The 127,061-nt window shown below is 39.1% G+C and overlaps 4 protein-coding genes across 13 annotated transcripts; all 4 read left to right on the top strand.

The window, feature by feature from the left end:
• Positions 1-5,963: 5,963 nt before the first annotated feature.
• On the top strand, positions 5,964-51,904 carry cnot3b (CCR4-NOT transcription complex, subunit 3b). 6 transcript variants are annotated; one of them, XM_053638990.1, is made up of 20 exons: positions 5,964-6,531; positions 14,630-14,690; positions 15,461-15,528; positions 15,689-15,763; positions 17,516-17,605; positions 19,199-19,327; positions 19,473-19,568; positions 23,891-24,149; positions 24,289-24,416; positions 24,539-24,592; positions 24,766-25,636; positions 25,779-25,884; positions 26,223-26,364; positions 29,231-29,327; positions 29,567-29,611; positions 33,116-33,314; positions 33,524-33,656; positions 33,751-33,876; positions 34,559-34,629; positions 36,054-36,168. In XM_053638990.1, exons 2-20 carry the CDS (start codon positions 14,666-14,668, stop codon positions 36,070-36,072), a joined length of 2,733 nt encoding a protein of 910 aa, XP_053494965.1. In that variant the 5' UTR covers positions 5,964-6,531; positions 14,630-14,665; the 3' UTR covers positions 36,073-36,168. The 6 variants fall into 6 exon arrangements, 5 of the variants coding, with proteins under 5 accessions (XP_053494965.1, XP_053494964.1, XP_053494967.1 ...); XM_053638989.1 differs by having other exon boundaries at positions 5,965-6,509; positions 34,559-36,168; XM_053638988.1 differs by having other exon boundaries at positions 5,969-6,531; positions 34,559-36,168.
• A 796-nt stretch (positions 51,905-52,700) lies between these two features.
• Positions 52,701-66,267, top strand: shisa7b (shisa family member 7). The gene is made up of 5 exons (XM_053638993.1): positions 52,701-54,096; positions 54,334-54,482; positions 63,488-63,544; positions 64,221-64,406; positions 64,549-66,267. Exons 1-5 carry the CDS (start codon positions 53,408-53,410, stop codon positions 65,358-65,360), a joined length of 1,893 nt encoding a protein of 630 aa, XP_053494968.1. The 5' UTR covers positions 52,701-53,407; the 3' UTR covers positions 65,361-66,267.
• A 13,335-nt stretch (positions 66,268-79,602) lies between these two features.
• znf865 (zinc finger protein 865) lies at positions 79,603-90,038 on the top strand. 5 transcript variants are annotated; one of them, XM_053637933.1, is made up of 5 exons: positions 79,603-80,198; positions 80,702-80,790; positions 81,755-81,826; positions 82,815-83,035; positions 83,315-90,038. In XM_053637933.1, the coding sequence occupies exon 5, from the start codon at positions 83,366-83,368 to the stop codon at positions 87,887-87,889; it is 4,524 nt and encodes a 1,507-aa protein (XP_053493908.1). In that variant the 5' UTR covers positions 79,603-80,198; positions 80,702-80,790; positions 81,755-81,826; positions 82,815-83,035; positions 83,315-83,365; the 3' UTR covers positions 87,890-90,038. The 5 variants fall into 5 exon arrangements, with proteins under 5 accessions (XP_053493908.1, XP_053493903.1, XP_053493904.1 ...); XM_053637928.1 differs by having other exon boundaries at positions 82,815-83,057; XM_053637929.1 differs by lacking the exon at positions 80,702-80,790 and having other exon boundaries at positions 82,815-83,057.
• A 1,529-nt stretch (positions 90,039-91,567) lies between these two features.
• Positions 91,568-100,855, top strand: dbpa (D site albumin promoter binding protein a). The gene is made up of 4 exons (XM_053637934.1): positions 91,568-91,775; positions 92,695-93,111; positions 99,173-99,420; positions 100,062-100,855. Exons 1-4 carry the CDS (start codon positions 91,595-91,597, stop codon positions 100,275-100,277), a joined length of 1,062 nt encoding a protein of 353 aa, XP_053493909.1. The 5' UTR covers positions 91,568-91,594; the 3' UTR covers positions 100,278-100,855.
• Positions 100,856-127,061: the final 26,206 nt, after the last annotated feature.

Raw genomic sequence — 127,061 nt, 5'->3', positions numbered from 1 at the left:
CATAGGTTAAAACTGCAAAAGGACTTACACCTTTGATAGTCGTACGTCAGTGCTGATTTTCTGGATGCCAGAGTCTCGAGTTGGATTTGTATAGTTTGCAATGGCAAAGCCGGTCAGCAGCAAATAAAGGAAAGGAACGATTCGGTGCTTGGCCGTATACCTCAGTGACTCATTCGAAATGAAAATTGTCTATTTGTGACTGACACATATGGATGAAATACATCCTTGTAAATTTGCTTATCCCCAGGCACAAGCTTGCTGTGATACCACATGCTACACTATCAAATTGCATAGGCAATATTTAGGCAGAGAGTATGCATTTGCCAATGTCCAGAGCTTGCATACCCACCTCATCATAGCTTGTGATTTTGTGCCCACCATGGTGGTCCTAGAGTCCTAGAACTCACTTAAGGGTATCTGAAAATGTTAGCCAAAAATCGTGTGTTACAAGAACACTAATAAGTTAATGTACAGACTCTTTTTCCCACTTTTCCTTTATTTTGAGGTTTTTCCTAAATGCCCCAGCCCAAACTATTTCCTTCTTTGCAGAAAGGAGACGTGTTGGACCAAAGTCTCATGGTGCATGCATGCCATCTGGTATGGCTCATAGGCAGTGGGCATTCAGCCAACAATCTGCAGTGCAGCATTCACAGTTTTTACTACTGGGCAATATGCCATCACTTGTAATTTCATGGCTGCATCTTTCCATCAAAAAGGCTCAAGGCACACATGTTGTGCCTCATGCCACTGAATAATCTGCAAAAAGGACTCAAGTAAGTAACTGGATATGTAACTTCACTGAGGTAAAAGAAGGGAAATCTTGTATTCCTTCTCTCAGGTCATTGGCCAACGCTCACATTACATCTGTTAAGCATGGTGGACAGAGCAGCAGTTGTTTTAAGAACACATTTAGGCTTCTTGGATCCAGAGTAGGTTGGATTCTGCCTTTTTTTAATCAGAAAATATCTTGGAAAAAAAACCCAGGCAGGTACTCTGGCTTGCTCTAGAAAATCTGCATTTCAGTATAGCCAGTTGACTTGGGTCTCCCACACTTTTGATTGGTGGTGGTTGATAATGAAACTGTAAGTGAAATATTTTTTTTTTTCAGCAAAAATACCTAATCTGGCAGAGTCTGCTCTGTATCCTGAGTAAACCAACCCAACTGCTCTGTATCATATTTGAAACCCAAATTTGTGAGAATTTTTAATCACAACGACTCAGTCCTTTTGAGCAGGTCACTAAGCTGAACGGATCAATATTGTTCACTTCCATCGCAGTCATTACTCAAATGTAGAGAATAAGATGCAGCCACATCAGTACTGTACATCCAGGTCTGTCTCCATCTGTGAGGCAGCTATACTAGCTCCTCTGAGGTCTGCTTTTCATAACCGCTTCATAAATTTCAACCAACCTCCCCCCTTTCTGACACTGTAAAGGTGCTCACTTTGCACGTTCCTGTTTTTGCTGTGACCATGCAGCAAAGATGATGATCTTTTCTTCTTAGAGGGCTCCAAGGATGTGTCCTGTGGTCTGATGAGACCAAGATGAACTTATTTGGTTCAGATGGTGTCAAGCGTGTGTGGCGGCAACCAGGTGAGGAGAACAAAGATAAGTGTGTCTTGCCTGCAGTCAAGCATGGTGGTGGGAGTGTCATGGTCTGGGGCTGCATGAGTGCTGCCGGCACTGGGGAGCTACAGTTCATTGAGGGAACCATGAATTCCAACATGTACTGTGACATACTGAAGCAGAGCATGATCCCCTCCCTTCAGAGACTGGGCTGCAGAGCAGTATTCCAGAATGATAAAGAACCCAAACACACTAAAGAAGCTGAGGGTGAAGGTGATGGACTGGCCAAGCATGTCTCCAGACCTAAACCCTGTTGAGCATCTGTGGGGCATCCTCAAACTGAAGGTGGAGAAGCACAAGGTCTCTAACATCCACCAGCTCTGTGATGTCATCATGGAGGAGTGGAAGAGGACTCCAGTGAACTCCATGCCCAAGAGGGTTAAGGCAGTGCTGGAAAATAATGGTGGCCACACAAAATATTGACACTTTGGGCCCAATTTGGACATTTTCACTTAGGTGTGCACTCACTTTTGTTGCCAGCGGTTTAAACATTAATGGCTGTGTGTTGAGTTATTTTGAGGGGACAGCAACTTATATTTGTGTCACTGGACTACTGATTGTAAGGTTGAGAGTTCAAATCCCAGCATTACCAAGCTGCCTTAATCCTCAAATGCTCAGTTGTATAAGAAAAACAACTTCTGTAAGTAGGTCTGGATAAGGGTGTCTGCTAAATACCATAAATGTAAAATGTAGTTGTACCTCAACATTCTAACAGACAGCATCCTGCTGCACCAGGAGGTCGACCCCCTCTACTTCCTGGGCAAACAGTTCTGACCACTGGATCTGGTGCGCCGTTTATGGAGAGATCAGTCAGTGGGCTGGTCTGGTGAGATCAAGTACTGATTTCTTCTTCTTATTTTTATTTTTATTATTATTATTATTATTATTACCTATGATGCACCTACCATGAGCTTAAATACTGTACCGCCACCCGTCTGATTTCACATTTCACCCAATTCGGTCTGACGCCAGCCCATCTCAAGGAAGGTCAAATATAAATTATGTAGCTGCTGTAGTAGATTTATAAATTGTGCCAGTAAGATGATGCTGGATTGGTCAGATTAAAATGATTAGGAATGTAGGTCACAGAGAGCATGCAGAATTAGTCCGGTCATCTAAATTACGTTTAACTAAAATATTCCTCAGGGCATTTTTGGAATCAATGTATTTCATATTTTATTGTAAGCAATGTGGTGACAGCATAAGTATCACTCAAGCTTACAAAATAACATTTACAGTATGTTGTTTTATATTTTGAAGTGTGTGATTGTCCTTCCACACGCACGCACGCACACACGCACGCAAACACACTGGGACCACCTGGACTACACGAGGGTGCACCTGGTCTTCTCTACAACACCACTGAATAAGCGTGTGAAGGGAGATTTGCCACATATAGTCTAGACTCTCCATGTCTTCTACATATGGTGGAAGTGTTTCATCCATAGGAGTAGGCTTGGACTTCAGGATATTTTGGTCCAGTGTGTTTTTTACTGCCATAACCACACTGGAATTGTTTGCTGACATGAACAACATAGACATATCCTGAAAGAGGTTAAGTGCTTCTTGTAGGGTGGTGCTGTTAAGAATAAGGCCAAAACAGTAGGTGGCAGATTCCTTTACAGCATACTCACCAGTTGTCTTTGAAAATCCTTGAGTTACAGCCTTTATTATGTGGGATGAACAGAGATGGAGCACTGTGAAGTTAACTGCATCTGCACTTTTCACTTTTTGGCTGACAATTAGATGTGCTCTGTTTATATAGGATGAGACATTTTCTTTATTGAAGGCCAGGAGGACACTACCAATGAGTGCCCAGCTAAATCGGTCTCTACCTGGTGGACCTTCCGTGTCGTTATCTGTCACAGTTGTCTCAGTGTTTCCATCTGCCAAAACGTGAGAGTTGGTATGGAGTGCTCGTTTGATATCAACTCAGACACAGGAAGGGGTGGCTTATCCTTCCCCTTTCCAGGGAGAACAAGGGCATAATAAAGGATTATTTTGGTTTGGTTGGGGATGCGTGATATGACACTGCCTGGAGCATCTAGATGTAATGTGAGTGGGGGTGAGTTTTTCAAATGTTCTGCCACTATTCGTAGACCACAATCTGTGTACAAGTGGACACCAAATGGGTCCACTTGTAAGTGTTGAATATAGCCTGCAATTTGTGATGCAGTTCCACTGCACTCCTTCATGATCTTCTGGCAGAGCATCATCTCCATGATAACATCATCATGGAGTCTGGTGCTTTTACTGACTTCACTAGATATTACTCTTAAGACATCCATAGTAAGGCATCTGGAGATGTTGCCAGCCAAAATCTCATCTGGTGGTGTGTTTCTCAATGATTCATAATAGTGCTGGCTTACTCCTTTTGCTATTGCTGCTGCAATGTTTCCTCTTTAGGTGAATTTGGCATTTCTGGATTTCAATTCTTTATCCTTGTGAGTCACATCACCCATTCACACAACATGGATGTCAATATGCTTCTAGAATGATTTAGGCTTTGTTCTAATTGTAAATTTGTATTTTGCTGAACAATCATCAAAGATACAAACGGCAAGTGCCCTGAAATAAGGTGCTCTTTTTTTATGACTTTTCCTGCATTTTACATGTTGATACTTGAATGAAAGGACACAGCAAGGATTTACTTTGGTGAACGCTTCATATTCGTCATCTGTCCAGGGCTGTTGTAACGGGGTTGAGCCTGCATGTGGCTTTATTTTTTCCAGGGTTTTTGTTGTTATGGCCACTACAAAAATCTTTGGACCTGGTCTTGTTTTCCTCCAGTTTTCTGTATTTGTCTCATCATCATTCTCATCTTCATCTGCAGTGTTGTTTCTGTCTCCAGCCTCAACTTCCCTGTCACAAGAATAATCCTTGTCCCTCCTTTCCTCTGTACCATTCTGCTTATTGTGCCCTGAACTTTTATCCTCATTCTCATTTTCATCTGCAGTGTTTCTGTCTCCAGCCTCAACTTCCCTGTCACAAGAATAATCCTCGTCCCTCCTTTCCTCTGTACCATTCTGCTTATTGTGCCCTGAACTTTTATCCTCATTCTCATTTTCATCTGCAGTGTTTCTGTCTCCAGCCTCAACTTCCCTGTCACAAGAATAATCCTCGTCCATCCTTTCCTCTGTACCATTCTGCTTATTGTGCCCTGAACTTTTATCCTCATTCTCATTTTCATCTGCAGTGTTTCTGTCTCCAGCCTCAACTTCCCTGTCACAAGAATAATCCTCGTCCATCCTTTCCTCTGTACCATTCTGCTTATTGTGCCCTGAACTTTTATCCTCATTCTCATTTTCATCTGCAGTGTTTCTGTCTCCAGCCTCAACTTCCCTGTCACAAGAACAATCCTCGTCCATCCTTTCTCCTGTACCATTCTGCTTATGGTGCCCTGAACATGCGTCATCATTATTAGCATTATCATCTTCATATTTATCACCAGTGCTGTTCCTGTCATCTTCCCTGTCACAAGGATAGTCCTCATCTCTTCTTTCCTTTGTTTCATTGAGTTTATTTTGCCCTTCACTCACCTCATCAATTTCCTCATCTTTCTCAACATTCTCCCTATCTTTGAATTAAAAAAAAAAGTTTGGGTCAATATCTAACTGCATTTTCTAAACCGGGCCTCAAAACTTATATTTCCACAGGAAAAATGCTTGGTGTTTTGGTAGTGGCAGTAAGTGTGTGTGTGTGTGTGTGTATATATATATGTATATATATATATATATATATATATATATATATATATATATATATATATATACTATAAATAAAAAATCAATTTTATATATGTGTACATAAAGATAACAGTATTAAAAATTATTTTAACCTCTTGAACTCCTGACAATTGTTGAAATGAAGATGATAATGCTAATAATGATGACGCATGTTCAAGGCACAATAAGCAGAATTGTACAGAAGAAAGGAGGGATGAGGATTAAAAATAAAAATGTTTGAAATATTAAAACATTCGTGAATCATCAGTTCTTTTAATTATTTCATTAATAGGACATCTATATATATATATATATATATATATATATATTTTTTTTTTAAGAAAACCATTCTATCCAATACGGGTCATTTTGACACCCTTTATGCATCCGTGAAGGTTTTTTTGGTTCATGCATTGCAGGGTTAAATATCAAAAATGTAAAAGGTGTGTCTCATACCTGACACCTAGATAAACACTGTACAGATGGGTGTGTGACTGTACATCATTCCCTTCAAATGCTATTGAAGTTAGAAACGTGTATAACAATGTCGTATGTAACTTTAGAGACGGTCCCTTAATTTCCGCATATCCGCGAATATCGAACATCAAACATCAAACCAACTTTATCCCAGTGCGGAACGGAACTAATTGCTGTATACACATAGTTATAGAATTGTTTTAAGATGTTAAGTAGACATCAAAGGACTCTGGTAACATTATTAATAGAATTATAATACATTATATTATTATCTTATTATTATTGTAGTAGTAGTAGTAGTCGAATATACATAAAATGTTAAGATGTTACAATTAGTTAGTGGATAACTAACCATTTGGTACACCTTTAACCCCGCAAACTCCCCCAACCATCGCGCGAATCGCACGGCCTTTGCAGCTAGATAGAGTGCTCTCCTGTCCAATCACTGGCGACCAACGCGCAGCGACATCCAATAGGAAAGGAAGGAGGCGGGGACAGAGCCCAGCAATGCTTCAACGGAGGAGGAGGTGTTCCTGGTGGCCATCTTGGATGCGCGGAGTGATTGTTTGGCGAATAGAAGTAATAGGAAATTAAAAATAAAGACCGGAAAAAAAAGTTGGGAAATTGTTAACAGAACACAAGCTGAAAGAAAAGAGGAAAGGTGAAACTAAGGAAAATCAGGTAAAACCGGCTCTTGTTTGGGGTAAGTATTACTCAATTTACATGCCTTTTTCTCTCTCCCCTTTTCCTTTCCAATTTTGTACCCCGGCCAAAGAGCTTAGCCGACCGTGTATTACACAGGACCTGATAAAAGCTTTCAGTAATCAGGCAGAATGTAGCAAGAGCGCACACTCTTTTAAATCTGGAGGTTTGGGTTGTGGGAAACAATATTTCCACTCGCCTAAGTTGTAATTCGGTTGTCTTCCGCCTGTAAAGAAATCTGGAGAAGCACATGCACCTACAACTACAACTAGTCCCACTGATTGTTGTTGTTGGTTTTTTTTTGTTTTTTTTAATTATATGGTCATCCTGGTGTTTTCTAGTTGCTTGGCAGATTGTGTTATTTTAGAAGGGTTTAGCTGAAGGCAGTGCCCATGTTCACACATTAAAGTGCACTTTAAATCCAGCAGGCTCCAAACTTCCTCATGTCCTGCTGCTTTTGTGTTAGATTGTTGCAGTCAGGTAGGCACACACACACACACACACACACACACACACGTGTTATAGAGAGACTGTGTTTGGACGGGATGTATTGGGAATGGATGTGTTACAATGCAGCAGCCTCACAGTGATACACACACACTGCAGTGTGGTGTAGCCATGTGTCCCAGCTGCACGCAACTGAACACAGAAAAATCAGGAGTCTTTCATTCAACATGTCTTTGTGTCCCTTTATGATGTTCTGTGATCTTTGGGACACACTGAAAGTAGTTCAAGGTGTGATCAACATCTTGGGGATACACAATTTTGTGCTGGAGTATTTGTTATGCGAGTAGTGGTTTTCCTCTGAGAAGTTAGTACAGGGGTGTCCAAACTTTTGATTATTCAGATGTATGTCAATTTTGATGACCAGTTCCTCCAGGATTTTGCGATCGCAGAAATGAACTCAAAATCAAGGAAATGACACTATTCTGAGGAGCTTGCAATTTTTCAAAGTAACATCAGATTTTCATGGATTCAAGAAAACCACAAATTGAAATCCTTTTTTTTTTTTTTCTGTCTCTGAAATCGTCTCACACACACACACAACTTTCCATACCCATAGAACCTATTTTACTCAACTTGTCATTACGTTGTGCTTTACATTTATTTATAGGCATAATAACTATAAGAATAGTTGGTTTGTAGTTCTCACCACTGTAGCAAAATTAGAAAATCACAGACCCGTGCATGTTCTCAGTTACCTCACCGTGCTTTTACTGTCTTAATGGCAGGAGCAATTTTGAAAACGGTTTTCCATACTGCTCCTTTCTAGCTTCATTTGTTTTATACAAAATGGCATCTGTTCTTTTCTTTTGCTGGAAGTTCTGGTGCGTGAGTATCGGTACTCAGATCTTAGTCCTCGAAGAAGGGTACGAGCAGAGACTAAAGAGATATGGGCAAACTTATGTGGACAGCTTTAGCATTAACGTCTCATTCCAGAACCTTGGGCATTGATATATCGTTGTTCCCACTGTGCGGCTGTAACAGGCTCCACTAGATTTTGGACTGTTGCTGTGGTTCTTCCATTTTTGTGCATCACACAGTGGGAACTAATTGCAAGTAAGAACTAAAGTTGTGACTGGGGAACACTCACCATAAGGACTGGTCTCATTGTAGGAATAATTTGAGCCAATCGATTCCTTGCACAGATCGGTGGACTAATAAGTACAAAGTCCTGCTAATTTGGTATTAATTACTATATTTGTTTAGGAAGCATCTGATGAGGACATTTTACAGTAATTGTACTGATAACGGGCGGCTGTGGCTCAGGTGGTAGAGCGGGTTGTCCACTAATCGTAGGGTTGGTGGTTTGATTCCCGGCCCACGTGACTCCACATGCCGAAGTGTCCTTCGGCAAGACACTGAACACCAGGTTGCCCCCAATGGCAAGTTAGCACCTTGCATGGCAGCTCTGCTACCATTGGTGTGCAAGTGTGAATGGGACACGGTGTAAAGCACTATGGATAAAAGCGCTATATAAGTGCAGACCATTTACTCTTTGATAATGTTATAGTAAATGATATCTATCATGAGTTCACAGACGTACTGATTGACAGGTGCGAGACTAATACCATCCTTCCCACACTGTAAGAAGGACAAATTAACTCAGGCTCTTTTGTAGCTTTTCTGTTGACCAAATTCTGCACGGGTACCTTAGTATGGCAAGACTGGCCTCGTCTGGAGGTGGAAAATGGCGGCCGTGTGGATCATTGAGTAACTTGTAGAGCTGAGCCACACTGTCTGGTGAAAAAGCGCCCTGACAAGGATGAGTATTTAAACTCTCCTGTTAAAACCTCCTTCAGGCCCTTCAGGTTCAGTACCACAATGTTTTTTTTTCTTTATTTGTTTTAACAAATCTGTGGTATTTCTGTAGTTTTTTTTTTTTATCAGATTAGTTTATATTTCTGGAACAAAAAGAGATTGGATATCGAAATGTGATTAGATATCAGAAAACTACACAAGCACTGTCCATGTGATGTGCGAAGATTGATTATGCAGTGATGTATGGTATTTCTCGATTAGTCTCAGCCTCAGAGCCTCCACCTACAGCTCTCAGAGCGTCTGATATCTTTTGTTCACTTAGCAGGCCACAAGTTATGGACTCTAGAATGCTGCAGAACGATTGGCTGTCCACACTTCTGTGTAGGCACACGTAGGTGGACTGGTTTGCACTGTCAACAAACTTTTGAACGCTGTGATGCTGTGAGCCTTTCAGAGCAACATAATCCCAGGATTAAATGAGTTATAATCCTGATTTAAGGGCCGTGGTCATAGTCGTAATGGCAGGTGCAATTTGAAAAAACGTTTCCTACACTGCACTGCTGTGCTAGTTAACACTGATGGATAGCATCGTCTATTTTGCAGGAGGTTCTGCTGCATTGATATTGGTACACAGAACTTGGTCCTCAAAAAGGTTAAGAGCAGAGACTAGCGGAAAAAAAAAACGTAGTCTGCTGTAAACATGTTCATCAGCCCTCATTTATTAATCTTTTACTGAAGTTGTATGTACATGTTTGCATAAGACAAACCAATGTAAAAGCGAACCCTTAAAGTGCAAAGTGTGTTCCTGAAACAGCTCATTTCTATGTAGTGACGCCCACAAAACTCCATAAAAGGTCAAGTGCACAGACAGCTGGGAGCATGAAATGAACAATCGGAGTAAAGGCTAAAAGACAGACGTGGAAGATGTTTTCACTCGCTTCTATGCAAATTAATTATTCAGTAATATATAATATTAAATCTTCTGTCAGCAGAGGCATTTGTTTTAGGGTTTACAGCTCCGTGCAGACAGAGTGGCCCGTTCTATTTTATATGTGTCGCCATAATTAAATTATTTGTTTTTATGTAAAGGTAATAAAAACAAGCTATTTCAACTCAACAGTATATTCCAGATATAAAAATGCAGTAATAGCCACCTTTTTTTTTTTTTTTTTGTACAAACTGTTATAGATTATAGATACAGTGAGTACATAAAGCATTTTAGTTTTCTAACACAAAATTAAATGTTACAGAAAAATGTTTGTCATTAAAGAAAGCAGCATATTACGTAAGAGACACTTTTCAGACGAAAAACACAACAAAGGCTGCCGGGTTTTGTTGCAGAAATAAGAAGCAAGTGAGACAGAACTGTGACTGATTCTGCAAGATGCTCAATAACACTTACCGGAGACTGGTATTTCTATTTTAATTTTAAAAAAAAATTTGTCACACCAAATATTGACTTTTGTTTCATTTACTACTGTTTACTGCTCTTTAACATTTAATTTAATTATTTGAAGGCTTCTATGCTCTACAGCATTTCTTTGCATGTGCCTAAAACTTTTTCACAGTACTGTGTGTGTATATATATGTGTGTGTATGTATGTGTGTGTATACTTTGCATATACACTCAGGAGCACGAGTAGGATTCGAAGGTTCTTCTGAATTTATATTTTCACGATTATCAAATTTCTTGTGTACATGCTTGTACAAACGATTTACGAATAAATCTGTTCGTATTGAACTTGTTAAATGAGAGCCAATGATTGAACAAGTTAAGTACAGTGCATTTGAATATTCAGTTCACCCTGTACTATATTGAAAACACATCAACATATCCATGGCAGGATATCCACTACACACTCGTGACGGTTTTTAACACAGTGAGGTCTGAGGGATCAGAGATCACACGCATTCAGAAGTGGTTTTCGGCCTTGCCCTTTACGCACCGTAGATTTAGATTTTACCGGATTCCTTGAATCTCTTAATTATATTGTGCACTGTAGAAGGTGAAATGCTCAAAATCCTACCGATTTGTCTTTGGGGAATGTTAATCAACACTCAAAGTGTTGAATTATTCACTGACGCATCAGTTGTCAGATTGCTGATCCTCGACCCATCCTTGATCTTGAAGGACTAGGCTTTTTTTTGGAGGCTCCTTATATACTATGATTAGACGATTGCCTCACCTGTTTCACATCACTTTATTTCAACTCGTCACATCGCTATTAGTCCTAAATTGCCCCTGTCCCAACTTTTTTGGAACGTGTTGCATGTATCAATTTCAAAATAAACATTTACCTTAAAAAAAAAACTAAGCAGTTGATCAAGTAAAACATCAAATACCTTGTCTTTATACATTTTTTGTTTAAATACAAGTCAAAGTACATTTACAAATCCTTTCTCTTTGTTTTTATAAGCATTTTCCATTCTGTCCCAACTTTTTCAGAATTGGGGTTGTAAAACAAATGTAAAATATCAATGGGAATATACAGTTGTATATATTCCACCCCCATTGCAAATCAGGTTTATTGCCAAATGTACAGACTTTCAGCTGTTTGCAATGAACAAATCAAACAAAAGGAATAGTTAAACACAATGTATGTTTCAAGTGGTTTCCCCAAATTCAACTGAAAATGCAACTTATAATGACTTCTCCAGTCTCAAAATTATACAATTTTCCTTTTATTTTGCACTGCAGCTGTCTTTTGGTTTATTTTGTTCGTTGCTGCTCAGTTTAGCAGCTCACATGTACACAGTATGCTGCCTGCCACCCGTCATGTACAGATGGGTCAATCTGAGGGTCAAACTGCTTTATCACCGAACTTGAACCGTGCTAGAATTCACTTGGATCAGGCCAGATGTTGTCTCACCTTCCTAAATGAATGGCACGGAGGGAAAAAACACTCCAGGGTTTGAGTTAAATGGAGTAAATGCTGCATATGTGAATGCACTTCTCTTAAGTTCCTTATTTAGATTGAATAGAGTGATGTCCCACAGATGAGCCTTTAGGAGTCACAGCTACACGCCTCAGCCAAGGTGGGATCTGGTGATCAGTAGACAAGTTTTTACTTGGTGGATTAATTGGTGTGCACGGGTGTCAGTCATTTCAGAATTAGGAACTGATCTGGGGAAAAAAAAATGAAGCCAGGCAACATAAAGTGCGGTGTGAACCTGTCCTGTAACTCTCTTGTTTACTGTATTCAGTCCCCTTAAGCTTAAACGTATCCAAAATAATTCTCTAGGCAGAAAATAACTGTCGGGAAAACTTGTTTCTCTTACCACTCTTTTAAAACGCCACACACATTTTATTGTTCTGCGTTTAAAACTTGGCCAGTCCTAGGTTTCGGCGGGACATGATTGAAAAGCGCCAGCACTTCCTGGAGTGTCTTTACGTTATAGAAAAAGTGCGGAAAAGTGCTCCAGAAAAATGGCCAGAAGTGAACTTCTGAAAGGCCCAAACATTCGTTCATGTTAGTTATAGCCTAATTATACCACAGCACAGTTGAATTCTTGAGTCTGATTGATCAGATTCAGCAGGTGTGCATTATTTGTGTATAACAGCACGGCTCGGACAGTAGTTCCGTCTGTAGCATGAACGACAGGTTAATATTAATGCGTTTGTTCTTGTTTCCACAGTTAACCACTCATACACAGGGATTTGTATAGCAAATGTGCCACATAATTTAAGACTAATGATAAACATAATTGTAAAAAGTGTTGTTTAACAAAGAAACGTATAATGTTTAATCTAGGTTTTATGTTTTTATGTGGTAAGGTATGTGTGTATGGTTTTTTTTGTTTTTTTTTTTGGTTTATTTATTGTTTTTTTTTTAATAATTATTTTTTAGGAGACATTTATTTAACTTTTATGGGCGGAGTCTCAGGTGTCAGCGCTTTGTAAGAGTCATAACGTTTTGCAGAGTTTCCCTGCACAGGAATGTCTTCAGGACAGAGGAGTTCTCGCTTTCCGGTTTCTCTGTAAAAATGGCGAGCTGCATTTTTTTTTTGAGAAAGGGAAAGAGCGAGAGAAGATATAAGCGGAACAACTGATTATCGCAGCTGTGTCGTTCATTAAATGGTCATGCAAACCCCCCTCTTTCAGCTCAAGTCTACCTCACAATCTTTTTGAAAAGTGGAGCTTAAATGGGTGTGGATGGCTGGTTATTTCCTTTCACACTAGCATCTAATGTATATCTGAGTGGACGAATCGTGCGCTCTGACATATTTCGATCAGTTTTGAGGTTGGACAAAATCTGATGTTCTGTACAGTTTAATAAGAGAATCCTCCACAATTATTTATCAGATTCATAAAAAAAGAAGGGTGAAATATGTATTTCATTGCAGGTAACTCAGTCCCTTGTGTTCATCTCTGAACTCTGACATCAGTGCATGCTCACTGCAATCGCAATGATGCAGTCACAGTCAGTCAAGACCTACCTTTTGTTGTTCTAAACTACAACTTGTACAAATCAAACCGAGCACCTGGCCATTTAATAGCATTTTCTTATGCATTGGTGTCTACTGGTTGATGTTACACTTCAGCATAAAATCCAGCAGATGGCCTCACTGTTTTTTCATATTATAATTACGTTCCTGTGGAGAAGATTCCATGTCAGCGTCAAACACAATCACACCGGTGAAAAAATGTGAAATGCAATACAATATTGCTTTTAATTTTTAGTGACAAAAAAACGCACCACACTTCAGTTTCATCAGTGTACTACAGACCCGCTCCACTGAAAAGCGGTCACTATCCAACCACAGCCCAAAGCGATACTCGGGGACGTATGAATGTAAAGGACATAGTTATAGTTTCTTATAGGTGCAATGGTGGACAAAGCTTGACACGAACAATTTATTCGTAAATCATTTGCACAAGGGTTTACACAAGAAATTTGGTATTCATGGAAATCCTATAAATTCAGAAAAGCGTTCATATCCTACTCGCCAGCACAAGAAGAAAATGGACTGACAAAACCATAAATTGTGACACACAAAACTAATCATTCAGTGATGACAAAAGAAATGGCGGTGTATAAACGGAGGACGGGCCGGTAACAAACGCCTCAGCTGACAGAAGATTTAGCTCTCGCTTACTATTATTATTATATAGAAGTGAGTTAAATAACTTCCGTTTCTGTTTTTTAGCTTTACTCATTTTGTTCGTTCATTTTGTGCTCCCAGCTCTCTGTGCGCTTTACCTTTTATGGAGTTTTGTGCGTGTCACTACATGCAAGTGAGCTGTGTCAGGAACACAATTTACACACGCAAGTATGAAGAAAATCAGCATTTACGAAACTTGCGGAAAAATTTTTTTCCCGTTCGGTTTGCCTTACGCAAACGTTTACACACAACTTTGCTAAAAGATTGCTGCCTCGATTGTTGAATGCGTAATCAAGTTTTTGATTCTGACGGAATAAAACCGTGTATATATACAGTAAATTATACTTCAATAATACTACAAATATGAGTATTTTGCTTAGTTTCAGCACTAGTTAATGAAACACTTGTGTATTGGTGTAGAGAAAGTACACAAATTAAAACAGTTAGTGAAACACTTCATGACAACACTTCATGATAAAATAAAATGGTGCTCATTGTGCTTATATATTCGGGTTCACATTCTGTCTGGAGCTTTACTTACGAAGACTAATGTTCTTTTAGATTAAAAAAAGTAGGAACGAATTGTAATTAGATAAATTGTCTGTTAAACATGCTCAGGTTACAAAGTTTGGACCTTTTTTTTTTTTTTTTTTTTTTTTGACACATTCCCTACATTTTCTTTTAAGCTGTTTTTCTAAACTGACTAACGATGTATTTTGTTAATTCTGTAACAGCGAAAGAAGGCATGAAGAAAACATCTTAGTCAAGTCATGGCTGATAAAAGAAAACTACAAGGTGAGGGGGGAATCATTTCCATCACTGTACATGCTGCGAATTGTTCAACTAAGCTGATGTGTCCAAGACCTTCTAAAACCAGGACAGAATCACACTTGTATTTATTCGTAAAGCGTAGTTGGAACAGAAAGCTCTAAACTCGGAGAAGACTGCAACTAAACACAAGGATTGCAGCAAGTGCTAGTACGCGGGACTGCTACAGTCACTAAATACGCGTTTCCAACGCAGTAAAAATACCAATGCAATATAGTAACGTTATTTTCAGAGCGCTGGTTGGCACGTTTCCTCATACTGTTCACTTTTATTCATAATTCTAATTAATTACTCATAAAATGTCATACAAATACATTTCATGCCTTTATTGAATACATTTATTAATCATTTTTAGCCAGGAAAAAGGATACAACACCTTATATTATAACTGGTAGAAACCATATTAGCATTGAATGATGTGTTCCAAGCTCTAAGGTCTTTTTTGAGCCTTGTGTTCCTTCTCACTTTTTTTTTTTTTTTTTTTTTTTTTAAATCATTGGACATGCTCCTGTGATTTCACATTAGTCATTTCTTTAAGCAGATGGCATTCGTTTCTAATTATGACTTTAATGATCAGACCACATTTAATGTGTAATTATTGCACAGTTGGTCATGTCATTCTAAACGGTTTACAAACCTTTTCTTGTATAAAAAAAATCAGGTTTTTTATTAGTTACATGATCACTTTACTAATGTCTACGTATACTCTACTGACCTTTCTTCTCTTTTGATTTCAGGTGAAATTGATCGATGTCTAAAAAAAGTCACTGAAGGAGTTGAACAGTTTGAAGACATTTGGCAAAAGGTGAGAGTCATGTTTACTTTTAAACATAGAGAAATAATATGAACAAATCTGTTTTTATTTTGATAACCCTTCAAAGCCGTATATTCTGCACTTTGTTCTGCCTTTGAATAAATAATTGTTACTGCTCAGCAAGTGTGTGTGTGCGCTTTCCTCTCTCCAGCTTCACAATGCAGCCAATGCCAACCAAAAAGAGAAGTATGAGGCTGACCTCAAGAAAGAGATAAAAAAATTACAGGTGACACGTTACACACGTTTGGTCATACATATTTTTGTTTCATTTTCAGTGACTACGTTTACACGGACAACAGTAATCTAATTATTGGCCTTACACTGATTAAGAAAATAATGTGATTTAAGGTGTTTACATGAGTCAATTTTAGAATACTCCTGTCATGTACCCATTTTACATGTTATAGAACATAATTAGATTAACAGCACACGTCATTACGTCACCACACCACGCCTCCGACGTCCCTCCAGAATTTCATGCATCAACATACAGTTAGTCTTCGTTAAGGTACCGTATACAGTTTTGGGTGTTTTTATTTATTTATTTATTTATTTATTTATTTTTTACGAACGCTTTAAGTGCAGTTAATTATTTGTCATGCTATACGTGCTAATAGACAACTGCTTGAAGCCGTGGGCTGCGTCTCAAACCGCATACTTACCGTCTATCTAGCAGCCGAGATGCATGTATTTTTCCCCGCTACAGGCCTATAGTAGGCAAGTATGCGGTTTGGGACGTAGCCGGACTCTCTTGTTTGCCATAAAATGTTGAGCACTGCCGTGTGTGATCGTGTACTGTCGCAAAATGCGGTGAAAACTCACATGACGTTCATAATGTGATTAAGGTGTTTACATGTCTGTAATACACGTCCATAATGCGACTAAAACAGGAGTACTCCACCTGTCTTAATTCGATTAGAGCTTAATTCGAGTATGACCTTAATTAGATTAAGGTAAGTAAAAATTGCTGTTTACATGGTAGTTTCTTAATCAAAGTATGGTCTTAATCGGGTTAAGAGTGGATTATTGTTGTCCATGTAAACGCAGCTAGTGATAAAACAGTTAGAAAATATTCTTTTTATTTTTGCTTTCTTCCATTTTCCCCCCTTTTTTACTTGGTGTTTCCAGATGATTGTGTTGCATCGGTAAATAAAAGAAATACCATGAACCGTTTCAGTTCTCATACCCAGTGATGTCCATAAGTATTTGGGCATTGACAGTTATAAAGCAGTATATTAGTGTTGCTATGATCTCAACTTGCAGACTTTAAGCTTTAATTTAAGGGCATGTACACCCAAATTGGGTGAAAGGTGTAGTACTTTTTTTTCCCCCTCCATATTCTTCCTGTCATTTTGGTACAAGTTGATCTTTGTCATCTTTTCATAGGATGTTATTCCAGAACACCCCCCCCCCCCCCCCCATTAGTGTCTGGTGACGCCTAATGTGTTGCATTGATTATTTTGTTCAGTGTAGAGTAAGTAAGCATAGAATTGATTTGTGTAACCATACCTTCATTTATCTGTTGTGCTCTCATTAATTGTTTAATTGCATTTCAGTTCTGATTCCTGTCCTAAAATTAAACACCTTTGATGCATTCTGAAATGTGATTTTTCTGTCAAAGTGATACCATATTTCACTGAATAATGTGTTTATATATTTTGGTTACTATGAGGATTCTTGCTACCAAAGCTAAGGACATATGAATATATATGAATGAGTATATTATATTTTTATATTTATATATTTATATATATATATATATATATATATATATATATATATATATACATATACACACACACACACACTGTACCTGTGTGTGAGGTCAGCTGTGCTTGGCCTCACAGGACAAGTCACTGCATGCTGGACTCAAGTGTACAAGCATATTCTCAAGTTCTCCTTAGTCATCATTGTGTTTCGTTGTCACTTCATTTTTCCTTCTTTCTCTCTCTTTGGGCTGTCCATCTGTTCTTTCCAGCGCCTCCGAGACCAGATTAAGACGTGGGTGGCTTCAAACGAGATCAAAGACAAAAGGCAGCTAGTGGACAACCGCAAACTCATAGAGACAGTGAGTGAACCTGTGTTTGTGTGTGTATCATTGTAATTACCTTAATTCCACTTTTATACATTAAGCCTAATAGTAGTTAGTTAATGGATACATCCATTTATCCACACTGAACACATGATAAAATGAAAATCCTGTTCTCCTTTTAAACTGTAATATACCCGAAGAGAAGACATGATACATTAATTTACACGAAACTATATTTGAATGAAATACACAAATGGACAATGATTTACTATATCAAAAGCTATGTAAATATATAATGCACAACCCTAATGGAGTAAATCTTGTCACCAAACTTAAGTACATTTAAGACCATTCCTTAATGCTGAATTTGACTAGGGAGTAGTCATTATATATATATATATATATATATATATATATATATATATATATATATATATATATATATATATATATATAATATAATGGAATGTATCTGTATAGTTAATAGCACCTTAATGAACTTGTGTTCTTGTAACTATTTTTCTCCTCTTCGTCTATGCGCTTCCATCAATTATGTTTTGAAATCAATGTACTGTAGAATATCGGACTCGTGATCAGTACTGAGGAAATTCATTAATATAATTATCGGTAGCAAGCTCACTAAGACTGAGGTCTTATTTAAGGCCCAGTGGGGGGGAATGACGACATGGAAATATAATTGAACAAAATGCAATTTAAATTACAAAGCAAATTAAACTAAGCTATGCCAAAATAACATTACCAAAGATAGACAGTTTGTAAGTAGCATTTTAATAGATCTGAAATGAAATATGTTGTAACTGTACAGACAGTTGAAAGTCTGTACAGACTTTTGAGAGAATTGCTGGAAAATGCATGCTTAACAGAATCTGCTGAAGAATGTGGTGCATTTAGAATTAGTCTTTTCGAAGGCATTAGAGCGTTGATTGATCGGTTTTGCATTGTATCAGTATGAAGTAATTCTTCAAAATCCTCACTGACTCCTGATTTTTTTTTTTTTTTTGTATAATGATCATTTGTGGAAAACTACAAAAATGAATTTCAAATCTGCCATTGAGCCAAATGCGTTGAAATGTTGCATCTGTGGGATACATTTCTCTACCATGTCAATTTTGAAATGGTCTGCAATCGGTAGGAGGAATCTGCCATTTCTGCTTGCAGCTATATTTTTATTTGTTATTTGGAGTGTTACTTTTTGGTTCAGTTTGGATGTATATCTTTTATTTACTTTAATATTTATTAATAGTATTAATATTTCTATATTTTATTTCATTTTAAAAAGTACAGTACATGATCATGGTACAGTCTGTACTGTTTATTTCTGTAACAAAGTTTAGAAATATTTTACTTTGAGTGTTGTGTTTTCATCGGTTATTGGCTGGTACTGCCCAACTTAATTATCTGTAAAATCGGTCGACCTCTAGTTGAGAGTTCTAAATAAAAGGAGACCTGTGATGGAGTTTGGTAAGTTCTGCAATAAAGCATTTTGTGTAAGGCTCAATCAGTATGCAAATATTTGTCGCAATTTCTTAGATTCAGTATAATTTTTTTCCGTCCGGAATGAATAGTTTTTGAAATGCTTCAATTTATTTATATTTTTTGTGTCCTCAGCAAATGGAGCGCTTTAAAATTGTGGAGCGAGAGACAAAAACGAAAGCGTACTCCAAAGAGGGACTCGGCCTTGCTCAGAAAGTAGACCCTGCACAAAAAGAGAAAGAGGAGGTTGGACAGTGGCTAACGGTAAGTGCAAATGTTCAGTATGAACGAACACCACCTGGTAATGATTTCCATTTGGTCATTAACCAGAGCCTTAGTATAGAAAACACTGTGCATACTATTAATCTACAAATGTCTATCTTATCTCTGCTCTGTTACTGCCCCATAGACAACGATAGACACGTTAAACATGCAGGTGGACCAGTTTGAAAGTGAGGTGGAATCACTCTCAGTCCAGACACGGAAAAAGAAAGGAGACAAAGAGGTCAGTTCTTCATACATTTTGAAAATATTAGAGAGCTTCAGCAAATTTCATGAAACATGTTAGAAAAATATTATCTTGAACCTCTTATTTTCATCATTTCTGACTAAACAAACATAATATTCCATTACTATCATATGTAACAAAATTGTGGGTTGGTCTTACTGAGATACATTTTCTAGGGGTAGGGCTTATTTTATTTCCAGGAAGCGAGCCTGTCCGATGCATCTTTGCCTTCATCTGACACAAACATGCTCATGAATCCTATACTAGTGACAGAACAGAACATCAGGCCTCAAAAATGTATAGTTTTACCAGGTAGTGATGGAGGTTTACTAGTAGGCTATAAATGAGAAACCGGAGAAAGCAGTGGGGATTGTTCTACTTGTTTTTCTGTAAAGACGACTGATTGCACTCATTTGATTCCGAACGGTGTTACAGAGCCAAAAAGGTTAGTACCATTAGGTTTTGTGCAAGACAAGGCTGCAAAGACAGCAGGCTTCATAAAGTCATGGTCACCCATTGGGAATGAATAGACTTATTCATTATGTCTGAGTATTTCAGTTGTTAAAAAAAAAAACCAACAGCATCCAAATGGCCCAAATGCAAGTCTCCATCTTGTGTTAGCAGTTAAATAATATGGAACACTTTTCTGTGGTTTGCCTCACAAGCCACTGGGGAACCCTGACGTATAATCACTGATGGCTGTACCATAGAAAGACACTGTATTGTACCATAAATTAAGACTATTGCTCCATTTCTGGAAGGATTTTTTTTCTTCTCGGTTACTGGACCTCAGTTGCTAAAATAGGCTTGAAGGAGTTTTACATGACATTCAGTGTCAAACTTTAAAAAAGGAATTTAAAAAAAATTAGCAGTAGTTTTCATACAAACACATGCGTATAGTTTTAACTGTTGCAGTGGAAACTAGAGTTCAGACATATCCAGTGGTTTCTTCTTAATTTCCGAGCACTACAAGTGCTCTGAACGAATATATTTATGAAGCGTGATTTTTGGTGATCTGTACAATAGATGAAATAAGCAAAAAAGGTGTGTTTTGACAGCATTTGACTCAAGTAAGCCCTTGTCCAAAATGTTACGGTCTTTGACTTGCATATAAAATCCCGTCTGAAAGTATTAGAACGGCAAGGCCAGTACTTTAGTTTTTGCTATAGACTGAAGTCATTTGAAATTGGGATCAAAACATGAATGAGACAATCATAATGTCAGATTTCATTTCATGATCTTTACATCTAAATGGGTAAAGAATTTAGAACATTGCACCTTTGATGGTAGACCGCCCAATTTTTAGGTGAGCAAATGTATAGGAACAGATAAGGCTATGTAGAAATGCGTAGGTCTTATTTAGTACTGTATTGTCTCACGTACTTAGTGTGGTGTTTTATGTAGCACCATGGTCCTGGAGGAACGTTTTCATTTCATGGTGTACTGTACCAGCTGTACAGTGAGGGAAAGAAGTATTTGATCCCCTGCTCATTTTGTACGTTTGCCCACTGACAAAGAAATGATCAGTCTATAATTTTAATGGTAGGTTTATTTGAACAGTGAGAGACAGAATAACAACAAGAAAATCCAGAAAAACACATGTCAAAAATGTTATAAATTGATTTGCATTTTAATGAGGGAAATAAGTATTTGACCCCCTCTCAATCAGAAAGATTTCTGGCTCCCAGGTGTCTTTTATACAGGTAACGAGCTGAGATTAGGAGCACACTCTTAAAGGCAGTATAAAAGATAAGACCTGTATAAAAGATACCTGTCCACAGAAGCAATCAATCAATCAGATTCCAAACTCTCCACCATGGCCAAGACCAAAGAGCTCTCCAAGGACGTCAGGGACAAGATTGTAGACCTACACAAGTCTGGAATGGGCTACAAGACCATTGCCAAGCAGCTTGGTGAGAAGGTGACAACAGTTGGTGCGATTATTCGCAAATGGAAGAAACACAAAAGACCTGTCAATCTCCCTCGGCCTGGGGCTCCATGCAAGATCTCACCTCGTGGAGTTGCAATGATCATGAGAACAGTGAGGAATCAGCCCAGAACTACACGGGAGGATCTTGTCAATGATCTCAAGGCAGCTGGGACCATAGTCACCAAGAAAACAATTGGTAACACACTACGCCGTGAAGGACTTTAATCCTGCAGCGCCCGCAAGGTCCCCCTGCTCAAGAAAGCACATATACATGCCCGTCTGAAGTTTGCCAGTGAACATCTGAATGATTCAGAGGACAACTGGGTGAAAGTGTTGTGGTCAGATGAGACCAAAATGGAGCTCTTTGGCATCAACTCAACTCGCCATGTTTGGAGGAGGAGGAATGCTGCCTATGACCCCAAGAACACCATCCCCACCGTCAAACATGGAGGTGGAAACATTATGCTTTGGGGGTGTTTTTCTGCTAAGGGGACAGGACAACTTCACCGCATCAAAGGGACGATGGACGGGGCCATGTACTGTCAAATCTTGGGGGAGAACCTCCTTCCCTCAGTCAGGGCATTGAAAATGGGTCATGGATGGGTATTCCAGCATGACAATGACCCAAAAAACACGGCCAAGGCAACAAAGGAGTGGCTCAAGAAGAAGCACATTAAGGTCCTGGAGTGGCCTAGCCAGTCTCCAGACCTTAATCCCATAGGAAATCTGTGGAGGGAGCTGAAGGTTCGAGTTGCCAAACGTCAGCCTCGAAACCTTAATGACTTGGAGAAGATCTGCAAAGAGGAGTGGGACAAAATCCCTCCTGAGATGTGTACAAACCTGGTGGCCAACTACAAGAAACGTCTGACCTCTGTGATTGCCAACAAGGGTTTTGCCACCAAGTACTAAGTCATGTTTTGCAGAGGGGTCAAATACATATTTCCCTCATTAAAATGCAAATCAATTTATAATATTTTTGACATGCGTTTTTCTGGATTTTTTTGTTGTTATTCTTTCTCTCACTGTTCAAATAAATCTACCATTAAAATTATAGACTGATCATTTCTTTGTCAGTGGACAAACGTACAAAATCAGCAGGGGATCAAATACTTTTTTCCCTCACTGTATATGGTTGAAATGACAATAAAGCCACTTGACTTGAAGTCTTGATGAAAATGAAAGTAAATAACACTTAATATTTGGTTGTATATCCCTTGCTTGCAATAACTTCATCAAGCCTGCGACTCACTGACATCACCAAACTGTTGGTTTCTTCTTTTGTGATGCTTTTCCAGCCTTGTAGTGTAGCTTCTTTCAGTTGTTTTCAGGAGGTGAAATGCTGCTCAGTTGGGTTAAGGTCTGGTGATTGACTTGGCCAGTCTAAAACCTTCCACTGTTTCCCCCTGATGAAGTCCTTTTTTGAGTTGGTAGTATGTTTTGGATCATTGTCTTGCTGCATGACGATCTTCCTCCTGATTAGATAGGTTGCATTTCTCTGTAAATTGGCAGACAGAATGTTTCTGTAGACTTCTGAATTAATTCTGCTGCTACCATCATGAGTTCTATCATCAATAAAGATTAGTGAGCCTGTTCCAGACGTAGCCATGCAAGCCCAAGCCATAACACTACCTCCGCCATGTTTCACAGATGAGCTTGTACGTTTTGGATCATGAGCAGATCCTTTCTTTCTCCACACTTTGGCATTTCCATCATTTTGCTAGAGGTTCATCTTGGTTCCAGAACTTTTGTGGCTCATTTCTGTATTTCTTTACAAATTCCAATCTGGCTTTCTGATTCTTACTGCTGAAGAGTGGTTTGCATCTTGTGGTATGGCATCTATTTTTCTGCACTTCGAAGTCTGTTTCGAAGGGTGGATTGTAATACCTTCAGCCCTGCCCTGTGTAGGTTGTTGGTGTCACTGACTGTTGTTTTTGGGTTTTTCTTCAGTGCTTACAATGTTTGTCATCAGCTGCTGCTGTTTTCCTTTTCTGACCTGTTCCATGTCAGCTTGTTAGTACACCAGTGGTTTCTTTCTTTTTAAGGTCATTCCAAATTGTTGTGTTGGCTATGCCCAATGTTTGTGCAATGCCTCTGATCAGTCCCATATTTATCTTTCGATCTCAAACACATTTCTTTAGTATATAACAAAAGAATTTGCCTTGGTGTTCCAATACTTTCAAGGAGACTGTAAGTCCAACCCACCATTTGTTTTTGTTTTTTGGGGGGTTTTTGTAAAATACGCTAGTTACCAAACATTGCTTTTTTTTCCAAATCAGATTGTCTAAGACCTGTTATTTTTTTTCAGAAATTTTACTGGAACTCTTTAACATGAGATTATTCAGTTTCCCTTCTTATTAAAAATGACTTTTTATGTCTTTCCCTTTTTAAGCTGTGGGTCAGTGGCAGCTCTCTCTGTTTTTTCCATCAGAAGCAGGATCGGATAGACGAGCTGAAAAGGTTGATTGAGAGGCACCGCTACCACATTCGTATGCTGGAGACCATTTTGCGAATGCTAGATAACGACTCGGTACAGGTGGATTCCATCCGCAAAATCAAGGACGACGTGGAGTACTACATCGATTCTTCTCAGGATCCTGACTTTGAGGAGAATGAATTCCTCTACGATGACCTGGACCTGGAGGATATATGTAAGCTCTAGGAGATTCTCTTTGCTTGCCTTACTCTTAAAGCCTAAAATTGGAGTGGTTATGGTTGACATAAAAGTTGTGTGATTTTTTTTTTTTTAAATATGCTGGTGTTTTTGTATTTCTGCATTAAAAAATTTAGCCCAGCCATTGGTCGCCACATCTCCTCCAACTCACACGGAGGATGAAATCTTCCAGCACTCCAGTTCCACACCGACATCCACCACTTCGTCTTCCCCAATTCCTCCATCCCCAGCTACTTGCACTACAGTAAGTTTGCACAATTCAAGGCATTTCCTACAGCTTCACATATGAGCAAAGTCATAATTAGTTATTATTAATGCTTTAAAAGAAGTAAGGTGTCCCCCCCCCCCCCCCTTTTTCTCCTGAAGAATTCTGAAGATGATAAGAAGCGAGGTCGTTCCACAGATAGTGAATTCAGTCAGGTAATTTTAAAAACATCCTCTCATTTATTTAGACTCTGTTACAGTATGTAGCAACAAAACCTAGCAGTCATGAAACAGTGGTCATTGATAGATGGAGCATCATATTATCCATCAAATACATTAAAAACTATTTGATGGTTGATATTTGATTACTGGTTTTTTTTCACTCTTAGTCTCCAGTAAAGAATGGCAATCCATCATCTCTTTCCTCATCCTCGTCATCCTCGTCATGTTCGGGATCCTCTTCTACCTTAGTGGTGTCTTTGGCGACCATGGCAAGCAGCAGTATCTCGGCAGTCGGGGGCAGCAGCCTCCTGAGCAATATAGGAGGCCATGTACAAAACTCATGCAGCTACAGTTCCGCCATCCAGCAGCAAATGCAGTCCAAAAATGCCATCAACTCCCAATCCAGCATTTCTGCCTCAGCAACTCCCTCAAATATCCTCTTACCCAACCCTACATCAACCTCTTCTCCTTCTAATATCAGTTCACCAAGCAACCAGGTCCAGCCTCCGCTCACTCCAAGTCCAGCTTCCAGCCTGAGCCATGCTCTCAGCCTGGGCCTAGCCAAGAGTGGTGTGCCGACCACCAGTGGCATTGGCCAGATTCCCGGCCTTGGTCTTTCAGGGATGCCAGCATCCAGGACCAGTATGCCAGGGCCCCTGCAAAGTTCCACACCAGCACCATACGCCCAGGCCGCTGCATCCGGCACTGCCAATGCCACAGTTAATGCCAATGTCACAAACTCCAGTGGAGTACAACCAGCTGGCACAAATGGAAACAGTGCTTCAACAGGTCTCTTGGGGTCAGCACCAGGCACTACAGGGATCAGCAGTGCAGTCTTAGGTCTGGGGACCACACAGACTGCAGTGCAGCCCTCGTCCTTGGTGACGCCCAGCCCCGTTGGAGGAGGACTGGTGCAGGCGAGCAGCGTGGGCGTTATTGGGAGTAACGGTGGAAACTCTACATCAGGAAATGCAACAGCTGTGGGCAGCTCTGGGCTTCCAAGGCCACCTAGTGGGCAGAAGCAGAATGGAGGCACAAGTAAGTGATAGTTATAATCATTATTCCATAAATATAAGCATTAGAATCAGGCTGTGGCTTTAAAAGATGTAGTTAAATGGAATCCTTCTTTCAAATATTGCTGTTTAGCCGAGCCTTTAATCCCACCCCGCATTCTTTTCAGCCTACAGTGCCATAGTAGCAGATAGCACATCTGATTCTGCCCTCAACAGTGCCAGCCAGTTACAAAATAACCAACCCTCATCCTTAAATTCCACAACCAATCTGCCGTGAGTATAACCTTTTTTTCTAAGTAAAAGGGCTGCTGAGTTTGCACGCGGTTAGAGCCTAGCACTGCCTTTTCCATGCAGTGTGGGGTGTAGGTTGTGTGCTATAGCACTTGCAAAATTTCCATTTTCAGTCTCCACTTTAACTCCACACGTTAGAGGAATATGTTTGGATTATGCAACATATTGATGTTGTTGTTTTTGTTTTGTTTTTTTTGTTTTTTTTAAAATTTCTTTATCAAATGTATGATTGTAATTAGCCCTAATTTAATCATCCCTATCCAGTTTAATTAGTTAAACCTTAAATACCATGCATGCTTCTCTACATCCTGTCATAACAGTAAGGACAGTGGGTCCAGCCTTCTGGGGTCTATGACTCTTCCTACCAGTTCACCATCGCCCTCATATAGTGAGAGTAATCCGAGTGGGGGCAGCCTGTTGAATGGACCTCACTCCTACACACAAGCGGCTGATGCCATCAAGGTCAGACACACGCATGCGCACACCACATACATACATACGTGTTATATATCTAGCTGCAGATTAGTGAAATTAATGATGTGGGTGTGTTTCATTGCATATTTAAGAACAAGAACAGTCTTAAACGCTTTCGTATTTTCAAACACCTTGAGTTTTTTCTTCTTTAGCCATTCATATGTCTGTTTGCTGGTGTGCTTGGGATCATTGTCCTGTTGCATGATCCAGGTTCCGCCCAACTTAAGCTGCAGTGGGTTTGAGGTGGCTTTTTTGTGATGTTTTGGTTTGGTTTTCGACAAACGTGTGCATGATGACCACACATCTCCGAGAGCCGATTAATCAACCGATAGTTTTTCAAACTGCTACTGAATGAAAACATAACACTCAAAGTAAAATATTGCTGAACTTCATTACAAAAATAAACAGTACTGACTGCACCATGAAAATGTACTGTACTTTTAAATGAAATACCTATATAAACATCTATATATTAACTATTAATAAATATTAGAGTAAATAAAAGATGTACATCCAAATAGTAATGCTCCAAATAAATAAAAACAGAGACATCCAAAGTGAATCAAAGAACACTTCAAATAACACAACAATATTTGTCAGTGATGGTTTTTATTTCGCCTCTAGAGGCCGCTCTTGTACTGTATAATGACAGCGGACCCTTCTCATGGGCAACATCGACATCAGCAAAAATGATCAAGGTCATATCCATATACCGTACAATAAGTCGATAACGTAATTATCGTAACAGGCCTATTTATGAGTAGCTATTTTACACTGATATTTTTAGCTTTTGATAAAGAATAGAGTGAGCTACGCACAGCTTCTAATCATTTCGAGTGCATAAAATTTATAAACATTCTGAGGCAAATGAAGGCGCATTCAAAATGTCACCACTTGTCACCGGCAGCAAGAAACGAATATTGATTTAGTTGATGTTTATTTACCGGTTCCACCCCATCACTTGAAAATGCGTTGCGTGACATTAAAGCAGTTTGTTATGAGTAGCTGAATGGGGAGCAGGGTACGCTGTGTGCTCAATAAATGAGAAATAGTAAGCTATTTTTCCTCTCACTATTGTTTAACACGACATTAAGTCAGTGTTACTATTTTATAAGCAACATTAATGATTAGGGAGTCATGGTCATATGATTCGGGACAGCATGCAGAAAATGAGAGCGCACAGATATTCGGAGCTCCTCTGAGAATCTCTAGCTGTACTACGAACTTGCACAAGCTGACAGCTAATGCAGGAGTGTGTTGCCTTGGTTACAATAGGAAGTTACTAATTAGCAACCAAAGTAATACCGTAATTAACTTCCAAGCATTAATAAGAGAGGAGAATATTTTACCAGCTCTATCTGGTTGTACTCGCTCGTTAGTTTATTAGCTACTGGGTAACTGTTGAAGTTCTCTCGAATGGAGCCTCACTGACAGATAAGTCTCATTAGACCTTTTTTTTTTTTTTTTGGTTTTATTAAACTCTCCAATGAGTATTTGTCTTGGTAATGAGTAGTTTATACACTACAACCCTGCTATAATATCCCTTTCTGTGTAGTAGTTGTTGTTGCTGACAGCTGATCACTTGTATAGAATGGCTGCTCTTCTGCTTTTCCTTACATATCGCACTGGGTAGGAACATGTGCCTGAACATGTGTTTCCAACCCTATTTACTGACGTCTTTCCCATCTAAATGTAGATGCTACTTTAGTCATTATACCTATTGAAACACAGCTAGTCGAGTAGTTTCCATGACCCGATAATGATCCAAAATCAAGGTCAGCTGGTCCTGTTCATGTTAAATTCTTCATTTTTATCATGTCTGGAAGAATTTACACACTCTATGCTTTTTCACTTATTGTGCTGTTTATATACAGTGCCTCCAGAAAGTATTCACACCCTAGTGGTTATTTCTCTTTTTGCTGTGTCACATCAAATTTAAATGTGTTAGAGCATGATTATTTTCCCCTGCTCCTTTTGAAGCAACGCTCTACAGAAATAAAATTAAATAATTTTTTTTGATCCCAGCAAAGTGTGCATCAAAAAGAGAAATAATCACTTGGATCAGTGGTCACCAACACTGTTCCTGGAGATTTACCTTCCTGAAGACTTTAGATCCAACCATAATGGTGCCCACCTGACCATCTAATCACTGCCTTAAGAAGTTCTTGATCAGGTGTGTTAGATTGTGGTTGGAGATGAAACCTGCAGGAAGGTAGATCTCAAGGAAGAGGGTTGGAGACCACAGCTGTAGTACCTGCCTTAGTATGATTAGGAATCTTATCCAGAAAGGTGTGGTGTGTGTGTGCAGGTTTTCGTTCCAACCAATTAGGAGCCACACCTGATTCCATCTGTTTAATCAGGTAAACTTGCAGTTCAGTGGATTATCCTGCGTGGCTCCTGCTTGTTTGGGATGAAAACCTGCGCACAAGGTTGGACACCCCTGGCATAACTAATTCCCATTCTACCAAATTTTAGCAAGTTGCACTCGCTCACTTACAACTTCTTGACTACTAAGTAGACTACAATTTCATTGTAATTTCAAATAATTTTGTAGTAATGATTCAGAGCAGCAGTCCTTTCTGCCATGCCCATTAAACTCTCATCCTTGGAGAACAGTGCTAAAAGACAAAACTATGTTGATGCCTCAATCAAACTTAAGTGCCAGCTGTTATGCTGTGGTAACCTTTATTTCATAGCATTGAAACAGCAGTAGTGTCTATAATGCATATGACCTTAAATTGCATTCATCACAGCTTTTGTAGATTATTGCAGATTATTAGTATCTCTGTCGCTGCACTGTGTGCACACCTGCATGTACACGGATTTTGAGTCTCTACTATTTCTTCTTTTTCAGCCTCAGGAACCGCTCAGTTCTCTAAAATCGATGGCAGAGAGAGCGGCTCAGGGCTCAGGTTTAGAGGGAGAACTCTCTGCGCTACATCTCACTGGAGGTGAATATACAATACACCCACATGCACTCATCTTTGTAAGGCCCCTATGGATTCTGTTTTCCTGAAATGACCAAGAATGTATGAGTGTTTGCAAATAGAAGTGGAATTTCCACATAAACATGGAACAGAAAATGAAAATTAAGTTTTGAATGCACTGTTAAAGGTTAGACAATTACTGTTTAAGTAATACATGACAAATGTTTTTGATCAAAGCTAAAGGTTAACAAATTAATTTCCAGTAAACAAAGTTGGAGATTGGAATACAGGAGTGTGCAATGGTTCAGGTAAGCCAGTGTTTCCACCCAGTCTTCAAATGCAGCTCAATGTATGTTAATTGTTGTGCAAATAATTATTAATGTTCTAATCATCAGAGTAATCATTGTAAAAAAAAAAAAATATATAATAATAATAACAATCACTATTTGATTGATCTAATTTAAGCTAAGATTAGTCTGTTTACAATGCATCCATGTTTCATACTTGGTGTTATAGCTGTTTATCAGGGTCTGTGTAAAGAGGGTTGTTGTGTTAACTTTAGTAACCCGTAACATTACTAATGCATTACTCCTGTTTGAATGTCTGCTGTCTAAATCCATTCCACTCTCTCATCTTTTCTACTCCCTTTAAGATTACTTAAACTATGTGTACGTATTTACCCTAAAGGTGGCTGTGGATGCTCATCCTTGCATAGCCTAAAGGCGCTTTCCAAAAACAGTTACACTCATTAAGTCTCGATCATTGAAGAGTCGATCGCTTCACTTTGTTTGATATGACTGATTTAAAGTTAAAACTCAAATGAAATCAGAAAAGACTCATGCTCATAGTTGAGCACTGCTTGACTCTATAGTACACAGTTATAGAAGAGAAATGATGTCTAATTGCACTATCCAATGTCACCCAGATGAGGATCGATTCCCTTTTGAGTCCTCTTCATGTCTTCTCAGGGAGTTTTTCTTTGCCACCGTTGCCTCTGGCGTGCTCAATGGGGACAAATTTATATCCGGATTTTTGTCAAGCTGCTTTGTGACAATGTCCATTGTTAAAAGCGCTATATAGAAGAAATTGAATTGAATATTTATATAATTGGTAAAAAGCCTTTGGAATGACCAGTAGCCAGGAAGAAATAGTACGTCTGACTGGCTTGTTCCTTTCCTGGCCAGTTGGATGGTGTGATGGATCAGATGTTTAGCTTTGTGGTATTAGTGTGTAACACACATTTTTTGCATCAACCTAATGGATATGTTTATCAGTTCATACTCCATTTAATGCAACATGAAAGCAACTGTGGAAAATACAGTGAGCACAAAAAAAGCATGATCAGGCGATTATATAATATTCGTGACAGGCCTAGTTGTGATTCACTGCATGAGTGGAAAACTCTTGAATGAGGCAGTTTCAGTAGAATGTTTGACAAAAAGCCTTTAAAGTGCCCCTGAAATCAAAGATGGTGGTTCAGAGCTTTTTGGACCATTAGTCTTATGAACACAGGCAAAAAAATTAAATACAAAACATAGCTTATATTTCATTACTTCCTGGGAAGAAACCAACATTTTGTATAATTTTAATATTCATGCAAATCCTTGATCGTCCAATTTAAATGCAAAAACTGCAAACATGGTTATTCTGTGTGATTTTGGCTATGCGTCATTCTGTACACTATTCCCTTTTCCAAAAATTTTTGATTGTGAAAAGAAAAAAAAGGTCTGAGTTTCTGTTTTGAAGAGGGTGGAATTTGCACAAGGTCTCGGTTATGTGGCAGGCGCTTTTCAGAGGTGTTTCACCACTTCAATATTCACCACTTCAATACTGGAATATGTCGCTTCCTGAGAATAATCAAGACTATGATTTTGCCAGAGCTTCTCCAGCATTAAGAGTAAGTAAACAGCACTCGTTAATCTCTTTGCTGTTTTCCATATTTAGCTAGCTTGCTAAGCTACTATCAGGTTTGTTTTAAGCGGTCAGTCGAGCACTTCACCATTACGTCAGAAGGAAATATGTCAACATAATCACATCACAGCTAAAAAGCCATTTCATGGAGACTTTAAGGAGGCCGATCTAGTTCATTTCAACGGGCAGTGCGAAGATTTGAATGGAAGTGAATTGCTTTCACAATTTTCATCTGCTCAAGGCATCCAACACGGTGTTTTGATTGCTCTTGGTGGTTAAATCTATAATTCAAAAATCCCACCGTAACTACAATTTAAATTGTTGCATAACTATTTCCGTTTCTATTACGTCTATTTGTTCCTGCAAACGGAACTTCTTTAACCTCTTTAGCCTAATATGTATTAGACCAGTGGATGAGAAGTTTGCTTAAAGCCAAGGTAAGCTGAGTACCTTCAAGCTGTAAGTTTACTCTCAATTAGAAAAGGATAAACTAATGCGGTAGTCAAACGAAAAATTTGAGACATTACAGCTTTCACAGGATCTTTGCTACAGTTCAGAATTTTTTGTGGCCCTGAGAGGCCACATGGCTTAGGCTGCTGTTTTGGGACAGAGTCTGAGTTAGAATATCCTTCTCAGAATATCCTTGAATAACACCCATAACTATAGTGACAACATCATCAAGAAGTTCTGTGTATAGAGGGATGCATAAAACAAGCGGTCCATAGATAGGATCATCTAAAGATTGATTTTATGTTGAATGTTTTTCTTGGATCTTATGTACAGTCCCCTCTGTTTTTGATATACATTTGGGTTTTAGATCAAAAGATGACAGACGATAGATCATAATGTCAACTTTCATTTCCTCATATTTACATCTAGACATGTTAAACAACTTGGAACAGGGCACATTTGGTGGCAGACCACCCAATCTTTAGGTGTGCAAAAGTATTAGAACAGACAGTCTTAATGTAAATAACACTTAATATTTGGTTGCATATCCCTTGCTTGCAATAACTGCAACAAGCCTGCAACTCACTGACATCGCCAAGCTGTTGCATTTCTTCTTTTGTAATATGGCAGCTTCTATCAGTTGTTGTTTGTTTCTTCAGGAGGTGAAATGCTGCTCAGTTGGGTTAAGGTCTGGTGATTGACTTGGCCAGTCTAAAACCTTCCACTTTTTCCCCTGATAAAGTTCCTCCCAATTAGATTGGATACATTTCTCTGTAAATTGGCAGACAGATTGTTTCTGTAGACTTCTGAATTCACTCTGCTGCTACCATCATCAGTGATGAGCCTATGAGTAATGAGCCTATGCCGGAAGCAGCCATGCAAGCCCAAGCCAATGCACTACCTCCACCATGCTTGAACGATCAGCTTGTATGTTTTGGATCATGAGCAGATCCTTTATTTCTGCTTGTGCAATGGCTCTGATGGATTTTCCATCTTTTCTCAGCTTCAAAATGGCTTGCTTTTCTCCCATAGACAGCTCTCTGGTCTTCATGTTGGTCACCTTTTTAAAAAAAAAACAAACAAACAAGTGCAGTACTCACTGGCGAAACCTAGGGCTCAAACCAAGAGTAGACATTCAGCACTGTTAATTATTTAAATATAATTAAAATCATTATTTTAATTAAAATAAATAATTAATAAATTTCTCAAGTGGTCGTTTTGACCACTTGAGAAATGGGTGGGTTCAAACATAAGGTGCCAAGCTGATTAACACATCTATATGTAAATATCAGGAAAGCTATAATTGTGATCCATCATCTCATATTCATTTTTTGATCTCAAACCCAAATGTCTTCAGTGTATAGCAAAAACAAAGGAATTGGCCTTGCTGTTCCATTACTTTTGAAGGGTATATTCCTGTAGTTGAGAATAACCTTTCTCTCCTCCTCTAGATATCTTCCCTAGTTCCACAGCCCCGTCAGGTCCCCCTACAGCCCCCCAGTCTTCTCTTTCAGAGGTTAACATTCCTCCATCACTGGGTGTCTGTCCTCTGGGTTCTGTCCCCATCTCCAAAGAGCAGCACTACCAGCACATTATGCAAGAGGCAGCCTGGACACACATGCCCCACCCGTCAGACTCCGAGAGGATCAGGTATACATTCATCTGGTCTTCACAGATACACATAGCAAACTGCTCCAGGCTTGTGCCTCCAACGATAATGCTGTTAGTCATATTTTTGGTATGATATTTAACTATATCTTGTAGTGCTTTTTCTAGTTCTTTGTGATGAACTCCCATAACCTTTTGATGTTGCTGCTGATGTGCTGTCTGCACCCTTGTTGTCTTCCTTCCACACACAGGCAGTACCTGATGAGGAATCCCTGTCCTACATTGCCTTTCCATCACCAGGTGCCACCACCACACACAGACTGTGTGGACTTCTACCAGAGGCTGTCTACAGAGACACTCTTCTTCATTTTCTACTACCTTGAGGTAGGCATTCATTATTCTGCTTCTTGTGCAGACACTGTATGAATTGTAGATATACTATACTGTATAACTAATACATATCCATTCTTATTGGTAGGGCACAAAGGCTCAGTATTTGGCAGCCAAAGCTTTGAAAAAGCAGTCGTGGAGGTTCCACACAAAGTACATGATGTGGTTCCAGAGGCATGAGGAGCCTAAGACCATCACTGATGAGTTTGAGCAGGTGAGACCCATTGGCTAGCCTGTGTATGTAAAATTGCACAAGGTTCATTGTTTGCACAAAATGTAGAGTGGATCTGAAAAGTAGACAAACCTCTTTTGGTCATCAACCCTGTTCCTGGAGATCTACCTCCCTGAAGACTTAAAGCTTCAACCACAGTGGTGCCCACCTGACCATCTAATTATTGCCTTAAGAAGTTCTTGATCAGCTAAAACAGGTGTTAGATTTTGGTTGGAGACAAAACCTGCAGGACGGTGGATTTCCAGGAAGAAGGTTTGTGACCTCTGATTTTTAAGAGAATAAGGGAAAATGAACCAAAAAAAAGAGAGGGAAAGAGAAACATCTTAACCTAAACAATAAAATCTGTTAACATTTATACATGTGTAATATTAATTACACCTTATTAAAATATTATAATAATGATATTAAATAATATTAAAATCCTTTCTAGGGTTTTAGTGAATGACTATACTCTACAAAGGTTACATGCTGGTCTTGCCAAACTAGGTCTGGTTGTCAAGTCTACTCTAGTTTGGACCTGCAAATGTTTTATGAACATTTTCATTCATCCTTTTTGTTTTCAAGTGACTGGAAATGGAATGACCCTATAGAAGAGAATCATTTTGACGCTAACATTTCTAGGCAGATACAATAATTTTTTCCCCTTCCTTCTTTTGTGCCTCAGGGGACATACATCTACTTTGACTACGAGAAGTGGGGCCAGAGGAAGAAAGAAGGATTCACGTTTGAGTACAGGTATCTTGAGGACCGGGACCTCCAGTGACGGACAATAAGAACTGCAGACTACTGTTGACATTCCTGGACTGAATCCGCACTCTCACGCACATGTGGTGTGGCGACTCAGATGCTGTAGCGAGCTGTTTTATGTCTCGTTGGTGCATATTGCCTTTGGAGTTTCTCACAGTACCTACAAAATCCACTTGCCCAGTACTTTTTCCACTTACCACCTTGTTTTAGTAAAATCTGGACAGAGCATTCTTGAGCCAAAGAGACACAAGCTTAAAATAATTTCATCCAGCACAGTAAGATGACGACAAACACAAGTCAGGTTGTGTGGTACGATTCATAGTGCACAAGCAAATGTTAAATATCTGTTCTAGCACAAGGAATACTGAGCTGTGGGAGACCAAATTCAATTGCATATTCTTGAAGTTGTCATCATTTTAAAGCTGGATGAAATGAACTGGCTTGCATTTGATGTCTGACCGAAACCATAATCAATAATTCCATTCGCTTCCTCCTTGTACCTTAAGCATTTTTTTTAAATACAGTGGGACATTTTAAAATTAGAGTTGTCCAAATTATTATACAACAATCCAATATTCAAGAGTAATTACAATCTGTATCCCACCCCACTCCATCCAGCCCCTAATTCTAACTAAAGATAACGACACTGCCCAGAGTGAGAGAGAATTGGAATGAAAAGCACCAGCACTAAACAAAAAATAGAGAGAGGGAGAAAAAAAAAAAAAAGTCTGCTCATTCAGAATTGGACCTGCACCCATTACTGAGGCTCAGGGAAAAAAAAAAAAAGGTAATAAAAGACTTGGTTTGCATGACCACAGTATTGTGTATGGATCGTACAAAACCTTAATTTCGACTGACTAAAAGAAAAAATATTTTGTGGATCATTAAAAGCCCTTGGTCAGTATGAGATGAACTTGTTTTTGGACTTTCACAAAAAAAAAAAAGGGCATGCTTTTCTGAAGCATCACTACGGTCACATAAGGGACTAAATAGCCCCCATTACTTTCACCTTATTCGCCAGCAATCTGCTTCATTTCACAAAGTTTCTTAATTATAATATTCTCCAATGTTTGGAGTGTCACCCCAGTCATTTATCCCTTCCCCCTCCCCACCATCCCCATGAGAACTTGCCTTGCCATCTTGGATATAACTAATCTGAAGAAAGTAAAAAGTAATCAGTGACTTATGTTTTGTTTAATTCCATTAAACACGGTGCATGATACCTATGTGACGAGTGGCCATGTGCCCCATCTAGTTTTTGTTACGTTTACCTTTTCTGAGCGTACTGTATGGAAGAGAATTAAAATGTGAATTATATATATATTTTTTCCTAACTGGAAAAAAAGTGATGTACAGAGCATTCTTTCATCTCGTGTCTTTTTTTTTTTTCTCTTTCCCCTCCATTTTCAAAGGAGCAGCATAAAAAAATGACAATTGCAAAGTGGAGAGGAGTTCAAGAACATTACACAAGACAATAAAATGAAGTAAAGGATTGTAAAGTATTAATAAAGATTACTTTTCAAATAATTTGTTTGTGCATTTTTTTTTAAAATAAAGTTTTGAACACTTTTTACTGGATGACAAGCACAAAACTAAAGATACATGCCTTAAGGAAAAACAAGCACATTGTAAGCACAATTTTTTTATAGCATTATTGAGGAAAATGAGCCAATATTACCTATCTGTGAGTGAATTCAGTATCTGGTGTGACGAACTTGTGCAGCAATAACTGCAACTAAACGTTTCCGGTGTCTGTTGATCAGTCCTGCACCTCGGCTTGGAGGAATTTTGGCCCATTCCTCAGTACAGAACAGCTTCAACTCTGGGATGTTGGTGGGTTTCTCACATGAACTGCTTGCTCCAGGTGTTTCCACAACATTTCTATTGGATTAAGGTCAGGACATTGACTTGACCATTCCAAAACATTAACTTTATTCTTCTTTAACTATTATTTGGTAGAACGACTTGTGTGCTTAGGGCCATTGTCCTGTAGCATGACCCACTTTCTCTTGAGATTCAGCTCATGGACAGATGGCCTGATATTTTCCTTCACAATTCTCTGGTATAATTCAGAATTCATTGTTCCATCAATGATGGCAAGTCGTCCTGGCCCAGAAGCAGCGAAACAGGCCCAAACCGTGATACTTCCACCAGCATGTTTCACAGATGGGATAAGGATCTTATGCTGGAATGCAGTGTTTTCCTTTCTCCAAACATAATGCTTCTCATTTAAACCAAAAATTCTATTTTGGTCTCATCTGTCCACAAAACATTTTCCCAATAACCTTCTGGCTTGTCCACGTGATCTTTAGCAAACTGAGGACAGATCATTCCCTGTTCTTTAAATAAAACAGGGGGCTTAGTCACACCTGAAAGCACCTGACTCTAATAATAAGTTAATAATTATCAGTTGGTTACAAGGTTTCACTGGTCACCCAATCATGGTATGGTGAAGCTGTGCATCCAATAAACAACGAGAGATTCTTTTCTATGCAAAACTATGCAGTGCTTCTACTGTCTTCTATTAGCATTTTCACGCAGGCTGTTCTGTCCACCGAAAACAATTCATGTTAAATGGATGAACAGCCCAATATTGCAGTGGGACATTTGATATTTTAATTAGCTAAAATACTGAATTTCACCAAGAGTGATGAATATGAAATTTTAAGGAAGGCCGGGCTTTCCATTTATCTTCAACAATCACCTGTGGATGTGTCTGCCATGCCACAGAGGGGTACTGCTTTAAAATAGCAGCTAATTAGCATCCAATATGGGTCGTGGTCAGCTTCCTGTGCCTTAATTCTCCTTCCAAACCACCATGTGTGTGTTGAAATGATGGCTGAAGTGTGTGTGTGTGTGTGTTTCCCCTTGCTCATTCCTGCTTCAAAATCTTGATCTTGGCTCAAAGCTGGTTTGTACCTACAGTTTTATTTCACTACCTTGTGTTAACCCTTAAGCCCTCACTGCTGCATGATGCTTAGTGCGGAGGAGCGCGGAAAAAAACTGTTGCGGTAACAACCCACGGCCTTGTACCAAATCGAGGCGAGGTGGGTGGAAACCTCTGCTCTACTCTGCTCTCTGCTCTATCTGGAACACTATAGACTGTTGTGGAAATCAGTCAATGCTTTCAAAATGCTCCCTTCCTAACTCACTGTTTCAAAAGTTAACACATCAACAGACACAGACTCAAATTATGGTTCTCAAGTCATTTCATAGACACTTAAAAATTCATTTTTATCTATGTAGCCGCTGTGCTGTGCACAGAGCAGTATTGTTTTGACGTTCTGAAATGAAGATTCTCCATCATTATTAAAAGAAAAATTTCCCAGGAAATCATAGAGGCTTTATAATGAAAATGACCTAATTTTGACTAGCAGCAGCATGGCATCCCAGCTTCTTAATAGATTCTGATAACATTTCTGATGACAAAGTTTCAGATATTTCTTGAATATAACAAGTAAATCGAGTACAATATTATTAGGTGGCTATTGTTGTTAGCAACATTTTCTTGATCTGGCAAAGATACATCCATCCATCCATTTTGTGTACCACTTATCCTACACAGGGTCACAGGGAGCCTGGAGCCTATCCCAGGGGAACTCGGGGCACAAGGTGGGGGATACCCTAGAAGGGGTGCCAACCCATCACAGGACACAATCATACACACATTAACACACTACAGACAATTTGGAAAGGCCAGTCAGCCTACAATGCATGTCTTTGGACTGGGAAAGGAAACTGGAATGCCTGGAGGAAACCAGGCAAACTACACACACATGGCAGAGGCACCAATATTAGTGGAGGGCACTGCATATGATGAAGTATTTGCAGAACATGCTTTATTAAAATTGTCATTAGTTTCAAGTTAACGTTATTTACAGGTGTATTTGTTTTTGAGGTATTGAGCTTTGGCTTAAACCCATTCACTTCCAGTGGCTGGTCAAAAAGACTAATAATGGTAAACCTGACAATAAATATAAAACTTTGATAATATTGGGCTGTGATTTCAATCATTAAGAATATTTGAAGATTGTGGACCCCCTGGCTCTGCCTGACAGACCACTGGGGGTCCGAAAACCCACTTTGAGAACGATGGTCATGGTTAATCTTAATCTGGGGTTGTAAATATTACAATGGTTGTATACACTCACTGTCCACTTTATTAGGACAGCCATGCAGTTATCTAATCGGCCAATCACGTGGCAGCAGCACAACACAGATACATGTCAAGAGCTTCAGTTAGAGCATCCAGAAAAGTGTCTCAGAACACACAACACATAGAACCTTGAGGTAGATGGGCTACAACAGCAGAAGACCACATCAGGTTCCACTCCTGCCAGCCAAGAACAAGAATCTGAGACTATCATGGACACAGACTCACCCAAACTGGACCGTTGAAGATTAGAAACAAACCAACTGATCTTTTCCCAGTCTTCATCTGTCCAGTTTGGGTGAGACTGTGCCCATGATAGCCTCAAATTCTTGTTCTTTGTTGGCAGGAATGGAACCTGATGTGGTCTTCTGCTGTTGTAGCTTATCCACCTCAAGGTTTGATGTGCTTTTCTCCTCACCACGGTTATACAGAGTGATTATTTGAGTTGCTATATCCTTCCTGGCAGCCATTCTTCTCTGACCTCTCTCATCAACAAGGTGTTTCCACCCACAGAACTGTCGCTCACTCAATGTTTTTTGTTTTTCGCACCATTCTGTGTAAACTCAAGAGACTGTTGTGTGTGAAATTCCCAGGAGATCAGCAGTTTCTGAAACACTCAAACCAGCCCATCTGGTACCAACAACCATGCCACGGTTTAAGTCACAGAGATCACACTTTTTTCTTCATACTTTTTCTAATATTCTTTGCACAAACCAGTTTTAATTCTTTAAGGACACTTTGCAGTGGAGTATGAGCTGAGTATTGTGCTCTCTGTAAATTCACTGCTCCTCAGTGAGACTGAGCTTTCTTCCTGAACACTGACGGTTCTGCATGCTCACCCTAATTACAGTGAGATGCACATTTTACTTTCTAATTACAGTGAGAGTGCATTTTTGGTGCGCCATTGGTGTTTACTTTCCTCTCTTTCAGTTAAGAACTACTGTATGTTTCATTGTGTCAGTGTTTTAAGCTGATCTATAAGCTCAACAGGCTGCATTAAACAGTGTGCTGTATACAGGTGACAGGTAACTTTTACCAAATGATCTTCATTGATAAATGCTGTCTGGTGTTTAATTTTTCACTTATTCAATACAACGTATCATGTTTACATGTGGTGCAGTATTGATATGATTGCTGTACATTCATAATAATAAGGGGTCATATGTCTGAAAAATTTGTCCTTCAATAGCTTCCTTCCTGTTTGTCATCCAGAGATGTGTGTTACTTACATGTTCATTTTTGGGCTAGCTACAATGTTTGCCATCAGTCTGTCCATGTGTCCATCCGAGATTCACAATATTTTTTTTAGAATGATATTCTCAAGCACCAGTGGTTGAATGTTTGTAGAATTTATATGGAATTATCATAAGTAACCAGCAGATTAATCTATTAGATTTTGGAATGGATCCAAACAGGGTCAAGGTCACAGCAAGGTCAAATATTTTTTCTTTAATAACCTCTTTCCTGTTTGAAGTATTTTAAGGGTATTTCTTGCATAGAAATTAGTAACAAGAAGGACTAAACTGGTGATTGACACAGTTGGTGTTGAGTTCTACATGCTTTGCCCATTCGTCTTTTCTTCTGGAATTCCACTGTAGTAACCAGATTAGCGAGTCTATTCCAGGTTGTAACACTACAAAACGTGAAAACAATCAAGGCCGGTGAGTACTTATGCAAGGCACTGTATTGACGCATTTTACGTTGACGACTTAATTCATCATACCTGATTATGCCTTAAAAAGGTGCTTTAGTAGATTTTCTGTGTGGCCCTTGCAGGTTATTAAAATTACCTGCATGTAATTCATACCTAATCTGCGATTGCCAGATTTTTCTTTTGAGATGGGATCTCTCGCAATCATCTACAGCACTGCCATTAAGGACAAGTACCTCCCTCTAAGCCCAACCACAAATTGGGAGATTGGGAGGACTGAAGAAAAGCAGACTGTGTTTTGTTCCCCCTTTGCTCTCCATGACAGTGCAATGTAATACACATTCAAGAAAGAAGTTAAAACACAAAAAAAAGAAAGAAAGATGAATAATGATATGTAAATAAGAAGATGGCAGGTATTTAACAAACCTTTAAGTCCAATATATTGCTTCTGGACCGTTTTTGGCTTTGCAGGCAAACGCGAGTGTTTTAGATCTGATGCGGGCAGCTGCAGGAAACCAGTAGAGGGAATGCAGCAACGGCTGAATGTCACACAGCTGCATCCTGGATCGGCTGCAGGAGTCGGATAGCACACAGTGGAAGACCAAGGTGTAAGCTGCGGTATTCCAATCTCGAGAGATCAGTTTGTGGAAGGAGAAACATATGGCTGTGATGGTCAATTAAATATTAAATAATTAAATGAACACTTAATTAAATAAACAATGATCAACCCAGGGGGAATGGTGGCTTAGTGGTTAGCACCTTTTCATCCACAGAGTTTGCATGTTCTCGCCATGCTTCGGGGGTTTCCTCCGGGTACTCCGGTTTCCTCCCCAGTCCAAAGACGTGCGCTGTAGACTGATTGGCATTTCCAAATTGTCGGTTATGTGTGTGATTGTACCCTGTCATGGGTCGGTGAGCCTGGTCGGCTCCAGGCTCCCCGCGACCCTGTGTAGGATAAGCGATATGGAAAATGGATGAATTGATGATCAACCCAACATTCTGGGTAAAACTGGTTTAAACTCTGTGCTGTGTTCTTGTAGTCGCCCAGCTGTGACCAAACATTGTGTCTATTGTGTGTACAGTTTATCTGTAGCCTATGTTTGCGTTCTCAAACACAATCTCCCTCACTTCCTCACTACCAGTCTCTTCCATCAGGTGCGTTGTTACATTTCCAGATGAAAATGAGTAGTTTAATTTGGCGCGGTAGCTTCTGCGCGCATGCGCCAAGGGGAAATAAATAAATAAATAAATAACAAGAGCATCCACCCCAGAGAAGAAATCCTTTAGGGAATAAACCGTGCTAACGATTGGTACATAATTTCCCGCGATTAACAAATGAAAACGCGCCCAATTGCCCTTTGGTCCAATCAGAGGATGTAATCCGGGTCTTCAATCATTTTCGTCCTCGAGTTTCCCTGGAGCGGAAATGATCATCTCGGTTGGTAAAGCGAAGGAGCGCACTGAGTTAATTGAGGCTCGTAGAAAAATACTCACTGCGATTTGATTAACACTTAAGACACATCACAACGGTCGCGTTTCATCTCGCCTGGAATAGCGCTTTTATGTTCTGTGGAGTTCAAGTTTTATTTAGAAAAGCATTCATTTGTCCCTGGATGGATGCTGGGGCCAAAATGCACGCGCACTGCTGCTCCAAAAACAAAGCACATCTCAGTCGGGTATTGAATTGATCTATCTATCTGTCTATCTATCTATCTATCTATCTATCTATCTATCATTGCACGACCGAGGTCCGCCCCCCCTCCCCTTCTCTTTTTTTGCGCACATTAGCGCGCGCTGGATGTTGTGCCGACGATGCTGCGCCCTGCGAATGAAAAAATTCAAGTCGGATGTTTTTACGGCTCCATATCGCCAACAGGACGCTGGAACGGAGGTGGAAACCCGAGAATAAGCCGTGATCTGGGACCGTGAGCAAAACACTTGTGTTTTTTTTCTTCCTGCGTCCACGGTGGCTTTGCTTCTTTGCTTTGGCTCTGGAGGCACTGCGTTATTTTGCCACGGAGCTCGCGCGTTATTTACAAGCAACACGTCGAATTGCAAAACGACGCTGCAGCCGAGTCCTTGGGGTTTTTGTTTTTTTGTTTGTTTGTTTCTAACAAAGGAAGCTATACGATCTTGAAACTTGCAGCAGATCTAAGGAAACTAAAGAGGAATAATAAGCTCTATACAGGTAACACTTCATTCTGCGCGTGCATTATTATTATTATTATTGTTATTAATAATAATAATAATAATTATTATTATTATTATTATTATTATTATTATTATGATTATTTTTAAAAATTTCAATCACTTTAAATTGTGCATCAGTTTTTTGTATGGGTTTTGTCTATGTATTAGTATTAGACTTAATGAATGCTAATGTCCTTAATGCTGTCATGATATTGTGAGGAAATAAAGTCCCTCAGTACTACATGTAAGAAATTAGTCGCAGTCATACCCTCGTGTCACCAGAACTTGTTGCTGGATGGATGTTATACATGCTCAAGGCTGGACATTTGGAATGGCTCAGTGTGCTCCTGCTCCAAGGCCTGCTCAGTCTACTTGATTCCATCACCCCTCTTTGTCTCCTCATTTCCTGTCTTCCTTCAACATGTTCCTTCTGTTCTGCACCCGCATGGAGAAAAGCCTGATTCCACCTGAATGCCTATTTTCTTCTCAATCAGAGAGAGAGAGAGAGAGAGAGGTTTTCTAATTGAGGGAGTAAAGGGAAACAAATGAGACATTGTGTGTTGAAAGTGACAGTGACATTGTGCTTAGCATACAAGATCAGATGTAAGCAAAGCAATTTGACTATTTACACCATAGGAATGGGGGACTGAAACAAACAAATTTTGTTATAGAACAGGGGTTTTTTTTCTCTCATTCCTCTGTCTTTCTCGTTCTCTCTTTCTCTCTCTCACTAGCTCTCTCCTGTTTGCTTTTCTATGGTGCTACCCTGAGAGAGCAGCTTCTACCCACATACTGATTTTTTAAAAAAAATAAATAAATAAAAAGGCAAAACGCATGAGAGCATGAGATGACACACTGGGAAAAAATCTAAAGTGGATGTGCGAGAGAGAGAGAGAGAAGCAAAGGATGTGTGCATGCATTTGCACAGATGTAGGCACTTGATAGGGGGTCTGCCTCTATTGCTTAGCTTCATCTCGCGAGCACCACGGTGCAGAAATGGGTGGCACAGTCAGTCATTGACATAGTTCAGGACACACTCTGGGGCTGTATTTATTTTAAACACTCTACCTTCTTACCCTTTTTCTACCTTCTGTCTCAAGGGTCCTTATCCACAAAGACCCCTTCTCTCTTCCCATCTCTTCCCCCACCTTGCGGCATTGGATTCCTCTCTGACTCGCCAACCCCCTACTCACTGCACATCTGTGCGCTTTCTCTCTCCCCCCCCTCCCCCCTCCTCCCCCGTCCTCCCCCATCCCCATCCACAATTAATCTTTTCCCTAACGCTTCCCTTTGAATGAACTGTGGCTTTGTCATGTCACTAGATTACGTTCAAAGAGCAGATCATGTTTTCTGCTTTGTCCCCTCTCGAGCCTCTCTCGAAGTGTTATTCTTAGCAAACTGGTGTGTTGCATCAGTCAAGCCTACATGCTTGTTGTGTAAGGATGTAGTGAAGCTTATGTTATGGCAGTAACTGTTACTCATCAAGATGGCTTTAGCATATGACTCAACGTGCGAGACGAGGTCACACTAAGCTGTGCTTTAAAATATATGTATGCACATGCATATTCAGGACTGAATTCACATGTTTAATGTTGTGAATGAATGCGGGGATGTTGCACGTTCGTGTGACAGTTCGAAATAAAGAAGCATTCACAAAACCATCCATACTGTTTCGAACTTACGCCAGTGGTTTAGGAAGTTACAGTGTTAACCATGGATACAGTAAAATCGTAGATGCAGCTTGTTGCTAGCTACTGCAATACATCACTGTGTCCGCCATATTGGAAAGAGTTGGATTCAACTGTAAGTCAGTGCAGATGGAACATGAGTAAACCGACTGTCATTTGGTTTAGAAATGATAGAAATAAGACATTTCTGTGTAGCTGATTTACACTGTATAGTTACGTTTACACGAACACTGTATCAGTAGAAATAAAATATTGTAACTATAGTAAGTGCTAATGAAATAAAAATAATGCTTTTGGCTAGTAACCTTGGCTAGGGCCTTGGTTATTATTTAGGATCTGTTTTGGAACAATGGTTTTAATACTGCTTTGTTGCAATATACTGTATTCTGTATTATTCAATTAAAAATATTATGACATATTTGAAAAAATATGTAGCTATTATTTTGGAGTTACACAGATTAGGAGTGTCAGCTTTTGAGTTAAGGTTGGAATTTCATGTCTAAATCCATAATTGAGACTACCCTGACTTCCGCATGGGACACGAGCTGAGCCTTGTTCCACTGAACACTCGGGCAAAGGGGTAATGTGACTCTTTTCGTGATTGACTTTTAGTCCGGGTGTTTTGTCTGGCTCATCGCCCGCTGTTAGGACTGTACACCCAGCAGCCGACCGTTCAAATAAAGGAGTGTACTGATATCTCTAATGTGACTCGTATTCACTTTGTGAACACACATCATGTCAAAGCTAACCCAAATTAAAGGGTAAGTCACTCTGCTTAAAGCAGATAAATATTCCACAGCAATGTGGCAATGCATCTTTTTATGGTCAGAACCACTTTTGTACATCATTAAGACATTCATCTTTTATTAATTATTCTAGATCTAGAATGGGGCAGATTCCAGCACATTTATTTGAATGTAAAAAAAAAAAAATCTTGTTAAGATACAGATAAAAGATATAGATGCTGCCTGTTTTCTCTAATGGGGACTACATTAGTGCAGTCAGTACATCTTCATGGGATGTGTTTGGTGGTGGTTGACAATGAAAGTCTACGTAATCATGTACTTTCAGATACGATGCTGAGCTTGCCTCTGCACTTTCAGTGAATCATAGCCTGGAAACATGTCACGCTGTGATCTGACATGAACTGTTTTAGCGTTCCGAGTCTGTGCTGCAGCACCTAACCTAACTTCATGCCATGCAAGCACTGCACCAGTAATGTGCCTCTGATGCAGCTGGTGTGTATTGAAATCCCTGTTAAAATGGAAGCTTCATGCACCTTTCATGCACAGGCCTTTGATGTCTAGAATACACTTACTATCTATGTCACAATTAGAAGATGATGACTTTGACAAGGAAAATGAGTATACGAGAATACTCCGCTAGATTTCACAGAAACCTTCATTGTGGTCCGGAATATAAAGAAGTAGAAGAGGTGGTAAATCAAGGTCCAAGAGAGGCTGATTTTCTAGATGGGGAGACATAGATCCCATCGAATTGTATTGTGTACTTCTGAAAATCCTTCTGGTATCTTTCTAGAAATAAACAAAAATAAATAATACAAATAAAAACAAAACATTTTATTTTATTTTAATTAATGCTTTCTGTGGTATTCCTCATCCAGCTCACACGATGACATTTTGTGCTCTGTGTGTGGGTGCTGTGTATCGGCTTGATGAATATTTCTATACGATGCTATATCACGTTCAAGAGAAAGAGCACATGTTGTCTGCTTTAGGAATTTTAATGAATGACCAACGTGGGCAGAAAACTAAAATGTTCGTCCTGTCGTCCGCGAATTCGAATCGAGACGATGCCACATCCTCTCTCTCCCCTGTCAATCACAGCGACATTAGCCAATCACAAGTGTCTGTACAGCGCATACAAATGGAAGTGGGTGGATAGCGCTTTCCTCTGAGTGTGTTACACCGCCCTTTGACATTGCCTGAGCAGCAGTTTGCAAATATCGTAGAACGCATGTGATAACCTTCACTCTCCCTGGTTGGTAGGGGAGGCCGAACTGGAGGGCGGGAATTGGCCATGACTAAATTAGAGAGAAAATCAGGGAAAATCCAAACACAAAAGATATCAATATACTAAAGGACTCTGAGCTAAAGACAATTCGCTTGATTTCACAAGTCAGATGATCTACAGCTGACTGCATAAACCTTCTCTCTCACTCTATTCATTATAAAGTCGAATAATAAGAAAGAAATAAAAACTAAACAGTGTTTTGTACTAAGATCAAACCATTTCAGCTCATGCACAGGGTTTCATTTTTTGTGCAATAGCTGTGTTGTGTAACAGGGAAATTGTTAAGCCAACTTGCTCTTTTATTTCAGCTTCCAAATGCTACTCCTCCTACAGTGTTTGAGATAAAACCACTACATGTTCCAAAACCCTTCATCTCATGCCCACTCACACAGTTTACTTGCATCCATTGCTTTCCCAGAGATCTGCTTTTTTGTCTCTTTAGCCTCTATTTTTGTTTCTATCTTTGCAGTAATGTGCAGAGATACTCCCAAATCAGCTTTTTACTAGTTTACCCCTGCTTCGGACACTTCCTTTTCATGGTCCACTTTATTAGGAACACCTGGACACCTGCATATTCATGCAGTTATTTAATCAGCCAATCATGTGTCAGCAGCTCAGTGCAGAAAATCATGCAAATACAGGTCCAAAGCTTCAGTTAATGTTCACATCAAACATCAGAATGGGGAAGGGACAAAAAGTGTTCTTTGACTGTGGCATGGTTGCTCATGGGTTGTTTTGAGTATTTCAGAAGCTGCTGATTTCCAGTTATTTTCATGCAAAATACTCTGTAGAGTTTACACATAATGGTGCGAAAACCAAAAAATATCAAGTTAGCAGCAGTTTGTTGATGAGGAAGTCAGAGGAGAATGGCCAGACTGATTTGAGCTGACAGGAAGGTTACATTAACTCAAATAACCACTTTTCACATCTGTGGTGAGCAGAAAAGCATCTCAGAACGCACAACACATTGAACCTTGAGGTGGAAACTGGACAGTTGAAGATTTGCCTGTTTATTTGCCCAGTTTTACTGTACACTCAGATTCCTGTTCTTTGCTGAAGGTAGTAGAACCTGAGGTGGTCTTCTGCTGTTGTAGCTGATACACCTCGAGGTTCAATGTGTTGTGCATTCAGAGACGTTCTGAGATCTTTTCTGCTCACCATGGTTTCTTGTTCAACTCAGAAGCCAACTGATTTCCACGGGTAACCTTTTGATAAACCTTATTTTTTACTCAGATTTGCACTTTCTTACATGCTAATAATATTTCTGGTTTCTATCATACATCACAAACTCCACTTCAGAGAACACTTTGCTTTGTTTTCTAATTTATATACAAAGCCATCCTTGTTGAACACTCTGCACTCAGTGAACTTTCTCCTTCGTATATTCTTTTCCCTTTTTCCTCTTTTTTTTTTCTCCTCAGGCTGGTTTTCTGGCAAATGTAATTGGTATTGTATTTGTGCTCCATTTTGAAGTGAAAAAAAAAAACGAGATGGAAAATAGCGAGTATTGAATTTATTTTTGTTTTTAGTGTTCAGTTAAAACTGAAGTTCATCTCTTATCTATAACTGTGTTTTGCACTGATGCTGCTCTTCTTTCTTCACTCCATCGTGTCCAAACACACAAGACACCCTTAATCTTAGATTATAGATTGATTAACTTCAGTTTAGAGCCAAGAAATAAGATGTACACGACAAATTAGATATATACATCCAGTGGTCCATAATGCATGACTTGACATAACATGGAAGAATTTCATTCTCATATCACACAGTTGTTTAACGGTAATTTAATTTCTAGTTATCCCATATTCATAGCCTTTGTCAAGTTAGAACACAGTGTAAATTAGCCAATATGCTATACTACATTTCATAATAACACTGACTGTATTGTTGTATATTTTTATACACTATATGGGCCAGATGTACGTACATCAGGATTTCTAATCTATATTTTTATACACTAAGGACCAGATGTAGTAGGCTGTTTGCACCTCAGGCACCATTTCAGGTGCAATTAGGCCACATGTTCTGCATGTACAAGCATGTACTAAATGCTTAATTTAAGTACTGTGCCTGCTGAAACATGCAAACTGCACTTTTCTCCCTCATACATATATGTTTAAGGGAAGATCACACAAAAAATGGGCTGATTAGATATTCTATTCAATGTAATAAAGTTTGGTTCATCAGATAACAGTAGCGTGATGTTGAGTGTGATTTTGCTTCTCCCCCCAAAGCCAGGTGTAAATCAGCACCTTGCTTGCTTGCTCAGTGTGTTGCCAGATGCGTGGTTTATTTGTAGAACCTGTTTTTGTTTTTGTATGCCTACCAAAACAGTTGTACACAGCTTAGTACATTCATTTTCATTTATTCATCTCCAGTGACCTCTTTATCCTGGTCAGGGTCAGGTTCACAGTGGCTTTGGAGCCTATTTTGGGAACACTGGGCACAAGACTGTAATTAGATCATCAATGGGATTCCAGCTTGCACCTGCTTAAGTCAAATTTCTAGGTGGCCCATTCATATTATGCAAATTACCTTCATTAAGTTCATGTAGTACTACCTAGACCACCATCATTAAAAACAAGCACTTGTTTTTAATCCTGAACATATCCGATATTAAATAAGCAAGAGACAATTAAAAAAAAATAACAGTAATAAAAAAAAGACTAATACAATGACAAGGACATTAACCTATGCAAACATATTTAACAATATAAACTTCACCCTCATTATTTGTCAGCTTATAAAAAAGCACTTCTTGTTTTATTTAGAAGTATTCTGGACTTTAAGATGCTTTTAATTTGCTATATTGTATAGTCTAATTCTAAAATGAGACCCATGAGACCTGTACACCTGCTCATTTATGCATTTATGTGGCAGCAACACAATGCATAAAATCTTAAAAGGTCAAGAGCTTCAGTTAATGTTCACATCAAACATCAGCATGAAAAAAAAGTGTGATCTCTAAAGTGTGACTTTAACCGTGGCATGGATGTTGGTATCAGATGGGCTGGTTTGATTTTCACACACAACACTGTGTAGAGTTTACATACTGTAGAATGGTGCGAAAAACAAAAAACCTCCTGTGAGCAGAGGGTCTGCAGGCTGGAACACCTTGTTGATGAGAGAGATCAGAGGAGAATGACCAGACTGGTCTGAGCTGACAGGAAGGATATAGTAACTCATATACTCACTCTTTACAACCGTGGTGAGCAGAAAAGCATCTCAGAAAGCACAACACGTCAAACCTTGAGGTAGATGGGCTACAACAGCAGAAGACCACATCAGGTTCCACTCCTGTCAGATAATAACAGGAATCTGAGGCCATCATGGACACGGACTCACCCAAACTGGACAGATGAAGACTGAAAGACTGATTTTTTTCTCTCATCTTCAACTGTCCAGTTTGGGTGAGTCTGTGCCCATGATTCCTGTTCTTGGCTGACAGGAGTGGAACCTGATGTGGTCTTCTGCCCATCTATCTCAAGGTTTGACATGTTGTGTGTTCTGAGATTCTTTTCTGCTCATCATGGTTGTAAAGAGTGATAATTGAGTTACTATATCCTTCCTGGCAATTTGCCCATTTTCCTCTGACCTCTCTAATCAACAAGGCATTTCCATACACACAGAAATGTGTATGTGTGTGTGAAAATCCCAGGAGATCAACAGTTTATGAAACACTCAAACCAGCCCATCCGGTACCAACAACCATGCTACAGTTAAGGTCACAGTGAACCCACTTTTTCACCTTCACTTTTCCTCACACTTTTTTGCTGCCACATGACTGGCTGATTAGATAACTGCATGAATGTGCAGGTGTTCCTAATAAAGTAGATGGTGAGTGAATTAAATGATGAATTTAATATTGACCTCAGACGATGTTGTGTGTATTTATAATGCTCATAACAGATTCTGGAATGACATAAGGTGTTTCAGTGAAATAGACAGTGGCAATGGACATAATACTGCTCCTTCCTCCAGCTGGTATTGTCCAAAAATAATTATCCTTAAATCCAAGGTCAGACTCCACCCTCTGTGCGTAACTCTTGAATAAATTCTGGATAGCGATGTGTGCAATTTTGGTGTTAAATCCCCCAGTATGCACATATAACCCATCTCTGAATACAGACCTGTATGACACGATGACATGCAATGTTTCATTTTCTAGAAATAAAGAAATGAGCAGTTATATCAATTACTAGTACAAATTAAATGACTAAATACTAATGTCTGAGTCTAATGTTTGATGCTGCCAAATAAATAGACATAATTATATGACACAGTCATACAGATTCATAGAAAAACAGGTAGAAACTTGTCCCACTTGTGTTATTTTGAGTTTTATCACAGAGGAAACATGTAAAAAAAAAAAAAAAAAAAAAAAAAAAAAGTTATTACTGACATCACCCAGTGAAACTTATCCAAGTATGGCTTAAGGCTCTAATCAGCCTCACTTAGAATAAAAACCGTTCCCAAATAAATACAAATATGAAGTGTACAAGCGAAGACATTATTTTATTGTGGTCATTCACTGGTATATTTGCTAGTAATATCAAGTGTAAAACAAATTAGCATCATTTTGCATTGGTCATATTGTTTAAATGTTTCTAATAGCCATGAATGTCATATAAAATATAAAATATTTGCTAAATAAATCTAGTCTGGTCTGTAATGACAGTGATTTTTTTAATTGGTAGAAGTTTAAGTAAAAATATGGCTTTACTTGTAATATCATGAGATCATGCCCATTTTTCAGAAATATCCAATTAAATTAGGATTTTCACTCATTATGATCTTCTTCTCATTTTCTTTCAGTGAAAATTCAAGACTAACAAAGGCATGCACAAGCCAAGACGAATTAACTGAAAGAGACGTCAGTGTGGCTGAGGATGACTGGACCACCAGCCAGGAAGAAAAGTCTTTATTTTTTAAGAAGGCTGCAGCCGAATATGTTTATTTCTCTTTTTATGAGCCAGGGGTTTTTGCAAAAAATGTTCAATTGCACACGTTGAAGTACTTGTCTTCTTGTTCTTCAACTGTTTTTGAAGTGCAGCCAAAACTAGTGCCAAACATTAAGTGTGCCAAGTCGGGAGGGGGAAAAGGATATTTCAGCTGCATTTTTCAAATATTTCTCAATCCATTTTTTTTTTTTACCCTTTTACCTTACCTTCAACTTGAGCTTACACATGAAGTGCTTTATTCAGAAGTGACTGTTAGCTGTGCAATTAACCTCACTCTCACTGGTAGGAGTTGGCCCTTGATTGAGTGACCAAAAACAGGGCCTCCTTAAACCCCACAAAGTGACCTGCTGCTAATTTTGTCCTTGCAAGGCCTGGCATGTTTCTGCTTCATCAGTCAACCTACAAGCCATTGTATGCTTCTGCATTTACTCCTCTTATTCTTCCCTGATTTCTGTGCACTAGAAAAAAAAATTGTCTTCGGAAAAAAAAAAATCCCCAAGCCATAGTTCGTATAGCCATCTCTGTCATGATAGTTAATACTGGGTTATGAGATTACAATATTTATTAATTTGATTTATAAGAACAGGTTCAAAGGTATATTCAGGGATACTCTTGAAGCCAGTGACAAGAGTGCATTCTGCCATATTCACCAGCATATAATGAGCCATTAATATGTTTACATAAGTTTTCCATTGGTTTTCACTTTTTGGAAACCGCACAGTAGAAGTAAAAATACTATTCTGTACTGTAACTTGGATGAGAAAATCACTTGCTTTGATTTGTTGCCCTGAATGTGTTCCATATGGATGAATGACTCCCCAAAACCCATACACAAACAGACACACAGATTTCCTGACTTGTTTTCAAGTCAAAGATTAACACATGCTGCTTGGTAGCTTTTATCCTGACTGTTTAGTCTCTTCTGAAGTCTTTGGGATGAGCTATCTTCTTGTATAACTTTTAGACAAGAAAAAAAAAGATGAGCACCTGTGCTCAATGTTTCATTCGCAATCACCTTTTCTGAATTATTGTAACTGTGTGGTGTCAATAACTTCCGGAACACAGAAGACATTGTATTTATGTATGCAAAAAAAAAAATTGTGGTTCAGATTCCAAGCTATTTAGAGGCTTGAAAAGTCTTCGTGTGTTTTATTATTTTTTTTTATCACCATTGCCACAACCAAAAACACCTTATGATTTCATAATAAACACATGACATTTTAAACACATGCCGCAAGTATACAATTCACAAAGAAGAGGTAAATTACACAAGTAAAGGGTTTTATTTTGTTGTTTTTTTGTTTGTTTTCTTTACAGAAGTTGATACATATATTTTTAAAGAGGTGTTCATTTTAAAATAGTGCCAAATACAAGCAAGGACATTTATAATACATTTCATAATAATAATAAACCTGTTATAGTTATAATAGGAATAACCTAACGGTGGACTTCAATATATAAGTTTACACTGAAAGAAATGTTTACATGTTCCCCTTAAGGTCCAAGCAGTTTGTTGAAATGTGATAAAAACCACACATTTAAAAAGTAAAGAAACCTGTTAGTTTGATGTGCATTAGTGATGATTATAATATTTATATTGTTAACGTTCCCTGAAATTCATGTCATGAATTTTTCATCACCGAAGCATTCACGCACCTAAATTCATTCAAAAATTTTAATGTTGAACTAAAATGAAATGAAATCTGTACAAATCGTTTCAACCTTTTTTCCCCATGTATAACTGAATTAACTGTGTTCCATTTTTGATGTTGATATTTCTGTAGTATTCTGTTGGAATACAGACATTACTGAATATAATTCCATATATTCATAAATAACTGAGAATTTGAGAGTTTCATTGGTTCAACATTCAGCTGAAGAAAAAAAAGTTAGACATGCATTTTTGCATAGCATTTGAGGAAATCTAACTAATTAAATGAAAGTTAACTTCTTGTAAATGTTGCATATTGTCAGAGTGGCACGCAGTTTTATTTCCCAGTACACCAGCATTTCGTATTGTTAAGAACCGTTTTGTACAAAGTGGTACATTGTTCTTCTAGTTCATTGAGAAGCCCTCGTCATCAAAATGCCATTTGCTGCCATTTTTTGTTTTTTTCTTCTTTTGGACCATGTGATTTTCACAGTGGCAGTTAGTTCAGAACGTCACTCAGCCAATGACAGGCCACTGTTGCTTCTGTTGCGAGGATGGGGCAAAGAGATCCCACCCCCTTCACTGAAAGGGAAGGGAAAAGAAGCAGCGGCCATAGCAGAGGAACCAGAAGTGGCTGAGATCCCTGCAATGCCTCTTCCTCAGATCATGCTCCCTCGTAATATGACCGCCGATGCCCTGAAACCCCCACTGGGGTTTGCACAGGTGGCGCCGCCACCACGTCGTCTGGTGGACGTTGATGTGTGCAGGGGCTACTATGATGTAATGGGACAGTTTGACCACACCTTTAACTGCACAAAGGGCACTTACATCTACTGCTGTGGCACTTGTTACTACCGCTTCTGCTGTGAGCATCAGCGCAACCGCCTGAACCAGGACATATGCACCAATTACCACTCGCCCATCTGGGCCAACACACAGGTGCCTGCCACTCAGCCCCCAAGCCGTTCGGATCCAGACTTTGACCCTTTGCAGCAGCAGAGCAACAGTACAGTTTATGTCATTGGTGGCGTCATTTCTTTCACATTGGTCATGGCCATTGGGTTGAAGGTGGCTTTCCGCAAGGTCTCCCGTAGACCCAGGAACCGAGATCTCAATATGCCCAGGTGAGTGACACCATATAAAACATTCGTGAATAAGTTTAGAAGGGACAGTTGCTAAAATTGAAAAGAGTACCGCTTTAAGTTGTGGCCTTATTATTCTTTTATTACTAGTTTGTGACTAAGGTGGTCATATAAACTGGAATCTGACATTTTGAAGATGTTTTTTATTCTATAGGGTCTACCATTGCCTGTTTTTGTTACCCCTGGATTCTCCTATTATGCCTTTTTCCTTTTTATTAGAGCACTGGTTGATATATTGCGTCATCAGTCTAGCCCAGTACAACAGAGTGAAAGAAACAACAGCACCTCCGCCACCACCAGCAAAGGCACTCTGGGTAGGCAGCCCAAAAACCATTACGCACCCATCCTCCAGAGCAAAGACAACCGGAGTGAGTATTATGCACATAAAGCAGATGTGTTAGGACAGAACAGTTTAAAGGATATTTACAGTCCAGGTTTGAGATCAAACAATGAATATGAGACAATAGATCAGAATTTCAGGTTTAATTTCCTGATATGTATATTTAGATGTGTTAAACAACTTAGAACATTTTTTGTTTTAACCCACCAATTTTTCATTGATTGATTGATTGTAACAGTTAATAGTTAATAGCATTTAATAGCTCAGAATGGTGAAAAGCGTCTTTTCAAGCCTTTTCTAACCCTAACCCTAAGCCATACATGATGTAAAAGAAAATGTGATTCATCAGACCAAGCCACCTTCTTATTGCTCCACGTTCCAGTGCTGACGCTCACGTGCCCTTTGTAGGAGCTTTTCGTGGTAGACTGGGGCCAGCATGGCCAGTGTACAGGCCATCACTTTCTTGGTCTTCGTACCTGGTTGTCTAGTGGGTAGGGTTCGATTCTCAGTCAGGGAATTGTGTTTTACTCACCTCTGGCCAAATTAACATGTTAAAAAAAGCCAACTCACAGAAAAAACTGTCCTTCAAGCTGGATTCAAGGTAAGGCAAAAATTATCTTTGATAAGTGAGCTAGCAAATGAGACCAATTTTCCATTCGAATTTGCTCTTTACAAGCAACAAACTGATTTAAAGAAACACGACTATTTTTTATGGAGCCTATAAACGTGTTTGTCCATGTTTATATTCTCATCTTTCTGCACCTCTTCAATACATTTACTTCAATTAAGTAAACAGAGCATTTACAAGTTTACATGTACACATTCGGATGACTTCCTTTACGTCAAAGCAATTTCCTAGGATGGAAGATTTGTTTGGCACGAGCTTGTTTGATGAATGCCAAGGTTCTTTCTTGCTCATCTGAATAGAGTTTTCTCTGCACTAAGACACAGGTTCATAGCAGGCTTCAATTTGCACAGGTAAAACCCCAGTGTAGTTCATGTCCAGTGCCATATTCTCTTGCCCATCACAGGAATGGAGCATGAGACAAGGCTTAAGTGCAATTTCTTGGTTTATTTATGGTTTGATTGTTTATGTTTTGATCATTTCCAAATTGCCAACCATCTTTACAAGCCTTACTAAGAATGGAGCATAAGACAAGGCTTAAGTGCAACTCCTTGGCCCAGCATCTTTTCAAACCTTAGCAGGGTTTCCTCGTTAGTATAGTGGACAGTATAGTACTCCAAGGCCTTCTGGTAAGGGCGGTGGGGTTGCTATGGTTTTTAAACAGTCACTGAACATTCTGAGAGTTTCTGTTGAGAGTTACTCGTCGTTTGAGGTACAGTGTGTTGTGTTAGAGTCGACCTCTTCCATGCTATTCTGTGCTTTGATCTATAGGCCACCTAACCCGGACAATGCCTTTTTAAGTGATTTTTTGTGATTTTTTAACTTCTATTGTTCCGTTGTATGATCGTTTGTTATTATTGGGTGATTTTAATGTGCATGTCTGCTGCCCTGGTCGACCCTTGGTTACTGAATTTTGTAATATCTTGGATTCCTTTGGTTTTATTCAACACATAAATCAGGCAACTCATGTCCTTGGTCATACACTAGACCTTATATTGTCATATGGAACCGCTGCTGATGATGTTAATATTGAAGATGCTTCCTTCTCTGATCACAAGCACATTGTTTTTATTGTCCCTGCTGCCAGCTCTGCCGTTATGACTTCAGGATATTATTCTCGTTGTATTAATTCACTCACTGCCTCTCAGTTTAGTGAAAGTTTTCTAGCTAATGCTGTTGAAACATCTATCTTGAGTGCTGCAGAGTCTTCTTCTGGCCCTGATGGATTGATTGCCTTATTTTATACATTTTGCTCCAATATTTTAGACTCCATTGCCCTTTTTAAGCTGAAGCAACCAAATCGTAAATCTTATTACTGGTTCGACGATAATACTCGTTCTCTCGGCTTGTCGTAGAGCTGAGCGGAGATGGAAGCATGATCAGTTAACTGTGTCCTTCCAGATTTTTAAAGATTGTTTGTTTAAGTTTCAGAGTGCAGCAAAGTCAGCTAGGTCTAGGTATTTCTCTGATTTAATTGCTACACACTGTCATAGACCAAAGATCTTATTCACCACAATAAATTCAATTATTAATCCGAGTTGCCAATTCCATGGGGAACCCTCGGCTGAACTTTGTGAGAAGTTTTTAAAATTTTTTGCTGATAAAGTAATTACTATTCGTTCTTCCTTCACTTTGCATTTATCAGACCTGTCCCCAAATTCACTGGCTTTACCGGTTTCATTGGTCAATTTGAACACGTTTCTCTAAAGGAACTGTGTGATCTGGTTAACCAGATGAAAATATCAACCACGCCACTCGATGCTGTTCCCGCTGTGCTTATGAAAGCAACCTTTTCTGAAATTGGCCCCAGCATCCAAGTGTTGATAAATTCTTCTTTGGATGCAGGGGTGGTCCCAAATTGTTTTAAGCATGCTATTGTTCAACCTTTGCTTAAGAAACAGGGTTTGGATGAAGGTTGCCTTAATAATTATCGGCCTGTCTCTAAGCTACCGTTTCTGTCAAAGCTGCTAGAGAAAGTAGTACAATCTCAATTGCTCCTGTTTTTAAACTCAGCTATGTTATTTGAACCTTTACAATCTGGTTTCACTGCTTTTCATAGCACGGACTCCGCTTTGTTAAAAGTGTCCAATGACATTTTACTAACAGTGGATGCTGGAAAAAATACTGTGTTGATGCTACTAGATCTTACAGCTGCCTTTGATACTGTAGACCATAACATACTTCTCTGGTGCTTAGAGCATCTGTTTGGTATCAAGGGCACTGCCCTACAATGGCTCAGCTCATATCTTAAGGACAGGTCTTTCTTGGTAGCGTTGGGTAATTTCTGCTCTTCTTCTAGTCCTATTATTAGTGGTGTTCCTCAAGGCTCCATTTAGGGCCCACTTTTTAATTTATATATGCGGCCGTTGGGGAATATTATTAGGGCTCACAATGTCTCTTTTCATTTATATGCTGATGATACCCAGTTGTACCTTCCTTTGAAAGCTGGTGACTCCATTCAGCCATTGTTGGACTGTCTGGATGACATTAAAAAATGGTTGACAAATAATTTCCTCCGACTTAATGAAGACAAAACTGAAATAATTGTTTTTGGCCCCCTGAGATTGAGAGATGGTCTCATTAACGAGCTCCATAAACACTTTCCCTCAATTTCTTCCCAGGTTCGGAACCTTGGCTTCATTCTGGACTCAGAACTATGCTTAACCAAGCAGATAAATTTGGTCGTTAAGACTAGTTTTTATCAACTACGGATTATTTCAAAACTCAAAACATTTTTGTCTTTCCAGGATTTGGAGAAGGTTATTCATGCTTTTATTACTTCTCTCTTAGATTACTGTAATTCATTATACTTGGGTCTTCCTCAGTCATCTCTGGCTCGTCTTCAGATAGTTCAGAAAGCAGCTGCAAGGCTGTTCACCAGGGCAAAGAAGTTTGATCGTGTCACCCCAATTTTAGCATCGCTTCACTGGCTCCCAGTCTGTTTTAGGATTAAGTTTAAGGTTCTGATGTTTGTTTTTAAAACTCTTAATAATCAAGCTCCTTCATATCTTGTGAATCTTCTTAATCCACATTCATCAAACAGATGTCTAAGATCTTCTGATAGGTTTCTTTTGCATGTCCCTCGTTCCCGGTTAAAAACAAAGGGGGATAGAGCTTTTGCTGTTTCTGCCCCCGTCTATGGAATCAACTGCCACTGGACATCCACCTTGCACCTTCTATTACTACTTTTAAAAATAGGCTTAAAACATATCTCTTCTACCAGGCTTTTTGATCAAATTTTTAATTGTTTAAACAAATTTTTTATAGATTTTTTTCTATTGTCTATTGTCTGCTTTTATTTGGTCTAATTCTGTTTCTATTTTACTTTCTGTACTCTGTTCAGCACTTTGGTCAGCGTTGCTGTGTGAAACGTGCTATACAAATAAATTTTACTTACTTACTTTACTTACTTACTTACAGTATCTCCACCTGTCCTGTGGAAGACTAGGGTTTGATTCCCTGATGGGGAGTCTCTTTTCTAAGACCAGTGCTATATTCTCTTGCCCATCACAGGAATGGAGCATGAGACAAGGCTTAAGTGCAATTCCTTGGCTCATTTATGTTTTGATAATTTCCAAAGTGCCAACCGTCTTTACAAGCCTTATCAGGAATGGAGCATAAGACAAGGCTTAAGTGCAACTCCTTGGCCAAGCATCTTTAAAAAGCCTTTTCTAACAATAACCCTGAGCCATACATGATGTAAAAGAAAATGTTATTCATCAGACCAGGCCACCTTCTTATTGCTCCAGGGTCCAGTGCTGATGCTCACGTGCCCTTTGTAGGAGCTTTTAGTGGTAGACAGGGGCCAGCATGGAGAGTGTAGAGGCCATGGACAAGTTTTTGGGCCCTGGGTTTTGCCTGTGAAGACTGTTTTTAAAAAGGATAAACCAATATGAAGACCAGAGAGCTGTCTCTGGGAGAAAAGCAAGCCATTTTGAAGCTGAGAAAAGAGGGAAAATCAGAGCCATTGGTCAAGCATTGAGCATATAAAAAAACAAACAGTGGTGTGCTAACTACCAGACATTGAACAGGTTGAAAACTACACCAGTTGATGACAGAAACATTGTGAGAGAAGAAAAACCCAAAAACAACAGTCAGTGACATCACCAACAACCTCCATAGGGCAGGGCTGAAGGTATCACAATCCACCCTTCGAAAAAGACTTCAAGTGCAGAAAAATAGACACCATACCACAAGATGCAAACCACTCATCAGCAGTAAGAATCAGAAAGCCAGATTGGAATTCTGGCCACAAACTCTGGTGCCAAGATGAACCTCTACCAAAGTGATGGAGAGGCCAAAGTGTAGAGAAAGAAAGGATCTGCTCATGATCCAAAACATACAAGCTCATCTGGGAAACATGGTGGAGGTAGTGTCATGGCTTGGGCTTACACAGCTGCTTTTGGAGCAAGCTCACTAATCTTTATTGATGATGGAACTCATGATGGTAGCAGCAGAATGAATTCAGAAGTTTATAGAAACATTTTGTCTGCTAATTTACAGAGAAATGCATCCTATCTAATTGGGAGGAAGTTCATCATGCAGCAAAATAATGATCCAAAACACACTGCCAACGCAAAAAGGACTTCAGCAGGGGGAAAAGTGGAAGGTTTTAGACTGACCAAATCAATCACCAGACCTCAACCCAACTGAGCAGCATTTCACCTCCTGAAGAGGAGATTGAAGGGAGAAACCCCCCCGAAACAAACAACAACTGAAAGAAGCTGCAGTAAAAGCCTGGAAAAGCATCACAAAAGAAGCAAGCCACAGTTTGGTGGTGTCAGTGAGTCGCAGGCTTGATGCAGTTATTGCAAGCAAGCGATATGCAACCAAATATTAAGTGTTATTTACTTTCATTTACTTGAAGACTTATCTGTTCCTATACGTTTGCTCAACTAAAAATTGGGTGGTCTGATACAAAAGGTTCTATGTTTTATGTCGTTTAACACATCTAGATGAAAATACCAGGAAATGAAAGCTGAAATCCTAAACTCTCATCTCATATCCATCTTTTATTTTTTTAACCTCAAACCCAAATGTCTTTAGTGTAGAGCACAAACAAATGAATTGGCCTTGCCGTTCCAATATTTTCAGAGGGGACTGTATATATACAGTGGGGTCCAAAAGTCTTCCAAAAATAGAAGCATTTTCACCAGTGGCCTCAGACTTTTTAGATAAATGTACTTTAACTTGTATTTAAACAAAAAACATATAAAGACCAGGTTTTTGATATTTTACCTAATCAACTGCATAGATTTTTGAAAGTAAACATTTATTTAGAAAATTATGCATGAAACACATTCCAAAAAAGTTGGGACAGGGGCAATTTAGGACTATTAGCAATGTGACAGGTTGAAATAAGAAGGTGATGTGAAACAGGTGAGATGATCGTCTAATCATAGTATATAAGGAGCCTCCAAAAAAGGCAGAGTCCTTCAAGAGCAAGGATAGGTTCGGGAATACTTTGGTAATCCTTTTTTTAAAACTTTTTAAAATATTTTTATTTACTTTGGTAATCCTTTGTGAGACAACACCATTCGCCGCTACATCCACAGATACAAGTTAAAGCTTTACTATGCAAAGCAGAAGCCATACATCAACACTGTCCAGAAGCACCGCTGACTTCTCTGGGCTCAGTCTCATCTGAGATGGACAGTAGCAAAGTGGAATCGTGTTTTGTGGACCGACGAGTCAACATTTCAAATACTGTGAGGGAAAAAAGTATTTGATCCCCTGCTGAGTTTGTACGTTTGCCCACTGACAAAGAAATGATCAGTCTATAATTTTAATGGTAGATTTATTTGAACAGTGAGACAGAATAACAACAAAAAAAATCCAGAAAAACACATGTCAAAAATGTTATAAATTGATTTGCATTTTAATGAGGGAAATATGTATTTGACCCCTCTGCAAAACATGACTTAGTACTTGGTGGCAAAACCCTTGTTGGCAATCACAGAGGTCAGACGTTTCTTGTAGTTGGCCACCAGGTTTGCACACATCTCAGGAGGGATTTTGTCCCACTCCTCTTTGCAGATCTTCTCAAAGTCATTAAGGTTTCGAGGCTGACGTTTGACAACTCGAACCTTCAGCTCCCTCCACAGATTTTCTGTGGGATTAAGGTCTGGAGACTGGCTAGGCCACTCCAGGACCTTAATGTGCTTCTTCTTGAGCCACTCCTTTGTTGCCTTGGCCGTGTGTTTTGGGTCACTGTCATGCTGGAATACCCATCCACGACCCATTTTCAATGCCCTGGCTGAGGGAAGGAGGTTCTCACCCAAGATTTGACGGTACATGGCCCCGTCCATCGTCCCTTTGAAGCGGTGAAGTTGTCCTGTCCCCTTAGCAGAAAAAGACCCCCAAAGCATAATGTTTCCACCTCCATGTTTGACGGTGGGGATGGTGTTCTTGGGGTCATAGGCAGCATTCCTCCTTCTCCAAACACGGCGAGTTGAGTTGATGCCAAAGAGCTCCATTTTGGTCTCATCTGACCACAGCACTTTCACCCAGTTGTCCTCTGAATCATTCAGATGTTCATTGGCAAACTTCAGACGGGCATGTATATGTGCTTTCTTGAGCAGGGGGACCTTGCGGGCACTGCAGGATTTCAGTCCTTCACGGCGTAGTGTGTTACCAATTGTTTTCTTGGTGATTATGGTCCCAGCTGCCTTGAGATCATTGACAAGATCCTCCCGTGTAGTTCTGGGCTGATTCCTCACTGTTCTCATGATCATTGCAACTCCACGAGGTGAGATCTTGCATGGAGCCCCAGGCCGAGGGAGATTGACAGTTCTTTTGTGTTTCTTCCATTTGCGAATAATCGCACCAACTGTTGTCACCTTCTCACCAAGCTGCTTGGCAATGGTCTTGTAGCCCATTCCAGACTTGTGTAGGTCTACAGTCTTGTCCCTGACCTCCTTGGAGAGCTCTTTGGTCTTGGCCATGGTGGAGAGTTTGGAATCTGATTGATTGATTGCTTCTGTGGACAGGTGTCTTTTATACAGGTAACAAGCTGAGATTAGGAGCACTCCCTTTAAGAGTGTGCTCCTAATCTCAGCTCGTTACCTGTATAAAAGACACCTGGGAGCCAGAAATCTTTCTGATTGGGAGGGGGTCAAATACTTATTTCCCTCATTAAAATGCAAAACAATTTATAACATTTTTGACATGCGTTTTTCTGGATTTTCTTGTTGTTATTCTGTCTCTCACTGTTCAAATAAATCTAAGATTAAAATTATAGACTGATCATTTCTTTGTCAGTGGGCAAATGTACTAAATCAGGAGGGGATCAAATACTTTTTTCCCTCACTGTAGGTTTTGGACAAAACAGCTGTGTTTTCTGGGCCAAAGAGGAACAGGAACATCCAAGCTGTTATCAGCGTCAGGTCCAAAAGCCAGCATCTGTCATGGTATGGCGGTGTGTCAGTGCCCATGGCAAGGGTAACTTGCACATCTGTGAGTGCACCATTAATGCAGAAAGATATATACCCATTTTGGAGCAACATATGCTGCCATCCAGAGCAGGACAACACCAAACCACATTCTGCCCGGATTAAAAGCGCATGGTTGTGTAAGCAGAGAGTGCGGGTGCTAGCATGGCCTGTCTGCAGTCCTGACCTGTCTCCGATTGAGAATATGTGGCGCATTATGAAGCGCAAAATACTGCAACGAAGGCCCCGTACAGTTGCGCAGCTGAAGAAGTGCATAATGGATGAATTGGGGAAAATTCCGCTTGCTAAACTTAACCAACTGGTGTCTTCAGTGTCCAAATGCTTAATAAGTGTTATTAAAAGAAAAGGTGATGTTACACAGTGGTAAACAGTCGACTGTCCCAAATTTTTTGGAGTGTGTTGCAGTCATCAAATAAAACATCAAATAATGTGTTAATAATTTGTTTTCAGTATAGTACAGGGTGAATTGAATTTTCAAATAACTCTTTTTGTTGGGTTTTTTTTTCTCTCCATTTTCCATACTGTCCCAACTTTTTTTGGAATTGGGGTTGTACACTATATGGACAAAAGTATGTGGAGAGTAGACAATCACACGTACACGTGGTTCTTCCCCCAAAACTGTTGCCACAAAGTTGGAAGCAAATGTAAATATACAATGTCATTACAGTTTCCCTTTGCTAGAACTAAGAGGCCCCAAACCTGTTCCAGCATGACACAAAGTACACAAAACAAGCTCCATGAAGACATGGTGTGTTAAGGTTGGAAGAAGGTGGAAGAACTCAAGTGTCCTGCACTCAACCCCACTGAACACCTTTGGGATGAGCTGGAACTGGAGCCTCCTCGACATCCCAACATCAGCGCCTGACCTCAACCTCAGTAATGCTCTTGTAGCTGAATGAACACAAATCCCCATATAGAAACATTAAGATCATCTGGTTTTGCTCTACTCTTTTGCAGTTGGCAAACACAATGTAATCCAGTCTGGGTCCAGCCCCAAACACACAGCTACTATAGGTAAGTAAAAGAGTAGGTTCTGTGTGTGTGTGTGTTCTGTAATAAACATTTATTAAGCATTTGTTGAGAAAATGTCTTCAATGTATAGCGAAAACAATAGAATTGCCCTTCCAGTACTTTCGGAGGGTACTGTATATTTTGTATATATAAAAAATGTCATCACTTAGTTACAAAAGAGGCTTAGTGAGTGGGAAAATAATCATTTCATGTGGTTGTGGTAAGAAGGGAGCTGATATAAGCAGATGGCTAATTCTGATTGGTCGTTAGATTGGCCTAACATGACTCATACCATATATAGTCCAGTCTAACTCAAACCAAAGAGAAACAAGCAAAATGGCAGAAAAAAGAAATTCAGAAATCTTTCACCTTATGAAAAAGGTCTTACACAGTAGTTAGTAATTTTCGCCAGAGAATTTACAGTGGTAGTATTTAGGTAATTGTGAAAATAAGTCGCTAGGGGCTTTAACTGTATTTCTCTTTCTGAGCCTGATCGAGCTGTTTCATATGCAGTCAGTGTTTAAGCAGTGTTTAAGCAGTGTTTTATGGAAAAAATTCAGCCATCATTTTTCTACAAATGAGAATTCAGCCAGTGGCATCTTACAGGACTCCCAGTTTTGCCTAATTGTTGTCCTTTGAACGGTGTTTAGATGCAAACTCTTATACTCTGTTTTATCAGAGCGTGTACCACGGATGAACAATGCCCAGCTGACCTCCACAGGTACGCTGATCTCCAGCAAGACCAACAATACAGGCCATCCTTTAACCTTCTCTCATTCCTTTCACAACCTGGCCCAGCTCCCTCCAACATATGAAGCTGTTATGAAACCCGATATTAACCGCTATTCCTCCCTCAAGAGACTAGGTGAGTGTGTGACTTAAAATAAAATGTAGATTATTGCATTTTCTAAATTGCTCACAAACCAGTTATAATCAACACATTAGGATTGAAGTATTGATTGACTAATTTTGAAGCTGTATCTAATTTGTCTCCCAACTAAATGCAGAAAAAGAACTGGATGATTACACAAATTATTATACCTCAAAAAGACGACCCAACGATGCACCACCTTCCTTCCACTCCTCCCAGCATCACCTGCACTGGAGTGGTGATTACACTCTAGGAGCAAGGGGTACATTGCCCCTACACTCATCCCGACCCCAAATACATGTACCTACCTCTACTTCCACACCAAATCCTTACCCTTTACCCCAGTCACCGTACAGTCCTACCTTTGAGACAGTGAGCCAGCCTCCACGCCGGGTGATGTCTCAAGACCAACTACTGGCCTTGGGGGAGGGAAACACCCTGTCTTACTTGTCTAAGAACCAGCAGCACCAGTATTACAAAGCCATGGCCACCAGCAAGAGTTCCAACTCAAAGACACTGAGAAAGTCCCACGAACGCCTCCTGGTGTCACCTGAGGAAAGAATGATGGGGAGTGCAGTGGGTGACTATGGGGGGTTGCTGTCTCACCTGAGCCATCATAAGAAAACGCAGTCACAGCAGAATGTGTGTGTGACCCCATTACTTGACCGACACCACATGATCAAGATGAATTCGCACCCAACATCTGGCTGTGAACAGGAGTTCACAAACATTGCTGCTACCATGTCAGCTGGCCATGGGACTGGCACTATGGGTTGGGGGGAGGGTCATGGCTCTACTGGTGCCGCAGGAACAATCAGCCAAAATGCCCGCAGGATGGCATTTGCTGTAAAGCGGCAGAACACTATTGAACAGCTGCACTTCCTCCCTGGGGCAGGGGGAGGCAGTCAGGCACTGTGGACAGGGAGTAAAAACGAAGTCACAGTGTGAAGAAGGGGTGAGGCAGAAGAGGACAGAAAAGGGATGATAGAAAGATTAAACATATTTGCTCAAATGGAGGAGAGGACTAATGTTTTAAGGCAGAGTATAAGTTAGAATGACAGGAGATGGACACAATAGGGAAGATAGAAAAAACTTTAGCGTGAGGAGTCTCATAGCAGAAGAACTTGGTATACTGCTAGGACAGAAGTGAGGCCATACATGGTTCTGAAGATCCATTTTTGCCCCTTGCTGCTTGTTGCTAGGAAACAGGATAAGATACACCCAAGTTATGTGAAGGTATTTTTAGGATGAATCTATGTGGATAACTAAGGTTCCTAGTTTTAGCTCATCTGACTGTGTATACAGTATATACTTATTCTTGGAAACATTGCATCTACAACAATTGAGCCATACTTTTAGAACATTTTATGGTTAAAAAAAATGATGGAAAATGTTTTGAAGGTTTTCTCCAACACGAACCTTCTAGCAATTTCATTTAATTTTATATTATATAAAGCTTAATACTACTGAGTTTTATTGGGAAAGGACTTTGGAGGATAATATGGCAGAAAATAAGAGGTGGAAACTTGAATGGTTTCTGATGACAGGAATTAACAGGTATATCTGTGAAGACTGTATATTTGTGAAATTTCCAGATGTAATGTTACAGCAGCAGAAATAAACATTGAGTAATAAGTTATCATGAACTCCACTGCAACTTCAAGTGGGCAATGACAAAAAAGAAAAGAAAACACGTTTCCAAAAATTTATTGATTTTCGTTATCAATAGTGGTCCAGCAGACATGAAATAAATAAGAAGCTGTGACACTAGACACTGACACAACACTGAACAATATTGTGATACAATTCTTTAGATTTAAGAGTGCTGACTCTTTTATAATACAGCTTGGGGTAGGTGTGGGTTAGATGTATGACAATGAGTCTCCAATAATGTAGTGTCACATAAACTATATATATATATATATATATATATATATTTATATATATATATATATATAGATATCTTGGCTTTATTGTGGTACCTATTGTGGTGCCTCTGAGAGCAATATGCAGTGTTAATCTTTGATTCATAGGGAAATATTTAAAGAATCTGAGGGCCTTGTAGTTTGTGGTTAGAAAATAATATCACCCTGTGCTCAGTATGTGGCAAAAATGAGCCAGTAGGCATTGTGCCTGTTCAACAAGCAAGTCTGACCAGTTAAAGGATTACTACAGACGACTTCCCTAGTCCTGGTTCCTGGCATTTGGTTTGTTATCATGGAAGCGTGGCAGAAGACAAATTAATTATGAGCATGCTTTGTTGTCAACAAAACTGCAGACACACAATTTGTAACAGTTGATTACTGTATAAGGTTGGTATGGGAATGGGAAAGGGGATGGGGAGTTGGTGGACTCTTTATTCCAAGGGCTATTCTGAAACTTATCTGTATGTCTATGCTTCTGTGTTTGGTCAATTGTTTTTTTGTTTTTCTTTTTTAAAATGATCATGTGTCAGTCTAAGTGACACAGCTGTAGAACAAAATGTAGAAAACAACAGAACAAATTCTGATATAGCTAAATATATAATCTGCCAAGCTGAATACACTGTAATATATTGACATATATGTTATTTTCTGAGTAATGAGCAGGCCAGTTTTGGTATATTCTGAACAACTCTTTGTTTTCAGTCAAAGATGTGTATATTTCTCCACTGTATACTCACCAGACATTCATAGGCAGTTGTGTGGTGGATGCCTGAGACTGTTCATGTGCTTGAAATGAACAGAAAAAGTAAACAGACATGAAATATCCTTAAAATTAATATTTCAGATTTTCTTTCTACTAAAGTTATTCCAGTATAAGAGGTATGAGAATTTTATATCGATTTATACAGTATAAAAAAAAGACTGAAATCAAGTCCATGTTCAAACCAATTATCAGTGTTCAGATCATAGTTAATGTTTGCTTCCTTTTGCTTCCATTTTTGTGACTTTCCTTTTTTGTTACTATACAACTTCCGAGTGGATCCTATACTTTGTAATCAATGACAAAAAGAAGCAATTAAACTGAAAAGAGGAAAAGCATGAAGATGTCAAAAAAAAAGAGTCAGTGTTGATGTCATTACTGCTGATTAGTGATGTCAAGGTGTGTATGTTTCCTGTTTGTGTGTCTGTGTTTCTGTGCCTGTGTGTATTTCTGAATCTGTCTTTTGGAATGCTGAATCTCCCATTTTATCTGACTTTTATCTGAATTGTCAGACAATGTACAAGGAAAATTAAACCCCCCAAATTACTTTATTTTCTGTTTAGATGAGTGTTTTCTTTTTTTTTTCTTCTTCTTCTTTAAAAAAATGCTTATAATAAAGACATAACGATTTCCAAACCTGCATTAAAGTAAAATATTTTCAACCTTGGTCATTTATTACAGGCACACAAAGTCCAATATGTAGAATGACATTTGTCTAATAAAATCTGCTATTTCCAGTTTATTTTGAAGATATGTATCACTTACCAAAGAAACTACAATGCATGCCAGTAGCTAGGTTTCATCTTTATTCACACACTGCAATAAGGTGTGATTTAATATTGAGGTTTGTAAAAATTATTCTTACTTTCAGCCACGCTCTACCAGAGATGACTGCAGAAGGACAAGTGCCATTTTACTTGCAGCATCAATGCTGAAAGGGCCGTTTCTTGCTGTAAGCAGTGACTTAGGGCCCCTGGACTATCAGGGGGCCCCATGATTTTTTTATAATGGCATGCTTTACTATTGTGGTGAACCGACCTGTGTCCCCTGCCTGATTTGTGCTGCTTGTGCATGTCATTGTTGCAGTTTTTTATTAAAAAGAACACATTTTATTATGCTTTATGATGCTGCCCGCTATCTGTAAAGTGTTATTGCACTATAATACAGCACATTTTGTGACATATCGAAGTAACTCATACACTGTATGTTGCGACAATAAGACGTGTGTGTATACACATACATTGCAAATTATCATTGAACAGTCGTAATATTTCTCAATAATCTATTTTTAAAATAAATTCTGTATATGAAAAATACCATAGTGAAAATAATGCACAGAGCAAATTGTTCTATATTGCATTAGATAGATAGATAGATAAGTGCTTGAAAGTTTGTAAGAATTTTCTATATTTCTGCATAAATATGACCTAAGACATCACATTTTCACACAAGTTAAAAATGTAGAGAAAGAGAACCCAATTAAACAAATGAGATTAAAATATTATGCTTGGTCATTTATTTACTGAGGAAAATAATCCAATATTACATATCTGTGAGTGGCAAAAGTATGTGAACCTTTGCTTTCAGTATCTGGTGTGACCCCCTTGTGCAGCAATAATTGCAACTAAACGTTTCCGGTATCTGTTGATCAGTCCTGCACATCGGCTTGGAGGAATTTTAGCCCATTCCTCAGTACAGAACAGCTTCAACTCTAGGATGTTGGTGGGTTTCTCACATGAACTGATTGCTTCAGGTCCTTCCACAATATTTCTATTGGATTAAGGTCAGGACTTTCACTTGGCCATTCCAAAACATTAAATGTATTATTCTTTAACCATTCTTTGGTAGAACGACTTATGTGCTTAGGGCCGTTGTCCTGCTGAATGAACCACTTTCTCTTCAGATTCAGTTCATGGACAGATGTGCTGACATTTTCCTTTACAATTCGCTGTTATAATTCAGAATTCATTGTTCCATCAATGATGGCAAGTCGTTCTGGCCCAGATGCAGCAAAACAGGCCCAAACCATGATACTACCACCACCATGTTTCACAGATGGGATAAGGTTCTTATGCTGGAATGCAGTGTTTTCCTTTCTCCAAACATAACGCTTCTCATTTACACCAAAAATTCTATTTAGGTCTCCTCCATCCACATACATTTTTAGACTTCTGCCTTGTCCACATGATCTTTAGCGAACTGCAGAAGGGCAGCAATATTCTTTTTGGAGAGCAGAGACTTTCTCCTAGCAACCCTGCCATTCACATCATTGTTCTTCAGTGTTCTCCTGATGGTGGATTCATAAACATTAACATTAGCCAATGTGACAGAGGCCCTTAGTTGCTTAGAAGTTACCCTGGGTTCTTTTGTGACCTCGCAGTCTATTACACGTCTTGTTCTTGGAGTGATCTTTGTTGGGTGACAACTCCAAACTGTTTCGAGATGGTTTTGTAACCTTTTCCAGTCTGAGGCCTCAACAACTCTTTTTCTGAGGTCCTCAAAGATTGTTGTTAGTGCCATGACTTCCACAAACATGTGAACATCAGACTTTGATAGGTTCCTGTTCTTTAAAGTCCTCACTCACACCTGATTGTCATTCCATTGATTGAAAACACCTGACTCTAATTTTACCTTAACTGTTATTATCTGCTAAACCTAGAGGTTCACATACGTTTGCCACTCACATATATGTAATATTGGATAATTTTCCTCAATAAATAAATGACCAAGTATAATATTTTTGTCTCATTTGTTTAATTTGGTTCTCTTTATTTACTTTTGGTTATATTTATGCAGATATATAGAAAATTCTAAAATGTTCACAAACTTTCAAGCACCACGATAGATAGATAGATAGATAGAGTGCTAGTTTTTTCTCTATAATTATTTTTCTTTTAGATGGAGCTACATTACGTAGCTTGCAGCGGAATATTGACTCTAAGCATTCGGTTGCCTGATCGAGATCTATGAGGTCATACCACGAACCAGTCAAGGTTGATAACTCTGGGAGATTATCGATAAAACTACAGTATGTACTGTAGATGACTGTACATTTGACGTGGTAGCATGGCAAAGTGCATATATTATGACTAAAACACATGAGATAATATAATGATCTGAGATAGCTTTAGACTGGGGTAGTGTGATTATACTTTCCATATTTAATCCAAATGAAAGTATTAAATTAAAAGTGTGACCACCGTTATGAGAGGGTGCTATTACGTTCTGATTAACCCCTACTGAATCTAGAATGGACTCGAGCACTGTTCTCAGTGGGTCTTATGGATTATCAAAATTAATATTCATATTGAATTATAATTAATATGGTAGGCTGATTGGTGTGTCTAAAGTGTCCGTAGTGTATGAATGGGTGTGTGAGTGTGTATGTGAGTGTGCCCTGCGATGGATTGGCACCCTGTCCAGGGTGTACCCTGCCTTGTGCCCAATGCTCCCTGGGATAGGCTCCAGGTTCCCCCGCGACCCTGAAGAAGGAGTAAGCGGTAGAAGATGGATGGATGGATGGATGGATTGAATATTAATAGGAATATTGTCTCCAACAATTAATGCTTTATCTACAGAAACAACCATGTTTGAGATGAAATCCATAAATTCATGAAATGTTGTCATAGTCAGTGTTGTGGAGCAGTTAGGTATAAGTGGTGACACTGCTAGCTTACATTTTTTGGTAGCATAGGAGTAGCCAGGTGTAACTACAGGGTGTCCCAAAAGTCTCCATGCATAGGGGACTATGTATGCTCACACTACGTTGTTTGTGCCTTCGTCACTGGATTCGTCACAAAGTGTATTCCATGAAGACATGGTGTGTTAAGGTTGGAAGAGAGTGGAAGAACTCGAGTGTCCTGCACAGAGTCCTGACCTCAACCCCACTGAACACCTTTGGGATGAACTGAAACTGGAGCCTCCTCAACATCCCAACATCAGCGCCTGACCTCAACCTCACTAATGCTCTTGTAGTTGAATGATCACAGATCTCCACGGCCACGACCCAAAATTTAGTGGAAAGCCTTCCCTGAAGAGTGGTGCTTATTATAACAGCAAACACAGGGGGAATAAATCTGGAATGGGATGTTCAGCAAGCACATATGGGTGTGATGGTCAATTGTCCACAAACTTTTGGCCATATGGTGTATTTCCCGAAACTAACTGAACCAAGAGTACTGAAGTGAGCCCTCTCTGTACTTGTTGCTGTTTTGTAGCTTCAGTGTAGTTAGCTACTTTTCTTAGTGTATCTACTTCAGGGTTGGGTTCAGGATTCAGGATTGATTTTAATCCTGAGGTCAGGTAATTGTCTGTGCAAGTTTCAGAATCAGAATCACTTTACTTTGCGAAGCACATTTGCAAGGAATTTGTCTTGATACAAGGTGCGGACATACAGTCCTCTCTGAAACTACTGGCATGGCAAGGTCAATTTGTTTGTGCTATGCACCAAAGATATTTGGGTTTGAGATCAAAAGATGGATATGAGACGAGAGTTTAGGATTTCAGCTTTTATTTCCTGGTATTGATATCTAGAGGTGTTAAACATCATAAAACATAGAACCTTTTGTATCGGACCTCCGAATTTTTAGGCAAGCAAAAGAGTGAAACATGCAGGTAGATGGAGTGGCTACTCTAGATGCCCCCAGGTATGAGTCAAATGTGTGCCATTAATGCCGGCATTGTGACACTGGGGGTCTCACCAGATGAAGCACAAGTCCAGATGTGATCTGGCTAAGCGCCGAATGCAGAAAAATGTATGAGATTACTGAGAACTTAAGACATTGCATTGTATGTACCATCTTTATTGCTACAGAGACTGCAGAAGTACATCCCTCGGTGAGGTAGCTGATTGACACCTCAATTTTGTTATTTTAGCTGTGTAGGAACTGCTCACAATCATACCACTTCATCTTATGGTGTGGGCATGTATGGTTGCCAATGGAACTGGTCCTTGTATTTATTGATCATGTGACTGCTGACAAAAGCAGTAGGAGGAATTCTGAAGTGTAGATCCAACCCAAGACTTTAAGGCAAAGAAGTGGAATGTTATGCAATGGCAGAACCAATTGAGCATGCATTTCACTTACTGTAGGCAAAACACCTCAAGAACAAGCAGGAAATGAAGACAGCTGCAGTAAAGGCTTGGCACAGCATTACCAGTGAAGAAACCCATCGTCTAGTGATGTGTTTATGGGTTTCAGACTTAAGGCAGTCATTGACGGCAAAGGATTTGCAACCAAGTGTTAAAAATGACAATTTAATTTATGATTATGATAGTATTCCTACAATGGTCACCTGATTTGGATGTAAATATTGTTCAATTAAAGCTGAACGTCTGCACTTATTCTCATATTCATTATTTAATTTCACCCCCAAATACTATGGTAGACAGCTGAAAAAACAATAACTGTGTCAATGTCCAAACATTGCAATTTCAACTCTCATCTTATTCCTTCTCCTTCAGTCATTTTGATCATTGAGACCTTGAAAATGACAGGAGAAAGACCCCAATATCCCCCATATGAATGAGGTGCAACAGGAGGTCATTTAAGAAGCCATAGAGGGATTTTACCCTGAGGCTCGAAACCCCTTTCTCCTTATACTACAATCCTGGAAGCATATGTTTCTTGACTAATTTGGCTGTACAAAGACTTCAAATACAGCCAGGTCCATAAGTATTTAGACAGTGACACAATTTTCGTGATTCTGCCTCTGTACACCACCAGAATGGATTTGAAATGAAGCTATCAAGATATGATTAAAGTGTAGACCTTTAGCTTTAATTCAAGTGGTTTAACAAAAGTGAATGTATTAACTGTTTAGGAATTACAGACATTTTTCAGAGGTTCAAAAGTAATTGGACAACCCAATATAATCATAACTATTTGGCTTATTTTTAATACTTGGATGCAAATCCTTTGCAGTCAGTGACTTCCTGAAGTCTAGAACCCATGGACATCATCAAATTCTGAGTTTCCTTCCTGCTTTGCCAGGTGTTTACTTCATCTGGCTTCTGTTGCTGCTTGTTTGTGGGTCTTTTTGTCTACATTTTTTGTCTTCACTAAGTGAAAAGCAGCACAATTGGGTTGAGGTCAGGTGAACGAAAGGACATTGCAGAAAATTCCATTTCTTTGACTTAAGAGGCTCTTGGGTTGCTTCTTCTCTTTTTGGTGTTACTGAGCTCTCCAGTGCATTCCTACTTTTTTAGACTGTACCAAATTGTTGATTTTGCCACTCTTAAAGTTTCTGCTCTTTCTGATAGGTCTGTTTAGTTTTTTCAGCCTATTGATGTCCTCCTTCATTTGCATCAACACCTCTTTCGACCGCATATTGAGAGTTCCCATGAACAGCTACCAAATGCAAATTCAACTACCAAATGCAAAATCAACTCCAGACCATCTATCTCCTTAATTTGTCATGAAATAATAATGAAACAGACCACATCTGGCCATGAAACTGCTTATCAGTCAATTGTCCAATTACTTTTGAGTCTGTAAAAGAGAGGGACTCTGTAAAAAAATGTCTGTAATTCCTAAACAGTTAATGCAATGATTTTTGTTAAAACACTTGAATTTAAGCTGAAAGTCTACACTTCAATCACATCTTGATTGCTTCATTTCAAATCCATTGTGGTGGTATACAGAGGCAAAATTACAAAAATGTTGTCAATGTCCGAATACTTATGGACCCGACTGTATGCTGCACGCTGCATGCTGACAATCTTAAATTTTATGTAAAACATTTTACTATTTTTGTGCACTCAAATAGTTCTGCTTTAGTCACCTGACTTTTTATAAGTGATGAATGGGCAACAATGAATGGACAACATACACTATATGGCCAAAAGTATGTGGACACCTGACCATCACCCCCATATACATGTTGTTGAACATCCCATTCCAGATTTATTCCCCCTTTGCCGCTATAAAAAGCTCCACTCTTCCACTAGATTTTGGGGCGTGGCTGTGGGGATTTGTGTTCATTCAGCTAAAAGAGCATTAGTGAGGCTGAGGTCAGGCGCTGATGTTGGGTGAGGAGGCTCCAGTTTCAGTTCATCCCAAAGGTGTTCAATGGGGTTGAGGTCAGGGCTCTGTGCAGGACACTCGAGTTCTTTAGCTTTTAAATAGAATCTTTTTTTTTTTCACCACTCTTATCTCTCCTAGTTTGTTTGTTCCTTTCAGTCACATTAAAAAATAAAAGTTAAATTGTAATTGTAGTCACATGCCTAACTTGTCACATTGAATTGTAATGGTAAACTTTATTACACTGAAATAGGACATTTGCCTGGAGGTACCAATATAAAAGAAACCATTTCAATGCATAATTTTATAAAATGTACAATACATATTTCAGTAGTGAAGTAATATTTTAATAAAAACTTAAAATAAGGGAATATATTTAATTGTTTATTTTCAACATTTCATTTATGTATTTAAGTGTTTATTTCACTATTAATTGCTTTCATGCCTTGGTGCATGCTATGAAATAATTAAATCAGTCAACAAATCTGTCTTGCATGAACTCTGCCTGTGCCTGACTCCCTTTCCTCCTCAAATGCGTTTATCACAGAAGTTGTTATTTGTAGTGAATCACATCGTGCTCTCAAATAAATGTTTCCTACTGTACAATGTGATTCTGCATAGTCTTCCTTGGATGAGGTGACAGTGAAAACAGCAACATCCACATCCTAATCAGAGTGCCATTATTTTATGTGAACAGACAACAATAAAACGTTTTCAAATATCTCTCCTTGCTGTTCTGAAAAAGTATGAACGCACAAGGCTTTCATTTTTGGGGTTTGTTTAGGACATTTCTCAGAAGCAAGTGCAAGTTCAAGTGGTTTTATTGTCATTTCAACCATATACTGTTGGTACAGTACATAGTGAAATGAAACAACATTCCTCCAGGACCATGGTGCTACATAAAACAAAACACTATCCACATGAGACGACACAGAACTAAATAAGATCTACACATTTTTACATAACATGCATGTGCAAACATATGCTAACAATACAAGACAGTACAGTAACTACTAAAACAGGACAATAGGAACAGTGAGATACAGTGTAGCACCGACCAGTACACAGTTTTAGTGTGGAAGTGTCCGATATAAGGTAGTGCATAAGGTAGGTGCCAAAGAGTAACAATATAATTTTAAAATGGTATAAATGCAAACATAACATGCTATGACTGAGTATTCAGCAGATTAGCTTATACCAAATATGGACATAGCAGTTATTGCAGTAGCAGCCAAGTAAAGTGTATAACAGTGACAAGATATTAAATACTATATTTTTTATAAGTACAGTAGCAGCAAAAATGCAATAGAGTCAGTGCAGGAATGTGCAAATATTGCAGTGGGATGGTGCTCAGTTAAGAGAGAGAGAGAGAGAGAGAGAGAAAGAGTGTGTGTGTAGTAGTAGTAGTAGTAGCAGCCATTTAATCAACTTGAGTTAACTCTGCATAGGCCTCCAAGCAAAATAAATTAATTTGAATAGATCATTCAATCAAACATTAGTCCCTCCTGTTAGTTTTGATGAAAGATATTGACAGATTTAATTGTTCCATGGCATTCCCAAAAGGCCAAAGCATGAACTAAATGAATAGCAAAAAGGAAATAAATAAATAAATAAATAAACATTGAAATAAACAATGGACTATATTCCATTTTTATTATTAATTATTAAGTCTTGATTTAACATCTTAGTTATTTAATTATCCAATAAAAAATGTTTTATGGTTAATTAATTAGTCACATAACTTTATTCTTCTTTAACTATTCTAAAATGGAATGACTTCTGTGCTTAGGGTCATTGTCCAGCTGCATGACCCACTTTCTCTTGAGATTCAGTTCATAGACAGATGTCCTGACATTTTCCTTTACAATTCACTGGTATAATTCAGAATTCATTGTTCCATCAATGATGGTAAGTCGTCCTGGTCCAGCTGCAGCAAAACAGGCCCAAACCATGATACTACCATCACCATGTTTCACAGATGAGATAAGGTTCTTATGCTGGAATGCAGTGTTTTCCTTTCAAAAAATATAACGCTTCTCATATAAACAAAAATTTCTATGTTGGTCTCATCTGTCCACAATTTTTTCCCCAATAGCCTTCTGGCTTGTCCATGTGATCTTTAGCAAACAGCAGAAGGGCAGCAATGATCTTTTTGGAGAGCAGTGATTTTCTCCTTGCAACCCTGCCATGCACACCATTCTTGTTCAGTGTTCTCCTGATGGTGGACTCATGAACATTAACATTAGCCAATGTGAGAGAAGCCTTTAGTTGCTAAGAAGTTACCCTGGGTTCCTTTGTAACCTTGTAGACTATTACATATCTTGCTCTTGGAGTGATCTTTGTTGGATGACCACTCCCTGGGAGTGTAACAGAGGTCTTGATTTTCTTCTATTTGACTTGATTTGTACATAATCTATCTGACTGTGGATTGGTGGAGTCCAAACTCTTTAGAGATGGTTTTGTAACCTTTTCTAGCCTGATGAGCATCTTTTTCTTAGGTCTTCATAAATCTCCTTTCTTTGTGCCATGATACAGTTCCACAAACATGTGTTGTGAAGATCAGACTTTGATAGATCCCTGTTCTTTAAATAAAACAGAGTCCTCATTCACACCTGATTGTCATCCCATTGATTGAAAACACCTGGCTCTAATTTCACCTTCAAACTAACTGCTAATCCTAGTGGTTCACATTGACATTTATGGCATTTGGCAGACACCCTTATCCAGCGCGACTTACATTTATCTCATTTTTATGCATCTGAGCAGTTAAGGGTTAAGGGTCTTGCTGGGGTTTGAAATCGTGAATTTCCGATCAGTAGGCCAACGTCTTAATTGGGTTCCCTTTATTTACTTTTAGGACTTGTGTGAAAATCTGATGATGTTTTAGGTCATATTTATGCAAACATATAGAAAATTCCAAAGGTTTCACACAAACTTTCAAGCACCACTGTATTGGGATTGTGGACTAGCCTAGAAATACAAAAAATGCCTTAGGTAGAAATCCCTAAGGTTTATTAGATTTGGGACTGATCATTCTTACTTTCATTAATTTTATTTTAATTCAATCTAATTGAATATATTAGTCCTTGTAGAACAGAATTTGGAAGGGTGAAGAAGTGAACAAATTACCCATGCCACTGATGGCCGAAATCACTGATGTGATTTCCTTGTTTAAAAATCCAGCGTAGTCTGACCAGCTACAAACTGCCAAAACACAGGCCGATCTAGTCAAGCTGGTATGCCATGTTTGCCAGCTGGTAAGTACTGGTGGATGGAAACTGGATTATCACTACTAATGCTACATTGTAAACAAGTTATGTTTAAGAAAATAACAACAGTAAGGCAATTACAAAAAACAAAACAAAACAACAACCCCTCAAACCTTTACTGATCACTTTAGAATTTGGAAAGTAACTTAACAACCCACAAAGATGATCTTAGGAGTTTTTCAAACTGGATTTTTTCAGCAGGGTTGCATTTGCTTTTGTGCTTGTTTACTTTTGAACTGCTGCTTTTAATATGACAGACATCTATATAAATCCAAATAATTGTTATGTTTATCTAGACATAATCAACATTCCTTGGCTACACCAAATCTGGTTTCCTACCTAGTTTCCTTCCAAGTCCTTCCTCCACAGTAAAAATCGCAAGAATATAAAGACGATATAATAGATCTAGCCAGTGTATCTCTTTTTTCACTTCCCTGCTCACTTACATTCTCACTTCTCTGCATTCTTCAAGTGCCTAACCACACTCATATCTACCTGCATATTAGTTTCACTCTGCAGTCCTACTCTAATGACACACACACACACACACACACACGTTCATTACCAAATTTTAAGTTATTTTGTTATGACAGCTCTTTTCAATTGTGTTCTTTGTGAATCGCAGTAAATAATAATAATAATAATAATAATAATAATAATAATAATAATAATACATTGTGATTACATTTGCAGCCCTACCCTGCTGAAAAACAAAACAAAACAAAAAATAATAGAAACCCTCATAGAATTTGTAATGGTTTTAATGGTTATAATGAGAATTGTATTGGTTTTAATGGAAACTGTAATGGTCTCTGTGGGTTTCTACTGGTAATTTGTTGCCTTATATTAGTGGCATGTTATATCTAGTGGATACCATTAAGGACCCATAATGGTAATGGTTTTGGTGGTTAGCTGATGGTTTTTAATGTTATTTGTAGTGGAAACCATTAGAATTTCTGTGATGGTTTCTATTTTGTTTTTCAGCAGGATAGTGTCAATTGACCATATTGAGTGTGGAGTAATACACATTAGTAATGCAGAAATAAAATGCTATATAAACTGTAGACCTGTAGTACAGTGCAGTAAAATAAGTAAAAAAACACAAAAAACTACTGTGGTAGCACTGCAATTAAGAAAAAAAAAGCAATACATGTATTTTAAATACAGAACTCACTTCTTCTCTACTGCAATACTAAAAATGCATGTTTTTTTTTTTTATGACACACAATTTCTACCTAAGAGAAATCATCCCACAACATGCATATGTAATGCTATAATATTTAATTACATACAAACAAATGCATGAATAGAATTATATCCCTGCTGGGAAAAAACAAAACAAAAAAAACAATAGAGACCCTCATAGAATCTGTAATAGTTTTAATGGGAACTATAATGGTCGATGTGGGACTCTACTGGTGATTTGTTGCCTATGTCTAGTGGATACCATTAAGGACCAATAATGGTAATGGTTTTAATGGTTGGCTGATGGTTTGTAATGTTATTTGAATTTCTGTGGTGGTTTCTACTGTATTTTGTTTGTTTTTTTCCAGCAGGGATTTGCAGTAAGTATTAAATAGCGTAATAAGTAGGTTGAGCTTGCTCGAGTGTAATGTTTGGATCCGCCCCTAAGTTTTACTTCTCACTTTAATAAATGCGCATGCTTTTACGATTTTGCATAGCCATTTTTTAAATTAATCGCATTGTCTATTTATACAAAACTTATTGAAGTTGTACATATTTACAGTGTCGTTATTTGATTAATGGAAAAGGGAGGAGTATTCCGAGTTTACTTAAACGTATATCACGTATATGTAGTCCACAAGGAAACAAATGAGACATCACTGGTATTCGCCATTTTGAGGGGCAGGGTCAAGCGAGTCATTCAGAAAGGGGGAAACAGCAGCAGCTTGTGGGTAAAATGGCTTCGGAGCCGTGACATTGGGTGTACTATTACGGTCATAAAACACTGTTTACTAAGTTATTTCCCTCATTTCCCCTTTGTTTGTGTTAGGCTTTCCTTCCAAACAACTGCTTTGATGTTGTGCACTCGGTAATCATACCATTAAAACGTTCATAGTTTGATCAATGTCGGTCTGCATTTTCCGCTGTAAGTTTTCCCCGAGTCATATATTTACTCCTTAAAAGTTTCACATTTGTACGCTCTTACAAGAGTCTTGTTTATTTTTCCTGAGTGTGCACTTTTGTGTTGCTTTTATTTTTGAATATTTATCGACCAAGTCTGCTAATGGAGACATGGCTGGACTTCGACGTAGAATGCATTTATTGGCTTATATATTTATTTAACTTATATTATAAGCATTAAGCCACGTAAAATGACTCTCAAGCGTTATGTTTTGCACTTTTAAGCCTGCAAAGTAAGTAAGTAAGTACATTTTCACCGCTGCAAAATGAACGCAGCCGGACACTTTATCGTGCGACACTGGCCGGAACTGTATCACTGCCCGGAAACGACCACTGTGAAACGAACATAAGCGCCTACAGGAAGACGGGGACATTAAAAAAAATGACACAGGGGGGGAAATATTTGGCTAATAACACTGATTAAAGGAAAGGAGAAACCCTGAAAAGGACGAATTCGATTAATACGCGGTTCAGCGACCGAAAATAGGTCGCCTTGTAAAGCGATCAGTTTGCATTAGCCAGCTAACCGAACGGAAATAGGGTTTGGTTAACGGGGCGACAACAGAGCTCTTGGGCCAATGGAGAGGCCTTTGAAACTGTTTTCGACGGGAGGATGAGGAAAAATGACCCGCTAACCTGAAATCGGAAACCGCCTTTGTGTACATGTACGTTTCGGCGCCTTTTTTTCCTTATTCACATTTTGCATATAACTCCTTTCATGTTGAACTTGTATGGTTGAACATAAACGTATGCCACATACCAAGTCGGATGGTTTAATGGTGCACCGATGAACGCTGAAACAGAATACCGTGTTTATTTAGCGAACGTTAGCTAACTAGGTACATGCATACATGCATAGATAGATACATAGATAGCAGGCTGGCTAACGATCGAACGCATTGGACATACATTAATTACCCTTATTCATTTAACTAATTATACCGCTTTAAAAATCACTCTATAATACTTTAAAAACTATTTTTGGAAACCCGTAAATAACTTGTCTTCCAAGACACGGTTCGCATTCGTCATTTTACGCCAAATTGCTTGGAATTTTGATATGCGTATATAAATATATGTATTAAAATATCGCTTCATTTATGAGAATTTAAAATATTTGTACTTTGAGGGATGTGATTATAAAAAAAAAAGCCTTCGTTCTCTTCAGTCCCTCATTCTCTTCTGAGCTAACAAAACTCTGAGTAACCGGAGTAAGAGCACCGACACTGAACACTTCAGCACAAGTACTCGAGTTTGGTGAGTTCTCCTAGTCGAAATATAACGTGTTTGTTTTGTCTTTGGTTTTCTTTTACACAGTGCTACTTTGACGAGTTATAACCTGAATCAAAACCTTAGTCAGTCTTACAACTGGTGTTAAGTTTATAGCTTATTTTGAACGTGTGTGTGCGTTGGCCATGTTTGAAGGCTAAGTATGACATTTATCACAGAAGGTGCTAACATTGCTCGTGTTTGTAATATCTTTTGTATTAAGTTTTAAGTATTTTTATTTATAGAAAAAAAGTAGAAACTGGCCTCTTTATGAGAACATTAACACTGAATAGGATGCACGTCTCAGAAAACTGAGTGTTATTTATAGTTATTTTTAGTAATCAAGACTTATAAACCCAGTGCTCAGAACAGGAAAGGTCCATTAAATACTACTGATGTACATAGTGATTCTGGTGCTAATGTGTTGGTTCATAATGTATTTTACCTTACTCCTGCAAGAAGTTAGATGTTGTGCTCTTAAAAACAAGCAGAAATGTATTTGCTTGCTCACCCTTTTCAACGTGTCGATTAATCTAGGGATGGACTGAGAATTTGGCCGCCAAATTTCTTTTGGAGGTTTGTGATCTAAAACAGAACTTATTGAGCCCCGTTACACAGTGCCTAGTAGATTTTTTAGTAGTTTTTAAGATACATGTCTACCAGAAATTTATAGCATAGGCTAGTTGCTCCTAGTTTCAGTTTTTGGCCCAGCGTGTCGTGAACATGGGATTCATCCTACAAATAAAAAAAAAATTGGTGTCTCACTAGAGAAATTCAACCTAGAAGTAAGGGAGACATCAAACGTGTTGTATGACGCAGGTGCGTCGACTTAAGGGGCGTGGTTGACAAACAACTCTGCTAGGCTAGTTAGCTGTCTAAGTTGACCAGAACAATGACTTTGGCGGTATTAGCGTGAACATTGAAGCTTTGGAACCCTCTCTCTGTTTTCCAGAGTGTGCAGATGCGGAGGTGAGGGAGATCTGGACGGATTAAAAGGATTAAAATCGCCGCTGCTCTGGTCCCTGTGGGTAGAGATGAAGCAAGGGCTTTGGTGCCACTGCCAGGGGGGTAGTTGTATGGCTTTATGGGCATATAGGAATATATACCGAAGTTAAAAATAGACTAACATCTCAATGAAAGACATTTAAACCAATAAGGTCAACTTAGAATTTTGTTATAAAAAAAAGTCACTATGCATAGATCCTTTATGGAAACTTGACCATCACACCCATATCTGGTTCTGTTGTCACAAAATTTGTAGCACACAATTGTATAGAATATTTTTGTATGCTGTAAGATTAGTTTCCGTTCACTGGAACTAAGAGGCCCAAACCTGTTCCAGCATGACACCCAGTGCTCAGAGTGAGCTCCATGAAGGTCCATGGTTCACCAAGGTTGGAGTGGTTCTTCCAAATTGTCAAGTTTCCTGCACAGAGCCCTGACCTCAACCCCACTGAACACCTTTGGGATGAACTGGAACTGGAGCCTTCTCGACATCCCAACATCAGCACCTGACCTCAACCTCACTAATGCGCTTGTAGCTGAATGAACACAAATCCCCACAACCACGCCCCAGAATCTAGTGGAAAGCCTTCCCAGAAGAGAGAGCGGGGGTTATTATAACAGCAAATGCGTGGGAAGACTAAATCTGGAATGGGATGTTCAGCAAGCACATATTGGTGTGATGGTCAAGTGTCCACAAAAGTTTGGCTATATAATGTATCTGTGAACACATGGGCCAATTATTTTATTATTCAGTAACTGGAGTGTGCATAGTTGGTGCTCATAATAGTCTTACCAAAACAAAAAACCCTGTTTAGAAGTTCAGCTACACTTGTTCGCTTGCTACATTAGCATGTATTTATTTCTTACAGCCTGAGTATTCATGAATCTGTGCCCACCTGACTACTGAATACATCTTTATACTATATCATTTATATATCACTATATAACATCAGAATTGTATATTGATCTTCCTTGTTTTACTTTATTTATTTATTTTTTAAAATTAGAATGAGGTTGCTGACGGCAGACAGAGGCAAGAACAACTGGATCATTTTGCTGCTGTGCTCTTGGTCTTCCAACTTGGGACTTCATCCCATTCAGTGGACATTCTGGCATTGCTTCTTTTTCCTTTTCACTGTGATTTGAACTGAACTGAATGGCAAAGACGGCATTTAATAAGGAACACACAAATGGGGACCATTTCTTTAAATGCCTGTGAGATAAATAAGTAAGAGAACATTCCCTCACCGGTAAGATTTTAGATTACTATGAGCAGAAAACTCTAAACTAAATTTATATTGTTATACATAAGCGATTGCATTACATAGCACTTTTAAATGGCTTAGACTTCCAATGTTTTACAATGAGTTAATTTTTTTCTGGGATTTAAGATAATTGAGTATGCACATCAATAGAAGTAGATTCTTGTGAATTTGTGTTAAATATCAATGGCGCCATTAATTTTTGCATATCACTTAATTAAATAGATGTGTTCTTTTTACTGCAGCAACAAGGGAACGAGAAGGAACCAGAGGAGTGTCCCTCAACAGTGAGGGAAATGTTCCAGTTTGGAAAGTACCCAATGGACATTTTAGAAATGCTTAGTGGGCACCAGGCTCATCAGTTCAAAGGCCTAGGGTTTGAACGACAGCTGCAGCACCAACAGCAACTTCAACACCAGCAACAGCTTCAGCAGCAGCAACAACAGGGTGAGGCCTCTGGAGCTCTCCTCTCTGGGCTCGGCCTAGGCTCCCTGCAAGGATCTAGAAGTAATGCGTTTTCAGATTCCTCGTCGCTTTTTGCCAAAATGAGTGCGCCACCTCCACCCATCCCACAGCAAACGCAGTCTTCTTCCTCACAAAGCTCTCGCAAATCTAGCAAGATGAGCAGTACTGGCAGTTCAACTTCTGGATACCCGCAATTTTTGCGTCCTTTTCACCCTGCAGAGGCTGCTCTAGCACAAGAGCAACTTCACTCAGGGATGGGACGGTTTGATTTTGCAGGTGGTAGTAGTACTGGTGGTTCTGGAGTGATTGGAGGAGTTGTAACATCTGCTCCCCCACCGCCACCACCCTTGCACCCTGGTCTCTCTGTGCCTCAACCATCACCTGGACCATCGTCTTCATCACCTTCTCCCTCCAGTTCAACCACCACCTCCAATAACCCTGCTACCAGCAGCAGTACAGTAGCTGGACTGGTTGGGGCTCAGTCTGAGGCACGTAGTTTACACCAGCAATTTAGTTGCATGCTTGCAGCCAACCAGTACTTCCTTTCTGGAATGCCTACCAATGCTAGCCTTGAGCAGTTCCTAGTTCAACAGGGTCCCCATAATCATCTTGGTCTTACAGACTCAAACACAGGTCTAGCTCCTCCCCCAGCACTTCACCCCTCTCACACACATGGCCACCCAACCCCTCAGCCTCAGCAGCAACAGCAGCAGCTACCACCACATGCATTGTCTCACCCTCACAGCCATGCTCACCCACATCACCCTCTTCATCCTGCACCTCAACCATCACCACTTAGTGGATTTGATTTTCAAGGCATCCCTGTTCTTTCCTCCAATCAACTAGCTTCCCTAATGCAACAGGAAGCTGGTCTTCCTCTCCCTCTTCCACTTCATCTCTCTACTCCAAAGGATGATGGGAAAGGGGATGGTACATCTGTGGCTGGAGGAAGCGGAGGTAGTGGCAGCAGGAGAAAGAAAGCAATGGCCGGATACCTGCCCCAGAGGAAAACTGATGGCAGTAGTGGTACCAGTAGCAGTACTAATTGCCATAGCAGCTCTGGGGCACATGGCCATGATGGGTCTTCTGGCCTTGTTGGAGGAGGTGCAGGGGTTGGCATGAGAGGTCTTGGTAGTGACCCATCCTCAATCCTCTCCTCTTCAACACCGTCCTCCTCCTCTTCTTCAACTGTCTCTTCCTCTGCCCCCTCCTCAAATTCTGCCTCTGTGTTGGTAACAAATGTTTCACAGATACCGAAATCTGATAATCAATCTGCAATGACTCCCACTGTTACTCAGCCTGAGCCTTATCACTGTGGAGAGTGTGGCAAGTCATTCACACACCTCCATAGTCTCCGTAGACACGTACGTAGCCATGAAGGAGGGGGTACAGGTCCCAATAGCAGCGTTAACACAACTCCAAATACGGTTCATCAACATCAGTCAGATACAAGTCTCCCTCACTCAACACAAGATGGCATATCTCAGCAAAATGCCCATCATCAACATGAACCAAATCAGTCCAATCCTGACCCTTCCTCTTCATGCCCAAGTCCAGATAAGACATATTGTTGCAGTGAATGTGGGAAAGGTTTCAAGAAAAGAGGACATCTCCTTCAGCATGGTGTTATACATTCTGGTGCACGGCCATATGCTTGTTCTACCTGTGAGAGATCTTTTAACCGGCGTGAATCTCTTACGCGACATGAGAAAATTCATGAGGATAAACCTTATCGCTGTCCAGCTTGTGATCGCTGCTTTAGAGAGAGTACCTCGTTGCTTAACCATGCTGCCTCTGGCTCATGTGGCAAACCAGGTAGGGGATCGAGTTCGAGAAGCAGCGATGGCAGTTCAGTGAGTTCCGAAGACAAGGTGGAAGGTAGTGAATACCAAGGTGGACAGATAGGAAATGATAAAGAATTGGTTTATGCGAAAGCCGAGGGAGGTGCAACCGAGATGTCCTGTGATGTCCTGTATCCACAGGGAAGAGGAGGGAATCCAAGTACTGGTGATAAGCCAGAAGGGAAATATAATTCGGCCTATTCAAGAGATCCCTACCAAGCATCCTATAGAGTTGATGATTATCGTAGACCACAGGGTACCCTGACCTCATACTCTGGAGATGGCTCTTGTACTAACAGCATGTCAGGCCCTGCCCTCAGAAAAGCTCCACTAGCTCCAACACTTCACCCACACCCTCCAAATCAGCAACAACATCACCATCACCAACAGCAGCAACATCTTCCACTTTCTTCTCTTCTAGATGACTCGGAAGATGAAGTTACCAGCAGTGCCATGTCTGCGATAGCTGCAGCTGCTGCTGCCTCCGTCTTGCCTGAAATAAACAGCAGTGGGGGAAGAGAGGAGCGAAGAGATATAATTGGAGGTTTGTTAGGGGGTCTTGGTTTTGGGTCTCTGAGTGGCCCATCTTCTACATCTGCAGGAAATGGAGGAAATGACGAGTGTTTGAATGGATCTATGATGCCTTTGTCTCATCCTGCTCAGCAGCAGCCTAATTCACAAAATGCCACATCTAATGCCAAACCGAAGCGGCCAAGGAAGCCCAGACAAAAGAGGGAACCTAGGCCTGGTGGTATCTCTGGAGAGGGTGTAAAGCGTAGGCGGAATAACCAGAACGGGGCTCGTGGGGATGGAGCAGAAAGGCCTTATTTATGCACTGTTTGTGGGCGTGGCTTTGGCAGACGCGAGACCCTCCGCCGGCATGAGCGTGTTCATACAGGAGAAAAGCCATTCCATTGTGATGTTTGTGGCAAAGATTTTCGAGAGCCTTTCCATCTTACTAAACATCAGACTGTTCATTCAGGGGAGAAAAATTACAAATGCTCCCTTTGCGGAAAAGATTTTGGGTATGCACAAAGTCTGAAAAGACATGAAAAGCTGCACCTCAGAGGGGATTTCAAGCCAAGACGGAGTAAAACCAAGTCTTCGACAAATCAAGGAGGAACAGTTCATCAAGATGGCAGTCAAACAGCCCCTGGATCATATTATCCTTATTCTCAAAATAAAGCTCAAGGATCCAGTGCTGGCACGTCCAACCAGCCCCCTCCTAAGCTTTACACATGTGAAATTTGCTGGAAATCATTTCGCCATCACTTCCATTTGACTGCTCATCACCAAGCCATTCATGAACACGGTGGGGAGAAACTGTTTTCATGTGAGGTGTGTGGAAAAGCCTTTGCTTACTCCAACAGTCTGACAAGGCATCGCTTATCACAGCACGGTTTAGCACGTGCTGGACCAACCTCCCAGCCAACAGCAAGTGGATCTGGTGGAAATACATCATCCTTAACAGAAAGCGAGACTGCCACTAATGTTCTCCTTAGTCTGGCTCCAGACAATGGAAGTCATGGTGTACAGCAAACGCACTCAACCATTGCTCATACACAGCATCTTCACTCTCAACCTGCTGGCTATTCCCCACTCTTCTATACACCAGAGTCAGGTCCTCATAGTTCGAATACCAATGCCCCTTCACACCCTCAACACCCTCACTACTCACACTCCACTATAGGGCCCCTTTCCCATCAGCAGCCAATAAGTGGGAAGGGACAACAGATTTATCAAGGGATTACAGGAAACCCCATTCATTCTGCTCCCCCTCATATCCACATTTCATCCTCTCCACTCCATATTTCTCAGTACCACCACCAGCAGCACTCTTTTCAAATGCAGCCCCAGCATCTCCATCATCAACTTCTACAGGTGCATGGAGATGTTGCCCAGAAAAAGAAAAAAAAGAAGAAAAAAATTAGGTTTGTCGGTGGGTTCTGTGAATTTGAGAACGCAAGGTGGCATAGATTTTTGCAGAGAAAAAAAAGCAGGCTTCAGCAACAACTTAAGCGTAAAAGGTGGATAGCCCAGTTAAAGTGGGCCAAGTATACTGGAGGAATTGGGATTAATTTAGGGATTGGTACATGGCGTGCAGGTGGGCTGAAATTGAGAAGTTTGAGGTCTTTGATGGTTCCCTTAAGGTTCTTTACATGTCCTATCTGTCCTTCCACCACCTTTACACGACGGATAACCCATTCAGTTCACCGTGTGATAAGGCACCCCCCAAGGAAACATGGCTGTCGGGCTCGCCTGCGATGTATAGTCTGCGGTAAGCGTTCTCGAAGGCTCCTCTCAGCTCTTCGCCATCGGGCTCGGCACCTTTCCCAAGGATCTTTCTCTTGCCCCCAATGCCCCTCACGGTTCTGGAATGCTGCCCTGCTACAGAGGCATAAATTTGCTTGTAGACGAGTTGGTGCAGGACGAAAAACACCAAAGGGGACTTATTCTCAGAAAGGAGAGTATTATATGGAAAGATCAGGTGGCATTGCGGAGTACAGGCACTAAGTATTTTTCATGCTGAAGAAAACATGACCGTCAAAACTGATGAGTTTTAAAAACCCTAGAGACCCCTAATCCACAGTGGAAATTCTGCTTTGAATCCACTACAAATTTAGTCTCACACACACACATTATATAGATGGTCTCTGGTTCCAGCCAAGGGAGTGCCTCTTATAACAACATGAACATTAAGCCTGTATCTAAACAAGAAAAGACAAGACACATCCATTAAGGACATGGATCTGAAACATGGTTTCTCCAAAGGGGAAGAATATTTTAGGTTATGGGACTATTTGGTAGCACCTTTGTTGTTATAGTAGCATCTCTATCCTCTTAAAAAAAAAAAACATTCATTACGTATTTTCGTAAATTTTTTTTGTGCTGCGATAATGAATGCAAAACCAGTAAGAGTGAACTAATCTCAACGGTAACACATTTTTTTTTCTCTAAGTGACTTTCCCCTTATTACTTAAAATTTTGGACAGTATAGTCTTTTATTTTCAAATATATGTAACTTCTGTTTCTTGTGGCCTGTGCCCTACCCCCAGTAGTCTTGTGTTTATAGAAATGCTTGTCTGGGGACTAATGTTGCTGGGTGGGAAGTTGTTGAACATAATTGTTTTATTCTATAAGGACAACTGTACTAAGACACTTAGGTTTTCAAACGTTAACATTGAAAACTAATACTCATTCTTGCCTCAAAACTTTCAAATCATGTGAAAATCGTTGCATAACCGATGGGGTGGGGGCACCATAGCTCAATAGATGCCATGAGTTTAATGTCACCTGTTTTTTAAGAAATATGTAATTTTGTAGGTATTTCTATGACAAGTGTTATATCTTTTGGTTGTGATGGATTGGCCTAGGTAAGAGTGGAGAAACCAGTCCGTACTGTAAAATGCGTATTATATTTTATGTATCAATTGTTTTTTGTTGCTTTTTGTATTCTTCAGAGTGCAAGTTTTTTAATCATTTGTACTATTTGTGGTTGGGCGTGTGTGTACGTTTTTAAGACGAGGGGAATATATGTATCAATGTGATTTTATTTTATTTTATTTTTTCTTTTTAACCCCCCCCCCCCCCCCCCCCCCCGTCTAATCTAAACAAGTATAGCACAGGTCCCCAACACTATTGTATACATTTCAATACTTTGCTTAGCGCCTCTGTCCCAGTGTAATCTCAGTAAACTAAAATATGGCATATAAATACTAAACTATCGTTTTTTCCCTGTTTTCTGCAACAGCAAAAAATAGTAAGGCACACCAAAAAACCAATAAAAAATTAAAGTCACCCAAGATACTTTTGATATTATTTTGACGTATAAAACCTCACCCTGTTCTTTAAGCTCTGCCTTGTGAGGAAGAAAGGCCTAACATTAAAGGCATAGATGGGAGTTTAGAAAAGCTTTTAAAATCGACCAGGTGGCACGCACCTGGCACTTCCAGTGCTGCTGTCTTGCCTTTCTGGAGCTTTCTCCACTCACATGTCCTGGCACATGCCCTCTGCAGTGCCATACGCCATTAGAGGCGGGGAGGAGAATGCCTGCAGGGTTGCCGTGGCAGGGGCACACAGCCGTCTGTTCTTTGAGGTTGTTCTAGCTCCAACCTAATGAAAGTGGAATGAGTTCAGTGCTGTCTTTGTTGTTGTTGACGTTGTTGTCATCCCCCCTCTAAACGGTTTGAACGAACTGAATTTGGAGTTGAGTCTTAACTGATTTAAAATGTACAGAACATTACAATTGTTTCCAAAGGTTTTTAATTATACCAGTTTAAAAAACAAAACAAAAAAAAACTTAAAAAATAAAATAAAATCTTAAGATGCAGTATACAAGAAGTTCACTAGATGGTGGTAAAAGACTCGTATATGACCCCTTCATGGTGCCTTGCTGGTCGAGGGTACTGTTGAAAATTCCCTATACACAGCAATATTTTAAAAATGAAATTAAATTATGTATAATGCAAGGTTTGTGTATGTTAGTGATTTTATAGGAGAACCTTTATGCATAGTACAGAATATTTTCATGCCTCGTACATGCATATATACATAACCATCCCCCCTGCCCTATTTATAAAGGAAAATATCCAGCGACATGGCTTTTCCATTAGAGGTGTTGTGTTTAAAGTATAATACAAACGGAAAGAAAATAATAATAATAATAATAATAATAATAATAATAATACCACACACAATTAAGTCCTAATGATTTTCATTTTGAAGCCATGCGACTTTTCCAGAGTTTGTAGGAGTTGTCTGCACTACTAATCCACTGGATCTCACCTACGGCGGTGTTGTTTTCATCGCATCGCATCTCACGCGGCCCTGGCAATAGAGGGAGCAGATAGGGGCGTAGCAAGTGTCTTAAATTGGACCAATGGGATGCGGTGAAGGGCCAGCACTGACCTACTTTAGTCCAATCGCATCGCGGGAAGGCTGCCGGTAAGATAGTAACCGCGCGTGCATGGGCCATGTGCTCGAGTTTGGGCCACGAGTTTTGAAACCGTTGGGCAAAATATTTGTGTCTTCTACGTACTGTTGGAGCTCCTGGCAATATCAGGTCATTTAAGTCACGCATACGCACTTTTTATTAGCAATTAGCGTATTATTACGTAGTGTTTTCAATGTATAATATTTAAAATATTAAAGATATTTAAAATCTCTAAAACAAACAGATTTATACTCGGTCTCGTTAAACGCTTTAGGCACACGCCATGATTTTTTTTTCTCTTGGAAGAGAGCGTCACGGCGACCAGAGCATTTCTTCATTAATTAATAGGTTATAACTTCAGCCTGAATTGGGTGCGTTCTCCAAAGCTGACGTAATTAATATTCATGCGCCCCGCCCACCTGTCATAATTTATTCATGAACAGCGCCCCTCAGCGCTCCTCCGTCCCCGTGAGAGGTGACGTCACGAGAGCTCGCCCGTGTTCGTTCCAGCTGACCGTAGCCGCGATTCCGCGAGCGCTCGTTTGACTGACTCGGAGCAGGCGACGGTTGACAACATCAAGTAAATAACGTCAGAGGAGAAAGAAAAACAAAAAACCGGTGCAGCAGATCATTCCTGTATTGAGCCTATTAAAGGACAGTCGAGTAGTAGAGCGCTAAAGATTGGACGCTTTTTGTCGGCTGCGCGTCTTAGGAAAAAAAACCGTCGCACTACTGGCGTTAATGGACGCCTGTCGTTTCCAGCTAATTCGCTTTTTCGGGGAATATTTTTATCCCGACCCGAAGAAGCCCCAGCTCAAATTGGTGCCAAATGTCAGCAAATAAGCGGACTAAGCTACGGCGAACACGTCAAGACTCCGAGCTTCAATTCGTTGCCTTCAACTTTTGTTGATATCAGAGACCGAGAAGCGTCCTGGGCGCCAGGTTTGAACCGTTTAAAGGCGGCGAGAAGCTGCGATACTTGACGAGAAGATGGAGCACAGTGCTACTGAATAGAGAGATCCTGATATCTGTTCGTATAACAATAATAATAATAAAAAATAATAATGGATTAAGCACTTTGGGAAAGCATTCTGGATGCGGTTTGAGGTGTAAACCCTCTCCTATCCTCTTATCATCAATGGTCAGCTGAGGGATTCATCCGGAAACACTTCCTCTCTATCATTCTCACTCACTATATATATATATATAGATATATAATTTTTTTGTTCATTTCAAGTCGGTCAATTGTGATTTAAAAGTGAACCCAAGACAAGTATAGTCAGGCTATGTCCAGGCCTCTTTCTCAGCTTTTACCTCCTCCAGATCTTCCCTCTGGAGGTAGTGCACAGTTTGGCCCTACTACTACAGCAGCCAACGGGCACCTGGGCTCAGTGGCCAGTCTCAAGTCTCTTCTCCAGCTTCCCATTAAAGGAGACAGCAGAGGGAAAGACTGCTGTGAGATGATCGGTGAGTCTCTCTCTCTCTCTCTCTCTCTCTCTCTCTCTCTCTCTCTCTCTCTCTCTCTGAGGCCTACAACCCCTCAGTGATGTAGTCTAAATGAGTAGTAACAGTATTATTACTATTCAGCTTGCCTACTACATATGAGAATCCATCAGTGATCATTTTGTGCGTCGAATCAAATCCAGGTGTGTTTTAGTTGTGTTTCTTAAAGGTGACCATTTATTGTTTGATATATTAGAAGGCAGTTTTTTTGAGCTCTCATGTGCATTTCTTTCTGTCATGGTCAAGATGTCAGTAATGCATGATGATGACAAAGATTCTGGACAAATGTGTCTCGCAAACGTCGCTGCTCCTTCAGATTTAAAATGCATCTGGAAGTTATATAAAGAGACTGTCAATAAGGATAGGTTTTAATGTTTTTGGATAAATTTTCACATGGAGATTTCTGTATTGGCTCTGGTTGCAGAGCTTTTTCTCTTCAGCCTTTATTCAACGCCCTCAGATACACCCACGCAATCTCCTTTTCTCCTTTCTCGTCCTACTCGTTTTAGTCCCCCTCCTCCAATAAATACAGCTCTTTTTTTCTTTTTTTTCTTTCTTTTAGATCAAACTCTGACCACCTCATCTTAACGCGTCACTCATTGATAGTCACTATTATTTTGGTGTACTATTCCTGTCATTCCTCTTCTTCATCCCCCAGACCATATACCAGATTTCTACAGCTTGTGTAGTTTGTGACAGCCACCGTTATAATAAGCATCACTATTTATAGATTTCGAAGCATTTTAACATCATACTAGGAATCCTGTGCAAGTGTATGGCATTTTTAATGCTCAATACCATTACTACAGTGAACACTTCAAAGCTTAGAAGATGAGAGTAAGACATCCTGATATAACAACCCAAATATGTGTTTTTGTTATAGATCAAGACAAACCGTTGGACTCTGATGAGGACTCACTAGGTGGAATTGGCACTGGGGCCAATGGCTCTATGCGCAGCTCGTCCCAGACGGCTTTCCTGGGTCCACTGCTGTGGGAACGCACTCTACCATGTGACGGTGGTTTATTCCAGCGGCAGTTCATGGACTTGGAGGAGTTCTTGACGGAGAACGGCATGGGGTGCATGCCACTGGGCAACACCTCCAGTGCTCAGGCCCTCATCCCTTCGCAGAGCATGCAATCAGCCATTCCAAGCCAGAGCTCCTCACCGTCTCCCAGATCCTCCTCAGCCTCCTCCATCTCTTCCCTCTCATCTTCGTCGTCTTCGTCCTCCCTTCTGGGACTAGACGTGCCACAGGTCCCAACCCCAGGGATGCTGGGAAGTCCTGAGTGTCTGCATGGTAAGCATTAGGCAGCGTTCACATAGAATTTTTGGAGTCTGTCAAAAGCTCATTTACATGCATTGCTGGTAAGTAGTGAGTGTGTTTGCCTGAGGAAATTGTCAGTGTGTAGAATTGACGCTTGGCCTGAGCTACACTTGATCTGGATTGTCAGTGTCACTTTAAGTGTTGATGGAGCATAATTTTTCTACACTGGCAACCGCTGTAGTGAGCTGTTTGTGAATGCATTGTTTTCATTGTAAAGAATGTTAGTGGTGCATTTTTGACAGATACTTAGAAGGAGTAGTACATATTTGTGTCGGTGCACCCCTGACCATCACACCCATATGATTGTTGAACATCCATTCCAGATTTATTCCCCCTTTGCTGTTATAATAAGCTCTACTCTTCTGGGAAGGCTTTCCACTAGATGTTGGAGTGTGGCTGTGGGGATTTGTGTTCATTCAGCTACAAGAGCATTAGTGAGATTGAAGTCAGGTACTGATGTTGGGATGTCGAGGAGGCTCCAATTCCGGTTCATCCCAAAGGTGTTCAGTGGGGTTGAGGTCAGGGCTCTGTGCAGGACACTCGAGTTCTATCACCTTCTTCCAGCCTTAACACACCATGTCTTCATGGAGCTCGCTTTGTGCACTATGCGTCATGCTGGAACAGGTTTGGGGCCTCTTAGTTCCGGTGAAAGTAAACTGTAATGCTGCAGCATACAGAGACATTTCATGTAATTGTGTGCTTCCAGTTTTGTGGTAACAGTTTGGGGGGAAAAAGACATAGTGTATTCATCCAGATATAAGTGGGTGTATGCTGTAGATGCTGTAGATCGGTGGATGTTGTCATCTGACCCCAGGAGCATGTGGATTGTTGTGAATTCGAGCTGCACAGACTCACTGGTTAATGTTGCAGCGAGGCATAAACTAGCTTCCCTGAGGCACTTGGCTTCTCATATCCAGTGCAATAAATTTTAGAAATGGAGGTTGCTCCAAACTCCAGTCCAAATGTTACAAAAAAAAGTCCACTAAATCTTAAAGTTGATCAAATGGCTATTTTTGCATTGTTTTTTTTTTCTTTCTTCCTTCCAATCATTGTCCATAAAATCACTGTCTCACTCATGTCTTTGTAGTAACATACACATTTGGTTAATTGGGGGCTATAACATTGCTGTTTGTTTGTATTTAATATAAAGACTTGTGCTTTTATTATAAGATGGAGTGTGGTAAGCTGGCTATGACTCAAATTTTTGACAGAAACTATAAAGCTTCAGAAATCAATAAATATAAAAAAGAGATCTTAGCGAATGTTGGCCTTATTCACAGTTTGACCAGTGGAGTTTACTAACATACAGTAGCTGCTATTGTCATACAAATAATATAATATTGTACCACACTACAATACACTGCACAATTTCCTTTTCCTAGAATCAAACCCAAACAATAGCGAGTGAGAGAAACCATGTTTTAATACCGAGTTCAGGTAGGAGTTAGCCCAGTAGTCTAATGTCATTAACAGATGTAACCTCACATTTAACAATCATATTTAACCTATATAAGAAAGGGCTTCACTGTGCCAGAAGGGTTAGCTGCTACCAGAGCATATAACTAATTATGATGAATGGTGAGAGGGCTGTTAGATTGACTGCATGCTGGCAGACACCAACTACTTTGAATAGTGTTAGGTGTTAATTCAAATTTATGTTGTACAAAATCACAGTATCATTGTAGAATGTATGTGCGTGCAGCTCAGTATGAGGTAAAGGATAAGTGGTGATAGCTTAGTGACTGAGGTTCTGTGCTAGTGGCAGGAACATTGTGAATTCAAATCCCAGCACAGCCGAAGTGCACACTGTTAGGCCGTTGACCAAACAAGTTAACCCTCAGCTGGACTTTTCAGTCTTCTATTTCACTGTATGTTGATTTGATTTGAACAAATCTGGAACTGAAGAGCCATTGGAACAGAGGTCCAATAGAAAGAAAGGGAAAACAGCTGAGGAATAAGCAAAGAAACAGAAAGGAAAAGAGGGAGAGAAATAGGAAAGGGAGGGGTGGACTCTAGCAGTGTGTGTGTTTTCTTTGCGTGTTTTTGAAGCTTGTTCCCTCGTCCTCCCTCTTGCTCTGTGTCTCACACGTTGAGGCCATGTGCAGGCGACTCGTCACGTGCCGATGCAGAGAGCAATGAGGGGAGAGAGCAAGGGAAGGGGAGGGGCACAAGAAAAGTGGGAGGGCCGAATGTGCATATGAGAGAGAGAGAGAGAGAGAGAGAAAATCCCTTGTAGCTGTGACTTTGAGAGATATCTTTGTCGTTTCTATGTGATGTCCCTTGCAAACACGTGATACAAGATAAACCCCAAAAACAGAAGCTCACTTAAGACCAATGAATCCAATATATACAGTAAAAAACACCTTGAATTGTGTGTGTGTGTGTGTGTGTGTGTGTGTGTGTGTGTGTGTGTGTGTGTATGTATGTGTGTGTGTATGTGCATTTGTATGCACTAGAGCAGAGGTTCCCAGTCCTGGTTCTGGAGTCTTGCACATTTTTGTGTTTTCCCTCAAAACATGTTGCTTGTACTTTGTTGACAGTGTACTAAGATAGTACTGGACAAAATCTGTAGAAAAGCCTTAAATATATTTATTAGCTATAGTAGCTAGACAGTACAAATAAAGTAACATTGTTAATCGCTTGCTAGCTGTCGACTAATTAGCGGTTAAATTTGACAAACACAATTTGATTCTGACGTATGAAGAAGAACTCTGTAACTATTTAACGTAATGACTATTAATTCTCGGAGTTCCTAAGAGAAAACTCATTACTGTTAAGCCCGGCTCAGACAATATTCACAAGCTTTGAATACACGTTGTAGAAACCATCCTTAATACAGTAATATTTACATTTCATACATAAAGGTACAAGATGTCGGACTGGGTTATGCCGCGTCCTTCTTTACATGGGTTAATCTGAATCCTACGAGAAATGCGTAACACACATTCAACAAGAATTCCGGTCTGAACCGCAAGCTGCCTCTGCTCACCAAATATGACGGCCAAATAATATAGGTGGAGTTGTTGTACCGATATACTGCTTAGTACAATAGGACGTGGTTGGGGACACAACCATAAACAAAAGATTGAAGTATATCTGCTGCCATCCCTGCTGAAAAATAAAATGACAGAAACCCTCATAGAGTTTGTAATGGTTAAATGGGAATTGCATTGGTTTTAATGGAAATTGTAATGGTCCCCGTGGGTCTTTACTGATAATTTGTTGCCTGCTATTGGTGGCATGTTGGCATGTTATGTCTAGTGGATACCATTAAGGACCACTAATGGTAATGGTTTCAATGCTTAGCTGATGGTGTGTAATTTTATTTGTGGTGGGAACCATTAGAATTTCTGTGATGGTTTCCATTTTTTTTAGCAGGGATTACAGACGTGCTATGAGAATAAATATCTTTTATTATACACATCCATGTGCAATTATTGAGTACCATGTGAAAGAGCCTGTAACAAAACTCATCTTTTAGCTGGCTCGCTAACATCGGCTGTTTTAGTAAGCTAGTTTTTAGTAGTAATGCAAGGTCTTGTTGGAGAAAGTCTTATCTCTGTTATGGTCCAAGCTGGTATAAGTTTACAAGCTGTTTGCCTGTCAGCTGTGTTTAAAGCAATAATACATTCTGTTTATTAAAAAAAAAAAAAAAGAAAGAATAGAATATTAAAATTTTTGTTTGACTATGCTCACATTTATCTAAAATAAGAAGCTAAACTAGCAGAAAACATGCATCACACGCACTCAGTCATATCACATAGAGTGTGATGAAGCCAAATCCTGAATGTGAAGCTGCTGAGGTTTGTTTAAAATAGGACAAGACGTAGTATTTTTGAAATGTTGTCATAAACAGTGATAAATATTCTACTAATCCAGCATGACCTGACCAGCTACCACAGGGATTCCCAGACCGGAAACTCCTCTTCAATCCCCTCTTTTGTTTGAATCAATTATTTTACAAATTAATATTAGGAATATCGAAGACGTATTTTGTGTGCTAATATTTTAAAATGTACCGGGACTTGCGTTCAGACAAGCCATGTTTAAATTAATATGTGCTTTTCAAGTCTTTTTACTATCCTAACATGCTGCATACAATTACAATGAACAACTGTCTGTCCATCTACCTCCTTTAAACAAACTGGCATTGTGTCTCAAATCACATCCTTATGCACTATTCTAGCGAGTTATTGAGTACCAACCCCAATCAGTTTTCCTTTTATAGTTTACATTTATTTTTTACATTAAAAAAAGCAAACTCTCATGTCACCTTCAACCCTACCTAAAGCTCTGTTTTGTGTACCAACCTTCTGAATTTTCTAGATTAGTAAATACTTTCGAATGTAAAGTCAGAGTTATAGATTCGAGATGCTGCCTATGACAACAGTCATGACGACGGCAAGAAGTTTTAAGAGAGACAGAGCTAGTCAGCGTGTTTAATGATTTTCATCCACAGTGATTAAATGTTAAACATTTTACAGTTCGCTTTGGAAAGCTGGCAGACTGGGATGTTTTGTCTCTGACGTGCATTCTAGTGACTGTTGCTTTTAAATCCTCAAGAGGTACACAAGGTATGCAGTGAGTGTGTGAACAATGCAGCTCACATGACAACTGTGCTTCTGCATGCACATGCAAAACCATGTGTCAAGTATAAACCAGACTACTCTGCTTCTCGTATGTTATAAATCTGGATGTAATGTGGTCAAGGCTTGAGGGGTCACAGAAAATTCATAATGTTCATTTGGGGTCATTTCATTTGCCCAAAAAGTTTGAGAGCCATGAACTACCAGGGTTGGTTGCTGGTAATTTATTTTCCATCTTATTACTTTTCTAAACTGACCAATAAATGTTTGTTTGAAATTTTCTAATTGCCTTATTTTTGTCATTTCCATTTATATGGCAAATATGGTCTACCAACTTGACCACTTTGGCCTGTATTTTGGTGACTGCTAATTAATCGGACTAAGCTGGATTTTTCAGCATGGTGTTCAGGCAATTATCAGTAAGTGCTTTATCCTGGTCAGGGTTGCTGTGGATCTCTGGAACCCTGGGTGTGAGGTGGGAATACACCCTGGATTGGATGGCAGTTCATTGCAGGAAGCCACGCACAAACACACACACACATATTCATGCAGTCATTCACACCTAGGGGCAATTTAGTCACTAATCCACCTAACAACATGTTTTTGGTCAGTGGGAGGAAACCAAAGAAGCCAGAAGAAACCCAAGCCCAGGATCAACCCCTGGAGCTGTAAGCTGCTGTGCCACTGTACCACCACATCGCGTGATATGAAAATTATATATTGACTCGGAAATAACTGCCATGCAATGTCCAAAATAAACAACATTCGTGTATGGACTGTATAAGTGATTTATGTCTGTATTAGTATGTAGCATCTACCATCATGGTAAAAGTGTAATAAACTATAATTTCTTTCGAAGTTAATGGGACCGAATGTTTTTCCTTTGAGTGGAGTTGAGAGTATAGCTGTAAAAGACATGGCTTTGAAAGAAATGTGCTGGAGTTGTTGCTTGGCTTATGACTGACCCCTGGTGGCTGCATTGTGTGATTGCAGTCAATCTGAGCGATGAGTGTGACCATGTGCATTTACAATGATTTATTTTGCAGGAACATTTATATAAAGCAGAGTGCATAAAGTGTGGCACAATCCAAACACAGAGCTGTTAAAGGAATAATTCTCCATAAATGACGTTCATACAAATCTTTTAAAAATAACATGACTTTTTAAAATTAATTTATTTTAAGCTTAACTCGCTAATATGTGATTAAAGGTGACTCATAAAATGAAAAAATACAGCAACTGATAAATTCTCACCAGAATTGCTGAGCACATCAAAAGTATTTCAATATAAACATATTTAATGGGTTTCAGGGTGGAGTTGTCCTTTAAAGGAGCCCACCAGAGGGAGACCAATGACAGAAATATCTCTGCGTTCATGAATGTTGAATACTGCAACAACAACAAAATTTCAACCTATGTTCCCTCACTGACTTCTTCGTCTACCTCAGGTGGACAGGCCATGCAGCAGGACCCATCTCCCAGCTCCTCCTGCCCACCTCCACCAGTGCCCAGCTCAGGTGCCCCTGCGGCTGATGTCATGGTGAACTTTGACCCTGACCCTGCTGACCTGGCACTGTCCAGTGTACCAGGCCAGGAAGCGTTCGACCCACGGCGACATCGCTTTTCTGAGGAGGAACTCAAGCCTCAGCCTATGATCAAGAAGGCTCGCAAAATGTTGGTGCCTGACGAGCAGAAGGTAGCAATATGTGACCTTCCTGTGTGTATACGGTGGGCTCCAAAAGTCTGAGACCTCTGAAAATATTACTTTTCACTCCAGTTATTGCTGACGATATCATTTGTAATGAAAAACCTTTGTGTTAAATAAAAACGAATGCCAAACAGAAGCATCTTCGTTACTGCTCTCAGACCTTTGGACCCCACTGTAGTTTTTTCCTTTTTGTCTGTCAGAGCTATATTTTTTTGTTTATCCGTATTCTGACTCGGTGATTTAATCGATTTTCCGTTTGCCCTATTGTCCTTAAAGCTTCCAGGGTATGATATTTTTTTAGCTACCATTTTAAAACAAGCCCAGAATGAAAACAATGCATTTAAACCCCAAAAAAGATTAAAATAGAGAGATATTGCAAATGTGGTCTGATAAAGCAGATTGGCTAAACTAAGGTATACTGTCAACTATAATACCATGCAACATAGAAGCAAGCCCAGGGTGCATAACCTTTAACTATTTGTGATTCAAGTAGATTTTAATAAGCTCCATATTTACTTTCCTGTAAATATATCCATATTTATGTCTTGACACTTTGCTACAACTAGAACCTGATAACTCATCTTTTTTTTTTGTCCTCCTCTCCCCACCCTTCTTTTCACCTACTGAAGGATGAAAAGTACTGGAACCGACGTGTAAAGAACAACGAGGCGGCGAAGCGGTCACGTGATGCACGGCGCCTTAAGGAGAACCAGATATCCGTCCGTGCTGCTTTCCTCGAGCGAGAGAATGCGGCACTCCGACAGGAAGTGGCTGATATGCGCAAAGAGCTTGGCCGCTGTCGCAACATCATCAACAAATATGAGAATCGCCATGGAGACTTATGAAGAGGAGAATTAAAGAGAAAAAGAAGAAGCAGCACGATCTCTTGAAAAGGCAGTTTAAGGGCAGGGCTGTTAAACCACAATCAAAAATTTAGCGGATGTTTTCCTAAACATGCACTACAGGTCATGTTTCTTTAAACGTGTGGCATTGTGCATGGCTGCAGCAAATAGTTGCTAACAGCTCAGTAATCCTAGTGAAAGGGAATGCTCAGAAAGTCTATAAGAAACACTGTTCACTTTCATATTGTTCTTTTTCGGCTGTAATACTACGCAAAACCCTAACGTTTGCCATTTTAAGCTTGTGTACGTTTTTACAGGAAGTCGTCGACTCGATATACAGTGTTGCTAAGACTTTACGGGCATTTCTTATTCTTGTTATTTCTTTCTTAGAAGATTATGCAGATGATGCTGGCGATATTTTCTATGACAAAAAAAAGACCTTGTATATTTTTGACACAGCAAAGGACAATTAACACAGAATAGAAGAAAGGGGAGCAGAGGATAAGATGGCACAAAGATTTAAGCAGGAAAATTGTATATTTTTATACTTACAGGTGCAGACAGGTAAAGAAATTTTGGAAATAATTTTTTCCTCTATATTTAAATTTTATATATATATATATATATATATATATATATATATATATATATATATATATATATATATATATATATATATATAGGTGGGTAGGGGCATTTGTGAAGAAAGAGGGCTACGTATATGAGGATGTTTTTGAAATCAGGTTGCTTGGTGAGAAAGTCTGAGAATGAGATGAATCAAGTCAGACTGCCATGACGGACAGAACTATCAGAGCAATGATGGCCAGCTGTGCTAAAAAAAGTCCAGCTGGTGTTGAACTAGACAGTGTTTCGAAATGATGTTATGGATTTGTTATAGTACCTAATTTTATATATGTTGGATTCCTTTTCTTCAATTTCTGTTTGTTTTGTCCTGAGTTGAATGCAAACAGACAAAAGGAGAAAGCAGGAGGTCTGGACATTACACCCTGTCACTACATTAGAGGAACGGATGTACAAAAGATTTTCCATGTATATATTTAATTGTTTGAGTTTCTATTCCACATAAACACACAAACTGGACTTTGGATCGCATGTGCACAAACCAGACGTCTTTTAATTCAACACACACATAATCGAAGTTATTTCAGCACAGTGATCCCTGATCCTTCACACTTCACATCTCTTTCTCACACTCTGTGATTTTCAGATTTTCCAAAAGTGGTTTTATTTTTATTTTATTACTATTATAATTTTTGTCCACGTTTAGTTTTCAGTGAGTGGGTTGCATGGTAGCTGATTTTTTTTTGTATACTGTATGATCAGCATGGGGAAAAAATACCCACATGTCCCTTTGGTACAGATTCCTTGCACTAACTGTGTCTCTGTTTAAATTGTAAGAGATTTATTAGAGTGTTCTGTAAATTCCCAAACTATATTCTAACAAAAATGAATGCACCCTGATACTACTGTAAAAAAACAAAACTATATCTATATCTATATCTATCTATCTATCTATATATATATAATATATATATATATATATATATATATATAAATAATTCTATAAAAGTTATAAAGACCTATATGAGATTAAACTATTCTTTCACTAGGTATGTCTGTAAATATCAATATATGTGAATATGTGATTGTAGAGGTAATTTACATAAATGTAGTGTGTATATATAGAATCCTATCACTTCATAAAAACAGTATCTACATCCAGAAACCCTGATTCGAATCAATTCGCAAACTAACTTGATGGGATGATAATCAAAGGTTTTAAAAAATATACAGAAATCCATACAAGCCCAATTAATTGTATGACAGTTGCTACAGAGCTACAGTACCCTCAAGAATTATTGGCACGCTTTAAAAAAATGAGCAAAAACAAATATCCAAAAAGTTAGTTTGACACAACTCACGTTGACATTGTAAAGTTTCTTTTTAAAGACCAAACATTGTTTAAGCAGTACATTTTTTTTTCTAAAAACACTTACACTCTTAAAAATAAAGGTTCCAATTAGAACCAGAAAGGGTTTTTCAGCCTGAAGCCATAGGAGAACCCTTTTAAGTTGCACAAATAACCTTTTACTCTCACATTCTTTAGAGAACCATCTATTTACTGCTGCTTTAAGAACCCACAAATATTTCTTCACAGTAGTGCCACAAGGAACCTTGTTATCATAAGTTCTCTAAAAAAAAAAAAAATTAGTTCTTTAAGGAACCAAAGTAAGGTTTTTAAGTAGAACAATAGGGTTCACTTTAACCTGTTAAGGGATGATACCTTGAAGAACCAATACACTGCTCTGAAGAACCAGCAATGAACCATAAAGAACTTCTTCAAGGAGCCATATGGCTCAACTCAATAACCCTATACAATGAACAATGGTTCTTGACAAGAAGAAGATTCTTTGCAGAACCTATGATGCTGTTCAGAACCAATAAAGAACCTATATTTTTAAGAGTGTATGATTAAAATATTGTCATACCTGCCAGGATGAGAACAGCACCGAGTCTCTTCCTGTAACATCTAACAAGCTTGGAGAGACTTGTAGACTTGTGGACTCTTTGTCCACATCACCATGCAGAACAATTTTAAGCACCTTTTATATTCTTAGGTTTATACATGTGGACTTTTCTCTTCAGTTTCAGTAAGGTTCAAATCCAGAGACTGAGATGATCATCAACATTGATTTTGTGTTTCTTTCTTAAAACCATTTCAGACTGTGATCTTGAGGCTTTTTTTTTATTATTTAATTTTATTTTTTGAACCTTCTTTACCATCTTCCTCAGTGTGTGTGCTCAGTTCCTGGCAAACGGTCGTTTTTTCCAGACGTGAAATATTTTGTAATGGCCCTAGTTGTGTTTAATGATATTTTAACTTTGTGATTTATGTACCAACCATCTGTATTGAAAGATCTTTTCTCCCCCCATGGTAATGGATGAAAAGGGGATATTTTACATGTGTGCAGCCTCATATTTATATCCCAGGGAAACAGGACATGGTTAAAGGTAAACGTGCAAATGCGAAATAATATAATGTTCAAGAATGTCAAAGAATTTGTTTGCGTTTATATAAAATATTCCTCAATAATTTTGGCACATATATCTCAGAGAAAGTACTATTATGAAAAATCTAATGAGATTTATTTTTTTTCTTACAACAAAGATAAATAGTTTCTCTGAGTGGAAAATGTTAATTATTGTGTGTAATGTTTATTTTATTAAAAAAAAAATGAAGGGTGCCAATAATTATGGAGGACACTGTATATAAAAAGCTCTATGTTGATTTGCACATGACAATGTAAATGTTTTTTTTTAAATGGTTATTACTCTTATTATTATTGCTATTATTGCTAGTATGATCATTTTTTGATAATATTCCAGTTTCTCTATTCCTTTTCAGCATTTTCTTGTGATGAGCTTTCTAAGGAAACACTCACCTTTGTAGTAATAACACCAATAACACCATCTTGGAAAACTCGTATTGCCATTTGACCGTTCGTAGTCGGCGCCATCCATTAAGACTGGTCATTGTATGTGTGAGTTTATATAAGCTTATAGAAACAACCAAGATTTTTTTTCTCCTGGAAAAATTGAATCTACTCTTTGTGCCAGCAATGACTTGGTGCTGCTTTTGCTCCCACACAGCAAAGGAGTATGATTTTGTTTTGTTACCTTGAAACTTTATAGAAGCTTAACTTGAAACTTTTGGCAGTGCTATTTTTCTATATTACCCTGTACACATGTTAATGGAATTTCATAGGCACTGGTAGCTTATCCTCTTTTTCCAGTGACAAGTTTCTTACCAGTTGTTATTGCGGGTATTGTATTCATCATATTTTGCCTCTTTCCATGTGGAATATTAACAGGTCCCTGGTTGTGACTGTTATTAACTACAAATACCAAGAGCATAGCACTATCAAACCTAATAGAACCAATAATATCTACTGTTCTATGTGTGGAGATGCTGGGAAATGTGGTCTGGCTTATTCCTGACACACCAATAAATGATTGCCATTATTCACCAATGACAAACCTAGTTTGCATTTTGCATTTTGTTGTACAGTCACAAAGTGCAAATCCATACATTTGAATGCAATGAATCCTCGTTGGATTCATCACTGAGTGGAATGCAGTAATACACTATATGGCTAAAAGTATATACACCTGAGTGTCTCACCCATATATGGTTCTTCCCCAAACTGTTGCCACAAACTTGGAAGCACACAATTATATAGAATGTCTCTGTATTTTGTAGCATTACAATTTCCCTTCACTGGAACCAAGAGGCTCCAAACCTGTTCCAGCATGACACAAAGTGCACAAAGTGAGCTCCATGAAGACATGGTGTGTTAAGGTTGGAAGAAGGTGGAAGAACTCGAGTGTCCTGCACAGAGTCCTGACCTCAACCACACTGAACACCTTTGGGATGAACTGGAACTGGAGCCTCCTCGACATCCCAACATCAGTACCTGACCTCATCTTCACTAATGCTCTTTTAGCTGAATTATCACAAATCCCCACAGCCACGCCCCAAAATCTAGTGGAAAGACTTCCCAGAAGAAAGAGTGGTGCTTATTATAACAGCAAAGGAGGAATAAATCTGAAATGGTATGTTCAGCAAGCACATATAATTGTGATCAGGTGTCCACAAACTTTTGGCCATGCACAGTATGTATGTAAACTACAGTGCTGACTACTCACAGGAACAAAAATGCATGGTCTTGCTAATGCTTTATTTATAAGTAACACATACAGATCACAGTCCAGTTAGAATAATCATAAATATTTGATACATATTGCATAACCAAAATTTTTATAAATAAATAAAAATAAAATAAGCAGAATTGCCATTCTATTTCCTTGCATTTTGGTTCATTCTGCCAAAGAACTCCATTTATTTTATTGATGGGATGCCAGTCCATCACAGCGGCACTATGCCCAGAACCATTCATGCATTCATTCACACCTAGAAGCTAATTAGAATAGCCAATACACCTACTGGCATGTTTTGGAGAGGTAGTAGGAAACTGGAGGAAATCCATATAGGCATGGGGAAACTCTACAGTACGTAGACAGTAGCATGAGCATGAGGTGTTCCACAATCACTGCAGTTTTTGTCTGCCTACAACATCAGCATCTTGTGTGAATTACAAATCATATGAAAACAAATATCTTTATTCCGATCAGAGTCTTGGTGGATCCAGAATCGAGAACCTTCTCAGGAACGCTAAGTACAGAGCGAGAGAATTCACCATCATGGGGCACCCACTCACTCACACACTCATTCACACATAGTCAGTGGCAGCTTGTCCATAGGGGCAAGCAGAATCGCAAAGCCCCACCCCATACATATATCAGCTGTTCAACAAATATTAATTGTTATAAAGTCATTCACTCATTCACAACTCCATACATTTCAATTTATAACGAAATACAAAAATGGCCTCCAAGTGACCAACAGTTATATCCGTTGACAGATATATACTGATGCGCGGATTGATTTGCTCACTTTTCTTATGATGTCATGCGGCAGCTCATTCACTTGGCTTCCATAGAGTTACTACTGCACTAAGTCAGTTCGTATAGGAGTTTTGGGATTTTTGCAACCAAAAATGCTTGATTTTGCTGCGGCTTTTTAAAAAAAATTTTCGATGCAAAATTACTTCAATTGGCAAAATCGCACTTGCATGAAATGGTTTTACACGGTCTTTCGTAGTGATGTTTGATGGTAAATGAGACCTTTTAGCTCTACTCATGTCCGATGTACGTGAATAGAAGAGGGCTTTGGCTGATTGCACATTGTGATGATGTGACATGACATTGCAAAATCTGCATTGCAAAATCACAAAATCCTGGGGGGACTGATTAGTGGTAAAATGGGAACACCAACATGTGCTAGTAGAGGGTCCATTGGGGTAGGAATCATGCTGCCACATGCTCAGGGCAGAAGCAGTGGACAGACAGTTAATGACAGGATTGCCAGACTAGGTTAGTTAAAAAATATTCTGAGGCTGCTAAGATCTTGTGTTATATTTAGATTGTATTTGTTTTATATTTATATTTTTTCGTTATTAAAAAAAAAGGCTCTCTTTTCCATTGTCTGAATTTTTTGGGCATTTTGCTGGAAATTTTGCTGAAACCTGGCAACCCTGGTTAATGATTTTTCTGTGCGGCTTGCTATTTCAAACACAGCTGAATAAACTGTCTAAAACTGCTCAAATCGAGATGCTAGATGGTATACTGGATGACTCTGTGCTGTCATCTCGCAACTGCCTATTACAGAGTTAAACCTAACATTCACTACATAGTAGCCTATAGCATAATTCAAGTGTGGTAATCTCTCGACTTAAATTTGTTTGAGGCTATATCGTTATTAATGTCGTCCCTCCCCCACCAATATCTACTATATGATCACAAGCCACTGATACATACACCTAGGGGGAAATTAACATCTACCTAACTGTGTATTTTTGACTGTGGTAGGAAATTGGAGAACCTGCAAGGAACCCACGTGAACACGGGGAGAACATGCTGAACTCTACACAGACAATAACATGAGGTCATGGTCAAACTGTGGAGTCTGTAGCTGTGAGGTGGGAATGCTTCTCGCTGCACTACTGTGCCAACCTAACATATATCTTGGTTTGCAAATGAACCAAAGGAAGCAGATACAGAGCCTACCAAAGAAGGAAAATTGGACCTTTGATGACTCTTTTGATGACCTTGGTTGTAGCTTACCTGAAGGTGGCTTCTGTAAACAGGTGGCAAAAACCTCACTATTTTAGTTCTCACTCAGTGCATGCTAATGTTCAGCTAATATTTAGCTAATATTGATTACCTATAGAATTACTTACAGAATGTTTACTACATGATCGTAGACCATAAAAGGAAATATGATTATTTAAAAAAACAAAGCAAAACAAAAAACAAAAAAACATGCCATGTTTGGAACATCTCAGGGAACACCTTTGCTCACTGTTTGACTTTGAGCTTTAACATCTAGCTAAGCTGTTCTATTCCTTGTTCCTTTTTTCTCTCTCTCTCTCTCAATCTTTCTTTTTTTTTTTTCAGCTCATGCTGTGTCCTTTCCGTGATATTTTGCTGGCGGGCCCGTTAAGAGACTGCTCACACCTCTCAATTGGTTGTTGCCATGGAAACCAGAATTGTAACAGACAGAGACTGTTTCCCCTTGCAGAGGTGGATGAGGTGAAGAGCCAATGAATGGTGAATGTTTATGTGTGTGTGTGTGTGTGTGTGTGTGTCTGGCTGGCTGTCTGTCTGAGAGAGACATAGTAAGATATAAAGAGAGGTTAGAGGAAGCTAGAGAGATAAGATGGGCAGAAAGAGGCTTTATTATGTGTCTGTGTGTATGTATGTGTGTGTGTGAGTGTGTGTGTGTGTGTGTGAGAGAGAGAGAGAGAGAGAGTAATGAAGCTGTGTCTGTCAGATCAGGCTGTAGCCTCCTCTTGGGAGAACTGTCAATGATCACTGTTGCTTGGCAGAGTGTGTGTTTAAGGGATTTCATTTGCATTAAAACCCATTTTTAACAGCAAAACTTTAAGTAGTTAGTGAGAGAACATGTGTGCTCCTGAATGGTGTGTGTGTGTGTACATATGCTTTATGCACATGACTGTGCGTGTGTGTGTGTTTGTGTGTGTCTGTGTGTGAAACTGTGGGTGGCAGCTGTAGCTGAGAGGAATTTTGAGGGTGATTGCTCATTTAATGCACAGAGTAGCAGCTCCTCTCTCCCACTCTCTTTCTCATTCGCACACATGGATACACACAAGTACACACACAAGTACATGCACAAGTGTATGTGTGTGTGTGTGTGTGTGTGTGTGTGTGTGTGTGGTGTCAAGGCAAGCCATCATAAGACATGTAAACAGTAATTGTCTTCTGCAGTCTGCTTAGACATGTAAATGTAGCTTGAATTTATAAATCTACAGTATAAATCGTTAATTTTGATCAGGGCTTCTGCTCACACACATAATTTTTAGTTAACCATTGGTAACCTTGTGGAACATGTTGGCATTTTTCTAATATATATAGTTCAACATGTTCTCCTGAAGGGAAATATGTTTCCTTTTTTGCATGTAAGCTATATGGCTAAAAGTATATGGACACCTGATCATCACACCCATACTGTATGTGGTTGTTATTCAAACTGTTGGAAGTACCTTCTTGTATGCTGTAACATTACAATTTACTTTCACTGGAACTAAGTGGCCCCAGTCTGTTCCAGCATGACAAAAAGTGTACAAAGCGAGCTCCATGAAGACATGGTGTGTTAAGGTTGGAAGAAGGTGGAGGAACTCAAGTGTCCTGCACAGAGTCTTGACCTCAACCCCACTGAACACCTTTGGGATGAACTGGAACTGGAGCCTCCTCGACATCCCAACATCAGCGCCTGACCTCAACCTCACTAATGCTCTTGTAGCTGAATGAACATAAATCCCCACAGCCACGCTACAAAATCTAGTATAAAACCTTCCCAGAGAAGAGAATGGAGCTTATTATAACAGCAAAGGGGGCATAAATCTGGAATGGCATGTTCAAAAAGCTCACATGGATGTGATGGTCAGGTGTCCACAAACTTTTGGCCATGTAGTATATCTCAATCAGAAACAAACTTATCGCATTTTAAAATTTGGTTTCCCTCAAAAGTGTAAAAGATTTATTTTATTAACTGCATCATCCAACTCAATTTCTGTCTCATCACCTGAAGTAAGCGTTTGAACACAAACCTCATCGCAATCTCTTTGCTTGATTAGATTAAACTTTGCAGTCATTATGCAGAGTACAAGTACAAAGTCAGTTAAATTTACATTTACTTCATTCGGCTTATGTGTTTATCTAAAGCAACTTACAACTGAGGCAGGATACAACTGAATAGTTGAGAAGTAAGCTCAAGAGCCCAGCAGTGACAGCTCAGCCATACCAGGATATGGATATAACTTAAGACCTTCTAATCAGTAGAACAATGACTTAACCACTGATCTACGACTGGCCCTAGTGAGTGGCCTTGCTTCTTCTTGGGTTCCTTTGATGCTTTGAAATTGCCATTTCTTCTAAAATAATGATCAATCTGGGAAGTGTGTGTGTGTGTGTGTGTGTGTGTGTGTGTATGTGTGTGTGTATGTGTTTTTGTTTTTGCTGATAAAATTGGCTTCCATTTTTCTTTGTATGGAAAGATGGAGTGTTGGAGATTCTTAAACTGAAATGCAGTTAGCATCTAACCAGAAGAACAAATAGCAACGTAGCACAACATAGCACTGCAAGTAAGAATGCATGATCTTCTCACTCAAACTCCATCACATACTGACATAATATTTTTTTAGAACAATTCAATATAGTATGTTCAAAACCAAACAAAGCTGACCTGACAAACTTGTCTGCATGTAGTCCTGTTCCTATGGTATTATTTTTAAAAGTATATTAAAAATCTAATAAACAAAAAAGTCAATGAATCAATCAATCAGTCATTCAGTCAGTCATAGCTGATTCCCTATTTAGCTGTGGACCTACCCAGGACTTGAGCTCTTCGCAGCTCCCAAAAACATGCTGGTAGGTAAATTGGCTATTCTAAATTGTGATTGAGAGTGCCAATGTGTCCTGCAGTGGACTGGGATCCCATCCAGGGTGTATTCCTACCTTGTGCCCAGTGTTCCCGGCCCAGTGTTCCCTAACAAGTAAAGTGGTTACTGAAGATAAATAAATGAATGAATGATGCTTAGATGAAGTTGAAGGAAACAGGTAAAACATAATCAAAACCAACAATGGAGGGTAATTCAACAATATGTAAATATAATTTTAATGATGACAATTTGAGGGGGGGCACGATGGCTTATTGGTTAGCATGTTTGCCTCGCACCTCTGGGATTAGTGGTTCAATTCCCACCTCTGCCCTGTGTGCATGGAGTTTGCATGTTTTCCACGTGCTTCAGGGGTTTCCTCCAGGTACTCCGGTTTCCTCCCCCAGTCCAAAGATATGCGCTGTAGGCGGATTGGCATCTCCAAATTGTCTAATAATAGTGTGTGAATGTGTGTGTGTGTGTGAATGTGTGTGTGTGTGTGATTGTGCCCTGCAGTAAGTTGGCACCCCGTCCAGGGTGTCCACCACCTTGTGTGCCCTGAGTCCACCGGGATATGCTCCAGGCTCCCTGCGACAATGTGTAGGATAAGCAGCACAGAAAATGGATGGATGGAATGTCAATTTGATTGTGGTGCTATGGTGGTGTAGTGGGTAGGATTTGTGCGTCAGAGCTCCAGGGTCCCTGCTACAACCCAGGTTATTGCCTGTGCAAATGTTCTCCCCATGTACTTAACATTGTTAAACTCTTAATAGTCTAGCCCCTTCATACCTTACAGAGCTTCTACCTGTTCATAAGCCCTCTAGAACTTTCAAGGTCATGGTCATGTGATCAAGAGCTACTAACGGTTCCCAGATCTAGATCTGACACTGACATTGACATGTTGGACTTCGATTTGCTCCCACCTCCAAAAACAAGCTGGTAAGTGTGTGTGTGTGTGTGTGTGTGTGTGTGTGTGTGTGTGTGTGTGTGCATGGTGCTCTGAGATGGACTGGGGTTGCATCCAGGGTGTACTTTTGCACTTTTCCAGTGTTCCCAGGACAGAGTCCAGATTCACAGTGCTCCTAAAGATACCAAAGATGAAGAAGAAAAGCTGAAGAAAAGGTGATGTATACTAAACTGACTGTAAAGCTAGCACAGGTAGTTGCATTAGAAAACTACACATTATAAAGTAGATAATAAAGGTTCAATTAGAGAAATCACTGAAATTAAAAAAATAACTAATTCTCTTTCAGCAGAAGCCTTTGATGGCAGTATTAAATATGTAATTTATTACTTATTATAATTTTTTTTAAAAAGTGCACACACAAACTACTTGAAATGCAGACACTGATTCAAGGTGAAGTAATCAGGAACTGTCACACAATTAATTCCGAGCTTAATGGGATGCTAATTTAGATTTCCAACTGTGTGGCACAGCACTGAGACTTTGGTATGTAGCTTCTCTGAATCTTTACATTCCCAAAGGAATCATGGTGTTATATGCCAAAAGACATAGAAAGATGATATTCTGTAAAGGGCTATAGAAATATTTAATAAACACATCTTACACATTACATCTGTTCCATTGTTCCAACTTTTTCAAGATCACACATAAAAGGTCAATTTTTCAGTCAATGTTATGTGTTCAATTGATTACATAATGAGTGGTGATAACGGAACATTCAGATGGCAGCAAACGTCATGAATAATGTCGTGAAAGTGCCTTTATCAGAACCGTATTTTTTGATAAATCCATATTTGTTACTTCATAGTTTCTTGAGGAAAATAGTTTTATATATACACAGTGATAGGTTTGTGTGAGTAGAATCCTCCAGATCCACTGGCCAGACAAGATCAGCAATGAAGACATAGCAATTACCAGCAGAAAACAAAATCGGAAGTAGAAGAATTAGACAGACCCTAATGTGGAAACCCCAAGGGTTGAGAATAAGAGGCCGCCCAAGAAACACTGGAGAGAGGACCTCCAGACAGTCATCAAGAAGATGGGCCTTACCTGGAGCCAACTAGAAGCAAGGGCACAGGATAGAGAACTCTGGAATTCTCTTGTCAACAGCCTATAACCCAGGAAGGGAGATGGGATAAACTAAACACAGTGATAAAGCAACTAACTGTGTAAGACATCACAGACATGGCCTGATTTTATCAGTATGTCATTACATGCAGGAGTAAAAGCTCTAGAGTGTAGAGTGGCCATTACATTCTGATCCCATCGATCGAAAAAAAAAACCAAAACATTTTCATGGTGAAAGATAAGATTTTTTTTTTGCTTTGCTTCATCCTTTATTTTTTTAGTGTCCACAAAGTGTTTGCATATAATAATAATAATAATAATAATAATAATAATAATAATAACATTTTTTATATGACCAGGAAAACAAACATACATTTATTTGTTAATAAAAAAAGAAAGAGTAATATTTTACATCCAAAACATAGGCAGTACACCTAAGGGCAACCCACACAGCTGTGCTCCAAAAAGCACAGAAGGGTCTTTTAACCTGGCTTCGAAGTTAATGCCTGTAAGCCTACAAAAGTGGTCAAGTGAGCTCTGCAAAAAAAAAAAAAAAAGATCCAATATGAAAATAGGTCTATGATTTTTACAGAGGCTGCAATAGATTTGTCAGAGCTATTTGTCAGTGCTATGAAAGTTTCAAATAATTTAGTAGGTTTGTTCTGTACTAAAAAAAGTCATGTAAATATGTGGCTAAAACCCCAAACCCCATATTTGACCTACATTACTTGGTTAAATTTGACACTATTTTGCTTACTCGAACTGTCCATGGTTTTTAAATTCAATTTAAATATGCATTTGCATTTTAAACTGATTTAATTTTAAGCATTATGGATGGGTTGTTTTCAATAATTCTTGTTATGTGTTGGCTTTAAGCCCAGAGGCTATTTTATGAAATGTTTTGAAAGGTCAAGGGTTTCTGTAAAGTTTTCATGGTTCACCCTCTTTGTATTTCTCAGTCAGATGTATGGTTTGTGTGCGTGTGTGTGTGTGTGTGTGTGTGTGTGTGTGTGTGCGCGCGTGTGTGTGTGCGAGTCAGTCGATTAATCAGTTTGTGTTCTGCCAGTTCAGTCTTTTTTAAGGTTGATGGAAGTGCATTTACTCACTGAAGCGCTACATCTGGTTGGAACCATTTAAAGTGTTAGTGGCTCTTAAGTGGTAATAACTTTTAGATGTGTACTTCTTACAGTGTGAAGATTTATGTAGTTCATAAAAGCTTTCTTGCACAAAGTTGATAAGTCAAATTGTCTCAAAACAACAGAGCAAAAATTTTATTTACTTGCTACTAATTTGTTTGTGCAAATTATGAAGATGAGTGAGTACACCAATGTGCAATATCACGTCAGTGTCAAATGATTTAAAATTGCATCACCTTAAAGTAACTGCATTACTTCTCAGTTAAACAGGAGGGTACAGTATTTGCGCTTATGTAAAAAACAAACAAACAAATATAGTTTAGTTTTACTATATTAAAAATACAAGCTCCATAGTAGGAACTCAATGCAACCAAAAGCTACAACACCAGTACACACTTTGTAAATCAGCAGGTGATGGATCAAAAAGAGGGTAGTGATCCCGGTCCCGATCCCTGTCCCCGAACTTACAGACACGTAAAAGTGCTTCCAGAATCTCACGTACACAGCAATATTCAATGCTGATTGGTTGGCCTGTGTAATTGATCACACTGGTACAGAGACATAACGAGTTTATTGCAGTGAGTATTCTCAGTACAAAGGGAAACATTTATGGATTGCACATTCTATCAGCTTATGTGCCGTCACCTCAGTTAGCTACAATTCCCATTTGCCCAAAGCACTTCAAAAACAAAGCTACATTTCATACAGTAGGTCCCCTTACAATTAACTGCACTGAAAACTGAAAAAACACAAAATATTCCACAAAGCTGTCATGTCAGTGTCCTCCTCCTCTTCCAAGTGTCCCTTACATATCCATGAGTGCACAAATGACTCAGGATTTAAGTTTATAAGCAGTGGACCCACAATGTTCAAAAACATCAGAGATGAGATGGTGGACGCTGTGAGCTACAAATGAAAGAAAATCCCGCTCATGCTCCATTCGAGATTGGTATGGTGTTCACAGTAGCCAACAACTGCCTCAGTCCTTCTGGAACTTTTTGTGTGTTTGAGTCCGTGTACTCCCTAAAAGCCAGAATGACTGTACATAGGCTGTTAATCTCACTTTCAAAGCAATGCACAGGTTGATAAAGTTTAGCCTCATAAGCATAAGTTCTAAAAACTTTCCACAATCAGGCTAGCATTATCACTGCTAGTCATGGGAACGGTCACTAAATGGTCGCTCGCTTTCTTGGACTCTTGCCTTTTTAATATTTTGCCCTGTTTTCTCATTAATGTTGTTTATGTTCTTAAAAATGCTGTTAATGATCACTGCTTTCGTTTCACCATGACACACTCTACAATGCATGCCATGTGACTGTAAGCTTCATTTTGTGACAATGAATTCAGGTGACTTTTGAACTTGAAATGATTACATTATGTGAAAGAGGTGATTGTTTGGCTATTAATAATAGAATAATTAATAAAATTGGCTGGTAATATATGCTTACCATTTTATTTTTATTGGTAAACTAAAAACTTAAACTAATTGTTTTGATAATATTGCTGGATCCATATAAAAAGGTTTCAGAATGCCGGTGTGCTATATTTTGGAGGAACAGGATCCGGCGCAAATTAATATGAAATGAAAATATACCATAGTAATTTCCAGTAAATTTACTATAGAAAATGTAGTAGAATTCCTGTAGTAAACACTATAGTGTTTTAGTAAAGATACTATAGTAAATTGCAGTGATATGTGGTCATTTGTTGTAGCGATGCTACTATAGTTGTTGTGGTAACTCTACTATAGTAATATATAAAAAAAGAAACTACAGTCATTACTGTAGTAAATTTTCTACAACTGTACTACAGTATGTGTGAAAACCTTCACACCACAGGTGAATGTTTTGGTAGTAAATTATAATGAACACTAGGACACACTGTAGTATCCCATAGTATTCTATAGTAACTCTAATATTTAAAACACTGTTTATCCATTCACAATAGTCATTTCTACAGTATGCTGTAGTATAACAATAACAAAATGTAGTAAATATAATATACTATAATATACTACAGTATGCCACAATCTACTACAATTTACTGTAATACATTTTAAAGAATACTACAGTATTTTCTACATTTTATCAATTCACTATAGTTAATACTACAGTATGCTGTCATATACATTAACAAAGTGTAGAAAATGCTATAATATACTACATTATACTACAATTTACCATAGTAAATACTAAAGTATACTACAGTATTTTTTCCTGTGGGAACTCTGCAGTACACATTTCATTACTGTGATTAAAATCTTTTATTTTTTCAACATTTCACATGTCAACCTTTATTTTTTATGACAGACTCAACTCTCCTTGGCATAAGGATACCAGTGTTGCACAGATTTCTGGAGAGATGTTCTGGGATTCTTCAGAGCCTATTTTTTTCACCTGCTCTTTGCTGGAGGGGGTGTGTTGCTCTACCTTTCTCTTTAAAATACCACGAAGGTGCTCTATTGGATTCAAGTCAGGCGACATACTTGGCCAGGTCATAGTTTTCAATTGTTTCTTCTTTACAGCACACTTAGATTTTCTATTACTGATCACTTCATTCACTGCTATTAAAATTTACTTGCATCTGAATTCCCAGCCTGATGTGTATGGCTTCCTCTTTACTGCATGGTTACTTCCTATATTTCCTATGTCCTTTGGTTATATTTTGGCATACTATAAACTATACTATACTCTGCTGTTTTGTTTATAGTTACTTGTCTTTTATTTTGTCCAATTATTTGTCCTTATTACATCACATCTATTAATTTTGATTCATGTATACTTTATTTCTAATTCATATTTGTCATGTTTATTTTATTCTACTTATTTTGCTGCAACTACATTTTTTCTGTCATGGATTTTGTAAAGCAACCTTGAGTTTGACTTAGGTGCTATATCAATAAAATTTCTTCTTCTTCTTCTTCTTCTTCTTCTTCTTCTTCTTTTGTAGTAGTAGCAGTAGTAGTAGTATTGACGCATAAGGCTAGTACTCGGGAGAAGATGACCTCTGCTGGTGGGGAGGGGTAGTGTTCAGAGTTGCTATTATATTTCATTATAATAAACATCTCCATCAGCAACAGTGCTATAATCATTGCAAATATCTATGGCATTTTTCCAACCTTCATGTTTCTCTTATAATTGATGCTGTCTTTAATATAATCATTATCCCTTATTTAGACAGAACAAGTCATTCGTACAATACATGGAATGGAAATAATAAAACAATTCATGTCTGATTTCGGTCAGTAATCAAGAACAACAAGCTGGCCCGATGAAGTTCATTCCCTCTTGCCTCTTTTTTAAAAAAAATCTTGGTCTCATAGGTTTGTAACTTCCATCTTCAATGCAGACCAAACGTTTTTAGTAGGGTTTGAATTAAGAAACTGAGATGGATGTTGCAAAATATTGATTTTGTATTTTTTCATACGTTTTTCCAAGAATGACTATTTATTTAAATTAATTTAAAATATTGCTAAAGGGTGTCAATAATTTTTATGCATATATTTGTGAGAGAAAATTCAATCATTTTAAAGGTAGCTTTAATAAGAAATCTTTTTTTTTAGAACAAAGATCATTTCTGTTACTGCTCCAGTGCAGTTAAAATAAAATAATAATAATAATAATAATAATAATAATAATAATAATAATTTTATATATATATATATATATATATATATATATATATATATATATATATATATATATATATATATATATATAGTCTGATTATTTTATTCAATCATTTTTAATCATTTTTATGATGTCCATAATTTTGGAGGGCACTGTATTTTGCCTCTTTAGAAATGTGAATCGGCTTTCAAGTCCCAGACACTTAATAAACAACACATCATTTCTGGAGGTGCAGTAGGTGGATCCCTGGTGCCAGATCCCACACTTTTAACTGTCTGTAACTTGAATCTGACATCAGAAAGAGAACTGTTGAGCCTGCATCAGGGCAAGAGTGTAAAGACATACAGACATTTCTTCACATGCACAGGTATACATGAACACTGTATCACAAAGAGTATAGGTGAAGAGGATATATGTGATATTATACAGCCTATAAAACACATACAGAGGAGGTAGTTCTAATATTAGGATTAAGGGTAGGTTGGGCGTCATATACAGCTCTTCCACAATTACTGTATCCGATGCCAAATCTCTCTTTAGCACTTCCAAAGAATGGAGACATATGCATTAGAACACAGTGATTCGACCTTAGTTAGCGTATTTCTGCCTCTCTCTCTCTTTACATTCAGACCGGAAGTTATTGTGGCCTGTACCGAAAGTTTTTTCTTAATGTTCAAATAATTTTTTTTTAACCCTACCACCATGCCCTATAAACACTGGAAAACTCAGAAACAATATGGCTGCTGCAAAAAGAACTAATATTTCATTCACAAATTATAACTACAAATAGCAATATGCCCCGTGGAACTTTCTGGAAAGCTTTCTATCTTCTGTCTAATGTGACTAAGTAAGCAAGCTAGCTCAAGAAACTGTTATATAGGCTATATTTGACAACAATAGTCATCTAATCATAATTTATCATTTAGACTTTAGTTTTTGGATTTTGTTACATTCCAGAATTATCAGAAAAGTTCACTGGACATACCATCAGAAATGTCAAAATGATCAGTATCCTTAAAATGAATATTTCAGGAAACTTGTAATGTCTAATTTGGTTGGGGAGATCTAGGACCACTACTCTATGCAGAATTTTTTTTTCAAGCTTCTTTATATTATTAGGTTTGTGCATGTACACAGTTTTCTTCAATTCAGTGGGGATGAAAATGCTGAGATTATTACAAAACTCTGATTTGATGTTCCTACAAACATTTCTGTCTTGATTTGAATCTACAGTATGTTTGGGGTGATCATCTTGTTGAAAGTTTCATCTATGGTCTTAACATTCTGGCAGAGGCAACAAAGATTTAAGCTAAAATATCCCGATAATTAGTGGAATGCCATAAATTTTTACAATAAGCCCTGGACCACCAGCTGCAAAACAGCCTCAGAGCATCAGTGATATTTGCTGTGCATCCATAACCAGTGCAAAATGGACCACTACCTTCACTTGATGTTTGTGATTCTCAGACTGTAGATTTAGAGTACCAGATTATTAGTGCACTCATGAGGACCAAACACTTACTGCATGTCACCTATAAAACAACACTGCCCTTTTTCCACATGTAATTTTTTTTAAAATTTTTTTTATTTTTATTTTTTTAATCATTGGTCATGCTATTGTATGTGTATGCATGGGTTGTTTTTTTCTTTGTAGTCCTTTCTAATATCCAGGTTTAACAAGAAAATGAAGACGTGGATTCTCCGTCACTCTGAATGAAAACATTTAATGTACTGTAAATTAATTACGTGTATGAAATGAAGAGACATGAAAAGGAGAGTTGGGAATAAAACAAATATTAATACAGCATGATCACTCAAGTACATTCAGTACTGAATTGTCAAGCAGGACTTGCATGGCTCAAAGTATTATCCAGCACCTGTTTGTTGTTTATTACTGCCCCATACTGGAGACACTGCTTCATTGTTGTGACAAAGAGTTTAAGAAGAATAGAATCTCCTTTATCATCAGTAATCATTCTTTACCTTCATACTCCGACTTCATATTGCTGAAAGTAATCGGTGACATCACTAATAAACCTTCTACAAATGTTTGGTACCATTTTTAACAACATTTTTATTTGAACCACATATTAGGTCACTCATGAAAACCATAACCTTTTTATGAGTTGATTTCCCCCCCTTCAATTTCGCAAAGTCCTGAGTTGCTGCAGGCATCCTTGTCCATTTTCATGGACCTTCTTTTCGCAGAGAAGTCAGAGGCGTGACCAGTGTAAATAAATTCCTAACAAAACAACAATACTAGCAGTGCCCAGAAATCACTGAACTTTGTGTACTGTTTGTTGTTTCAGCCATTCCGTTACTGGTGAATTCTTTTGATAAAACATTTGTAAACAAGCAGTAATATTGACATTGAAGCCAAATGATGATATTTAAACTTGCTTGTTGTCTCTATTTGAATGCAGTTATAAGCTCACAGAGGATTACAATAGGCACTAAACCAGCAAACAAAACTAAGTTATTAATGCAGTCAGAGAGCCAGATTATACACAGAGAAGCAGAAGTGGTGTCTAGAGTACCCAAAGTAGCAGGTTTAACGACCAGAGGCAAACAGGAAGAGCAAGCCTGAAGCAGCACTTGTAATTGAAGCAGAGGTCTGAGTGAAGGATGGTGTTGGAGGATTCGAGGTCTCATTGGCAACCCTCACGGGCTGAAGATATGAGCTCTTGTATCTGCCTATTAACCTGATTTGACTCTGTCCATAGATGTTTTGTTTGATGAATCATGGTCTGACATTTGTTTAAATTTCATCATCAACAGTGATTCATAAATGTTCCGTTGTCACGAACGCAGTGCAGGACAAGTTTATTTTTATCCATACAATCAAAACAAGATCGAAATTCAAGGTCATGGTGCAGGCAATCAGCAAACAACATAAACTAGGCAAGGTAAGAGCAAGTCGAAGGAAAAAGAATCAAGGTCAAAAACCATATAGCAATGCACATGCAAGGCTTGGTAACGACTGGTGATACACAACACAGAGCGTGTACGTCACAAAGATGTATGTGAATTGAGAGTGTTTTTGTACTGTGAATGTGGCTGTGGTGGTTATTCAGTTCAGGTGTTGCGGTATGTTATGGTCCTTAGCGGCCAGGTTTGATTCTGATTGTGGCATATCCATAACATCCATATTTTTGATTTAGCTCACTTTTTTTTTTTTACAGTGACATGGAAAATTTTCAGGCTCTAAAATACACAATAGTTTTGAATATATCACATACTATATTGTATGAAAAAATATTGTTTTTGTTACTTAAATCTGTGTCTTGGGTATGGAATGCATCCATAATCCATGTTCAAATTTTGTGTACTTATGAAGGTGAAGGTATGAAGGTAACTACACCAAATATGCACTGCTGTTAGATTACAAGATATTCATTCATTCTTATGTTCACAAATCCTACTCTAGGACTGAGCATTTTTATTGTCCTCAGAACTTGCATCAACATTGTGGACACCTGATTACACTACAGCTTAAATGTGTTTTAGACAAATGGAATTCGTGCTGGCCTTTCTGCTGGTGAACCTCATTTACTTAAAGATCCAATATTTAAAGAAGGCATTGCTGCAAGATTTCTTAGAGATTCAATGGACAGCTTCTGTAACATTTCAAATTGTTATGCAAGGCCATATAATTTCTTTTGAACCCTTTCAAAAAGATGTGTGACCTCTACCTATTAGGAATTTGCAATCACTCTTTCTGCATTTTAACAAGCTTACAGATTCTCCCGCTCATACCTACATTATAATAAGATCCTAAGATTGAAGAATGAATATAATTCCATTCTTTGTTGGTGGTTTGGAAACCTCTTACTTAAAATTAAACTGAAACATTTTAAATGCAGGAAAAACCTAAGAGATTGCTGCTTTTATTGCATCAGAAAACGACTTTATTAATGCCCAAAGTCTTCTATCCTGACATATGCTGATAGGTCTAGTCCTTTTCAGTTATACTGAACTGTGTGGCAGGGTGACCCACTATCTCCTTTACTGTTTGATATTTCTCTAGAGCCACTGGCAGCAGAAATTAAGATTCATCCACCTATTCATGGAAAGACTTGTGAGGTTTCAGAAATGAAAGCTATTTCAATATGGGTACAATCCTACAGTTTTTCAGAATCTGACAGCAGTCTTTCTGAGGTGGTTAGATGCAATTATCTCGTTGTTTGTTTGTGCCTACAAGACAATCTATAACCAAAGCTCATTTGCTTACTGTGACTGGGGCCTGGGCCTTCCATCTCAGGCAAATGCCAGGGCTCTCACCTATTGTCATTCCTGCAATTCCTGACAGGTACTTGCTTAATATCGCTCCACTGTGGCTGACAGCAGAGGTCATGACAATGTCAAAATCCTCTCCTCCAGCTTCACTATTATCTACTATCTACTTTGGCAAGAATTTCGTTCTATAAAATTTACTGAAGATTCTAAATCAGATAAGGGCTTTCTTTAGACTACCAAATGTCACCACCAATATACCAATTTTGTACAGGTGACTTTAGTACTTCCTATAGACAACTTTACATCCTTCATTGAACTTTAAGTCAAATTCAGTCACATTTCTTCCACTAATTGTAAGCCAGGCATTATGTTAAGGAAAATATTTCACAATTACCATTTTAAAGACTTTTTTATTATATAAAATCCTGATTGTTTCTTGTTTTGTCTCTGCCTCTGCCCCATTACCTATAACACTCACATCTACTGTAAGTGCCTCAGTGCCTAATGATATCTCCGATATGTTATCCATACTACAGAACTGTAGCATGAACTACAGGTATAAATTGATACAGTTTAAAGTACAGCACAGGTGAGTAAAATTTACAGCTCTGTGTTCTTACAGTGTGACAAGGTATAAGACAGCTTTCACACTTTTACATTTATTTAATTTTTATGTCATTTTGGCAGACGCCCTTACCCAGAGCAACTTACATTTATCTCAAACAACTTGAGGGTTAAGGACCTTGCTCAAGGGAACAGCAGTGACAACTTGGTAGTGCTGGGATTTGAACTCATTGTTGTGTATAACAGAAATTAAAGAATTTTTTTTTGTATAACATAAATTAAAAGTATATTTTAGGTTAAATTAGGCATGTGAAAATAACTGGGGACAATGATTGTTTTTGTTGTGTAAAGGCTTATTGGGTAACCTTTGACCCCTGTATTGATTGCTGGATGTAGCCTAGTTAAATAGCAATTCATGTCATGATTTTCAGGCTCTTCTAAGATGTATGCTTTACAGTTTTGACTGCACTCATTTATTATAACCTTTTTTTCATGTGGTTATTCGGTTAGCAATAAAGAAGTTATTAAAAGAACTGTTCATTGTATTTTGCCTAATTGAGTGGATACATGACAAGTCTGGTGACGAGGATGGGATTTTCTTCTTTGTGCAATGGGTAGCTTGCACTGTATCTGGCAAGCCAAGAAAAAAAATCAGAGAAGAGTAATGGCACCATACAGCAGTCATACAGGCCTGATTTTCAATGAAATGGCAGAAAAGTTTGAAAATTACAAAGAAAGAATTTTACAGTTTTTTTTAGCGAACAACATTGAGAATGAGAGAAGAAGAGCAGTATTTTTGTCCGTGATTGGACCAAAGACTTTTGCTCTATTTAAAGACTTGGTAGCGCCAAGCAAATTGAGCGAAAAGCCTTTAGCCGATTTATTAAAAGTATTGAGAGACTTTTATACACCAAAGAAAAACGTGCTCACCAAAAGATACGCTTGTCGGAACCAACGACAACAAATTGGAGAGACTTTTGACAACTACATTGTGGGTTTGAAAGGATTAGCCTGTTCATGTGAATTTGGTGTGAACCTAGAGGACCAGCTTCGAGACCAGTTCTTGTGTGGCATCAACAGCAAAGAACTGCGCCGCAAGGTACTAAATGTTGCTAGTGAGGATGACTTGGAAATGAATGGTTGAGATAACAAACATCGATTGCACTAACAGTGGACTGCAGTCCATGCAAAAAGTATCACCAACTCAGCAGCTGCGAACCGATCATGTTAGCCTACTAGGAGCAAAACAGTGTGACTCCTGGATTTCCCGAATGGAGCCAAGATGCAAGGGAGACAGCAAATACTACAGCTACAGTGCTGCAGGTTCAACGAGTTCAAATGTCGAGGATGCAGGAAGAACAGACATTTGAAACAAGCCTGCAGAAGCAAGGGAACTGACAAGTACACAACCAAGGATCAGCCGCAGCAGAGCACAGCCAGCAGAGGAGCTGCTCACACTGCCAATGCAAGAAGCAGAAAGGTTGTGAACTTTATGGATGAGAGACATAGCATGGACCAAGGGACTCTGTCACTGCAGAGTGACAATGAATTAATTGAAGTGGGACTATTACTGTAAAAACCTGCCAGTGAATATGTGAAACCATACAAAGTAATGTTGAAATGTAATGGTGTTAGGATGTACATGGAGGTAGATACTGGGGCAGCAATGTCATTTATTTAAAAGAGCCTGTACTGGTCAAAATTCTAAAAGGTTAAGCTACAGCCTTGTACCTAAAATTGAAAACATATACCAACCGACCGTTAGACTTTCTAGGTCAGATAAATATGCGCGTACAGTGTGGGAAGCAACAAGTGAAGCTATCATTGCTAGTGTCCTGCGGCAAGGGCCCGGCTCTCGTGGGACGTGATTGGATTGGCATGCATAGACTTGAATGGTCAAAAGTGAATCACATAGATGACCCAGTGGAAAAATTGTGCTTGGAGCAAAAGCAATGTTCAGCTCTTACCTGGGCTGCGTAAAATGTGTTACTGCCCCATTGCGAATCTCATCTCAAGCTATACCGAAATTTTGCAAAGCACGAACCGTGATTTACACACTTCGTGAAGCCGTCGATAGGAAATTAGTCGAACTCAAGCAACAGGGTGAAATCTCCCCCGTGCAGCACAGCGAGTGGGAGGCACCTCTTGTGTGCATTCCAAAATGCAATGGATCTGTGCGGGTATGCAGTAAAAATGAATCCATAGCTAGATGTAGACTAGTACCCAGCACCAAAAACGCAGGACTTGTTCTGCACCTTAATAGATGGAAAGCACTTTAATAAATTGAACTTGACACAAGCCTTTTGAAACTAGACGAACAAAGTAAACCATTTCTCACCATTAATACGCAACACAGACTTTATGTGTATAACTGTTTACCATACTTGGTTGCTAGTGCACCTGCTATGTTTCAACACACTATGGACCAGGTACTGCAAGGCTTAGATGCTGTTTGTTACCTCAGTGATAGAAAAGATACACAGGAACATTTGTGTTACCTAAAGAAAGTGCTACAGAGACTGGAAGAAAGATGTCTAACAGAATAAAGAAAAGTGTGCTTTCTTCCAAAAGAGCGTAACTTAGGGCATGTTATTGGTGCACCCCATAAATGAAAAAGGAACTAATCAATATAAAAAGCACCAGTGCCCCAAAAGCATTCCTAAAAATGCTTAATTACTATGGTAAATTTATAAGCAATCTAGCTAGTGAAATGAAGCCCTTGACAGATTTACTTCACAAAGAATGGATTTGGACAGAAAAATGTCAGACTGCATTTGAACGCACAAAAGCACAGCACTGCTCTACACCAGTGTTGACCCACTACGATACAAATCTGCCTATGATTTTAGCTTGTGATGCTAGTCCTTATGGGGTGGGGGCACTAATATCACACAAGTTCCCAGATTGGACACGGAAACCAATTGTGTTTGCATCCCACATGCTGTCCAAAACAGAGGTGAACTATTCACAAATTGAGAAAGAGGCACTTATAATTTTCGGTGTCACAAAATTCAATGAGTACTTATATGGGTGTAAATTCATGTTGCCCATTGATCACAAGCCTCTCATTAAGATCTTTGGACCTAAAACAGGTGTTCCTATGGAAGCTGCTGCTAGACTGCAGAGATGGGCATTGATTTTAGCTGCATATCAGTACAAAATTCAGTATGAGTGATGAGTTTTCCCGTTGGCCGCTTAAGATAGATAGATAGTCCTTTTTGGATATGTCTCATCGCATGAGATTTCAAAACAGACTAAATCTGATGCAATATTGCAGAAAGCACAGCAGTTTACATTAAATGGATGGCCAAAACATGACTGAAAATATGACAAAACATGACTGATGAGGAACTAAATCCTTAATTGATGGTGGAATCTGCCCACCTACTGTGGGGGTTTAGGGTGACTATACCTCCAGGGCTAAGACCACAGATAATGATAATGATAATGAGTCTTTATTGGTCACATATACAGTAAAGCACAGTGAAATTGTTTTCTTCGCATATCCCAGCCTGTCAGGAAATTGGGGTCAGAGCGCAGGGTCAGCCATGATATGGCGCCCCTGGAGCAGAGAGGGTTAAGGGCCTTGCTCAAGGGCCCAACAGTGACAGCTTGGCGGCGCTGGGGCTTGAACCCCGACCTTCCAAAATGCCACCACTGCCTTTAGCTTATGCTAAAAGAGCTGCATGAAAATCATCTGGGCATGGTAAAGATGAAGGCCCTAACTCATACCCATGTTTGGTGGCCCAGTCTTGATTCTGACACTTTTCAGTAGGTTTCCAGCATGGCACTTAGATAGGAATCAGCCATCTAGAGCTCCTGTGCATAATTGGAGTTGGCGTAATAGGCCATGGGAAAGAATCCACCTTGATTTTACACAAAAGGGGAAGTACATTTTCCTGGTGGTCACTGATAGCTACTCACGCTATCCTGAGGTAGTGCCCATGTCCAGTACCACAGCTGAGAAAACTATAGAAGTGTTAAGGGGTTCCTTTGCTTCTTGAGTTCTTCCAGATGAAGCTTCTTGCTGGGGCGGACGTGCTTCTCTGCTTCTTGCTAGGGCAGTGAGCTTCTCTGCTTTCTGCTGGGGTGGCGAGCTTATCTGCTTCTTACTGGGGCTCCTCCCTTTTTCATTTATTTCCTCTTTCTCTTCTTTTTTCCTCTTTTCTCTTTCCCCTTTTCCCTTTGTCTTCTTCTCTTCTCTATTTGTGTCTGTCTGGAAATGATTATGATAATGATAATGATTGTCTTTGTTGTGTAAAGGATTATTGGCTTATTGGGTAAGGCTTAAAGGCTTATTGGGTAACCTTTTAACCCAGTATTGACTGGTGGATGTGCCCTAGTTAAATAGCGATGCATGTCATGATGTCATGATCTTCAAAAAATGGACGCTTTACAGTTTTGACTCAACTCATTTGGTATAACCTTTTTTTCATGTGGTTATTCGGTTAGCAATAAAGAAGTTATTAAAAGAACTGTTCATTGTATTTGTATAGACATTCTATGCAACTGTGAGCTTCCAACTTTGTGGCACCAGTTTGGGGAAGAACTACATCTGGGTGTGATGGTCAGGTGTCTACAAGCTTATAGGCCATATAGTGTATGCATATTGTATTAACCCCAAGGGAGGCTAACCTACCTAAGCCATAAGTCCCTAACAGAGAAGTTATAGATTGCTTTTTTTGTGGTGAAGTGGTGGTGAAGCACTGCCGAGGGCATAAGCCTTTAATACACAAGTTATTATGATTAATAATTGTGCTGCTGAAACCATGCTGTAGGACATTAAATTACTCAGAGCTGAAGAGTAAATATTAGCGCATCCTCTAGCAATACACAAGTAACTGTGAGAGATTGCTATGCATCTGTTTGGGTTGGCAACAAGAATCATGGATGGCTATATTCACTGTTAGTGCTGAGAATTGAGGCAAGTTTTCCTCAAAAAGTAATTGTTACTGAAGTACAGTACATCACTACAATATGTAACAATGTGTATAATGTTTCACTAGTTTTAGTTTGTGTTTACTAAATATTTTTGTTCTATCCAGTGAACCTTCTTCTACCAAGTGAAGTAGCAATGGGTAATGAGATATTGACCAACATCCTCCTTTAAGGTCACCCCTTCTCAGTGTACAATGTAGTCACTTACAAAATAAATTTGGTCCAATAGCACAGAAAGAAACATTGTTAATCTACCTGAAGAATCACAGGAGCTTGCAAATGTGGAAAGAGAAACAAACAAAAAAAAATTCTACACAGAGAAACAAAAGAAGAGAAAACACTGTGTCATGGAAATTACTTATTTAGTTGCTCCTCATGTCCCATCCTTTGCCCCCTTAAAGCGTTATGGCCACTTACATGCCCTGGAAGAATAATGGAGATTGTTATGGGCTGGTTTTCAAACCAGATAAAAGGTGAGGTGAATTTAATATGAAATCTATACACAGATATGGATAACTGGTGTGTGTGTGTGTGTGTGAATATGTATTTATGTACATGTGTATATGCATGTATTTATGTATATGTGTATATGCATACACACTCCTGACAATTTACTTAAAAATACTATATATATATATATATATATATATATA

This window comes from Ictalurus furcatus, chromosome 12 (genome assembly GCF_023375685.1).
Source record: "Ictalurus furcatus strain D&B chromosome 12, Billie_1.0, whole genome shotgun sequence".
NCBI lineage: Eukaryota > Metazoa > Chordata > Actinopteri > Siluriformes > Ictaluridae > Ictalurus > Ictalurus furcatus.
The sequence above is the reverse complement of the archived record's forward strand: the minus strand, read 5'-3'. Positions and strand labels throughout refer to the sequence as shown.

Bases quoted from the DNA above. Each gene is read 5' to 3' on its own strand.
- znf865 (XM_053637931.1), top strand. From the start codon at position 83,366: ATGTTCCAGTTTGGAAAGTACCCAATGGACATTTTAGAAATGCTTAGT.
- dbpa (XM_053637934.1), top strand. From the start codon at position 91,595: ATGTCCAGGCCTCTTTCTCAGCTTTTACCTCCTCCAGATCTTCCCTCT. The intron at 91,776-92,694 runs GTGAGTCTCTCT...TTTTTGTTATAG, and splicing joins AGACTGCTGTGAGATGATCG to ATCAAGACAAACCGTTGGAC. The intron at 99,421-100,061 runs GTAGCAATATGT...CACCTACTGAAG, and splicing joins TGGTGCCTGACGAGCAGAAG to GATGAAAAGTACTGGAACCG.
- cnot3b (XM_053638989.1), top strand. From the start codon at position 14,666: ATGGCTGATAAAAGAAAACTACAAG. The intron at 26,365-29,230 runs GTCAGACACACG...CTTCTTTTTCAG, and splicing joins AAGCGGCTGATGCCATCAAG to CCTCAGGAACCGCTCAGTTC. The intron at 29,328-29,566 runs GTGAATATACAA...ATTAATTTCCAG, and splicing joins TGCGCTACATCTCACTGGAG to TAAACAAAGTTGGAGATTGG.
- shisa7b (XM_053638993.1), top strand. From the start codon at position 53,408: ATGCCATTTGCTGCCATTTTTTGTTTTTTTCTTCTTTTGGACCATGTG. The intron at 54,483-63,487 runs GTGAGTATTATG...ACTCTTTTGCAG, and splicing joins CCAGAGCAAAGACAACCGGA to TTGGCAAACACAATGTAATC. The intron at 63,545-64,220 runs GTAAGTAAAAGA...CTGTTTTATCAG, and splicing joins CAAACACACAGCTACTATAG to AGCGTGTACCACGGATGAAC.